General features: G+C 39.2%; 3 protein-coding genes across 9 annotated transcripts; 1 reads left to right on the plus strand and 2 right to left on the minus strand.

Moving 5' to 3' along the window:
- Positions 1–1,322: 1,322 nt before the first annotated feature.
- ANKRD22 (ankyrin repeat domain 22) lies at positions 1,323–20,053 on the minus strand. Of its 2 annotated transcripts, XM_087932377.1 has the most exons (7): positions 19,498–20,053; positions 13,427–13,618; positions 7,444–7,551; positions 6,176–6,253; positions 4,500–4,598; positions 4,282–4,330; positions 1,323–1,851 (listed from the first exon to the last, which is right to left on the minus strand). In XM_087932377.1, exons 1-6 carry the CDS (start codon positions 19,516–19,518, stop codon positions 4,304–4,306), a joined length of 525 nt encoding a protein of 174 aa, XP_087788503.1. In that variant the 5' UTR covers positions 19,519–20,053; the 3' UTR covers positions 1,323–1,851; positions 4,282–4,303. The 2 variants fall into 2 exon arrangements, with proteins under 2 accessions (XP_087788503.1, XP_026566310.1); XM_026710525.2 differs by lacking the exon at positions 4,282–4,330 and having other exon boundaries at positions 19,498–19,999.
- A 4,801-nt stretch (positions 20,054–24,854) lies between these two features.
- Positions 24,855–80,475, plus strand: STAMBPL1 (STAM binding protein like 1). Of its 6 annotated transcripts, none has more exons than XM_087932384.1 (11): positions 24,855–24,934; positions 44,682–44,751; positions 45,870–46,087; positions 47,724–47,799; positions 48,832–48,927; positions 59,209–59,545; positions 60,078–60,202; positions 63,428–63,565; positions 76,380–76,492; positions 77,621–77,720; positions 80,165–80,475. In XM_087932384.1, the coding sequence occupies exons 2-11, from the start codon at positions 44,734–44,736 to the stop codon at positions 80,219–80,221; spliced, it is 1,278 nt and encodes a 425-aa protein (XP_087788510.1). In that variant the 5' UTR covers positions 24,855–24,934; positions 44,682–44,733; the 3' UTR covers positions 80,222–80,475. The 6 variants fall into 6 exon arrangements, with proteins under 6 accessions (XP_087788510.1, XP_087788507.1, XP_026566261.1 ...); XM_087932381.1 differs by having other exon boundaries at positions 24,862–24,934; positions 44,682–44,763; XM_026710476.2 differs by lacking the exon at positions 24,855–24,934 and adding an exon at positions 28,995–29,339 and having other exon boundaries at positions 44,682–44,763.
- On the minus strand, positions 80,417–97,497 carry ACTA2 (actin alpha 2, smooth muscle). Its single transcript, XM_087932385.1, has 9 exons — positions 97,461–97,497; positions 91,647–91,817; positions 88,437–88,565; positions 87,472–87,582; positions 85,618–85,702; positions 85,366–85,527; positions 83,597–83,788; positions 82,569–82,750; positions 80,417–81,497 (listed from the first exon to the last, which is right to left on the minus strand). The coding sequence occupies exons 2-9, from the start codon at positions 91,773–91,775 to the stop codon at positions 81,354–81,356; spliced, it is 1,134 nt and encodes a 377-aa protein (XP_087788511.1). The 5' UTR covers positions 91,776–91,817; positions 97,461–97,497; the 3' UTR covers positions 80,417–81,353.
- Positions 97,498–111,906: the final 14,409 nt, after the last annotated feature.

Raw genomic sequence — 111,906 nt, forward strand, 5'->3', positions numbered from 1 at the left:
TGCACTCTTAATATTTAAAGATTGGTATGTCTAATGCAAAGGCTATGCTAAACCCAGATTGCATTTTTAATTAGATTTTTTGGGGATGTTGTTCGGATTTAACAACTTCAATGATTCACTTGACAACTGCGGCAAGAAAGTTCATAAAATGGAGCAAACTTCACTTAACAAATGTCTCACTTAACAACAGAAATTTTGGTCTCAATTGAAGTTGTAAGTCAAGGACACTAAACACTATTGTGCAAAGTGGTAATGTAACTATTACAATACATACCTTGGACAGTTCAGTTAATTCAAGATGCAGCAGCGAGATTGGTTGTTGATCAGTTAATGGAGACTGTGTTGTGTTTGTTCTTAAGTATATCAGCTTAAGAACTTATCATAGTTGGCTGATATGCTTCTGGGTAAAATATAAAATACGGAGGTGATTTTTTTCCTTTGTGTTACCTCTGTGTTCATTAAAAGAATCAGAAGAGTTCCCAGACATCTGTCAACAACCTCTAATGAGCCTTCTAATTTTGTTACCCTAAATTCAGGAAGGGTTTTCTTGTAGCTTTCATTGATCGACTGATGAGATTTAGAAGACCCTGATTCCAAAACTACTCTGGGCAAGCTATATTAGAAAGAGAAACCACCAGAAAATCAAAGTCTAGCCTCTTAGGGGTCTTTGAAAGAATTATAAAGGCTCATGTTGTTAGACTGGCTTTTGGTCATTGTACTTATTAGTTTTGGGTGGTTTTATTCTGAGTTTAACTATGGTTTTCACAGTTTTGTTTAATACTTAAAGGATTTCCATTTTTAATGCATACCACCCTGTAAAGAAACGAAGACAGAGATGGAGCTGCAGATGGAGAAAGTGATACACCAGCAAAAAATTGTTGCTGTGCAACTTCACTGCCTAACATGAATACTTTTTGGATCTCTCCCTGTCTTAATATAATGTGTCCATTTCTTTATTAACGTCCACAACCAGAAAGTCTTAGAAAAGCAGTCTGTAAAATGAGAAGAATAAAAAACTAACAGTGAGGAAATGAAATAGGAGATAAATTGGCAATAAAGAGTAGAACTAAGACAAAGCAGGAAAATCTCAACAAGGTTTATTTGAATGCCTTTGAGTATTCTTCAACATTTAAAGAGATTGTGTCATTCTGCTCAAAAAATAAATAACAAAGGTAAAAGGAATTAGTGGGGAGTGGCTGATCTGTCTCCATTCCCATGTGAAGTTGGCAACTCCCAGGAGTGAAAACGCATTGTCTCCTTGTTCTATTACTATTCTATATATTCAAAACAAAATAGACACATACCTTCTGGCAGACCAAAAGTCAATTTACAAGAGATCTTTATTGCTAAATCTGTTTTGGATTACAACACATATAAATAGCACAATGTAATACCAATGAAATCAATAATATGACCTATACTGTCTCAATGATTTTCAAATTCATAACCACTGTGCAGATTTCAACTAGCTGGGGAATTCTGGGAATTGAAGTCCACACATCTTAAAGTTGGCAGGTTTGAAAAACACTGACTTATACTCTTGCAAACTTTGCACTTTAGCAAGAAAACAATCATGAAAATAAAAATAATATTTGGATGCTTACAAAATTAACCACTATCATTTTGAATTCATCACCCATGATACCCATGGTTTTCTTTTGCATAAGCTTATTGGCTGCTTGATGTCACTTGAAATTGTAAAAGGAATTACATTTATCACAATGAATTGGCCCCATGGGTTGAAGCTTTTCTGACAATGTCTGATGCAGCGATCTAGGAATCCTTCTTTAATATATGTTCTATGTTGAGGAACTTTAATCTTCTTGCCATGTCCAATGGAGTCTCTCCATCCTGAAATAAAGAGATAAAATCAACAAAAGTGAAAATAGCAAATGAAGAAAGCATCAATATATATATAATCTAACTTGGCCAATCCAAAGGTGCTTTCTCAAGAAGCAACCAGATTTTCTTGTTTTTCTTTGGAGAAGCTTCTCTTCTCATCCAAGAAGCTTCCTCAGTTCTGACTAGATTCCATTCCCCACCATCCAGCCAGAGCTGAAGAAGCTTCTTAGATGAAAAGCAAACATCCTCAAAGAAAAAAAAGAAAGTCCAGTTGCCAAAGCACCTTTTGGACAACCATGACTGAAAATCTCCATAAATAGTTAACTTGACCAACTTTAGATATTTGCAAGAGTACTATTGCCAAGAAGACAGTTATTTCATTGTATCTTATGCAGAATAGTTTCATTTTTGATAGAATCCAATAATGACTCTTTAAGCAAATGTTACAAGTTCTGGGAGGAAGTAATAATCTTTCTTTTTTTTTTCGTTCTCTTTCTTTGGCCACCTTTCTAACCACAAGGTAATTCTGGGTGGCTCATAATCATGAATGATAAATATAAATATAACAAAACATAAATAAGTTAAAACAAGCCAAATACTACAATCCAATTAAAGATGGGGAGGACAGGGGCAGGTTGAGGGGGAAGGAAGTGGGACCTGATGTTAATCGAATGACCACCTCCATTGTGGTTACATAATTGTGTTAATCTACGATTAGAACTTTCCCCTATTTGCTTCAAAGTTTTGATGAATCTTTTCAGTGCAAACTTTAGAAGCTTGTGGAAAGCTTTATTTGAGAAATGTTGGGAAATGTCCAGGTAGTCTGAAACCAGTAACTAATGGTAATACAGGTAAGATTATCACTTGAAGCCAATCTCTTCAATGTTAGGTCAAACTAAAAGAATTTTGATCAAAAGGTAAGTGATGCTTCCTACCTATATGACAAAAAGTGACTTGCGCCTTATCAGTGAGAAATAAAACTCCTTGTATAGTGATTGACTTTCACACAGAGGAAACATTTGAATAGTATTTTATGATATTATTTTATTATGGTGGGGGCATACAGGTACATGTCTAAAACATCACTTACTTCTGCTAAGCTACTGCTAAACAATATTATTTTCAAATCATGGCCATAAAATGCTTCTTCTGCTACCACAAGACATGTACTAGCTACGGGTCACCAGGTTGATCCAAATACCGCATTCAGAGTTTATTGCATTATAGGAACTCTCGTTTTCTGTGGTTCACTGAAGCGGTTACCATCAATTGAGTGAAGCCTCTCTCGAAGAAACAACCGCATGTTAATCTGCACCTTCTGTGGGCATAAGGTTTCATCACTAATCGGTGTTCACACATGTTATACATGTAATTGAATGCTTTCACTGGACTTTATGTTCCATGTTAATTTTTAACTGTGTTATTGTAAGTTTGGTATGGATGAATCAATATGAAGTGCTTGCATCTACCGCTGTTCATTTTTTAACTGCCTTATTAAAATTGTTAAAGGGGTCTAACTGCTTTAAATATTATTCTTCCTATGGGAAACTTAAAATTATCTATGACCAGCATAGGTAGCTAAGATTGCTAATTTTAATCTTCATAGCAAATGATTCTGAATGTTCTCATCAAAAAGCTACAAGGGGAGTGCTGGTTTGCTTACACATGATCTATAGTAAGTAGATTAATTTTTAAAATATTTATGAATGTTGCATAACTAGTTTTAATTCCTTTTTATCATTTCTTTGCCCCTTTTTGCTATTTTTTCTTGCTACTTTTCTTGCTTGTTGGCATTTTCCATGTGGTTTTGAACATCAGCCATTTCTGGCCAACATAACCTGGATCAAAATCTCCAAATGTAATTGCTTGTAATACATTAATTCATAATACAAATATTCACATTTTCCTCAATTAGCAAACTAGAAGAGGAAAATGTTGGAAAATGGTAGAAAAGAAGGTTTAAAGGTTCTCCTGTTCAGTTGTGACTGACTCAAGGTGTCAATGCTCATCTCCAATTCTCAGCTAGGGATCCTGCATTGTCTGAGAGATGCTTCTGCCATCATGTGGCCCGTGTGGAAGTACAGAACACAGAAACCTTTCCCATCAAAGTGGTACCTATTTATCTACTTGCATTTGCATGGTTAAGAACTGCTAAGTTGGCAGGAGCTGAGGTGATGATAATGAAAGCTCACCCCATCACACAGCATTTGGGTCTTCTACCCTGGCTGTCAACTTTCCAGCTAAGAAGCCCAGCATCTTAACCACTGGGTCACTGTACTGCCCCTGGTAGAAAAGAGCCCCACTTTTTTTCTTTTCTAAAATAGCAACAGTAATAGTGCTTAGACTTATATACCACTTTACACTGCTTTACAGCCCTCTCTAAGTGGTTTACAGAGTCAGCATACTGCTCCTAACAAACTGAGTCCTCATTTTACCCACCTTGGAAGGATGGAAGGATGAGTCAACCTTGAGCCTGGTGAGATTCAATCTGCAAATTGTAGGCAACTGGCAGTCAGTAGAAGCAGCCTGCAGTACTGCACTCTAACCACTGCATCACCATGGTTCATAAATAGATTCCTCTTTCTTAGTAGAGGAATAGTCCAAATCACAGAGGATGAGATAGAGATCAAAATCATAATAAGACTAGTTTACCATACCTTGTCCTTTATGGAAAGGTCAGCACCTGCTTCAACTAATAATGGAATGATGGATTGATTCTTCATTTCACAAGCATAGTGGAGGGCAGTCTGTCCTGACTAGAGGGGGAAAAACATAATACATATTGTTCAGGAATAAGTTGTACCTTTACCCTAAAATACTTCTCAGTAAGTATAAAATTAAAAAAGGAATTATTTCTTGCAAGCTCTTGAATTATCATATATTTATACTTTTGCTCTATTGTTTCATTCATTTATACATTGGCCATTGATGTATGACTCTGCTGCAAAACGGCTCCATAAATAAAATAAGTTAACTTAAAAAAATAAAAAATAAATTAAATTAAAAATATCAAAACAAAATCATCATAATTCATAAACTCAGTCTCCATTGGGTTGCAATAGTAAAAATGAAATTTAGCAACTTCTTCAAATGTTGCATTAAATTGCAACCAAGGATGAATTTACATAGCCTATTAATTGTTTTTGAATTAGTTCAAGAATTAGGATTTTTTTCTGTAAGTATTCACCTGCATTCTTTAATTGCATTAAAATGATTTGAAAAACCATATTATTCCATCATAATCCTGAAGCTGAGTACAATATTGTACCAGGACAGATTCAAAAGTCTAGTCCTATATTATTCCCTACATACAAACTGAAATAAAAATAAGGTTTTACCCCTACTATGCAATATTGTGTGGTTTTAATTAGAGAGTTGGAGCAGGTGAAACCACAAAGTTCTAACAGAAGTAAACCATAATTGTTCAGGAGACACAATTCTTTTATAAAGGTCTTCGTGGACTCTTCTGTTTGAAGTCTCCGTGGACTCTTCTGTTCGTTTTGCTTTGGGGTTTTAATGAAGAAGAAGCTATTTCACTTTTTTTTTTTTAAGAACTGTACCTGCAACCTAACTACATGGCTAGGTAGTAGACCTCTGCGTTATTTGGAAGACGTCCTCATTCTGTATAATCGCTCTTGAGAAAACATGTTAAATTATCCTATTGCATGTAAAACTGTTAAAATATAAATCTAATAGCACTTTCACACAACTACAAGCCTCACACTTCAAACCCTCTGTGGTAATTTTGTCATGCGGCACAAGCATCCTGATTGATGTACTTCTCCAACACTGAACCACTCAGTTGATAAGTGGAAAGACACAACCGGCAGCCAGCCAACTGCATCTAATTAGATCCTATTTTCCCTGGTTGCTTTGCTTTTTTGTGTGTGAAGAAAAACAACCCCCCCCCCCGCCGCCCCCAAAACAGCTGAACAATGGGCCTAGGAAATGGCAAAGTTGGAGACAGTCTGAAAGGGTGGTAAGGTGTAATATTTTAATCTACTTGACCCTGATTGACCTCATCTAAGCTGGCTGACTTTGGTTCCAAACAAAAAGAAGGAAGCAATTCCTTCCGTTTTTTTTCTCCATATAGGGCATGTGAGGTATCACAACGTGTTTTTATTTTTTGCCTTTGTGGAGCCAGGGGGGGCCTGGTCTACACGTGATGCATCCACCACCACCCAGGCCTCCAGTTTGACAGGCCTGATATAGGGGAAATCATAAGTGGGGAAAATGATTCTGCCTCATCCTTAGGAAAATGAAAAGATTTTTATGGGTCACATCCAGCTACCACCCAAACTGTCATCTAGATTACATGAATAGATGCACTTACGTCATCTTGAGCATTGACATATGCACCAGCTCTAAGTAGCATCTTGATGAGGTGTTCATTCTGCTTACTTTTAGAAACCTGTTTAGTAGATTTTAGGGGAGAGAAAGGAAAAAAAAGGGGGAACATTATTGGAACACAGCAAGGCGTTTTGGGCTCTAGGGGGACCATCATTCTCTTTCCTGATTCAAAGAGGTAACTCTGATTCATCTCGATGAAGCACTTTGTATTGTTTCAATGTGAAAATTAGTTCTTGCACAATCCAGAGCCAACCACAGAACCACAGAAAAGGGAGTTCCTATGAAGAAATGTTTGTGGGATCACAGGGTGAATAATGGAATCGCTCACCCTGACTATGAATTGGGAAATTGCAATTAGGGGCATAGGATTAGATGCATCCTGTGATCCTGCAAACATTAGGAAAAGATCTGAACAGACTTAGCATAATCCATAGTTTCTTAGGGCAGAACTTGGCAGCTAATCAGATTTCCTAATTATTTTTTGAGAACGTTTAATATGGGGAAGTTTAAGAGAACATAGATGTTCTCAGCCAATAAATGTATAAGAGAAGGTCTTTATTAGCTGACTCTCTCCTTCTCTTGTACATTTTTCAGGATGCATCTAATCCTATGCCCCTAATTGCAATTTCCCAATTCATAGTCAGGGTGAGCGATTCCATTATTCACCCTGTGATCCCACAAACATTTCTTCATAGGAACTCCCTTTTCTGTGGTTCTGTGGTTGGCTCTGTATTGTGCAAGAACTAATTTTCACATTGAAACGATACGAAGTGCTTCATCGAGATGAATCAGAGTTACCTCTTTGAATCAGGAAAGAGAATGATGGTCCCCTTAGAATCCAAAACGCCTTGCTGAGTTGAATCTAAACTTAAAACATGTAACCGCGACAACCATAATTAGATGGTAGAAAGAACAGAGCATATTTTTTGTTTGTTTTTTCTTTTTTGTGTGTGTTTTTCCCAGATTATGTTCTATTGTACTTTACTAATTTATTTGATTCTTTTTGTTAGTTTTTATTGTTTTTTATTTTTATTTTTTTAAATATGGTTTTACATTGTGTAAGCCTCCTCGAGTTGCCATGGGCAAATAGGCAGCAATATAAATTAAATAAATAAATAGATAGATAGATAAATCGATAAATAGACAGATAAATAAATAGATAGATAAACAAACAAACAAACAAATAAATAAATAAATAAATATGGATATAACTGTAGGCATCATTTGATACTTGTTTGACCTGAAACTTACCATTAGAAGATACCCTAGTAGCATAACGGGCATTAAAAGTATGATGAGCAAATAATCAAGGAAACCAAATCGTTTTTTGACAGCGTAGTGCAAACAGGTTCTTCCTTTCTAGAGAGAAAGGAAAAAGTTTTAAGGCAATTTCTCATTCCACTTACCCTAAATTATTTGCAATTTGTTTGATGTCAGTTTGGGAAGGTTTTTGGTGCTTTCCCACAGCGGAAATTACCCTGGGGATATTCTCGGTTTCAGGAAAGTTACCCTCAGTTAAAAGGAAATAAAGAAGCACCTGGTTGAGACAATAATAACAAGGAGTAAGGAAAGACTAGAAGCTACCTGAATTGTTATCAGCTTGCAGTGGGAATGGGACAACTTGCCACATCCAATTTGTTACAGCCAACTCACCATGGCCAACTTGTTGTGGGACAATTCGCCATGGCCAACTTGCTGCAGCTAACTCATCATGGCCAACTCATCATGGCCAACTCATTGTGGGTCAACTTGCCACAGCCAACTCACTGCAGCCAACTCATTATGGCCAACTCACTGCAGGACAACTCACCATGGCCAACTCACCATGGGCCAACTAGCTGCAGGACAATTGAACAATTCTATTTAATTATTTAAAATAAATAAAAATTAATTTAATTTTTGCAATTTACATTTTGGAGTATCCTTTCCCTGCCACGCCTACTAAGCCACACCATGCCCACCAAGCCATGTCCACAGAACCAATAGTAAAAAAAAATTGAATCCCACCACTGAGTAATACATTGACAGATAACATCCAAGTTTTATTTCTCTACTATGTTCTACATAGGGCTGCCCTTACATGTTTTTGGAATTTCAGCTGGTACACAGTGTTGCAGCAGATGTGTCTCCATAGAAACCATGTTGCAGCCATTTTGATTTCTTTATCTATAAAGCCTCAAACGATTTGAATCAAGGACTGCTGAAAAAAATGCCTTCTCCTTGCTGATTAGCACCAGCCACTCAGATCCTACAAAGCTTAGCTCCAACAAGTCAGCAGAGCCAAGATTTCCCCATGGTTACTCCATAACCATGGAATTTACTTCTCAACATACAAATATTACCTCAACTTTTATGGGGGCTTTATAAATGCATCTCTTTTACATTTTTAATCATTTTCTATCTTTGTGATCTATCTTAATGTAACAACTCTTTAAATAATTCTTAAAAGCAAAAGCCCCCTGCCAATTCTTGGAATTTTACTAAAACATTTTGATTCCATAACCAAAGGGAGTTCTGAAGGCTACAAATTTATTTATAAACCTATCTTACCATTGGGTAACTCTGGGTGGGTTACAATCAAAGTATATATATTTAATGTGTACATTATATGTGATCATATTAAGAGCAACTGCATTCTTTTCGCTGTAAAGCTATTCAACACCACAGACAATACTGCTACCCTTAAAAAAGACAACTATGTATCAGAAGGGTCAAACAAATGGCAACTTCAAATCTCAACAAATAAATGCTCTGTCTCACATATTGGCAAAAAAAATCAGAAAATAAAATACAAGCGTAATAGTCAAGATCTTGTTGATGACACAAACTTTGTCAAGGACCTTGGAGTACTCATCTCAAATGATCTAAGTGTTAGAGCCCACTGTAACTACATAGCCAAAAAAGCATTAAGAGTTGTAAACCTAATCCCGTGTAATTCTCTGGTAATATCACACTACTAACTAGAGCATACAAAACATTTGCTAGACCAATACTGGAACCCGCATTACATATCTGATATTAATACAATTGAGAAAGTCCAGAAATATTTTACGAGAAGAGTCCTCCACTCCTCTACTTGTAGCAGAATACCTTATGCCACCAGACTTGAAAATTTAGACCTATACTACCTAGAACTACGCTGCCTTCGGTTCAGTCTAAGTATGGTACATCAAATTATATATTGCAATGTCCTACCTGTCAATGAATACTTCAGCTTCAACCATAACAACACAAGAGCAAACAATAGATACAAACTAAAGATAAACTGCACCAAACTTGATTGCAGGAAATACGACTTCAGCAACAGAGTAGTCAATGTCTGGAATACTCTACCTGACTCTGTGGTTTCTTCCCCAAACCCCAAAAACTTTAACCTTAGATTGTCTACTGTTGACCTAACCCCTTTCCTAAGAGGTCTGTAGGGGGTGTGCATAAGTGCACCAACGTGCCTATCGTCCCTGTCCTATTGTTCCTTTTTTCTTGTTTGTATCCATTTCATGTGTTTATTACCATGTTTATACTTATACCTGTTGTCTAATAATTGCTTGACTACACACACACACACACACACATTAAATTATAAGTAAATTAAAATCAAACATTAAAATATAAGGACGTGTGGGAAGAGCAGGAGTAAATTGAGGGGGAGGTGGGATCTATTGTTATTCAAACACTATGCTGTTCTCCATTGGAGTCTCAAGCCACCTGGCAGAGTGCTGTCCTTAGGTCCTTACAATAGGGGGGGGGGTCAGGGCCAACATCACATCAGGGACAGGGCAAGATATTCTAGAGGGCAGGAGAAGACCCTCCTCCTGGACCCATCAGCTGAACCTATCAGGCTGATGGGACCCACAGAATGCTTCCTCTGCCAGCAGGAGTGAGATGGGCCAATTCCAGTGAGATTAGATGGTTCCTCAAGTAACCTGGCCCAATGCCATGGAGACATTTGAAGACATTCACCACCATCTTGAATTGCACCTGGAAGCAGACTGGCAACAAATGCAGCCCATGGAGGAGTGGTATTACGGGGCCATTCTTGAGGTCCCAAAAATTGCCTCCGCTGCCACTCTGCACACTTTTCGCTGGTAAAGGGTTGCAGGAAGCCATCACAGCCAAAAATGGAGCTCAGGAACCTTTTTTCACTGGCAGAGCACTCCGGCTGGCACAGGCACCCGATATGAGTGATGTTGAGCTGGCCACACCCACCCTGGCCATGCCTCTCCTGAGGTCAAACACAACCCTGATGTGGAATGAAATGAAATCGAGTTTGACACCCCAGCAATAGTCCAACGAATAAGGTGCTATGGATTCTATCTGGAGCACAAAGTCATTAATATCCAAAAGACAGGTAATGTAAGAAATGAAATAAATAAAACAAAAATAAATAGTTTCAGGTGCCGCTTCCAGTCAAGACATCAAAATAACCTGCATGGAAGTGCAACATTTACTAGCACTGGTTATGATATTTTATCCCCAAATTCACACATACATGCACCTTCCACAAAACATCCAAGACTTCACAACTTTGTTCTAAGAAGGACAAAATCTGGTTAGTGAATGTTGTGGTACTTGGAGAGAGAGAAGAGAAAGAACTGGGGAAAATCACAAAATACAAAGACTTGCAAATAGAAATAAAATGACTGTAGCAAAAAAAGCAAAAATAGTCCAAATAGTCACCTGAGGCACAATTCTAAAACATCTGGAGCACCTCTGCTTGAGCAACATCTTGAACACTGCTGACATTGACAAAATCACCATCAGTCAATACCAAAAGTCAGCTATAATTGGAACAGTTCATAATCCTGCGATAATATATTTCACATCATCAAACAATATCACCCTATCCTAGATCTCTAGGAAGAACCCAATATAAAAATGCCACATCCAGTCTAAACACCTACTAACTGTGCAACCATCATCACCACCATCAACAACAACAATAATAATACAGTTTCCCTAAAAATACGGCCTACCCTGAAAGTAAGTCCTAGCTTGATTTTTACATGTGCGCCCAATATAAGCCCTACCCCCAAAATAAGCCCTGATTAAGATCCCACCCACTCCAGGGTGCACAGGTAAAAATTAAGCTAGGGTGGGGATGGGGGGATGGAGCTGCCCTACTACTTACCTTTGGACAGTTGTAGCCAGGCCTCGCACACCCTGACACCTGCCTTGCTGGCCCATTTCTTCTGCAGCCAGCAAGGCTGGAAAAGCTTTCCTGAAGGCCTTTGTAGCTAGATCCAGAGCTCTGTTATCTGCTGCAGAGGCCTTCAGGAAAGCCTTGCTGGCTGCAGAAGAAGTTCATGAAGGCCCCTGACAGTGAAAAGGAGGCCGGGGGGCGATGCACACAAGTGAGATTAGTCAGTGAATGACATCGCCCCAAAATAAGACCTGGTGCCTTTTTTGGCAGCAAAAATATATAAGACAGGGTCTTATTTGGGGGGAATAATAATAATAATACTGTGTTTCTCACAAAATAAGACCGATTCTTTTTTTTTCATGGCCCCGAAAAAATGGCTAGGCCGTCTTTTCGAGGGTGGCTTAATTGCCCCCCTTGCATCCTCGAGCAGGCGGGCAGCGACAGCTTGGCTGTTGACCTCGGTGTTGGTGGGGCACTCCATATCTGCCACCATTGCTTTCCCTTCTCCCCGTGCTGCTGCAGCATTTAGAGCAACGCCACAGCGTTTGGTGCAGCCACACGCAGCCAGCCAGGGCTCCTCCCTGCAACCAGAGGCCAGCAGAGACACTCGGCTTCAGGCGCTCCTATCGCCACCTTCCCTTTGCCTTCGAAGGCAAAGCCAATTCTTTTAAAAACAATGCCCTACTAACAGTACGACAAAGCCTCCCTTGCCCGAGAGGGTAGCCCAACCCCATGTGGGGAGATGAATCTCCCAGGGCTGCAGCGCAAGATCGGCCCACCCCGGGAGAAGTGCCCAGCTGCCATCCCTGCCTGGTGCTGGTCACAGTGTGAAGAGCTTCGCCTTGGGTGCCCAGTGCTGCTGACAGGCAGGCCCTCCTGCCCAGAGGCAGAGCTCTAGCCGAGGCAGTGAGCGCCTCCCCGCTGGGCCCTCCGCTCATCCTGCCAGGGCCGCGCCAGAGCCGTGCAAGCTGGGCAGAGCCAGGAAAGCGAGCCGCAGGTGTGCACCCACCTGCCAAGTGAAAGAGCTGGGGCGACCTGAGCTTGGCTTCCTTCCCAAGTCCCTCCAGCCTGAACCCAAAGGGGCACCAGGAGAGGCCGCCTGAAGCAGTGATAGCACCCACCCATCCGTGGACAGGGAGGCAAGGCGACGGCCTGTACCTCTGCCTGATGCCCATGCCACTGCAGTGTTTGGAGCTGCCGGCGCATTTGGAGATGCATGGGGACGGGCTGGGCGAGGGGTGGAAAGGACAGGTGGCTTCGGGCTCTCTCCGCTGCAGAGAGAATTGGCTTTGCCTTCGAAAGTGAAGGGAAGGCGGCAACAGGAGCACCTGAAGCCGAGTGTCTCCACCGGGCTCCAGTTGCAGTGAGGAGCCCTGGCTGGCCGCACGTGGCTGCGCCAAACGCATTGCTCCACAGCAGCACGGGGAGAAGGGAAAGCAACAGTGGCGGAAGGTCTCCTGATACAAAGTGCCCTACCAACACCAAAATCAACGCAGGCAGCACCATATCCGGGTATGCAACAAAAGTACTTCCTAACGGCAAGCCCCCCCGCCATTCCCCCCCATTTTGTATGTTTAATATAGGCCTTAATTTGGGGGGAGGGGCTTAATTTGATTTTATGCCTATAAAACATGCTGGGACTTCCTATTGGGGGAGGCCGTATTGTTGGAGAAACATGGTAGGAGTAGTAGTAGTAGTAGTAGTAGAATATAAGAAAAAAAAAGAAAAGAAATGACTTTCTCCTTCCTCACAACATATAAAGAATTTTAGCAGCCTTCTCTTAAAATACAGCAAATGATATCTTCTTCTCATATCTTATCTATGAACAAAGATATAGGTTACAAAAACATTAGTTACATCTCCTCATTTCGCTTCTATGTCTGGATTTCCTGCCTCACCCTTCAGAACTCAGAAAGTAAACCTACATGCCCCCAAAGCTTTTAAAGCAGTGTTTTTCAAACCTGCCAATTATAAGAGGTGTGAACTTCAACTTCCAGAATTCCTCAGCTAGCACATCTTTCCTCTGTTCTCTTTCTTCATGAGTCCTGGTTTTAGCAACCTAAGAAGAGGTCCTATTGCCGTCGCTGCTCTCACCTTATTTTTTATGTTCACATCAGCATTCATTTTCAGAAGGTAACTGACGATTCTATTGTGCCCTTTTTTGCATGCACAGATTAACGGCGTGTCTCCACCAAAGTAGTCCTGGATATTCAGATTATTTCTATCTTCTTCCAAGAGGAGCTGAAGTTCATTGAAATCATTATTATAAGCTGCCTGGCAAATGGGCTGAGGGGAAGAAAGAGAGAAGTAGGTAGTTTGAACAGATTTTAAGACAAAATGATAAGTGGATTGTGGGTTGTTACTTCATCACATTCATCCACCTTTTTGGATTATAGCGCACACATTTTTTTCAACATACAGGTAGTTCCCGACTTCCAACCGTTTGTTTAGTGACTGCTCAAAGAGCAGTGGGATCCTACCTGTTCCATTACCGGTTTGGTGATCACATGTGCGCACCTAATGTGCGTGCACCTAATGCGTTCGCAGCTTTCCACACACCAGCTGAGGCCAGCAGCACCAAACAGCTGAGAGGATAAAGAAAAGCACCCGGGTGCGTGGGTGGGCCGATCCTGAGCTTTTCTCTCTTCCTCCTCTCAAGAGGATCTTTTCTCTTCCTCTCAGCTGATCATCAGAGGCATTTTTTTACTACCAGTTCAGCTGAACCGGGCCAAACAGGTAGCATATCACTACAAGCTCAAAGTTAGGGCCATTTTTCACACTACAGTTGCTGCATTCCTGCAACCACTTGATCAGAATTCAAATTCTTGGCAACTGGCATGTATGTACAATGGTTGCAGTGCCCAGGTCACGTGATCCCTTTTTCTGATAAGCAAAGTCAAATGGGGAAACCAAATTCACTTAACAACTCTTTTATTAACAACTGTAGTGGTTCATTTAACAACAGTGGCAAAAAAAAAATCCTAAATGTCTTGCAGAAAGTCAAAATAGGGAACTTGCTGTCTAATCCTGCATCAGTACACAGGGGTGTAATGCAAGGCATCATCTTAGGTCCCACGTTTTTCTTGCTCTATATCAGGGGTCCCCAAACCTGGCAACTTTACGACTTGTGGACTTCAACTCCCAGAATTCTTCAGCCAGCTAAGCTGGAGTCCACAAGTCTTAATTCTTAAGTTTGGATAACTTAGAACTGCGTCAGTTGTGGTCAGACTTAGGTATTGCATACAAAATTATATGTAGTAATGTTTTACCTGTAAATGACTTTTTTTGTTTCAATTGCAATAATACACGTGCTGACAACTGTTTCAAACTCAGCGTAAATCTTCTAAACTTGACTGTAAAAATATGATTTCTGGAATAGAGCTGTCAAAGTCTGCAATGATCTACCCGATTCAGTTGTTTCAGCAACAAATTTTCACAGTTTCAGTCACAAATTGACTTCTGCAGACCTTACATCATACTTAAGTGGTTAGTAGAGGGGGCGTGCATAGGTGCACTACCATGTCTATTGTTCCTGTCATTGTATTTTTATTCTTTTTATTTTATTCTAATAAATAAATAAATGGGACAAAGCTCCCTTAACAACTGTCTTGTTTAACAACAGAAATTTTGGGCTCAACCATGGTCGTAAGTTGTGGATTACCTGTAATTCTAATGCGGGCTAGGTAAATTTACTTTCACCAACAGATGACTATTTTAAGTTGAAAGAAGCCTGAGATCTCTTCCATGAAGAACAAATTGGTGTCTCTGGTTCTATACATTAATACCCATGGGTCTTATTGTGCATATATAACTTGATCTTCAGAAAGTTTTTTACTTTCAAAGCCCTGATACCAACGTTTCCCTCTAAAATGCCTCTTTCTTTGGGCTGAGAGAAAGTGATTGGCCACCCAGCTGACTTTGCACCTAAGGCAGGACTAGAAATCACAATGTCCCAATTTTTAGCCTCATGCCTTAACAATTACCACCAAACTGACTTTTCACCAAGTAGGATCATCCTAGTTTTGGAGGTAGATAAAGAAACCAAGGAGACGAGAAAAGGGATTGCAGCTTTCCCCAAATTCTTTGTGAAACCAAGAAAATAATTTTTTAAAAAAAACCTGCCAACATCCCTGATTTTTATTTCCAAAGAATGGCTCTGGGGTCCATATCATCGTTTTGTTTTATTTTAAAATCAAATAAAATCAGGTGGAGCACAGCACTTGATGAGCACTCTTAGAAACATCACAGGAGGATTAAGGCATCACACTGGATACAAATGTGCAATGAATCAATTCATATGGATGTTAAAATAAAGTAAAATGGTTTTTAAAAGTTAGGGATAACTTGAATAAGTGTTGCATTAAGACTGCAGTTCCAGATTAAATCCACAAAGTGGTGCTAATAGATCACAATTATATTAATCTAAAACTCCTGGTGTGACAGCTTCAAAGACTGCTGAGTTAGGAATCACCATTGTTTTTCCCTGAATCTTTTTCCCCAGCTGTATGCAGAATACAATGAGATCTCCATGCTTTAGCATCCATTCTCCGAATAAGAATTCTTGAGTCGTTTGGGGAATAATTGCTGTTGCAAACTGTAAACTTGATCATAATATGAAGTCCATCACAGTTAACTAATGCAAATGGCAGCACCTAAGATGAGTTTGAAAAAAAAAGATACCTAAGCAGGGTTAGAGGTGGTTAGTATTTGGAGGAGAGACCATCAAGAAATAATCAAGAATGTACCCTTGATTGGGAGGGGATAGATACATCCTGGAAAAAGCAATGGCAAATGGTTCTTTGAAAGTACGCAGCAAGTTTGGCATGGCTTCCCACGAGGCATAAGCTGACCAATGCATGACATAAAAGATATTGTAGTCTCCAATTCATACACATAGACTGGGTTGCTTCAAAAACCTCTAAGTCTAATCGGCTGTGTAATACAAAGAGCGCTGACTTCTATTGTTAAAGAATGCAAATTGGCATCCCTCTAAGGAATGTAAACTGTCTAACAAAAGGCTAATAAAAAAGGCTGTAGGTGAGGTGAGAACTGTTGTTATTTTATCATAACCAATCAAAAGGTAAAAGTCCATACCTCCTTCCCCTCTCAAGCCTATAATACTTAGGTTTCAAAAATTACATAATTTCAGTCCAAAATGGACTATCCATCTGCGTGAAAAAAAGAAAAGAGGAAACTACATAAAAGGCAAATATAGAGACTGGAATTCATTGATTCTATGAGTTATTTCAACCCAATTTAATTGTCGTAATAACTTTCAGTGCAGCCATTGTGTGGGCAATTATAGAATCCCACCAAGTGTTAAGAACCTGTGCCTCAGTTTTCCCATTTTCCTTCTCCATCCTCTTAGGGTAGGGTTACCCCATTTTGAACTGTACAGATAGACCTTGACTTACAACAGTTCATTTAGTGATGGTTCAAAGTTATAACAGCACTGAAAACAGTGACTTATGACCATTTTTTACACTTGCAACCATTGCAAGGATCCTCATGGTCACATGATCAAATTTAGACTCTTGGTAACTGATTCATATTTATGACGGTTGCAGTGTCCTGTGGGGTCATGTGATCATCTTTTGCAAACTTTGGACAAGCAAAGTCAATGGGGAAGCCAGATTCCCTTAACAACCGTGTTACTAACTTAACACCTGCCATGATTTACTTAACAATTGTGCTAAAAAAGGCCATAAAATGCGGTAAGTTTAACTTAACGTCTCGCTTAGCAACAGACATTTTGGGCTCAATTGTAGTTTTAAGTCGAGGGCCACCTGAAAATCTAAAGGGAGCTAACTTTTCTGAAGGATCAGCTGTAAATATTCTAAATGAATTGATGACACTGCTTCGAGGCAGCATTTTTCGATAGTGTGTTCTTACAGAAAGAAAAATAAAATAACATTTATCCTGGCTATTTTTTATATACCATGATATAAAGATATATTGGTGGCACAGGCATCGGGAGAATGGGAGAGAAGGGCAAAGCCCCGAAGGAATAGAATGGAATGGAATGGAATGGAATGGAATAGAATAGAATAGAATAGAATAGAATAGAATAGAATAGAATAGAATAGAATAGTTGGAAGGGACCTTGGAGGTCTTCTAGTCCAACCTCCTGCTCAAGAAGGAAAACCCTATAACATTTCAGACAAAAGGTTGTTCAATCTCTTCTTTAAAACTTCCACTGTTGGGATATCCTAAAGATGCAAAATAAACTCCATTCTTTATGTATTAATGTGCCTTGTCATGACGCTAATATGAAATGGTGGCGCTTGCATTATGATGACACAAGCCATGTGTGGGTCCCTCTAATTTAGAGGGCATGTATATCATCCTGATTTTCTCTTTTGCCTGGGAATGTGTGATATAAAGGAGTTTCAGAAGAATGTTTTGTGCTTCGGTATCACCGCACGTCTTCATTTTGCATTTCAAGACAGTGGATGAGCAAAAGCCACAATAACCCAGGTGAAGAATTCAGAAATCCAAATTATTTCAGAAATGGAATGCAGTTCAACTGGATGTGCTTATACTACAAACCCCTTTGTTTATAGATAGGTGGGTTTCGAATCCAAATTGCATTTTCTCTATTTACTTTTAACAAAGAGTTATCTTCTCCCCTAGATACAGAGTTTTGATAAGACGTTTTTACATGTAATATTCATTTTTCTTGAACAATGACAGAGAGTTGTATCCATTAGCCTCGTGAGGTAATCCAGGTAAGAAGCACAGCCAGGAATTTTAACTTAAACTTTAATGTAAAATTGCATTAGCAGAATCTTGCTAATCTGAAAGTACCTCTTCCATCCTTCATTTTTACTTTCCTAAATACTACAGATGGTTCCTTCTGATATTATTTTACTATCCCTCCTCTTTTAGACTAAAATTTAATTTATCAGGCTGGGGGTCTCCCTCTTATCTCCCAAGATCATTGCCACACACTGTACCATTACAAAATCCCAAACTACACATACTGGTTTACTCTTCTGTAAGCAAGTTTGATGTAATCAGAAAAGGCTCTGCGGAAGTGAGAGTTGGATTTTGAAGAGGAAGGATACTTTTGAACTGTATTATTGCAGAAGACTCCTGGGAATATCAGGGATAGCCAAATATAGCTATAGCAAGTATATCATGGATAATCAGAGTCCTCACCTAAAGCACAAATAACCAGGCACAAATTATACAAATATATATTAATATACAACATATTGTGCAAAGACGTAGCTCCGGACAAGTCTATAATTCTGGGAAAGGTAGAAAGAAAGTAGAGGACAACAAGGAGATAAGGAAAGACTCAGTGAAAGCAATAATGTTTGCACCATTGAAAGACTTGAAGGATCAGGAAGAAAATAGATCATTGTGGTTGATAAGAGTGAACACATACTTGATGGCACATAATCAAGTTTGGGATTAAATGTAGACACAGGAATTTAGAAGAGGTTTTGGCAATATACTTATAATCACTGAGGAAAGTTTCTGTTTTAGATACTGCTCATACTTTCTAATGTAAACTGAACCTTTTAGTTAGGGTGATGAAGCAAGATATTTCATTATGGTGTTTACACATTTTTCTTTGCTAACTCAAATTCACCATGCCCTTCCTGGTAGAGTGCTTTGAACATGTTCTGTCCTTATTGGACTGTTTTTAGGGACTGGCATATGTTTTAAATATCTAGCTCTATTTTAATTCCCTTTCTTATACTTAAAAAAGACTAGATTTGTTGCTAGAACGTTCACCAATTTATACAGATACTGAAGAGGTAAATCTGTTTTTTTTTTCTTAGTGGTAACAAGCAAGCACTTGATAGAACATTCATTGCTGTATCTCCAACCACCAACTTTAACCAACAGCTCCAAACTTGATCAAGGGATCAAGAGGTCACACCTTTTCTGATTTCCATAAGCCACACAACCCTGTTTCAAATATTTCCCTTATCACTTCAATTCAATTCAATTCATATTTTTATGGAAAACTGTTGATTATTTCATTAGCAACTGATTCCCCATAAAGATGCAATTTCTCAGACTTGATAGAATTGCTTGAATTTCATAAAAGCAAAACCAACCCCTTTGAATACATATCAAACTGGATGTGGTGCATAATAGCTACTGTTGAAGCCCATTTAAATAGTGGTAAGTGGCTACAGGGTACTTACCTGTGAATATAGTATCCCCATGTTTTTCCTTTTGCTGCCACTTGAAATCCTTTCATTAAATATCTTTAAAATGTGATCCACAAAGCCTTTTTTTAGCTGAATATGGTGAAGAGCAAACTATCCCAAAGACTGTACATTTTCTTTAAGTTCCCTATGTTCTTCCCACGCTTGCTTTCTTAATCAGACACAGAATGAGAGGCTCCACCCAGTAAAGTAGAAGTGTGTGTTCACTTCCTGCAAGCTCTCACAACTCTGTACAAGTTACAACAGACAAGGTATTGGCACACTTTGTCAGTGAAGCAGTAAAAAAGTGGTTGACTTAAGGAGGTTTGCAAACAACCGCAATGATAAAACTAACAACCATACAGTTTAACTATATTGCTAAGGAGAGTGGAATGAAACTTCAGACAAAAGCATGCAGGTAGGGAACTTTAAAAAGCTTTCACTTCCTATATAATAATGCCATAATCATTCTCTATATGAGTCCCATGTTTAATCTGCCTAGTTTTATGGAGAGATGAAATGAAGTTTGTACATGTTAACAGCAGGTCAAAGGGCAGGTCAAAGGGCAGTTGGAACAGTAGTTCAATATGGAAGAGAAAGGAGAGGGCGGGGAGAGAGAGCAAAATACATTATTCAAATGTTCCATCTTTAAGGTATCCCAATGAGATATCTTAAAGGTAAGTCCACCTAAAGCATTATTTTTACCAAGTTACCTTGGTCAAAATAGTTGGGATTACACCTATTCCACCCACCTATGCCATCTATATTCAACTATATTTTTAGATAGGTTTTAGACTAGGTTTTTAATTATTATTTTAATCATTTTAATTTTTAAATATTCTGTAGTGTGATTGTGATGTGGTGTTTGGGACACTGTGCTGGAGTAGCTTTCAAATTTGTAGAATGCAATGGCAATAAAGGTATTCTATTCTATTCTATACTATTCTCTAGTTGTCTGCATTTCAGTGTGGGAGAAACATTTAAAAAAAAAACTTGTTTAGTGCACCTAATCAACTTTGGCTGATCTCAAAAGGCCTAGCTGGGAATTTGAAAAAAAAAAAAAACCATACAGGAGAAAAGAAATATCTATATTGTTGTTGTTGTTTTAGGAAAAGAAAAAGAAATAATAATCAGGAGTTGACCCTAACTCAAAATCTTACTTCCTGATGCTAATTAACTGCACATCGGAGCTTTTGGGACCAATTGGAGAATGTATTTAAGCAATGTCTGGGGAACAAGCATAGACTCCCCACTCCAGATATGTCAAACTTGATTTCATTGAGGGTGTATCAGGGTTGTGTTTGACCTTAGGGGGCCCGGGTGGGCATGGCCTGGGTGGACATGGCCAGTTCGATGTCATTTGTGTCAGGGGTATCAGTGGCAGCCCGAGCCCTCTGCCAATGAAAACAGGCTCCCAAACTCCATTTTAAGATGCAACCCTCTGCTAGCGAAAACGGAGCTCGGGAGGGCCATATGTGACCCTCCTGAGCTCCATTTTCACTGGCAGGGCCAGTCCTTCTCTGTTTCCACAGGCCAAAGCTAAGCACCCCATGGGCCGCACCTGATCCCCAGGCCTTGAGTTTGACACCCCTGATCCACTCCTACCCCAAGCACTACCAAGTAATAGTGTATAGCCAGATAGGTATGAATGTAGAAGTAAATAAGCAAGTACAGGCACAGTTTGCTTTAAGAATACATTAGGAATAGCTAGCCATAAATCAAAAATAGACACAATGCTACTTATGAGTCAAGTTGCCTACACTCATAACTGGATGATCCAGATTAAGTACCTAACATAGTTGGAGTTGTGACTTTGGTTGAAGAATTAACTATTTCCAATAGTTCCATCTAATGCAGTTTCAATAATCACATTTATTATAGTAGAAGCTGAGTTTTTTTTTTTTTTTACAGGATTGTACCACACACATATAGGAAAAATAACTTTGTTTTGGTTCTTTGAACTCTAAGTTAAATATTGAAAATGGAAAATTATTAAATCAAGTTGCAAACAAGTTTCTATAAGGTGGTGAGAAAAATCATGATTTTGTTTTTGTTGTTTTTTAAAAGCATGCTATTATGGGAATTCATCTGTCTTATTGGCTTCTTTAGTTAATTAACATAATTAAATGTCATCATGCTTTCATTGCACTGACCACAAATTATTCCACACACCTAACTAAGTGGACTTTCATTTAAGTTCTGAACAGTTATATTTGATTAATTTTCTTTCTAAATATGCATTTAAGTTGTTCTGATTGCATCAGTCTACTTTAAAATTGTTTATGATTTGAAGGTACACTTTTCAATGGAAAGGGGCTCAGTGACATGCTTAATAAATACAGCTAACTCTCTCTCTCTCTCTCTCTCTCCCCTAAGTTAGTTAATTTAATTAAAATTTCAATAATTTAGAAATTCCATTATTTAATTTGGGGAATTTAACATGGAAGAATGTAATTGTCTAACTGTTGATAGATGAATTCTGCCAAGGATGATCCTTTAGGAAAAGTTTTGGCTTCTTTTGCTAACAATGTTCATTTTCAGTGGGAGTTAGAAATGATTTTATTGTTGGCCTTTGGCAATAATGTTTCTTTTTTTTTAATTTCAAAAGGCACAAAAAGATTTGCTATCCTTGACTGAACATTAACCACTGAGAGGAAGAAAGAGAAGATGGCTCATATGTGATTGCCAAAAAGCTTTATGACTATCCAAAACAAAAATAATAAAACAACAAAAAAAAGGACACAGGTAGCAGGTAGAGAGAAACTACTAGATCTTCAAGGAAGAATGTAAAGAGCAGAGATCCAGCAGATTCTGACCAGTTCTGGATAACTGGTAGCGAACTTGCTGAATACCAGCTCTGCACCTCTAACTGGGCCCACCCCCACATCTATTCTCTGCCTCCCGAGTCCCAGCTGATTGGCTGGGTCTTCTTTGGTTGCCCTGCACAGGAGAACGGAGCTGGAAAGGGGTGGGGAGGGAATGGGATTTTGCAATAAACTTCCCCTGGAGTGGGAAGGGAATGGGAATTTTACAGTATCCTTCCCCTGTCATGCCCATGTCTACTCCTCCAGTGTGCAGGATAAAAAATAATGGATTTAAGTTACAGGAGGAAAGTTTCTAATTCACTGTTAGAGGAAAGAAAAGCCTTTCTGACTGGCAGTACCACTTGGCAGTGGAACCAATTATTTGGGGAAACAATAACTTATTCTTAAGTTGTGTGTATTCAACTTACTGGATGTATTCAGACGAAAACATCATCTATCAGAAATGCTTTAATTTAGATTCCTGCCCAGAGCAAGAAGGTAAACTCAGCATTTCTTTCCCTTTCCACTTCTCTGATTTTGATGAACTTTCTTTAATTGCTATTAATCAATTTTTTACAGAATTGGATAAAAATTTCAGGCCCAGAAACTCCTTCTGAGGGAATGAAATATAACACACTTCAGACCAGTAAGTGTGTCATAGTAAGGGCAACTTCTACTCAAGTGACTTTTATAATCCAATTTTTCTGTGAATGGACTAATGTGTTTTTTACAACTTGTCAAAAGAATTGGATGTTAACAGACATAGTAGTTGTTTTTCATAAATCTGCTTAGGAGGAAAAACTCTTTAAAAGGAAATGTTAGGATTCTATGTATAGAGAGAGATTTAAAAGGATTTGCTTTCTTCCATTACTGTACATATTTCTATGTATATATCATGGACTGACGCCACATACCATTTAAAAAGAGTAATTGCAGGAAACAAGGATTGTTTTGGATCAAGAATTCTCAGCCTAACTTAACTGACAGTATAAAATAAGAGGCAGCTGGACTTTGTTTTTCTTTGAAGACATTTCACTTCTCATCCAAGAAACTTCTTCTATCAGAACTGAAGAAGCTTCTTGGATGAGAAGCAAAATGTCTTCAAGGAAAAACGAAGAAGTCCAGTTGCCTCTTGAAAAAACACCGTTGGGACACCTTTGACCTGGATAACTAAGAATCTCCATAGACATAAAGTAAGTTCATATGCACTGTTATGTACTTGAAGGTACCGATTATTAAAATAATAAAATATTTTGTTTCTCTGACTTTCTCCTTATTCCTTCTCAAAACATCTATGGGGAATAATCTCCGAGGAAACAGGGAAGAAGAAAAATATCTAAGAATCTATACACTTGAGTTCCTCCTTTCTTACCTCTAGGGTCAATCCTATCCATCCAACTGAACTCAGTTCAGAAACGACCTTTGTTAAAAGCTTTTGAAGTCTGGAATTTTCATTGTTTGATGTATTGTTTGGCAATATCAGAAATAATTAAACAGGCACAAGTGAAGTAGCAATAGCCCTTAGACTTATATACCACTTTATAGTGCTTTACAGCCCTCTCTAAACTGTTTACAAAGTCAACATATTGCCCCCAACAATCTAGGTCCTCATTTTACCAACCTTGGAAGGATAGGCTGAATCAACCTTGAGCCAGTCAGTATCAAACTTTTGACAGTGGGCAGAGTCAATCTGCAATACTGCATTCTAAACACTGCCACCACAACTCTTATCTGTGCCACTACATAGCCACTCATCTTGTTTTCAAAATTAAAAATACCACATCTAATGATGTTTACAGTTTATAAAACACAGAATCTGTGATATATGCATCAAACTATCTCAGGACTTGTTTTGATGCAACTATAATATAGCATAAGCATAACAGAACATGATTTAGTTACATTGTATAACAGGAGTACCACTGCAAACTTGCATATAATAATAATATACATTGTCACGACTCAACTGATAGTAGTCCCACTTACTATAAATGTGTGGAATAACTAGTCTAAAATACAGTGGAGTTATTCTTCTTTGGAATTATAGGTGCATCCTTTTTTTATATTGGTACATCAAATTGTGTGTGTGTACATATACATACATACATGTGTGTGTGTGTGTGTGTGTGTGTGTATGGATGTGTGTGTATACATACAAACACATATATGCAATACACACACATGCATGTATGGTGACATGAAAATGTAGATGGAAGGAGATGAGAAGGTACCAAAAAAATAAGCTGTTCAGAAACCCACAAATGAATGGGATTGGTGTTTGGTGAGTATTAATTTGAACGCAAAAGTGAATAGTCTGCCCCCCCCCCCACCCACCCCCAAAAAATCCTCATTGAAGTGGGATTTTTTTAGAGTGCAGAAAAGTTAAACATCACCATCTGGTGGGAAGCTATGAAATAACAAGCTATCATTTGAGAATCATTTGTATCAATCATTGAATAACAGAAGGTCTATGGATTTAAATAAAGTCAATATTTGAACTCAAATAGAGGAGGAGAACTGAATTACAAAACAAGGATTTGAAGCAAGAGTAACTGGTTTGAGTAAGAAGAGAAGAGAGGAAGGGTGAGAAACCTGTGGTTGGATGGAGCTGATAAGTTCTTCAAAAAGAGGTGAGAAGCTTGAAGAAAAGGGGCAATGCATGGAGTTGGGAGAAACAGCAATGGATTGCAAAGGTGGAAAAGGCTGGAGAGATGCAATGAATGGTGTTGGTAAATTCATCCAACATTCCTTAATTTATCTGTTCTTTCCTTTTCTGCACTTTGCCGCTACTTATTTCAAAAAGGGTATTAAAAAATCTGTTGGGCGTTTCTGTATGATAACCAGTCAAGCTCAACTTTGGCAAGTCTTTATTTTTCTAGTAGCATTGCAAAACTGCAATGATCTGATTGCACATCACAAAAGTAGAATTATTATACCTTGCTTTTTGCTAAATCTGTGTACTGGTAGCCCCCAGTATATGCTTTACCATCCTTCAGTTAACTAATTGATTATAGACCCTTGAAATGTATGTAAGGTTACTTTTAAAAATACCATTATATTCTAAAGAAGTTTGGAAGAAAAAAAATGGATCAAACTGGGTTGGACTTTGACTGTAAAAATAATAATTCAAAATTGGTAACATTTACCAAACGTTCTTGGTCATGCTGGGCTTTGCTCTGTGACAAAAAATGTCAAATTCTTCTCCTTCTCCTCTTCCTCCTCTTTTGTAGAGTGCAAAATCCAGCCTTACCTAGGGGTAAGGGGTAAGACCTTTGCTCTTTGCAAGGAGGCTTTTTTTGGCCCCTTTGGGGTATTTTTTGCTTTTAGTAGGCAGTATCTTAGCTGTATGGGTGTGAATGGTGTGTGTGCATGATTGAGAATTTAGCAAAGAACTAACAATTGGAACAGCAAATAAGTACTTTCTTACATCAGCTGTCTTCCAGCAGAAAAACTGCACTGCAGATAACAAGGGGGGGAAAACCATATATTCTGCCTTTCTTCCCCACTCCCTGCCCGGCCCAAGGTGATGAATGGTTTCCTCCAATGTGAAAAAGAAAAGAAGTGGGTGGAGAAAGTGCATTTATTACAGAGTCAGGGAGGAAACCTCAGCAGCAGATAGCATTTAATGTCTTTCAGAGTACAAACTCTTATGGGCAGGGAAACAGGTATTGCAAGAAAAGGGTATAAGGAGAAATGAAGTTCTTTGCAAAAAATAGCAGGTAGGAATGCTACCTAATCTAAAATGTGCAAGTGACAAGTAAAAAATCTTCTCTCACTGCGATGACTTCTGGCTTGAAGGGCTTCGGTGACAAGCAGGAATCCGTGATCATGCATGGTTTCCGTCTGGGCTCGCCGCTGGAGCTCCCTGAGCCGGCTGGTTTCAGGGCTAAGCCACCCTGTAGAGGTGGTGAAGAGGGGGGAGACCGCCAGCAGGGTTGAGGAGAGCCGCATCTCTCCTCCTCAGCTGGCCATTCCCGAAGGCGGTTGCAGCGGTGGTCAGAAATGGCCACCACGAAGAAGAACTCGACCGGAAAAGAATGTGCAGGAGGAAGATAAGAAGTGAAAGTTTTGGCTGACCGGGTTAAATTGTAAAAGCAACAACCAAGGTACCCTGGAATTTAAACTTATAAAAAATAACATCGCTCCCAAAGAAGAGTTGGAAGCAGCGAAGGAAAGTGAAAAGGGAAAGGTTTGGCGCTTTTTTTTCTTCTCTCTCCTTCCCTATACTGACAATTAAGAGACTTAAATAAGAAATCAGAAAAATCTGCTTTGACATCAATAGGCAATTAAGCTGAAAATAAAACAAAATGTCAAAGGGATAACAAAGATTTCTGGACATTAAAAACTTTCTTTTTCATAAGCAGGAAGGGAGAGAAAAAGAATAAGGGCAGGATCTGGAAGAGGGAGGAGACTGCCTGGAATTAAAAAGAATCTACAGTAAAACTTCAACGAGACTTCTAAAAGATACATTTTAACTGAAACTTTGCAACTAAATAGTAACCCCAGGAAAAGAAAGTGAAAAAAAGAGCAAAAAAGAAACAGCTTGTGTGTATTTGGATTATTTGGTGATCTTTGGATTTTTGGTTATTATATTTGAATGACTAAAATCAACTGGGTGGTTGTTTAAAAATTTATACAATGGCACCACTTCTGGATGAATTGAAAATGGAATTTAAAAAGTACAAAGAAGATGCACAAGAAGGGAAGGGTTCTTTTGGCTTTTGATTTTGAAATGGGTGCTGCCAGTGGCAAACAAGCCATTCTTCCATAACCACTAAGCGATACCATTCATGGCAAATCTGACCACTTGAACTAATCTGAACTAAGGCTAAAAGTTGGAAAAGATGCCTAGTTGGTCATAGGAGAGATATAGTTGGTCATAGGAGAGATATATTTACCGTTTTTTCATAAATAACTGTTTTTCTCTAGTTTCTGTATGATCCAGAACAGTGTGGCGAACCTTTTCGGCACCAAGTGCCGAAATGGGAGCGTGTGCACACAGGGGAACATTGGAAACCGGAAGAGCAGTTTCCTGTCATGTGAGTGTGTGGGAGCACCGGAAACTGGAAGAGCAGTTCCCAGCCTGCATGCATGTACTAGGAAGCTGAGCTTCCAGTTTCCGGCATGCACATGCACTATAGCCACCTGGTCTTGCAGTTTCTGGTGTGCGTGCACACACAAAGACTAGCTGGCTGATGCGTGCCAGATCCCAGAAGAGCAACAGGCAATGGCTGGCATGCCGGCAGAGATGTCTCTGCATGCTACTTCCTGCACGTGTGCCATAAGTTCGCCATCACAGATCTAGAAGGAAGTTAAATAGCTCCCAAGTATGCCTTCAGCTACTCTGGACCAAGCTTTCTACATATGAATGATACCAGTACCATGTTAAGTGTTTTGTTGCTTTTAATCTCCATGTTATTTGTGTTCTCAACTCTCATATTTTAACACTGATTTTAATATAAGGAAATTAGGGTGCATACACAAATTTATAGAGGAAAGTCAAGATAAGCATGTGTGTGTGTGAGGAGAGAGACAGACAGACAGACATATAACAGCATAGATTCACAGGAATATTTCTTGGCCTGGGAAAGGAAATGAGGTGAGCCCATTCTCCCGATGTAATGGAGCATGAGAAAAACCTTGGGAGCTTTAGCCAAGGCAAGATTAGATAACAGACACCTCAGCCCACAGAAGGAACAGGAACACGGAAAGCATCTCAGAAGGGACTCCTCCCCTTATTCTCTGGAAAGTAAAGGCAAGGGACAGAAATTTGCTTTCAGGCTTACATTTATTTTTATTTATTTTATTTCTATTATCAGATTTAGAGGCTACCCACATCTCACTCACAGATTAATTCTGAGCAGTGTACAGTTAAAAACGTACATAAAAATTATGCAAATATTTTGTCAATAAAAAGGCAGTTAAAACAGGGTCGGAATAATTAAAGTTAAAAAAAAAGGTGGGAAGGGCTTTCGAGGTGATAACATCCTCAACGTTGGCTAAGCCCAAGCAAGTTAAGCAAGAGACCGGTCTTCGACTCTCCATTCCCTTCCAAAGGTGCTTTTGCAAGAGGAAACTGGACTTTCTGGTCTCTTTCTTTGAAGACATTTCGCTTCTCATCCAAGAAGCTTCTTCAGCTCTGACAGGACAGTGGGAAATGGAAGGATTTATATTCCTTGCTGGTAATTTGCATCGTTTTAGTTTGCAATTTTTCTTCTGGAAATGCATCCCCCCCCCTTTTTTTTTCAACCCGCCCCCCCAAAAAACAAGGAAGTCCAGTTGCCTCCTGAAAAAGCACCTTTGGGACAACCATGACCTGGATGTCTGAGAATCTCCACAGACATCTCCATTTCCTTCCAATAAAGGTTTCCATGTTTTGGGTGCCTTCTCTGGTTTACACTGAAGAGCTGACCTCACCCTGCCTCTGGCCCCCTCCTTTGGCACCGCTGCTTCTCCTCTCGTCCACCTGATCACCGTATTTTGGGGAGGCTGATCTGAGCGGTTACCCTGAAGTTTCGCTCCCACCAATTACAATAACCCCAACACCAGCCTGGATCCCCTGTGGCTTGAGTGGGGAATGAAAACAAAACAAAAAAAAAAACCAACGCAGAAGCGGACATGCGACTGTCTCCGCTGCCGCGTCCGCCGTTGGATCCCTTTCCTCAGTCTGAGGTGTCCGCCTTTTGCCCCACCCCGTCCCCGTTAGCTCGGTGTAACTATAAGCCCGCGCGCGGCGCCACCCCTTCGCCCCGCCAGGGGAAGAAATGGGAGCCTCTTCTTCCTCAGCGAGACCCTGCCGGGACGGGAGGCCTCTCGCGTGAGAGGAATCGGCGCCCGCTGTCCCCGGCGGCTTGAACACCGCCGCTCACAGGGGAGGAAGCGAGGCCAGGGTGCAGCTGCTGGGCCGGCCTCGGGCTTCTGATTGTTGAGAGGTTGTGGCGGGGCGGCAGCCGCGAAAGGAGGCGAGCGCCAGGAGGGCAACCTCCCCGCTCCGAGGAGAATCTAGCCACCCTGCGCAACGACGGCGGCGTCAGGGTAAGCGAGCTTCTCAAGGGCGCCGCCCGCCTCCTTTGTGTATCTTTCTTGAGCGCGTGGGAAGGGTTGGCCGCGTAAGGAAGACGGGGCTGGCTTCGAAGGCAAAGGAAGGAGACCGGGAACGGCGGGGGAAACGCCGGCGTGTGGCGTGTTTTTAGCAGCGGCGGCGGCGGCGGTGGTCTCCATGGCTCGTCGCCTCGCTCGGAGCTTGCGGTGGCTTTGGGTTGGCTGCTTTTCGCCTCACCTAGCAGAGAGGACCGACCGGCTTCTCGTGTTTTGCAGCACTGCGCTGGACTGCCAGGACTTATGAGTGTGGCCTTTATGGAGGGTTGGGGGGAGATAGTGGGCTTCTACGGCAGAAGTGCTATTCCCCCCGCCTTCCTCAACTGCGGAAAATTGGTGCAGCGACTAGGGTATGGAGAGAGACCAGTTGTAGTGTTGCCTTCACATCTCTCCCCTCCTTCTACCCGTCAGCCCACAACGGGACCGGCGCTGGCTTTAGTTGTTGTCCCGCGGGGCATATCCAAGCCCCCCTGGGAGTAGCAATTATTATGTTTGTGTGTGTGTGTGTGTGTGTTTGTTCTAGCAAGCAGGTGCTGCAACTCAAGTGTTAACGCATCTCTTCTTTCGAGCTCGTTCTACGCTTCCAGGACTGCGGCTTTCTCTTTGCTTACCCTCAGCAGTTTAGCGTGTATTGATCGCGAGGAGTGTGTGTGTGTATATGTGTATGTTTTAACCATGCTCTGCAATCGGATACCTGTCAGACCAAAAGGATATCGGGGGTAATGTGTAAAGCAACGTTGAGAAGATCCAGGACCAATAATTGATTTGGAAGGCCATGTTGGAAGCGGATAATCACAAATTGCATAAATATATATGTGGGAGAACACTTCCCAATTCAAGGTGACTTGACATTTTGGCAGAATGAAAGCCATATTCTATTTCCAATCAGATTCAACATACTAAAGACACAATTCTGGCTTAGCAATTATTCTTGTCCTGTTTTTATCATAGGTGATTCAAAATGATACCCAGAAATCACATTATAAAGATACATTATTTTGTGCAAAACAGAAGTGTCAGGCAGTTATGTTGTCTTGAATGGTGTCCTTCTTCCTTGTAAATCCTCCAGTTGTATTGGAAGTTAAGCTGCTGGAATGCTTTGAAAGATGTCTGGATGGTTCCTGGTTGGAAAATGCTGGTTTGCTAGGCTGGCCTAGTTTTGCCATCCTAAGATTTTGAACAAACCCAGTGGCGTATTAACTATTAAGCAGACTAATATGGCTTCGTTTGCACAGGAGGAGGGCACCAAGATTTGTCAGTGCTTAGGGCACCACTGAACAGACCATATTTTCTCTTGAAATAATATATTTTAAAAGACCAATGAAATAGAAACGTTACTATGTCACATTACATAAAGAAAGATTTGCCATTTCTATACTTGGATCCACCCAAAAGATGCATTATATCATATAATCTCTAACATGACTGATATGACTAGGACTGGATTAAATCTGAAAGGAGACAATCATTTTGAACAATTCAGCAATTCAGGATCATAAGATCACAGTACAGAGGATAATGTGAGGCATATGCTTTTAATAAACAAGCAGAGCTCAATTTTAATCGTAAAAGTGGTACATTTTAGATACGCATGTTTGCATTAGATGCATAAAGTCAATTTTACCCTGTGCATTACCTTCAGCTATTACTTTTTAAAATAAACTGGCTGGTGTATCTCTAAATTTCCTTTCCATTTTATACCAGATGGAGATGCACTCCAGGCAACATCAGGGTAAGAGGCTGGCTTATCATGTATTTGGTTCATCATCAAGCAGCCTTGTAGCCATTTTTTACCTACTGTAGCACTTTCACTGATGAGGACAGCAATGGCTGTGCTAACTGAGGAATTCAGTGAATTGGAAATCCCATCTGGAAGTTGTCAGGTTGAAGAAATACTATAAAGAAAGTCTGATTTGTTTATTTTAAATTGATCTCTTGATTTTGGGGGGCTTATAAACTACTTCAGTCATGAATGACTCCGAGTCATTCCCAATCTTCCCAGATCAGGCAAAAAACATACAGTACACATAAAATAATATCCACACGAAGAGCCTGTATGGTGTAGTGCAGTAGTGGCTAACCTTTTCGGTGCCGGAAACCAGAACAGCAGCTCCCCAACCGGAAGAGCAACTGGAGACAGCTGGCGTGCCCGGAGAGATGGCTCTGCATGCCGCTTCCAGGATGCGTGGCATAGGTTTGCCATCACGGGTGTAGTGGTTAAGGCATCTGGCTAGAAACCTGGAGAGTTCTAGTTCCCCTTCCATCTGGATAACCTTGGGCCAGTCACTCACTAGGAAGGAGGAAATGGCACATCCCTTACAAGAAAACTTCAGGGACTAGTCAGGAGTCAAACCTGCCAGGAATCAAAACTGACTCAAATGTCAAAAAGACAAACTGCATATTGCTTTGTTGATTGTGTGCCGTCAACTCAATACAGAATCTTAGTAACCATACAGATAAATTTTCATTAGTAGGATTTCTTCCCATTGTGATGTTTCAGGTCTACTAACGGTGCACCTCTTGCAACGACAACAGAGGCAATCTTCTTTTTCCTACTATCTTTTCCACCATTATAGGCTTCTCCAGAGAGCTAGGTTTGCAATATTAGGACTGAAATAAGATAATTTTGAGTCTGATGTGTCTCAAATGAGAATTCTGGTTGATTTGTTCAACGATCTATTTAAGTTCAAAAACACCTCGACCTACAATCATTTGTTTAGTAACCAAAGTTACAACAGCATTGAAAAAAAGTGACTTATGAGCAGTTTTCACACATCCTACCAGTGCAGCATCCCCGTGCTCACATGATCAGCAAAATTCAGGGCTAGGCAACTGGCGTGTATGTGATCACCATTTGTAAGCTTGCTAGCTGGCTTCTGACAAGAAAAGTCAGATTCTCCCAAAGGTTTTTTTTTTTCCCAAGAGGCAGCTGGACTTCCTGGACATTTCACTTCTCATCCAAGAAGTTTCTTCAGCTCTGTCTGGATGGTGGGGAATGGAAGAATTTATATTCCTTGAGTATAAATCCTTCCAACCTTCCATTCCCCACCATCCTGTCAGAGCTGAAGAAGCTTCTTGGATGAGAAGTGAAACGTGTTCAAAGAAAAACCAGAAAGTCCAGTTGCCTCTTGAAAAAGCATCTTTGGGACAACCGTGACCTGGATGACTGAGAATAACTGCATGATTTATTTAACAATTACAATGATTTGCTTAACTGGCAAAAATGTTGCATAATGGGGCGCAACTCATTTAATAATTGCCTTGCTTGGCAATGGAAATTTGGACTTGATTGTGGTCCTAAGTCCAAATAACAGAATTGGAAGGGACCTTAGAGGTCTTCTAGTCCAATACCCTGCACAAGCAGGAGACCCTATACCAGGGGTCTGCAACCTTAAACACTCAAAGAGCCATTTGGACCCGTTTCCCACAGAAAAGGAAACACCGGGAGCCAATAATTTAACCGGTGTGACTGGTGGGTGTGGCCAACTCGACTTCACTCCCTCTCACCCAGTCATCACCTTCTCTGGAATATAGAGCGAGTCTCCATCCCCTGCCATCACCTTTACTTTCTCAGGCCAGGTGAGGAGTGATGGGGAGGGGAGGGGCCAGCCAGTGGTGGGATCAGCCGACGGAGCCACAGCAGAGGGCCAAAAGAGCCGCATGTGGCTCCAGAGCTGTAGGTTGCAGAGCCCTGCCCTATATTTCAGACAAATAGCTGTCCAATTTCTTCTTAAAAACCTCCAGTGATGGAGCATCCACAACTTTAAGCTGTTCCACTGGTTAACTGTTCTCACTGTCAGAAAGTTTCTCCTTAGGACTAGGCTGCTTCTCTTCTTGATTAGTTTCCATTCATTATTTCTTGTCTGATGCTTTAGTAATTAGTTTCTTCCCCTCCCCCTCTTCTTTGTGCCAGCCCTTCAAATATTGGAACATTGCTATCAAGTCTCCTCTAGTCCTTCTTTCCACTACACTAGACATACCCAATTCCTGTAACCCAGAGGGGTCAAACTCAATTTCATTGAGGGCCACATCAGGGTTGTGTTTGAACCCGGGACGCCGGGGTGAGCATGGCGAGGATGGGCATGGCCAACTTGACATCACTCATGTTGGGGGTGCCTGTGGTCGCCAGAACGCTCTGCCAGCAAAGACGGGCTCGTGAGCTCATTTTCAGATGAGTTTGAACCTTTGCAGTTGTAGATACATACTGGCATCTGAATGTCTTTCCTAATTCCTTCACTCCAAGTTCTAGTATTTAGTTTATTTCTTGACTGCTCGTTCTTTTACTATTGATAGTTAATTCTAAAAGGCAAGAGGTATACATCACTTCATTATCATGCACTTCATTATCTTTATTGTCAATTCTAACACTGGTTTCTGTGCCTGTTGTCATTAGTTTGGCCTTCTTTATATTTAGCAATAGCCATAGGACTTAGACTTATATACCGCTTCACAGTGCTTTACAGCCCTCTCTAAGTGGTTTCCAGAGTCAGCATATTGCCCCCAACAATTTGGGTCCTCATTTTACCCACCTCAGAAGGATGGAAGGCTGAATCAACTTGAGCCTGGTGAGATTCGATTTCAAACTGTTGGCAGCCGGCAATCAGCAGAAGTAGCCTGCAATACTGCATTCTAACCACTGTGCCACCGTGGCACAGTATTTAATCTTACTCCCGTTTTTTTATTGTGCTCCTTAGTTGTCATTACTGGAGCTTGTGGATCAGTTGCATCATATCAGGGTCACATCATCACTGTAGCACGGCAAGTTATTGATGTGTGTTCTTCTAGTTTTAAAGCCACACTCATCTTCCAATCCAACTTCCATCAAAATATATATTCCACACAAAGATTGAGTAAGAGAAGACTATACACTGTGTAGTATACAGTCTCATCTCACTCCTATGACAACGTGAAATAAGTTATATTATCTCTGAATTGTGGCTTCCTGAAATATGTAAAAGGTTTATATGAGGACAGCAAAGTGTTCTGAGATACCCATTTTGCTAACCACAGTCCATAGTTTGACATGATGAACAATTCCGGCTTTTTGACAATCAATGAAGCACATGCTGTCATTTGGGCTTTCGCAGTTATTCAACCTACATCAGCAATAACGCTGTATATTCCTTGGCCTTTTCTAAAGCCAGTTTGAACATCTGGCATCTCTCCATATAGGGCTTAATCTTTGTGCATGATCCTAAGTATTATTTTGCTAGCATGTGAAATTAAAGATATGATAAAATAATCCATCCATTCTGTTTGGTATTGTTATGTAAATTGACGTTTTCTAATTTTTTGGCCACCGTGTCTTTTTTCCATATTTGATGGCATATCTTAGACATGCTTCAGTCATTTTACTGATTCTTCTTCTGTTGCTAGCCATATTCCTGTTGCTATTTCCATCAGTTCTCGTAGCCTGCCAGCTTGGCAGTGATCAGACTGCTGATCTAATTTCACCTTTAAGTTTTAAGTAGGAAATACTTTTAAAAATACCTTAGATGTTGACATTTTTACTGTACAGAATTTCAATATCATCCTTCCATCTTTGTTTGATCTTTGAATCAACTGTTATCTATCAATTGGCATTTGTTAGCTTACCAATTTGACATTGGAACCACATTCTGAGTTCAGACATTGTTCTGAAAGAATGTCTTTGATTTTCTATTGTCTGTTTCCATCTTTAATGTCTTTGCAGATTTTGCTGTAATATTGCTTCTTGTTTCTTCTAATTTCTTTGAAATTCTTTATTTGTTCCTGAGATCTTTGTCTTTCTTGGTTTTGACTTCTCTTCTTAGCAATAACCACAGTTTGTTCTGACCTCCAGTTTATTTTCCTCTGTTTCTTGGTTATTGGTAGTAGTCTCTTTTCACATGCATCCTTAACATCCTTAAGTTTATTGCAGTTTCTCTGGTTCCTGATGAATATGGTTCAGGACTTCAAAGCAATTCCCGATGTTCTGTTTGAAAGTAGCATTATGTGTGCTCAAGATCATATTGTTGAAATTAGTTGGTTTTCTATTTTCTGTTTTTCTCCCTTAATTTGGAATTTCCACATGAGCAATTCACACATCTTCCTATACTGTAAACCCATGGACACATGTTTGCTATTATAACTAATCCCTTACATCTTCTACCAATAATTTAGTCCAGAGGTGTTACAAAAGTGCTGAAAAAACCCAACATATGACCAGTCCTCACACTTATAACTATTCCAGTATCCCCATAGTCATGTGATCAAAATTCAGGGACATAGTGACTGGTAGGTATTCATGATAGTTGCAGCATCCCAGGTTCACATTATCACCATTTGCAACTTCCAACAAACAAGATCAATGGGGATATCCAGTTTCACTTAACAACTGCAGCAAAAAAAGAGAGTAAAATCAAGTGCAATTCATTTCATAACTGCATGGCTTAGCAATGGAAGTTCCTGTTCCAAATATGTTTGTAAGTTGAGGACTAATTGTGTTCCATCTGGTGATGTCCATGCTTATAGAACATCACTTTGGTTGTTTAAAGCCAGTGCTAGCTCTGAAGAAATCAATGGATTGACAGATATTAATAAGTTGTTCCCCTTCATTTCAGTTCCTAAGCCAATCAGTCCCAACAGCCTTTTCCTCCTTGACATTTCCAATTTTGGTATTCCAATCTCCAGCTACAAGCAGCACTTATTGCTTTCATGTTCCGTCAGTTTCAAACTGATTATAAAACTCATAAGCCTGCTCTTCTGAATCACTGATTGGAACATTAATTTGGTAATCATAATAGAGTTATGCATGAAATGCACAACTGACAGTGAGAACAATCAACCAATGGAACAGCTTGCCCTCGGAAGTTGTGGGAGCGCCATCAGTTGAGACTTTCAAGAAGAAATTGGACTGCCATTTGTCAGAAATGGTGTCGGGTCTCCCACTTGGGTGGGGGGTTGGACTAGATGACCTACAAGGTCCCTTCCAACTCTGATTATCTGTAAATCCTATATTATACATTATTCAGTCATTAATTGAACTGCAGCCAAGTAATGTTCTTGCTTCTTCCTAATTATAAAAGCAACTATAAAGCAAAAGGCAAATATTTTTTTCTCCTTCATAGCAGTATTGGAAACTAGATATCTCAAACACTTTAATCTAGTTATGTCATAAATACTGTTAGTAACCTAAATCTCTATTTTTTTTCTTCTGTACTGTAGCACATTGAGTGCCATCTTGACCTGAGGGGCCCATTATCCATCATTACATCAATCATCATTTTATATACTATATAGCAATACATTTGCATCATGCTCACTCTAAAACTTAGTATAGTTGAGCCTAATTTTCATATATTTAGATTTCTTATGTGCAGGGACCTGACCATGCCTGGACTTTTGACTTCAGCACCATAAACAGTATTTTTCCTTCTGCTGTTTTTCTCTTCCGACTGGAAATTTACCTGGAAGTCTTGAAAACAAGCATATTTTTAAGTGATCTTTGAGAGGGGTTTATATAATATATTCCCCAATACAGATTTTATAATATATAAAATGTTTGAAGCTTTCTAACGTTCTTGCTTGTAGCCGTATTGCAGTTCTTTTCCTAAAACAAATAAACAAAGTATATCCAAGACTGCTAGGCAGTCACTATATTTTAATTCTAGTTTACTTTTTTAATGTGGTATTAATTAATTTGGAATTAATTTGTAAAAAATATTTTTGGAAGAGTATGAAGTGTTTTTGATGATTTTTTATAAAGCCTCCAGTGAAATAGTCTGTTTGTAATAAACTGGTTGGGCAGAAGAATATGGAACTTATATTTCCATGTGCTAAGTTCAGAGCTGATAGTCTAGTCATGGATGTTACTAATAGTTGAAACAGTTGCTGATACCTGTATTATTACTAATAGTGTTTACACACCTGTGACAATCACACAGTATCTTCTTCTACTCTCTCTGGCACAAAGAGTTGCATCTTCAATTATCTTTGCCTGGATTGAATCCACTTTCTAATTGAAAGTAGAAATTAATCCCTCCAGAAATTCATACAACTGTACAAAACACTAATTGTTCCTTTGGGGGACTAAAAATCTTCTACTTTCTGTTTTTCACTGCTTAGAGGAAGTGGAATTGTGCTTCTCAGCCTGCCTGAACAAACAGTTATAAAACCAACTGTGATTGGCTAAGTATATGCAGAAATGAACAGCAATGCATGAATAGCTTGCTGCTGTATATCCTGTATATTAGGCACTTCCACATTTTAAATATGGCTCATCAAATTGCCTTTAGCATCAGAAACAAATGAAGTCTAATTGATTCATAAAAGTAATTGTTAATTGAAAAAGAAAATAATAATAACTTTTGGGCAGAAACTACTTCCTGGGAGTCATAAAGGTAAGTTAAATCAGCATTGAATATTGGATGAAATTAATTTTTGATCAGGCCATTTAGTCTTCGGATTCTTGTTCTGCCATGAAATATAGTCTTTGGTGTTTAATTAGTTATGTGCTCACTAATTTAATTTACAAGATTGCAACCGTGAAAACAGAACAGAATAATTTTCATATGTTACCCAGTAGTAGAATATATATGCTCTTTGCATATGGAATAAAATCAGATAAGTTGTATGGGTGTTTAGTGTATTGTGTCATGTGATGGAAATGCTATGTTTAAGCACTGTGCATTTTAAAATGGAAAATGTATTATCTAGAAACCTTTGTTTTGAACAGAAGTTATGTTGGTTTTGAGTTAGGATAGATAAAGATCTTAACCAAGTTACGTTGATTTTAAGTTGGAATGGATAAATATCTATCCCAACTTAAAACCAACATAACTTCTGTTCAAAAGAAAAATTTCTTGGTCATAATTTCTCTATATTAAAATGCACAGTGCTTAATCATAGCATTTCTAACACATGACACAACACATTAAAAACCCATATCATTCATCTGCAGTTCTTCCAGGTTTGATGCTGAACCCAAAGGTGAAATCTGTTATGATGTCACTGAAAGCCAGATGAACCCCAACCCTATTTTTTTTAAAAAAATAATGTTGCTTGTTTTCTGTAATGATGGAATAAATACTGATTTTTTTTTTTCATGAGAGATATGCAAGCCAAACTTGGTCTTCTCCCCCCTTCCCCAATCTTAAATTATTTGGTTACTGTATGTTTCATACTTGTACTGTTTATGGAGGAAGATGGTACATGGTGACAGGATTTAATAGAATGTTAGCTTTGTGAGGGCAGAATGACTCTAATTGTTACTTGTTTTATAAAAAATAATGCGATGATTTATACAGCTGTCTAATGATTAAGAGAAAGATTATGTAAATAGCGCTGAAACCTTTTGGAGGAAGGATGATAAAAAATAATAATAATTAAAATCATATTGGTACAGAAGTGGCCTCTACCTTGCCTTAGTTTTTGAAAGCTGTTCATTGTCAGTTTAATGAAATCGAAAGGGCTTGGTTTCCAGATTAAATGAAGTATTATATTTAGATTCTGTGGAAAATGATAAAAATCCATTTTCCACTATAATGTTTCCAAAATGTTGTGGATTGTGTTAATGGCCAAGTACCATTAGCTAATTAGAACATGGGCATATGTTCCTTGTAGTTAAGGTTTTGAATTAGGATGGAAGTCTCCCTCACAAATATAAATTCATTGACTGACTGGGCTGATCATTCTTGACAGTCCAACTTATCTCACAGGGCTTTTAAGAGGAAATCATAAAGAAAGAGAAAGTGACATGTGCCATCTTGAATTTCTGGAGTAAAGGATGGGATGTAATGACTTCATAATGTCTCCACAGAAGTATAAAACAACAACACAGAGACACTGTATTAAAACATTATTTCAGATGAAAATACATGACTTAATACTGTACAGTAATGCAATACATTTTTTGTTTTATTTTAATACCTCCCACTCAACCCCAGTACCCTCCAAAAACCTTGGAAGGTCATTAACAAACAAAAACCTTGGAAGGTCATTCCAACAATTAATTTGTTCAACCTGAATCTGCCGTTAAGAGTCCTTCCTTGAAGGAGATGGACAATCTAGAAACACGAGAAATAAATAAATTCGAAGTATTCCGGTACTGGTGAATATTATTATAAACCAGAATGGTTGAAAAATGTTTTCTTAATAGGAAATAACTGTGAAAGTCCCATGAGTTTCAGCATGAAGGAGCTTTTAGAATTAGAATTTAGGGAAGTTTTAATAGTAGCTAAGTTCTAGTCCCTGTTGAGGAAGAGATTGTTGATGTGTTTCTGGAAGAAAAAAAGAACCACTTTTTAAAAAACAAATGCAGGTAGTCTTCAACTTAGAACAATTGGGACCAGAATTTCTGTTGCTAAGCAAAGCAGTTTTCGTGCTCGATTTTAGTGCCTTTTCTTCCATAGTTGTTAAGTGAATTGCTACAATTGTTAAGTGAATGTTGACTTTGGCTATAAGAAGCCAGCTTGTTAGAAAGTTATAAATAGTAATCACATAGTCTAATATATTGCAACTATTGTAAATGGATGCCAGTTGCCAAGCATCCAAATTTAGATCATGCGACCATGGGGATGCTGTGATAGCAATACCACTTAGACTTATATACCACTTTACAGTGCTTTACAGTCCTCTCTAAATGGTTTACAAAGTCAGCATATTTCCCCCAAGAGTCTGGGTCCTCATTTTACCGACCTTGGAAGGATGGAGGGATGAGTCAACCTTGAGCCTGGTGAGATTTTAACTGCCAAATTGCAGTCAGCCAGCAGTCAGCAGAAATAGCCTGCTGTACTACACTCTAACCACTGTTCCACTGTGGCTCGTGATGGTTTTAAGTGGGAGAACCAGTCATAACTAACATTTTTTCATTGCAAACTTCAAATGGTTGCTAATTGAAAGGCTGTATGAAAAATGATGGAATCAAGGAGATTCTGATTCAAGGTTTGCTCCTGTTTTTTCAGCCTTATTTAGCGAAACAGCTGTTTTCTGGAAAGTAAAAATACGGTTGGCACCACTAAGCTAATATTGGAAATGGGAATAATGGGTTTGGGAAAATGTTCTGGTCACTGAGATTCGTTGTTTTACAGGATGTAGGTTTATTAGTTTTTATTTTCCCATAGTCAAGTTCTGCAATCATCCTGGTCTACATGAAAATAAAAATCAAAGTAATTTCTGATGAGTTTAAGTAGTGAATATCAAGTACGAATTTTGTACTCCAATATTATACTGCTAATGGTATCCACTTGTGGTTAGGATTCTATGCTCCTCCACATATTACTAAAATATAATTTCTAACATCCTTCCCCAGACCAAATTTAGTTCAACAACACCTGGAGAGCCACGGTTTCCCCATCTGTGCCCAAGAAGTAGAAACAGTGATCATATATATATTAGGGGCCACAGGCCACAATAGGCACATTATTGGTAGTAGTTTCACCACATGTGCTAGAGACCAGTTTGCTTTCTCACTATGGGAATGGCAGTAGATCTGAAATACACTATGACTCACACACCATTATATTAGATTTCCCCCCCTACTAAAACGTACAGTAGTAGGAAATGGCATTGCTGACACTTCTTGGAGCATTCTGCCAAAATCCAGCCATGTGATTTTTCAGAGAGAGATGCAAAAGAGCCACATGGGAGCAAATGTGATCTGTGAAGAACTTACCTTGCTTTGTACAATGAAGCAGGTTTGATGGCAAAATGTGAGACTACAATGACACCAAAAGCAGTGGGATCTTGAAAACATTCAACAAGACTGTGAAATGCTTTGGATTTCAACTCCAAAAAAGAAAAGCGGAGAAGGCAGGAAGAGAAGGTTAAAAGCATGGAAACCAGAGCTACTGTATGTTTCAGCTTCTGTGTGCTCTGAAACATTTTTGGAGGTTGAATCCAGAGCTCTGTGCAACTCTTAATATTAAGTGTTGCAAGGTGGCCAATGCTGATAATGTATTCCCCACCCATCAAAACAGCAAAAAAAAAAAAAAAGGATCCTGTTTCATTAATATTTTACATGACACTATCTATTATAAAATCTTCCCCTGTTTAGCTAGCAGCAAAATAATAAATAATGTAAGGAGCCAGGCAGGAAATTGAATATATTTATTTAATAATTTCATTATGAATCCATGGCAAATTGTCAGCAATATGTTGAAATGCCATGTTGCATGCTGAAATATGTTAAAATGCCATGTTTCATGTTCCTTTGCCATGGTGTATAGTGTCATTTAATGGCATTGATTTTATAATGTTGGTGGACAGTATTTTGATTTTCTGTCTTAGGAATCAAAGTACATCAGGTTCAGGGGTGGGATTCTACGGGTTTGGACTGGTTCTATAGAACCAGTTGTTACAATTCTGCGCAGTTTGGAGAACTGGCAAATTGTGTCCCTGACTGTCCCTGGCCCTCTCCACCCACCCCACCCCACCCAGTCAGTCAGTCCTTATCAGGCATCCATGACATCTTGCACATGCTCAGCATTACTGACTCACTTCTCGCTTGCCCAGTCACTCCTTATTTATTTTTTCCTCCTGATGATCACCTATTCGCTATGCCGGGATCCCCCTCACTGTCTTACTGCTTCACCCAGTAGGCTTCCCTGAGGCCCAGAATGCCAAAAAATGGAGCCCAGGGGGTGCTGCGCCCCATGCACTCTGTTTTTTGCCCTCCTGGACCCCAGGGAAGCTTCCTGGGAGTAAAAACGCCTCCCAGGAGGCTTCCCTGAGGCCCAGGAGGCCAAAATAATGGTGGGGTACTGAAAAAAAGAAGAAGAAGCCATGCCCACCCAGTCACATGGCCATGCCCATCTAGCCATGCCCACAGAACCAGTTGTTAAAGAGTTTGAATCCCATCCCTGATCAGGTTACTTATGAACACCGGCCTGTAGAGATGCCTCACATTGCTAAAGACTAATATTGCTTTGTCAGACTTGATGACAAAATGGTTATTGTTAGTGACTGCTTTTACCTCTTACATTCAAGATGTTCCATCTGAATAATTGCCACCAACTCTCAAAGTGCCACTTACTGCCTGCAACACTGCAGCATGGTACTCTAAATGGATCAAAATCTACTGTCAGGGTTCCGAGCAATACTCCCAATGGAATCAAAACTGAGGCAAACTTCTTCCTCAAAGCACAGATTTATTAGCATGTCATATTGGCACATCTGGGGAAACCCGAATCTAAAATCCCCCTGGGTTTTCCCCCTAGTAAAAAGTTATATTTCTCCTCCTGCTGCCCTTTCAGACCATCACATGGCCCAATCAGGTCACAGTCCAAAGTTCATCCAGACTCACTCCCTGCCTCTTCACACCTGGTGGGGACATCCTTGGCTCACAGAGGAAAGAACGTTATTTTGGTTACAAAGCCCTCGATATCTCTATCTCCCCATCTCGTTCTCAAAGCTCTCCCAGCCACTCCTGTGGCAGCCCTGAAGACGCTAAAGAAAATGGCTCCAGGGCCGACATCTACGTTCATGGCTTTTCTATATCAGTTAGGAATCCGTTTCTTCAAAGATATTTGACCATCAGATCTTCAAAGTTATCTCTTTCCTCACAGCTAGACCCAGGCTGGAAGAAGGTTGTGCTTATAGGGATATAAGCATCTTTATGTGTGCACAGACATCTGTGCACGCAGACATCTCACTGGCTTTACCATGAATTGTAGCTATAGAGAGTTACAGTGTTCTATTAAAACCTCACATTCCAAACCTGGGTTGGATAAGAATTATGTTCAAACCAAGACTATGGTAATTTTGTCCTGTAAAAACACCCAGTTTAATCATAATTCTCCCTCTTGTAAAATTGTTCATTTACTAAAAAAAAAAAAGAATTAAAAAAAGGTTCTGGGAGAAAAAAAAAGAACAAAATGATCCACTAGTGAAATGACTAATGAAATGACAGGGCTCCCACAAAGTTGAAGGCCAGGCAAGGAATAATGGATAGAAACTGAACAAGGAGAGATTCAACCTGGAAATAAGGAGAAACTTTCTGTCAGTGAGAACAGTTAACCCATGGAATGGAAGTTGCCTTCAGAATTTGTGGGAGCTTTATCACTGGAAGATTTCAAGAAGAGACTGGACTGCCATCTATCGGAAATGGTGTAGGGACTTCTGCTAGGGCGGGGTGGGGTGAAGTAGATGACCTAACAAGGTCCCTTCCAACTCTGTTAATCTTTATCTAAATAGTAACAAATTAAGTTGATCATCTATTCCGGCATCTTATTTCTTGCATTTGGATAAACCTGGTTCCAGTGTGAATGACTTAATCTGTTTGGAATCCTGGATGAGATATTTTGGCAATTTAATGTTCCTTTGGTCGTGATTCTATTGGGCCTCCTTTATCTGATCCTTATCCTATTTTGCCCCTGGTTTGACAATCAGAAATCCAAAAACCAATTTATCAGTTGTAAAGTGAAGTAAGGATATGATTTTGCCAGTGTCACTGAAAATAACTGATTGGCCTCTGTGTTAGTCCCCATGTTAGTCTCCAAAGGGAGGCCTAATTCTGTCATTCTTCCTATATACTAGAAAGGCAACACAGGAGGCAAAATCTTGCTAATTATTACCCAATCATAACATTGTCATTAATTGGTAAACTTTATCCTTGATTTTTATACCAATAAATGTTTAGATTAGAATATTTTAGTTTAGGAACAAGCAGGTTTTAGTTCAGAATATTCCGTGCAATTTTGTACAATTTAGCTGGGAAAAAACCCTCCAGCCCTACCAAAGGCACCCTTGATGTTGCCTTTATTGATTTAAGGGCGGCCTTCAATTCAATTGCTCATGGGGTACTGTGGAGAAAATTCGCTATAACCTCAAATAACAGTTGCTTTCTCAGGTTGATGGTTTTATTAAATTAAAATATTACAATATAGATTAGAGGCAAATGTGTAAAGAGTGTCTGCTCTGATACAGTAGTTGAGTCAGTATCTGTGTATCATTGTACCACCTCTGACATCTGGCATTCACAAACCTGATTATCAGAAAGTTGTTATCTCTATGATCAAGGTATTACAGTCTTCCTTCTGCAAGATGTAACCTAGATAGGCTCTATAAAGGTTGCCAGGTTTCTAGCAGTAGCTATAGCTTGCAGAAGCTGGTTAGTATCCATTTTTCATTATTAATTGTTTTGGGGTGATTTTTCTGTATTTTAAAATTTATATTTATGCTTTATTGTTGTACTAGGAACAAATGATAGGATTTGATTTCATTTGCTTATGTTTCTTTGGAATTTCTCCATTATCTACTAATTTGTGCAGTTTGCTCTTTGTACTGAGTGCTATACATTTTCCCATTCTCTCTTGTGACTAGATGGCATGATTGGAAAGAAGAAGAAAAAAATAAGCTGGGTTGCTGACACAACATGGAAGAACCATTCACTGTGAGTTCCTTGGTAAGGATGAATGCTTTATAATATAGGGAAAACTGCTGATCAGGCAACACATCTGCTGGTCTTTTGTAGAACAAGCATTCTATTCAAATTCAAATATGTCCTGGGATGCACTGATTCCCCAAATCTAGTAAAGATGCATCTAAGTTAGTCCCAGTTTGTGGTTCAGAATGTTGTCCTTAAGTGCTATTACTATGAAGATGCTGTTTTCAATAACAGTTTCTTAACTTTAAGCTTTTCAGCATGAATCATGGTGGGTTTTTTTTAATCTCTCTCAGTCATCTCCATTAGAGAATAATAGAACACTAATTCACATTGATTTTAAAAATAGGGACCAAAAGGTTCATGTTTAAAATGCATTTGCATAAATGTATATGAAAGGAAAGAACAGGAAAATGCAACACAATGGGCCTTTCTCTGATTGCATGTCAGTTGCAATAAGTGTCAAGGTAATTGTGCTTTTGATGAATGTGTATGTGTGTGTGCATGCATACAATGCAGTGGAAATGTTTGTTTTAGCATAATCATTTATTTTGCAGGGATTTTGTGGAAACATAATGAAAAGCTTCTTCTTAAAAGCATAGAGTGTATCTAGCCCATAATTTCATTTGCCTATCATAAATATTGAACATTCATGAATTAAAGTCACCTGTCAAATTAAAAATCACATTGGTTTTAAGAGACTGAAAGGTTCATGGTTAAAATGTGTTTGCATAAGTGTACCCAAAAGAAAAAAAAACCTGGGGAAATGCAACGCAATGGGCCTTACTTTGGTAGCATGTCAGTTGCAATAAGTGTCAAGGTAATTATGCTTTGGGTAAGTGTCTTTTTTTAATAACAGTTTCTTAACTTTGGGCTTTTCAGCATGAATCATGGTGAGTTTTTTTTTTATCTCTTACAGTCATCTCCATTAGAGAATAATAGAACACTAGTTCAGAATGATTTTAAAAATAGGGACCAAAAGGTTCATGTTTAAAATGCATTTGCATAAATGTACACGAAGCTCATAATTTCATTTACCTGTCAGAAATAAGCAACATATACTGAACATACATGAATCGAAGTCACCTGTCAAAATCAAATGCAATATGTGACCTCTGTTTTAACAGAAAAAGCTTGCAGCTTTTCCTGACCACACAGATATTTCCTTGAGCCCAGAGGAGCGTGTCCGTGCCTTAAGCAAGCTTGGCTGTAACATCACAATAAATGAAGACGTCACACCCCGACGCTACTTCAGATCTGGAGTGGAGATGGAGCGCATGGCTTCTGTCTACCTGCAAGAGGGAAATCTTGAAAATGCCTTCGTCCTCTACAATAAATTTATAACGTAAGGATCAGTTTGTAAATACATACTTTAAAATTTAGAAATTATACGAATTGCATTTCCTTGGAACAGGACTAGCAGAACATACTGATTAGGACTGTGCAGTTCTTTGGATTCAATTTCAGAAAGGTTTTGGGACATGTGAGAGAGATGAGAGAAAGCACCGATTTGCAACTGTCTACAAGCAATCACATCCCATTAGTCCATGGCTGCTGCAGAGAGCATCAGAATAACCCCATTAAAAGATGCAACTGTTTCCAAAACGTGCAAACGTATGCTGCGCTTTGTATGTTCAGAAACTGAATATAAAACTTGGCATATTCTTAATACTAACAAGCCTAAATCTGATAACTCCTAAATGATCATGAGTTAAATATTACCATAAACTGGAGATCATCATTAAAACTGTTTTGGATATGTTTGTTCTGTCTACAATTATACATACATACACACAAGATCCCTGGAAAAAGTTCTTTGTTCAAATTCAGTTTTATTAGAGGACTTTTCTGGAGGTGTGGAAAGTCAAGTGTGCTACTATGCCTGACTATCTGACAGTGTTGGTATTTGAGGAAAAAATAATGTTAGGGTGCATGCTGTACTTGAGTAGGAGAGAGGAGTGTGGTGAAAAGAAAGATTATTTTTTGGTAAATGCAGACATGCAAAAAATACCTTCTGAAAGTGGCATTGAGTAAAGTTTACAAGCCGTTTCTTTCAGAAGAGCTCCATTAAAAATAATGACACTGCACCATAATAAATAATACGAACAATTGTACGGTTTTGCCTGCCCAGTGGTGTCCAACTCCCGTGGGCAGTGCTCACCTTCATTTGCTAGCCAAGGGAGCCAGCATTGCCCAAAGATTCATTCTGTGGTCATGTAACCAGCATGATTATATGCTGAGGCGTGCTGAACACAGTCACCTTCCCAACAAAGTAGTCTCTATTTACTTTGTATGTAAATAAATGTATGCATTTGTATGCATTCGAACTGCTAGGTTAGCAAGAGCTAGGGCAAGAATGGCACTGTCCCGCATTATGCAGCATTTGGGTATTGAACTATCAACTTTCTGGTTGACTATCACAAGATTCTTGACTTCTGCCTTCAAGGGAGCTGTACTCTGTATTGGTGAGGCCCTTCATAATTTGTGTCATCAGATGAGGGGGAACCGCAGTGTGCATCTCACATGGAAATGAATCTTCCCATTCATTTAAGGCCTCTTCTGGTACTTCCAGTTATTGTCTGGTCAAGATGGAAGAGCCTTCTGCCCATTCATCATTTCCAGCTGTTCAGATGGCCAAGTGAAGCTTTGGTGTGACCGTTTTGTGTTTAGAAGGGGGTCGGATTGGGGAGAGATCCCTTTCCTGAGCAGTTTCAGAGGGCCACATGTTATAGACTTTCATAAAATATCCCTTCAAAGCTCTGGATAGTTTGTTATGGTCTTCTGGCCTGAAGGACCCAACAATAGAACAGCTGTGCTACTAATTTAAACTTCAAAGATACAGAAAGCTTCTGTGAATGAAAGAAAACAAAAACTAATGTTCCCCCTAACCTCATGTATCTATTTTGCAGTTGTCTCTGTGGAAAAGCATTAGTATTGTTCTTCAGGCTTGCAAAAGGGATAAATGTGTGTGTGTTTTCCAGTTTGTTTGTAGAGAAGCTGCCATGTCACCGAGACTACCAGCAATGTGCAGTTCCAGAGAAACAGGATATTATGAAGGTAGAGTGTCTTTTTCAAAAGAAATGGCCATCTAGGGAATTCCTCTTTTTCAAGAAGGATTAATGAAAGAAAAACCCTGACAGTGGCCTGAGGAGGTTGAATGCTCTTATTCAGCCTGTTAAGGCTCAAATTTACAAATCATAATCAGTGTTTGATAGATTTAAGCTTGGGTTTTTTTTTAAAAAAAAAGAGCATTAGTGCCAAATCCTGAAAGTTAGCAATCTATAATCTGAGGTGTTACCCAAAGGTGCAATGTAGTAGTCCTCAATTTATGACCACAATTGAGCCCAAAATATCTGTTGCTAAGCGAGACTTTTGTTAAGTGAATTTTGCTCCACTTTATGACCTTGCATTCTACAGCTACTAAGTGAATCACTGCAGTTAAGTTAGTGACACAGTTGTTAAATGAATCTGGCTTCCCCATTGACCTTGTTTGTCAGAAGGTCAGAAAAAGGTGTTCACATGACCTCGGGACATTGCAACTGTCATACTTATGAATCAGTTCCCAAATGTCTGAATTTTGATCCTGTGATCATGGGAATGATTTAATGGTCGTAAGCGTGAAAAATGATCACGTCACTTTTTTCAGTGCCATTGTAACTTCAAACAGACACTAAACGAATGGTTGTAAGTCAAGGACTACCTGTTGTTGCATATTCCTTGTGTTAATAGCAGAGAAAGGATTAACCTGCCATTGAATTTCAACCTTATTTATAAATACTCTGCAGCTGAAGCTGTTTCATGGCATTAAATATACATGCGCACACACTCACACATATATGTATGTATATATATATATATATATATATATATATGTGTGTGTGTGTGTGTTTCCACTGTCTCCCAGTTTCTAGCCTATATATAATTTAATACTATACCAGTAAACTTACCTATTATGATATACCTAAATTCTACCTGTAGGATTAAGCTGACTATTTGGCACATGGAGCAGCAGAAGTATTTATGTGTGTATGTGTGTGTATGTGTGTGTAAAGTTGCATTTTATTTCTCTTATTTTTCTCTCTAACGAAGAAATTGAAGGATGTAGCATTTCCAAGGACTGATGAATTGAAGAAAGAGTTGTTAAAGAAATACAATGCAGAATACCAGGAATATATGCAAGATAAGGTACCTTTTACTTTTTAGCTATATAGATAAGTGTAAACTCTCTAATACATTTTTTGAATAGCAGTGCCAAAGCAAAATTATAAATTCATGCGGTGAAAGCTACTAGAAACTAAATTGCAATTTTGAAACTGTTTTTATTCATTTTGGTTTAGGCAGAGTGACTGCTTTTGCTTTTAAATGTCCAGGTGATAAAGAAAGTTGATATGGCTTTATAATCACCCTGCTGAAAACTGTAATTAGATCTTAAAGTACCAACATCTTCCATTGAGTGATGCTATATCGGGCCAAGCTCAGAGACAAAACAGTGAAATCCAATTGAGTCCAATTCTTTATTTGCTTACACCTAAGAGACCAAATCTTGCCAGACTAAAGCCATATCTTCTAACCTAATAGATACATCTTAAGATTCTAGGGTGGCTCTCCTGAACCTCTTTCTATCTCCCCCACACATCTTGAAACTGAAGAGTCTCTTAACTAGGTTTATCTCCTGAATGTACTGCCTCCTCCCCGGGAAACCATGGTGCTCCTCAAAATCCCCTCCCCCTCTTCTCAGTCCACCACATGCTAGTCCTTTTCTGTAATGTGTGTGAATATGAATTTGGCAGATAGAAAGCATTTCCACAGAGGAGACAACAGTGAGATAAGAAGCATCTGAATTTGCAGAAGGATTGTGGGTCTGGCAATTACCTCAAAAGGGGCCCCTCTCTAGTTTCTTGGATTGTAAAAGCAAGGGGAAAGATATACTTTCAGACTTGCCAGATTCTGTTAATATAACTTTACAATCAAGGTGAAACTGGAATTCCTGAGTGAGGGAGGTCCCTGTCTGGACTAACTTGCAATTTTTCTTCTTTTACATGGGGGTATCCACTGAGGGAAGGGGGACCAAACACCGAGGTGGTAGGTACAACTATGTGATTCAAGCCCTTCCTCTTCATATGTGCATGTGATATCACATACATGCGTAAAGGGCTTTAATTGTTCAAGTATAGTCAACCAACTTGGTTTGTTATCACTCCCCATCTATGGACATCCCTGCTTACCCAACTAAGCCGATGAATGTCCCATGGCCAGCATCAGAGAATCAGTTTTGTCTAGTGGTTAAGGCACCCTGCAGGTAGTTCCTGACATACAACAGTTCCTTTAGTGAACGCTTGAAGTTACAATGGCACTGAAAAAAGTGACTTATGATGATTTTTCACACTTATGACCGCTGCAGCATCCCTGTGGTCTCGTGATTTACTGACTCACATTTATGATGGTTGCGATATCATAAATGCGTCACGCGATCCCCTTTTGCGACCTTCTGACAAGCAAAGTCCATGGAGAAGCCAGATTCACTTAACAACCATCTTACTAATTTAACAACTGCAGTGATGCGCTTAAAAAATGTGCCAAGAAAAGTCGTAAAATGAGGCAAAACTCAGTTAACAATTTTTTTTCACTTAGCAACTTAAATTTTGGTCTCGCCTGTGGTCGGAAGTTGAGGATTACCTGTATTAGAAATTGGGAGACCGTGAGTTGGAGTTCGGCCTTAGCCGCGAAAGCCAGCCGGATGACTTTGGACCAGAGGTGGTATTCAGCAGGTTCTGACCAGTTCTGGAGAACCGGTAACGGAAATTTTGAGTAATTCGGAGAACCGGCAAATTCCACCTCTGGCTGGTCCCATCTATTCTCTGCCTCCCAACTGATTGGCTGGGTCTTCTTTTGTTGCCCTGTACAGGAGAACAGAGTTGGAAAGCAGGTTAGCGGGGTGGAGAAGGAATGGAGATTTTGCAGTATCCTTCCCCTGCCATGCCCACCAAGCCATGCCCACAGAACTGGTAGCAAAAAAAAAATTGAATCCCACCACAGCTTTGTACCAGTCATTCTCTCTGTCTCTCTGAGCCCAACTCATCTTACAGGGTTGTTGTTGTGGGGAAAGTTTTTTTTCCAATCTTTGCTGCTCTATCCCAGACAAAAGAACCAGATATATAATTTTCTTAAATACGTTTTTTTATCCTTAGGTGTTTTTATCGCTGCTTGAAAATTACAGTTGTTCTCCTTTAGAGAAGCTGCTTAAAACCTTTGAAAATAATTAGATTTTTAAGTTGAGGCCTAATGGTCCCATTACTTACTTACAATTTAAAAAATTGTGCTACCCTTTAGAACTAAGTTTTTCTACTGCAATTTACAATCCATTAACATTAGTATTTCAATAATCATTAAGACAGACAGTAAAATAAACAAAAGCAGCAGCCAGAGCAGTTAAAAGTTTCTGTGCACCATAAATATTAATAATTAACATATTGATATAAATGAAAAGGCCTGAGAAAATAAAAAAAAACATTTCCTTGGGGCTGAAAACAAAGTCAGTGCCAAGAATATTTCTTTGCTGAAATATTACAGAGATGGAGAGTTATTGTAGATATTTACTAGAAGTAATTATATATGGGTTTGTAGCCTAACATTATATTGTTGGTGAGACTGTATTTGTTTTTTGTATATGGAGTCTTCGTCCAATACTAAAATATTATAAGTTAAGATATGTAATTAGTATGAAATGTGTACCAAGAAACAGTTTCTTCTGGATGCATGTGTAAATTGTAAAATATATTTTCTTGTGGCACTTTTTGTATAAATAATTTTCTAAAATGCCATATAACTCTCCAGATTTATTTCACATGAGCCTAATGATTTAGTTAAGATTAAAGTCAGTGGAAGAGATGGGAGGAGCTTGCGCCGTGGCGATACGGTCTGCAATCGAGCTCCTCGATTGCAGCCGATATCTCCGTCACCGGCCGGTCCAACGGACCTACGCTGTCCCGTAGGGACAGCCACCGTGAAGAGCATACCCTGAGGACTCCGGGGATACCGCAAAATCCCTGGAGAGCCCGGGTGAAGCTCTTCTTGCCAGCGGCGGAGAGGCAGCCCCCATGCTGCTGAGGCCGGGGCGGCTCCAGACGGAAAGAGTTTGAGAAAGAGTTTGTCGGTTGGGTGAGAACTTCTTTTTTTTTATTTAATTTTTTGAGTTTTGAAAGTTTACTCTAATTATCTGAAGAAACCTGTGTGATTTTTGTTTTGTTTTTTGACAAAATTGACTTAGCGGCGTTTTTTTTAGGGAAACGTCAAAGAGAGAATCCATTTTTTTTTCTTTTCTTTGCTTCCGGACTCTATTGTTATTTATTGGATAACTGGACTGTTTTCTTTTTTCTTTTATATATTCATATGTTTTATTCTTCTTCTGGACTTTTTATTTTTTTTTTTCTGGGCTAGAGGCTTCTCTTGACTTTGTTTGATTTTTCTGTTTCTGTTTTGTGTATTGCAAGCCGGCTTTCCCTTAAGAGAGGAGGGGGGAAAGTGAGAACTATGATACTTTGTAACACTGCCACCTAGAGGCTCGGAAATATTTAAAAAAAAAAAAAAAACAGACTCTTCTTCTCAAGGACATCCCCTGATAAGATAGAGGAAAGCACTTTGTGGAATATTATTACAGGTGTCTTTCTGGATATACATGGCTCAGCTTTGAAGCTTGTGGGAAAGAGAAGGGAGTTATAATTAGAGCCTTGGATAATTAAATAGAGTGCAGTGTTGTTGTTGTTTTTTTTGAGTTCTGCCAACCCCTTCACTAACATCAAGGTCCTTACTTTTAAGCTTGATTTATTTGCAAAGGGAAGCCTCTGAATTTCTTTTTTCTACTTTTATTTTATTTTGATTTAACTGATTTTATTTTTTCTTTTGCCTATTTGGATCCTGTTTTTTCTTTTTTCCTTTTTTTTTTTAATGTACATCAGCGGACTATTTCTTTTTCCTTTTTTCAATTGAGGTTTTTTTTTTTTTTTTCTGGCTGGACTAAGGTGTGGAATCTGAAGAAACTTATTTTTCTTGGTTTTTGTTTTGTTTTTTGTTTTTTCTCTTTTTCTTCTTCCTTCTTCTTTTTTGGCTTTGTCTTGTTTATTATTATTATTGGGTTTTTATTTTTACTGTTACTTTTTTATGGTTTTTTTTTTCTCTTTTTATTGGACTAAGGTCAGGAAGAATTTGAAGAATTTTTTTTTCCTTTTTTCTTTTTTTCTCTCACTTTTGGCTTTTTTATTGTTGGCCTTTTTACCTTGGATTATAATTTCATATTTTTTCTCTTTTTTTTTTGTGGATTAAAATTTGAAAAAACTTGAAGAGTTGGAACCACTTAAAATGAGTAAGAAATTTATATCTTTGGGTGCCTCTATGTCTGCTTCTGCCTCCCCACCATCTGGACAGCGCTCAATTCAGACATTGTTAAAGCAAGATAAAGAGAAAGAAAAAGAACAAGAAAGAGTATCCTTCCAGATGATTATGCAAGGAATTCAAGATCTTAAGGTAAAAATGGATACTATTGAACAAAGAACAGGTAGGATGGAACAGATGATGAAAAAATATGAAGAGAGACTCCAAAATGTTGAAGAGGGAGGCAAACAAAGAGAGGAGAAAATTGGAAATATCGACAATAGATTAACAGCGATTGAACAAGAAAAAAGTGAGATGTTGAAGTGGGAGTTGGATAGATCAGAATTTTATCTTAGATTTCAAAATATAGAAGAAGAAAAAGGACAAGATTTGGCTGCGATAATGGTAGGAATTTTGGCGGAGGCGCTCGAGATAACAGAAGAGAAGATGATGGATGGAATTGATGAGATATATCGAGTTTTTACAAGATATGCGATGAGAAATAACCTACCCAGAGAAGTTCATATTAGATTTATTAAAAAATCTTTGAAGACACAAATATTGCAAGCAGCAAGAGAGAATCCACTGAAATACAAAGGTAAAGAAATTTTGGTTTTAAAACAAATACCTAGAAGAGTGAGAGAGATGAGAAGAGAATACCGATTCCTGACTAAAAGGTTATTGGAAAAAGAGGTGTCTTACAGGTGGTTGATTCCAGAAGGATTGATGTTTACGTGGCAGGAACAGAGACATAGAATTGATTCAATCGAGAAAGCAGAACTGTTTTGTGCAGAGGTTTTTGGAGGCAGAGAAGGAGCAGGAAAGGAGGTCCCATCAATTGAATCCCAAGAGGAACAAATGGAGGTTGGAAAAGAAGAAGGTGCAGTAGGTGGACAAGTGGATATTAAAGATCAACGTGAGGCAAGACCCACGAGAGTGGTTAAATCTAAATATAAAACATAATTATGGAAGAGAAAAAATTGATTACAATGAATATAAATGGACTGAATTCAGCTGCTAAGAGAAGGAAGACTTTCCATAAATTAATGAAATTAAGGTTCGACATAATTTGTTTACAAGAAGTTCATATTAAAAAGCAACATGAACAATTGTTATTACAACCAAAATTAGGGAAATTGTTTACCTCTTTGACACAATCCAAGAAAAGAGGGGTGGTTTTATATATTAAAGAGGCCATTCCAGAAAAAATGATTTATACAGATGATGATGGGAGAATATTAATGGTAGAAATAATGGATAATAATAGAAAGATACTTTTGATTGCAATTTATGCACCGAATGATAAACAGGAAGAATTCTATAGAAAATTACATACTAAGACTGCCGAACTTGACTATGCTAATGTAATTATGATGGGAGACTTTAATGGAATTGTGGATAATAGACTTGACTATATTGCAACAGCAGTAAAGCATAACAGGAAAACTCTTCCTAAATCCTTTTTTAAAATGATAGATGAATTAACTTTAAAAGACATATGGAGAGAAAGAAATGATAAATCTAAGCAATTTACGTTCTATTCAAATAGGCATCTATCATGGTCCAGACTGGATATGATTTGGATCTCAACAGATTTAATGTCTAGTATTCAAGAAGTAAATATTGAAACAAGTACTTGGGCTGACCATAACCCATTGACAATTGAATGGAAGGGACAAAGGAAAAGATCGAGATGGACATTAAATAATTCTATTTTAAAGGATAAGGAATTTATACAATGGATGGAGAAAGAATTGGCCTTCTTCTTTAAAGAGAATAGAAAAGAAGACACCTCAATACAGAATGTTTGGGACACAATGAAGGCCTATGTTAGAGGCTTGATAATAGACTATACAAGAAAAAGAATAACAGGAAAAGGCGAACTCTTAAAGCCTTGGATGATGAATATAACGGACTTGAAAAAGAATTACAGAAAATGCCACACAGAAAAGATGTTAAAATGAAACTGGATATAACTAAACATAAAATGGACTTAATAGAGAAAGAAGAACTGGCACAGAAAATTAGGAATGCTAAACAAAATTATTTTGAGGATGCAAATAAGCCAGGTAGATGGCTAGCATACAAATTGAGAAAGGAGAAAGAGTCGAGGAAAATACCGCAGTTAATAGACGACCAAGGTAAAATTTGTTATGGCAGCAAAGAAAAAAAAGAGATTATTTATGATTTTTATAAGCATTTGTATAAGAAAGAAGACATTGATGAGGAGAAAGTTAAACAATACCTGCAGAATGCAAATCTACCTAAGATACCTAAAGAGATTGAAGAAATGCTAGAAAGTAATATAACAATGATGGAGTTAAGCCAAGCACTTAAGAAACAAAATAATGGAAAGGCACCAGGTCCAGACGGGTTTCCTGTAGAATTTTATAAAATCTTTCAAGAATCACTGTGTATTCCACTGTTAGAAGTTATGAATGAAGTTATGTTAAAAAAGATGATACCTAAAACATGGTCAGAGGCTTACATTACACTTATTCCAAAAGAGGAGGCGGACCTACTGCAAATCAAGAATTATAGACCGATTTCTTTACTAAATGCAGATTATAAAATTTTTGCTTCAATATTAGCAGAAAGACTTAAAAAGTACTTGAATAACTTTATCCACCCAGACCAAAATGGGTTTTTGCCAAAGCGACAAATCAGAGACAATATGAGAGTAATTCTGGACACCCTGGAATACTATGAGGCGCATCCTGAAAAGCAAATGGCTTTGATATTTTTAGATGCTCAAAAGGCATTTGATAACGTGAATTGGAGATTTATGTTACTTTTAATGGAACAGATGGGCTTTGCTAGAAGATTTATTCAGGCAATAGAAGCAATTTATAATGAACAAACAGCTAAGGTAATGATGGAGGGAGAATTTACAGATCCTATTAATATAAGAAAAGGCACAAGACAAGGTTGTCCTCTTTCTCCCTTGATATTTGTATTGACTTTGGAAGTGTTGAATAGAAATATCAGAGAAGATAAAACTATAAAAGGAATGAAAATTAAAAAGGAAGAATTTAAACTACAAGCCTTTGCAGATGACCTAGTCTTTATCTTGGAAGACCCTATAGAAACAGCCTCGAAACTGTTGGAAAAGATAGAGGTCTATGGGGAGGTGGCTGGTCTGAAAATAAATAGAGATAAAACAAAGATTTTGTCAAAGAATATGTTGCTGAAACAAAGGGAAGAGTTGGCAGAACTGTTAAAAATTCAAGTTACAAACAAGGTTAAGTATCTGGGGATATATTTGACATCAAGATGTAGTACATTGAAGGAGAATAATTATATTAAACTTAAACAACAGATAGCTCAAGATTTGAAAAAATGGGAGAACTTACAATTGTCATTAATAGGAAGGATTTCAACAATCAAGATGAACATTTTACCCAGAGTCTTATTTTTGTTTCAAACAATACCAATTAGGCTTGGAAAAGAATATTTTGAGGATTTAAATAAAATTGTTTTGAAGTATATATGGCAAGGCAAGAAAGCAAGAATAAAGTTAAAGCTTTTACAGGATGCTAGATTTAGAGGAGGGTTTGGTCTGCCTAATTGGGAGTTGTACTACCAAGCTGCAAACTTGACGTGGGTTAAAGAATGGATAACATTAAGGAAAACCAGATTGTTGACATTAGAAGGTCATGATTTGTTGTTGGGCTGGCATGCTTTTTATGGTACAAGGGAACTAAAACACAGGGTATTTTAGAAGACATTATATACGGGAGTCTCTGTGGTTGAATTGGGAGAAGATAAAAAAACAGTGTTATTTGAAAATTCCAGTTTGGTTATCGACGATAGAAGCGTTCTCTTATCCTATAATTTATAAAAAGGAACAAACAGTTAACTATGGGGAATTATTAGATGAAAAGGGTGAACTTAAATCGATGCAAAAATTGGAAGAACAAGGTATACAGATGAATTGGTTTTCATATTTGCAAATACATTCAAAGTACTATGAGGATTCCAAAGCAGAGGGATTTTATGATAAGCAAACTGACTTGGATAAGATTTTGATGGGTACTGATGAAAAGGTGATTAAAAATTGTATGGTTATTTATTGCAAATTAAGCTTGAGGAAGAACAAGTTAAAGAAACTATGATTGCGTGGGGGAGGAATTTTGGATATGGGATTGATTTAGAGAAATGGCAGAAATTATGGTCGCAAAATTATAAAATGACAATGTCTACAGCCTATAAAGAAAACTTGTATAAGATGTTTTACAGGTGGCATTTTCCCCGACAAGGATAGCAAGAATGTTCAAGAACAAATCCGAAAAATGCTGGAAATGTCATCAGAAACCTGGTTCATACTATCACATGTGGTGGACTTGTGAGGATGCTAGAAAATATTGGACTAAAATCCACATGTGGCTGGAAAAAATGACAAAGAAGCATATAGACTTGAAACCGGAGTTTTTCTATTGGGAATACTACCAGATACTTATAGTAAAGAGTTGAAATATTTGATTGTAAATGTATTGACTGCTGCTAGGATTGTATTTGCAAAAATTGGAAAAATGAGAAAATTCCATTGCAAGAAGAAGTTGTAAAGAAAATTTTGGAATGTGCTGAGATGAGTAGATTGACTTTTGAAATTAGAGAGCAAGAAGATAAACAATTTTATTTAGTTTGGGATCTTTTCTATCAATGGTTGAATGATGAAATATTAAAATATAAAAGTTAGATAATAAGGAATAATAATGACTTTATTTTCCCTTTCCTTTTATTGGTTTTTGATACTATATCTATATAATAGTTTTCTTTGTTTCTTTCTTTTTCATATTTGGGATAGAATTGGTATGATTATAAGATTTGTTTTAGAATAAAATATTTAAAATATAGTTATCTCATAAAGGCATGACCGAATAAAAGTTTAGTCAAATTTTTTTTTTCTTTAATAGCGATACTAGGATTTATAAATTTGTATTGATAAGAGTATTATATAAAGTAACTGTAATTGTGACTATGAGGTGAATGCACAAAACCGATGGACCAACCGACTTACTGTGTGTACAAAAATATGGGGGAGCTGATACTTTTATGTTTTGTTGTTGTGTTTTTTATGTTAAAAAAAATAATAAAAATTTATTAAAAAAAAAAAAAAGATTAAAGTCAGTGGTATTCAATTTTTTTTACTACCGGTTCTGTGACTTGGTGGGTGTGGCGTGGCATGGCGGGCGTAGTGTGATTTGGTGGGCTTGGCTTGGTGGGTGTGGCAGGGGAAGGATACTGTAAAATCTCCATTCCCTCCCCACTCCTGGCAGAAGGTTACTGCAAAATCCCCATTCCTCCACACCCCACTAACCTGCTTTCCAGCTCCATTCTCCTGTGCAGGGCAACAAAAGAAGACCCAGCCAATCAGCTGGGACTCCAATCAGCTGGGACTCGGGAGGCAGCAAATACATGGGAGTGGGGCCAACCAGAGATGAAATTTACCAGTTCTCCGAACTACTCAAAATTTCCACTATCGGTTCTCCAGAAGCTTTCAGAACTGGCTGAATATTACCTCTGGTTACAGTTCTTTCCTGATATACCTGTCTAATATATATTTGTGATATAGATTTTTGTTTTCATGTCCCAATTTCAAACTAAACATGATGGCAAACATTTGAATAAATATGAACTAATTAAACTTGCAAAATGGGGGCAGAGCGGAGCAAATAATTATTCATGCATTAGAATGGTATTGAATTCTAGCAGTCTATTATTGGGACTTCAATAATCAGAATAAATTGAGCTGGAGAAAATCTCTAGTCAGAAGAATTAATCATCTTCCAGATCCCTATTCTTTGCTTTTAAAATCTATTTTAAGCATAGAAACCTGACCCTTTAGTCTTCCAGATGTTCCTGATTTGCAGCTCTTAGCAGCCCTCATCCTAGGGCTGCTGGAGTTAACATCTGGAGAATGATGTTGCATTACTTCAGATGTAGATAACATCTGGAAATGTTCCTGGTAGATGCAGGGGATATTAAAGTATTCAGATCTGTTACGCTTTGTGTTGTTTAAATGCATTGTACCTTCTCACTTGGATTAACCCTATTTTTACCTGATAACATGTTCTTTTAATGTATTCTATTTTCCAGAACAAAGGCAAAGCTGAGTTATTGAAGAAACTGGAGCAAGAGAAATTAATTGAGGTGGAAAAGAAGCGGATTGCACAGATCCGTCAACAGCAGCTGGAAACAGAACAGTTTCAATTCTTTGAAGATCAGTTAAAAAAACAAGAAATAGCTCGTGGTCAGAAAACTAAGAATAATTTGGTTACATCAGAGCCAGCTGATGGGAACACATTGTCGTCTGTTGCACACCTGAACAATACTTTCCCCAAAATAATAGCAAACAAGAGTGATGCCTCTGCTAGTCAATCTCCTCCAATCAGTCGGGCCTTAAAGCCAGCTGCTACCTTAAGTGCCGTTCAGAGTAAGAAAGTACATTTGTTGTTGTTTACCTTTCTAAATTATTGGATGGATAGCTTTTATAGATAGTTCTATAGCAATAGCGACAGCACTTTAGACTTATATACCGCTTCATAGTGCTTTATAGTCCTAACTAAGCGGTTTACAGAATCAGCATATTGCCGCCAACAATCTGGGTCCTTATTTTACCGACCTCAGAAAAAATGAACTTCAGGCTGGTTAGGGTTGAACTCTTGTCAGTGAGCAGTGAGTTAGCCTGTAATACTGCATTGAAACCATAGTGCCACCACGGCTCTTATAATTTCTTATTATGTTTGGTTTGCAGTAAAGAAAGAAAAGGTGCATCAGGCCCCAAAAGTCTGTTTTGATCAGGATAAGTCAGATGTAGGGTCTTTAGATCTGCTGTAGTGCTGAACACTTAAACACCCACTCTAAAACAGTGCACTGCCTGCTGAGTGCTTTTCAGATTATGTGGTATGAGAACAGTTCATACTGTAGACTGCTGTGTAAGTGTCACTCTCACTTCTCTTTGTTAGACCATGCTGCTGAAGGACTGCGAAGTGTGGTTCTACCCAGTGATCTGTGTCACAAGTTTTTGCTGCTTGCAGACGCAAACACCGCAAGAGGAATAGAGACGTGTGGCATTCTCTGTGGAAAACTGGTAACCTTCACATTTGTATGGCAAAGGCACTTTGAATGGTACTTTGACTGGAATGAGTTTTTATTATGACAACATAAGAACAGGAGATCTGAAACATCAGTGTACTGATGTGATAAATGAGGATTTTTTTTGTTCTCTGTGAGGGCCTTTTCAATAAATCTTGTTCTGCTGCCTGCTACTTTCGTGGCAATAGTGTTGATCTTAAAAGACTGGAAAGCCTATATCTACTGAGCTATTTTCCTGCTTATGTGTGCAGCTTCCTTTTTGTGATCCTGCATTGCATTTCTTGGTTTTTGTGAAATTTTATTCGAAGCAAAGTGATATTAAATGCAGTGGTTGGTAGGTTATGCCAGATTTTGGGGAGGGAAGGAAGAAAACCTTCTACCAAATACCACTTGGATATTTTCTTTTCTTTTCTTTTCTTTTTCTTTTGCTGTTGAATAATGTTTCTCTCATTAGCAGTGAAGATGCTTCTAATCCATGAGTTTCATGTGAAATGCTGAGCCCGGGACTTAAGGACATATATGTATCTGCATTAAACTAATTATAACCAAACTAAAACGAGTTTTTAAAATCCAGTCTGTAGCAGCTCAAATCCTGTATACATTAATATGGAATGGAGTTATCTGAGTTTAATAAGATTTCTCAAGTAAAATATTTAAGATTTATTTATTTTATTTGTATTGATATTTATAAACTAGCCTCAAAAATATTAAGATAGTGGGGGGGGGGGGAATCAGCCATAAAGTTAGTACAAAGCCAGGCCAATGATTCTGACCACACTTTTAGAAACTACTGGATTTTGGGGGGAAATTTGCAGCTAATCAATGTGCTGTAGTTGAGACCTTCCTAGCATTTTTCCCAAGATCAGATCAGCAGAAAACCTACTGGCATTCAGGAAAGCCACCTGATCAGAAAGGCCGTGAAGATCAGTAACACGATGAGGGGCCTACCCGTAGGAAGTGATTGTTGCTATGAAGAATGATTTTCCATGGTGTGATGAGGAATGGGAAGATATTGTTATTGTTCTTGGCTATCAGCTTTGTGTTACAATTTCTGTGATAATGGAGAAATGGAGTTGATGGTTTTGACACTATACAAGCCTTTTGGATGTTTGCAGACTATGTACATTCAGTAAGGATATATATTATAAAATGTCAGGCTGTAAGGATTTATTTAGAAGTTCTATAGAATATGAAGAACTAAATCGTTTGACTCATCATTTGTGTTTGGAAATATTAGTCAATACCTCGGTGAGTCTTTGCCACTTAGCAAAGAGACCAATTATTTGTTATTCTTAGTAATGATTTTGTAAAACGTTCAAGCTGGTGTAAACCAATCCTTCACAGGAATGATGTAAAAGGAAGAACAGCTTAGAGAACTTCAGCAATTCAATATCTTTTACTTGTTGGTAAAAGAACCATTTGCATCTGTAAGACTTTGGGATATTGGGCTGTAGTGCTTTAGAATGTGGTGTGGAAAAGTATCCCATTAGGAATCAATCTATTTTAAAATTAATTTTGTTTTCAGTATTTCTTTACCACAATTACATATTCCTAGAAGATTTACAGATAGTGGAAACAATTAAAGCTATAAATATAATCATAACTCTCAATAAATAAATAATATATAAAATAGTCCACTGCAAACTGGGCATGAAGGAAAGCATAGCTATTAGTGGAGACATCTGTTGAAAAAGATATGTTTCTATCAGTTTATGCCCAAAGTAGAGGCTAGTTGGATCTTGGAAACAGGGAGAATGTTCCAGAGATTAAAAATGGAATAATATCCAAAATCCATACAGACACTTTTCTAAGAAGCTGTTAGAACGCAGCATTGCAGGCTGATTCTGCTCACAGTCCAGAATTTGATTCTGATGGGCTCAAGGTTGACTCAGCCTTTCATCCTTCCAAGGTCAGTAAAATGAATTCCCAGATTGTTAGGGGCAATATGCTGACATTGTAAACTGCCCAGAGAGTGTTGTGCAGCACTATAAAGCGGTATATAAAACAAAGTGCTATTGCTATTGTTATTAATTGCAGTGCAAATCATGGTCTCAAGTCAAAGACTTAATTGCCTTCCCTCAAGATGGATCCATTTGAACCCTCCAGGGTTTTGAGGCATGAAAAAACTTCCATATGTGCAAACTTGTTTAATTGTTCCCATTCTTTGTCATATATGTTTGTGTTGAGCTTTTCTCTTCACAAAGATCATAAATGTGGCTTTTACATATAGCCAATAACCTTATCCTTATCTGACCAAAAGGAGGCAGCAGTTCTAAATTATTCCTTAATCCAGGAAGAGAGTATTCCTGCTGCTTCAGATTACAGAAGTACTAAAACAGCTCTACTGTGTGACCACAGATGAATTCTGTAATATAAAAAAAACTAAACAGTAGCACAGACCAAAAGCCATATTTTGCATAACTTTAAATTCAATTCAAACCATTTTGAATTGAAATGCTTCATTGTGAAATGTGAAGTGCCCTAATTTGAATGAAAAAATAGCTGTTAAAACAGTATTTTAATGTGTCTTGAACAAGTTGTGCTTTACACTCAGAATAGAAATATTAAAACTAAAAAAAACCTTCTATGATATACAAAATGGTCCATATTTTTGGGGCCAGCGGCTTTGCATTTGAAACAGGGTTTTCTGAATTCAAAAGTATTCACCTCAAAAGACTTTGTGAACTTCTACTTTGAACTATCGAGCTGCTTTTATGAGACTTACGTATTCTGGGCAAGAAGCTTATACATTCTGGGCAACAAAATGGAATTTAAATAAGAATAAGAAAATAATAGTGTTTATTTAAAAAAATAACATCTCCCATCTTTATAAGAAAATAAATGTATAAATAAATATCCTTTAAGAGACTTCAGTAACTATATAAATAAATAAGAAAGAAAGTTATATGGTAGGCCACAAGATTTATTCTTGGAATTTCCAGGTAGGAATGGTAAACTTGTGTTATCAATCCGTACTGAATTAGAGAGTCCGATTACATTTTTCCCCCCTCTGGACATTTTTGTATGTAGAACACAGAGCCTCCCTAGTACAGGAACCTCCAGGGCCCCTGTTCTGCATTTTGTTTTGATGATTCTTTGGTATTAATTGGTGTAAATGAGCACCGCTCCTGTGAAATAAATAGTTAAAAATTTGGTTGATGCCAGTGGTGGTCTTGGGATTGAAGTCCTGAAGCTATTTTCTTTGGCTTGTGTCTTACAGACTCATAATGAATTCACTATTACTCATGTAATCGTACCAAAACAGTCTGCAGGACCAGACTATTGTGACATGGAGAATGTGGAAGAGCTATTCGGTGTTCAGGACCAACATGATCTTCTCACGCTGGGATGGATCCATGTACGTAGAGATAAGTATGCTGGGATAGATACAGAGGTGGGATTCAGCTGGTTTGCACCGGTTCACTCGAACCGGTTATTAACTTTTTGCCCAGTTCAGAGAACCAGCTAACCCCACCTCTGGCCAACCCCGCCCCTCCAAAGAGGCCCCCGTGTTCCCCTTTTGGCTTCCAGGTTGGTGCAGGAGGCTGTCCAGCCCAAAAAGGGGTCTGGGGGGGGTCACGCTGCCCCCCCCACACCATGTTTTGGCTTCCAGGGTGGTGCAGGAGGCCTTCCAGGTCCAAAACCCCTGCTCTAGGGTGTGTTGGGAATGGGGATTTCGCATTATTACTGTGGGGTGAGTTGGGAATGGGGATTTTGCATGATCATTACTGTGGGGTGAGTTGGGAATGGGGATTTTGCATTCTAATTGCTCATAAGTAAGTAGGAACCAGTAAAAGAGGAATGGAAAAATCCCTACCTGTAGATCAGCATTTTTCAGTCTTGGCAAGTTTAAGATGGGCGAACTTCATGCTGCCTGGGGAATTCTGGAAATTGAAGTCCATGCACCTTAAAGTTGCCAAATTTGAAAAGCATGGGTCTACACAAGAGCTTAGGATTTTCTAATCCTGTTTTATTTAGAGTTGGGTGCAATTAAATTAATCAGTTGTGGTTTCATTAACAAATATGAACCATTGCTGAGTTTTTGTAAGAAACTGAAATTAAAAGTTGATCTGGGCTTTGATGATTAAATAAGGGATTATGGAAATTGTTAGGGATACACCCTAGCAGAATCTGCACAGCAGTCAGGCAGGCAGGCAAAATATGTGAGATAAACGTTTTTGTAGCTTACACTCAGTAAAACAGATACACAGTGCTAATTAAATAGTTTATTCCAATAAGAATTATAGCATAGTCAAACAGTCCATATATCATTCACTAGTTCAGTCCGTCCAGGGATTATTCAGTTGCAAATTCCAGTGTTGAAAAAGAGAGGTCAGTAAACTTACAAATATCAGTCCAGTAATATATCTCCTTGCAGTAGAGATATGAAGAAGTCAAAAACTCCTCTCTTCCTTCAGCAACTCAGCAGTAGGGGAAACACGTAGTTAACAAAACATCAATCCATGCAATCCAGTAATTGTCAGCAATCAATCAGGTTCTCTTGCTCCCTCTTATGGTGGTTTCACACCACACCCCAAATTACATGCTTTGCAGTTTTAAAGTGACACACACTTAAACTTACAATCATAGTTTATATATATTATTTTACCCAAACTACGTTAGGTAACCTATGTTATTCCTAACATTCTCCCCTTTTGGGTAATATAATAATATATATATCTATTTACAACCTTAACCCATAGTCATCACAACTCTCTTTGTGTTTCACTGCACCTTGGGCTTTTGTGAACTGATCAGCAATATTTTGCTCAGTCATACAATATTCCAATCTTATTAAACCATCTTTTACAGATTGACTTACATTCAGATATCTAAGATCTGTATGCTTAGATCTCGTTTTTACAGCAATATTTGTAGCCATCTGTATGGCTGCTTGATTGTCCTCATACACTACAATGGAATCATTAACAGTTAATCCCATATCTAACAACAACTGTTTATACAGAATTAAATCAGTACATAATAAGGATAGACATGAAAATTCTGCTTCCATTGTGGACATACTTATGTGTTGCTGTCTAATTGACCTCCAACCAATCAATGCTTTTCCTAATAGTATAGCCATTCCTGAAGTTGATTTCCTAGTGTTTATATCTGTTGCAAAACTTGCATCAGCATATGCACTTAAAATCAAATCATCTTTTGGCTCCAAATACAATGCATAGTGCATTGTCCTTTTAAGATATCTTAAGATACGTTTTGCCGCTTGCCAGTGTCGTTCAGCGGGTTCAGCGTTGAATTGAGCCAATTGATTAACGCTATAGGCAATATCTGGCCTTGACCAATTACTAATGTACGATAGACTGCCAATTAGCGATTGATAAATAGTCTTATCGAATTTTGAACTCTGAGCATCAGTGCGGCAAAATTCCTGACTCATTGGAGTTTTTGCTGGTTTACAAAGTTCCATCTTATATGTTTTTAGTAATTGATAAATCTTATCCTCTTGAGATATCTTATAGCCACCATTGGTTTTATTTATTGTCAACCCGAGATACTGTTTTATCTCTCCTAATTGCTTTAATTTTATCCTCTTACCTAATAATGATATTATTTCAGTAGCTTCATTATTAGTTTTTGTAATTAATGCAATATCATCTGTAAACAACAATAATAATGACACTATTCCATTTGTCTCTCTTTTAAATAAACATGGATCAGCTAAACCTGCTTTAAACCCTATATTGTTTAACTCCTTAACAATATATTGGTTCCATTCGTAACCAGATTGTTTCAATCCATAGAGACTCTTTTTAAGTTTCCAGCAGTCATTATTAGTTTTATCATCCTTAATCCCTACAGGTTTCTTTAGGTATATAGTGTGCTGCAATGGCACATGCAGATAAGCAGTTTCTACATCTAAATGATTTATGATATAGTTTTTCTTAGCTGCCCACACTAAAGCTGCTCTCAAGGTTGTTGCTTTTAGACTCGGTGCAAACACTTCATCATAATCACATGCAGTTTGATTAAATCCTTGAGCTACCAACCTAGCCTTATGGGTAACAGTCCCATTTTTACCTGTTTTTAATTTAAATATCCATTTGCATCCAATGGACTTTTCACCTGGAGGTAATTTAGCATTCTCATAGACTCCCATCTGTTTTAATGAATTCAGTTCCTTTTGCATTGCTGTATGCCAATTCCCTTGATCCTTCGCAGGATACATTTTTAGTTCTTCCACAGTAGTTGGAATTTTACTAACTTGGCAAACTACACTTGCTTGGTACCTATCAGGTGGTCTACTTTCACGTGTTGACCGTCTAGGTAGTACAGGGCTTACAGGTGGACTTTTATCTATCACCTGTTCCTGGTTATCTATTTCTTCCTGTTTTGGTCCTATTTGCTCTTCCTTTACTTCCTCTTTAATTGGACTTTTCTTATTACTGATATGGTGGTTTGGTCTTTTGTAGGTTTCTATAATTACATCTTTATTCGAATCTTGCTCCAGTTTTTCCCATCCTACATGTTCCAGGAATTGTGCACTAGCACTACAATAAATTCTAGTTGTCCCCTCTTCCCAGAACCTGTAAGATTTATGGTTAGATCCGTAACCTACAAAAAATAATCTTTTAGCCCTATGCTGTCCCTTATGTCTCAGTTGTGTAGTAATATGCACCCATGCTGGTGCTCCAAATGTGTGCATGTAGCTTAGGTCAGGTTTTCTATCATGCCACCGTGTGAATGGTAATTCACCTGTTGTTGAGTTAACAACATTATTCAATATATGATTACCACACATTATTGCTTCTCCCCACAAATTTTCAGGTAATCCTGAATCCGACAACATAGTACGAGCCGTTGCCTGTAGTGTTTGGCCTCGTCTTTCTATAAAGGAATTATGTTGTGGCCTATATGGTGCAGACTTTTTATGTTCTACACCTGCCATCTTCAGTCTATTTTGGAATTTATTATTTATAAATTCTGTACCATTATCAGTTACAAGAGTTACTAGTTTCCTTTTAGTTTTTCTTTCTGCAAACTTCAACCAATTAAAGAAATTCTGATATGTTTCCGTTTTACTCTTCATTAAATAACAGAAACCATATCTAGAATAATGATCCATTATACTTAATATATAATGAGCACCTCCCACACTTGGTTTTTTAGGACCTATAATATCAGCAAATACGACCTCTAGAGGCTCCTTAGTTTTAAATCCATTAATTCTATTTGCTGGTATTACCTTGCTTTTTTCTTGACTGCAAGCATTGCAGTGCAAATACTTACTGCAAGGCTTCAGTTTTATACCTTTAGACAGTTCAACCGTTTGCTTGAGCATTTTAAAATTTATATGCCCTAAACGTCTGTGTAACAAATGTATGCATTCATCATGAGGTTTAACGTTATTATACACTGTGTTAGCCACCTCTAATTGATTATCATGTAACACATACAATTCACCTTTTAAAGTTGCAGTCACTTTTTTACCTTCCTTTTCTATTATGCAGTTTTCTCCCCTAAAGGTAACTACATAACCTAGTTTAATCCAAACTCTAACCAAAAGCAAATTAAACTTAAGTTGTGGTACATATAACATTTTTACATTTTCTTGTATGCAAGAACAATATGCAGTACCTTCAGCCTTTGCTTTAAGTTTCCAACTAGTAGCTAACGATATCTGCTGTGAACTCGTGGACATCTTAATAAATTTTTTCTTATCTTTTGTTATGCAGTGCGATGCTCCACTATCTACAACCCAAAAATTATTATTGTTCACAGTTTCGTTGCTATACATGGCTAACTCTAAGCATTTTTTATCTTTTTGATGCCTTTTTGCATTCTGGCTGACATTTTGGCGTTTTTCTTTCTTGCAGAATCTAGCCAAATGTCCTTTTCTTCCACAATTAAAACATTTTCTAATTGTGCAGGCTGACGAAGATAATTCCTCTTCTTGTGGTTGTTCCCTTCTGAGTTGATCCCTTTCAAGCCTTCTCCTGGCTTCTTCAATTAATCTGCCAGTAATGTAAGTTAATGTGAGGTTATCTTTTGGCAGAACTTCCAGTGAAGTTACATAGTCGTCATAGCTCTCATCTAATGAAGACAAAATTACATAAACCTGATCTAGTTCAGTGAAGATAAGCTCTTTTTCATGTAGCTCCTGAAAAATCCTCTTCATAGTGTTTATATGAGTCAACATGTCTCCATTCTTTTGAAGATGTGTTCTGAACAGCTTCCGTGTAAGATTTATATGTGCTCCTACACTGTCTCGAACATAAATCTTCTTTAAATTCTCCCAACACTTAGCAGCTGTTTCTTCTCCACGAATATGGACAAGCTGCTGGTCACAGAGTGTCAGTCCTATTATACAGAGAGCTTGCTCATTCTTTAGTTTATATTCTTGTATTTTCTGGGCATCATCTTCATCCTCTGGATCCCAAGTATCTACCTCTGGTGGGTTTTGAATCATACTCCACAAACCTTCTCTGCGTAGAAGTAGGCTGCATTTCATAGACCATGAAACATAGTTTGTTCCATCCAGTTTGGATATTAGAGACAAACTTGGTAAATTGACTTGTGCCATCTTTCTCTGGATATTAAACTATAATTAATAAAACACAGCTGTCTGTTTACAGTATTGTGTAACTACACTAACTCTCACTTTATATAAACCTGTTATATCCTGGTTAGTCTGACTGTGCAGCTGGGCCCATAACCAGTGTTAGGGATACACCCTAGCAGAATCTGCACAGCAGTCAGGCAGGCAGGCAAAATATGTGAGATAAACGTTTTTGTAGCTTACACTCAGTAAAACAGATACACAGTGCTAATTAAATAGTTTATTCCAATAAGAATTATAGCATAGTCAAACAGTCCATATATCATTCACTAGTTCAGTCCGTCCAGGGATTATTCAGTTGCAAATTCCAGTGTTGAAAAAGAGAGGTCAGTAAACTTACAAATATCAGTCCAGTAATATATCTCCTTGCAGTAGAGATATGAAGAAGTCAAAAACTCCTCTCTTCCTTCAGCAACTCAGTAGTAGGGGAAACACGTAGTTAACAAAACATCAATCCATGCAATCCAGTAATTGTCAGCAATCAATCAGGTTCTCTTGCTCCCTCTTATGGTGGTTTCACACCACACCCCAAATTACATGCTTTGCAGTTTTAAAGTGACACACACTTAAACTTACAATCATAGTTTATATATATTATTTTACCCAAACTACGTTAGGTAACCTACGTTATTCCTAACAGAAATAATGTAGACAAATGTTAATCTTAGAGCAAGAGTTTGATATTTTTTTACTTATATCTGTACCAAAGAAAGTTGGAAGTCATTCTTTTTCAGTTTTCCTTCTTTTCCTCTTTCTTTCTTACACTTTTCCTCTTTTTCTTTCCTCAGTCTTTTCTTTTTTCAAATCTGTTTTTTATTTGTTTATCCCTTAGCTTTGTATTTTTTTGATGTATGAATAGACTAGAATAGAATACTTCATTGTCCAAGTGTGCTTAGACACACAAGGAATTTGTCTTGGTGTGAATAATCTTAGTATACATAAAAGAAAAGATACATTTGTCAGGAGTTGAGAATCATAAGGTACGCCACTTAATGATAGTCATAGGGTACAATAAGCAATCAATCATACTAGGTGTTATGTCTTTAGGACTGGTTGGAGTTCCCAACCAGGTCCGCTGTTTGAGCGGGAGCATCAGCAGCTCCCATTGGTTGGCTCCGTTTGACAGTCGGCTATAAAAGCCGGCTGTCGAGCAGAGCCAGCCGTTGTTCGCTTGCAGTCTGCCTTGTTAGCTAGCAGACGCGACAACCCTTTATTCCCTGAATAAAGACTGTTAGTTGTATGCTCTGGTCTAAGCCTCGTCTGTTCCTTCGCTCCACAACACTGGCGACGAGGATGGGATTGACCACAGGCTAGCCAGAAGCACTCAAATTCAAAAAAAGCTGAAAATCACGCCAGCGAAGCCTCGGAGCTGAACCGCAGCCGCTTCGCACTGAAAGCTCAAGCTCGTCCGCTGCGAAAAGAGCTGAAGTCACGGCGCTGAGATCTCAGCCGCCCACGCCCCCGAGAGGGCGCGAAATTCAAACTGCTGTCATTTGAATTAGTTACTCAAGCGAAGTACGGCACTGTAGCCACAGTCGCCAACGCTCCCCAGAGAGCGCGAAATCCAAACTGTTATCACTAAGCTGAAGTCAGTTACGGTGCTGTTAGCTGCCGCCGCCAACGAGCGCAGAGAGCGCAACGCAGGCTGCCCTTGCAAGGGCCGAGTCACGGAGCGAGTCGAGGGCGTTGTAGCCACAACCGCCAGCACTCACGATAGTGCAGCCCAGGGCCACGACCAACCAGAGAGATAGCCCGGTCTACCGACGACACCGAGGGGCCCAAGATGAACGCCAATCCGGCGTTTCAACCATTCAAACCCAACGAGGAAACGTGGGACTCCTATAAAAATCGCTTTAGCCATTACATCGATGCCATTGGGTTAGGCGATGCTGCGGAACATAGGAAGAAATCGTACTTCCTTAGCTACTGCGGGGCTGCAGTTTTCGACACTGCCACGGCACTTTTTGCACCACGTGACATCAAGAACGTTCCATGGAGTGAGCTACAAGAAACACTCTCGAACCACTACTCCCCTAAACCTTCCCAGATCGCAAGATGTTACGCGTTCAGGATGAGGAAGCAAGCCGAGGGAGAATCCATCAACCAGTACATGGCCGCCCTGAGGACAGCCGCTCTTCAATGCGAATTCAAGAATTACTTAGACGACATGCTTCTCGACCAACTCGTCTGCGGGGTAAGAGATCAGAGGCTCCAATGACGTCTGCTGGCCAGGAAAGATCTAAATCTTTCCCAAGCGGTGGATGAAGCCCTAGCTGCTGAACTGTCCGTCCAGTCAGCAGCTGAGATTCAGGGCACCGCACCAAAGCCTGGTACTTCAACCGTCCACTCAGAGGAGGTGATGAGCGAAGCTGACCCCTCTGAAATTTCAGATGTCCATCGCCTCAAGCAACTGAAACAGCCACAGGTAGGAGCGAGGCAGAGAAACAGCAGTGGCCCACAACAGATCCCTTTGTGCCTAACCTGCGGGGGTTCCCATTCCCGGGCATCTTGCAGGTTTAGAAACGCCAGTTGCCTAAACTGCCACAAGAAAGGTCACCTTGCAAGAGTCTGCCAGGCAGCACGCACTCCTCCCCAGAAGTTTCCTTCATCTTCTAGCCTCCAAAGGCAAGTAGAAGACTGTTACACGTGTTACCACGCCAACCACACTTCCCAAACTCCAAACAAAATTAAACTCTCTCTCTCCCTAGAAGGTAAACCTTGCACCATGGAGGTGGACACCGGCTCAGCGCTCTCAATCATCTCCTGGGATACGCTGAAAAAGATTCAACCCAGACTGACCAGGAAGCAGCTGCAAAAGTGCCACCTCACCCTGAGAGACTATCAAGGCAAGAACATCCCTCTCCTCGGGAAAGGCAAGTTCCTTGTTAAATTCCAAACCTTCAAAGGCCATTTGCCTTTAGTGGTGGTTAATGGTACCCTCCCTAGTCTTTTGGGGTAAGATTGGTTCCCCTCTCTTGGCCTTAGTGTAACAGGGATTCATGCTGTCTCAACTTCTGATGTAGACACATTGTTCTCTGACTATTCCGATGTTTTCAGTAGCGAGCTGGGTTGCTACAATGGCACACCCATCTCCTTCTCCGTAGACCCCCAGGCAGTTCCTGTCCGCCTGAAATTCCGTAGAGTACCTTTCGCTATCCGCCCCAAATTAGACGCAGAACTAGACAAACTTCTCAAACAAGGGGTAATTGAACCCACAGATTTCGCCAAGTGGGAGACCCCCATAGTCACCCCACTCAAAAAGGACGGTAGTTTGAGAATTTGTGCTGACTACAAGACGACCCTTAACCGTTATCTCCAGGTTAGCGCATACCCCGTCCCAGTCATCCAGCACCTGTTGCACACTTTCGAACCCAGCACCATTTTTGCCAAGCTAGACATGTCACAGGCATATCAGCAGTTCCCTGTCGACAGCCACACAGCAGACTTACAAACCATAGTAACTCATAGAGGGGCATTCAGGTGTAAACGCCTCCAATTTGGCGTTAGCGTAGCCCCAGGTATTTTTCAGTCACTAATGGAGAGAATCCTCCAAGGTCTTCCAGGAGTAGTCCCCTACTTTGACGATATTTTGGTCTCAGCTATGGACAGGCCCCAGCTCCTCCAGAGGGTTAGGGCAGTATTGGAGAAGTTTAGACAGCATGGTCTCAAACTCAAACGGGAGAAGTGCACCATCGCCACTAGACAGGTGGACTTTTTAGGATATAGACTAGACGCCTCAGGCATCCACCCAGTGGAGTCAAAAGTAAAAGCCACCCACGAGGCACCCACACCTACCAATAAAACGGAACTACAAGCCTTCCTGGGTTTATTAAATTTCTACGCTTCATTCTTACCACACAAAGCTTCAGTCGCTGAACCTTTACACAGGTTATTAGATAAAGACACTCCGTGGCACTGGGGCCCCAAAGAATCCCATGCATTTAAAGCAATCAAATCTCTGCTCACCTCTGATGCCGTTTTAATTCAGTTCAACCAATGCCTTCCCTTGGTCTTGGCCGCTGACGCATCCCCTTTCGGGATAGGAGCTGTCCTAAGTCACAGACTTCCCAATGGCACCGAGGCGCCAATTGCTTTTTTTTCCAGGACCTTTTCCATGACTGAAAGAAACTACAGCCAGATTGATAAGGAGGCTCTGGCTGCAGTAGCGGCAGTCAAAAAATTCCACGAATTCCTTTTTGGCCACCATTTCGAACTCATTACCGATCACAAGCCACTTTTGGGACTTTTATCGGGGGACAGGCAAACTCCACAAGTACTGTCCCCCAGGATGACTAGATGGACATTGTTCCTGGCGGCCTATTCGTTCAAGCTGGTCTATCGCCCCGGTAAGACTCTAAGCCACGCAGATGCTCTCAGCCGCTGCCCCTTGCCGACCCCAGTTGAGGACCCAGCTCCGGTGCACGCAATCTTCGAAGTCAACGAACTTAAGCTACCTGTGACTGCAGATGACATCGCGGCACACTCCAAGAAAGATAAAATAATCGCCCAGGTTCTGGACTGGGTGGGGAGGGGGTGGCCGGAAACAAAGTGTTCAGTTGACTTTGTCCCATTTAAAACACGTCAACAGGAATTATCAAAACTCCAGGGATGCCTGCTGTGGGGTACCAGAGTCGTTATCCCAACCACTCTTCGCGTGCCCATATTGAAGGTGCTGCACGAGGGCCATCCGGGTATCGTGCGAATGAAGGCATTGGCTCGCAGTTACGTATGGTGGCCCGGGATGGACGATCAGATCGCAGAGTGGGTAAGCTCCTGTAAACCCTGTCAAGAATCTAGGGCAGCCCCACCAACAGCCTCACCCACTAAGTGGGAAAGCGCCAATGCCCCATGGTCACGGTTACACATCAACCTGGCCGGGCCTGTGCATGGCAAAACTTTCCTGGTGGTTGTGGATTCGTATTCTAAATGGATAGACCTTGCCTTGCTCCCCACGACCACCACACAGGCAGTTGTTAAAGCCCTGACCCGACTCTTTGTAACTCATGGGCTTCCAGACACGATAGTCTCCGACAACGGGCCGCAGTTCACGTCCTGTGAATTTAGCATGTATGTCACGAATCTGGGCATCAGACACGTCCTCACGGCCCCCTTTCACCCTGCTAGTAATGGGATGGCGGAGAGAGCAGTCAGGTCGGCTAAGGAGGCACTAGCCAGATTCGGTCAGGAAAACTGGCATTCCAAGTTATCCCGTTTTCTCCTCAGCCAGCATACAACTCCATGCACAAGCACTAACAAATCCCCGGCTGAACTCTTAATGGGGAGACGTTTAAGGACTACTCTTGACAGGCTGCACCCTCATTACTGCCCTGATACCCCCTTGGGATCTGACAGCCAGGTACGAGACTTTGCCTTGCAGGACCCAGTTTTTGCAAGGAACTACGCAGGGGATCCATTGTGGGTGCCAGGACAGATCGTGGCTATCACCGGTCCAAGATCCTACCGGGTCCAATTAGAGGACGGTCACGCATGGCGGAGGCACCTGGACCAACTACGCAGGCGGCGGAACAACCGGACCAGCGGTGAGCCGAATCCACCAGCCAGCCCTCAAGTCCTCGCCCAGGTTCCAGAAGGGAGTTTCCTGAGGGACCAGACATCCCCATTCGAACTGAGTGAGCCGAGAACGGACCCAGACTGCCGACCCGAATCTCCATCACATCCACCCAGCAGGAACACCAACCACCCAGACCGAGACGTTCTGCCGAGCCAGCCCGAACGAGGGGAGACATCTCATTCCCAGGATCCAACGCCAAACCAAGATGACATCCCGGCGACCTCGGAGTCTTGCTCCATGGACTCGATGCCCACCAGCAGTCTCCCTGAGCTACGACGTTCCGGTCGCCAGCGAAGTCCACCCTCATACCTCAAAAACTATGCATGTGCCCAGCTAGGGGGGAGGAGTGTTATGTCTTTAGGACTGGTTGGAGTTCCCAACCAGGTCCGCTGTTTGAGCGGGAGCATCAGCAGCTCCCATTGGTTGGCTCTGTTTGACAGTCGGCTATAAAAGCCGGCTGTCGAGCAGAGCCAGCCGTTGTTCGCTTGCAGTCTGCCTTGTTAGCTAGCAGACGCGACAACCCTTTATTCCCTGAATAAAGACTGTTAGTTGTATGCTCTGGTCTAAGCCTCGTCTATTCCTTCGCTCCACAACACTAGGAAACAGTCAATATAAATCGTAAATATACAAGCAACGAAGTTACAGTCATACAGTCACAAGTGGGAGGGAAAGGATCAAATATAATTCTACATTCCTTCTTTACAGAAATCATACCAAAATTTAGAATGAAATCCACTGGGAGCCATTTCATATAATGCAGGTTGAGTCCCTCAAACCAAAAAGTGTTTATTGATAGAAGATAGTATTTGTAGCTCTGGGTTGAACTGTGGGTTCCTTAGTACTCTCTGAGCTTGATGGTTTTCTTGCAGATGTTTCATTACCAAACTAGGTGACATCATCAGTACTAGAAGGGAGTGGAGTTTGCTCTTATTTTCATATACTAGTGGCTTACACTATCAGTGTTGATCAGTTGCTTCACAAAAAGTGTTTTGATTGGTGCCGGGTCTCTACAGCCTCAGGCAGAGGAGAGCTATTCTGCACCCCTCCCTCAAATGTTCTTTAAAATACAGAGTTTCACAGCATTCCTTTAGGAACCTCCAACATGGAAACTCTGGTTATTCATCCTAAAATGAATCCTCTTCACCTGGAGCTTCAACATTTGCTGTTTGCTGGGGAGATGTGTAGCCAAGTCAGAGTACATCTGACTTTGGGGATATTTCTTCATAGCCAAACAAAAGTGTATTTTCTGTGCAGTTCACACCCCTTGCTTGCTGGATCTGGATGTCACAAAGCAAAGCCCACATTTTGTAATTAACCTCCACACCCCATTTTGGCTGGCAGAGTGCTGCTGCCATGCCCCCTGCCCACACCCACATCATCCCCATGGAAATTAGATTATCACAGCTCTATTGGCCTTTCTTAAGGCCTTGGAGACATCTCTATGTCACCACGGATGGTGGCTGGGCTGTATAGCAGAGCCTGTGAGGCGGTTATTTAAACGTTGACTTGATAGTGTTTTGGTTTTATTTCAGCTGCCAATTATGTATTATGTTTGTGTGTGTGTCATTTTTAACTTTTGGTAGCTACCTGGAGTCATGTTTTGATATTGTGAAAGGATAGGTTGCCTACAAAATGGCCACCCCCTGTGACCGCTGTCTCTTTAAGACTTCTTTGTAGCCAGCATAGCAATTGCAAGCTATAAAAGTTGAGCAGAGAGACAGCTGGGTGTGGTGGTGTTTCTGTGTGGGAAAGAGAGAGAGAAAGAGGTAGGTAGGTATATGTTTGTAAAGCAGCCTGAAGCCGATAGAAAGAGATACTATTCTCCAGCAGTAGGACTCACACTGACCCACTGACTTGGGTATACTTTAAAAAACCTGTAACAGAGAGGATGAAATAAATCTCATTTCTTTATTATTTAGTAAATAATAGATGGGGACAGCTGATTCTGACTTCTTTATTTTGTGTTTGTAAAATAGAACAAAAGTCACGTGCTATATAAAATGTTGCCTTTCTCTGCAGTCCCATCCAACCCAGACTGCGTTCTTATCCAGCGTTGATCTCCACACGCATTGTTCTTATCAGCTGATGCTGCCAGAGGCCATTGCAATTGTTTGTTCACCAAAACATAATGAGTGAGTCTGAGTTTCCCTTTCCCTCCTCAGATAACTACGTTCCTATAATGTGTTTGCGTTCTATGCTGTGTGGTCTTAGTTTATTGTGTTCTATCTGTGTCACCTGTAAAATGTTCAAGAAGGCAAGGGGAAAAAAGGAAAATACATATTGTATGAGTTTTAATCTTTACAGATAAGGGTATACTTTTTAGAATCAAATTTAATTCCTGAATATTCTGTGTTATGTTATGCCTTCCCATACTGCATTCTTTCTGCTTTATTAAACCTGAATGAACAGAGTTTTATTATTGAAACTCAAGTTCTCAAATCACCTATCTCACTTTTTAGTGTTTTGAAAAAAATATATTAGGACTAGGTGCATAGACATAGAGGTTTAATAGATGTCTTCTCCCCAATGGACCACAGAAAGAAAGAAACCTCTGTGAATCCTGGTCTGTGCTCCAATCCATGTTACTATAGTCCAGAAATATCTCATTAAATGGTAGTCACTCTTCTACGTTTGTGGTCTTCTCAAGTATTTTTTATATTTATATTCTTTACATTAAAAATGCCAGGGATTTACCTTTTTCATGTAACATGCAATGTGTTTAGGCTTGATTAAATCATTAAGCTAAAATTCATATGATAAAATTATTTTGGCTCATTTTTTCAGTTGTGGATTTTTCAAAAGTAAGATATTATTTTACTTGTCATTTTAACATTTTTGCTGAAGCAATCAAAATACTGTAGACCTCTGGCCCATCATTTCAGAGCTCACTTAAATAATTTGTGATGCAATTGTGCTATAGGGGAAAGATTTATCTTTGCAAGGAAGCATCTCAGCATGAGAAGGAAAATTATTCTAAGCATTAGGTAATCCTTGGTTGTCGTAGTATTGTAGCGACAGGTTTCTCAACAAGATGACTCTTCATTAATGTAATATTCAAAAAGTAATTTGAATTGTTGAGTAAATGGCTTCTCTCAGTACTGTATGTTGTGTCTCCATTAGTAGCCAACTACAAATTCAATTTGCAGGCAGATTCCATAAAGCTTTTGTATTCTTGTGCAACTGAGATCAGCATTATCTGCTATAGATGATGGTTGAGTTAGTGCTGCTTTCTTAGATATAATATTTCTTTTGTTTTCTAGGGTGGGAATCTTCAGACTTACTAATGCTGGCATGTTGGAAGTTTCTGCTTGTAAGAAGAAGAGTTTTCACCCTCATACCAAGGATCCTAGGCTATTTAATGTAAGGGCAGCATATTAATTTTTAACATTCTATGCATTCACTGATCCACTATTCAAACATGCAGGAATGTGAACGTAGTATAAATAAAAATCTGACTTTTCCAATATAATGCATCCAGATGGTCCAATTCATATCACCAGCCAGCTTGGAGAAATCTCAGATTTATATTTTGGCAGGAAGATTGAAAAAAATGGCACCAGGACTGAGATTAGTCCAACAATACTTAGATACGTGTTGCAAGCTGTTCATTTCATACATCAGTATATTTGTTCATTTGGATAAGAAGTGAAAATTGCATACTGGAGCAAATTCAACCATGCCTGCAGTGAAGATACAGACATTCTGCAAAACTGCTAAAAGCAAATATTATCTTGCAGACGCATTGAGATACTTTTGCAGAGGGTCAGATGTAGGATGTGGAAATTAAAGTGGGTCATACCCATTTTCCTTCCAGATGTTTTGCACTGCAGTCTGTAGAATTCAGCGTTTGTTAACAAGATAGTCTTGAGAGCCTTTTCTTCACTATTCCTATCTTGTTCATACTCTAAACCTCTGTAAAGGTAAAGTATATACCGCTCTGTGAGTGAGATGGATACGCTCTCAATGAGGATGCTTACCGCAAGCGGGTAGCAAGTTTAGTGAACTGGTGTAACAAAAATAGCCTCATTTTAAACATAGGAAAAGATAAAGAGGTTATTATCGATTTTGGAAAAGGCAGGCAGAGCCACACACCTCTACGTATTAATGATTCACCTGTGGAGGTGGTTAGCAACATCAAGTTTCTAAGTGTGCTGCTTGGTCGCTCAACAGTGAGATACTGGTGAAGTAGACTTAGCAGCACCTGCATTTTCTGTGTCGCATCAGAAAAGTTCATCTTCGTTCTCCTGCCCTTACCACATTTTATAGAGGGACGATCAAGAGCATCCTGTCATATTGCATTACGGTCTGGTTTGGAAGCATTATTGCTTCAGACAGGAAAGCTGTGCAGAGTGTGGTGAGGATGGCAGAAAAGATCATTGGTAGTTCACTTCCTTCTATCCAGGACATGGCAGATAAGCGATGCTTGAGCAGGGTCTGCAGTATTGTCTGGGACACCACGCATCCTCTTCATGACCTGTTTTGCTTGTTTTACCTCCTGGGAGGAGGCTTCATGGTATCCAAAGGAGAACATCTAGATCCGGGGTGTCAAACTGGCGGCGGCCCGTGGGCCGGATGCATCATGCGCAAGCCATGCCCACCCTGGCTCTGCAAAGGCAAAAAAGGTCATGATGCATCACAATACATCACATGACGCGATCGAGTTTGACACCCATGGTCTAGATTCAGTCAATTTTGTTGCACATAGCATCAACATTGTAAACTCTCAAGTTTCTTCTTTCTATTACGTATTCAAAATGGACAGAGATTATATTAATATATATTAATGTGTGTGTGTGTGTTAATATATGGCACAGGTATATATGTATATAGTATGTATGTGAAGTATGGTTTTGGGTAGATACATGCTTTCTCTTGAGAGCAGGCAACAGAATTTCATTTTTAATTTAATTAAAAATGAAATTCCAGTGTGCTTGCAGCAAAAAAATGACAAGTTATCTCCAAATTTGATAAATGTCAAATCATTTGTTCAGAATTGAAATGTAAGAATGCCTCTGGAAAAAGATATATTGTATTAAAAACTAACACAGTTCCCAAGCTTGTTCAAGAGAATGGTTTGTCTGTTTCCATATAACAAAGATATAGAGTTAATAGATATTTATCCATTTTCAAAATGAAATTACTTCTCTTCCTACTGTAGAAACCAAGATTAGATGATAGCCATTTTCCCATGGAACTGTTTATATTGTCCTACAAAAAAAGTAAATTACCTTTCTTAAAGATGATAAACCTTTCTGTATCCCAGCATCCTCATGGTTTGTTATGGAGAAAGTTAGATAATCAGAAGAACTAGTTCTGTTAAATCATGTATACCACCAAACAAGATGAGCAATATGGTTAGGTTTACACTGACCAGTAATCTTGGAAGTAGGTAGCAGTACCTGAATAATGTTGGTTTTTAATATCTCAAGAACTAAACCAAGTTAGACCTTGAACAGAAAATCTTCAGGAAACTTCAGTTTATCAAGTTGCGTTTAAAAAAGCAATCCCAGAAGCTGAACAAGACAATTATATAGACGTGTGAATGAAATCACTAGGAGTCCAGCTTAACTCAAGGAAATCTTTATCTTCTACAAAAGAAGAAAGAACAGAACATGGCTGTCTGAAAATGCACCTTTCAGTGTTGCAGTTGGATCGCAGCCTTAGGGAACCTTCACCCTCAGATGAATATCCCAATGAAATAAATCCACATTTCCCTTAAATTGTTGCAGATTTAAATTATTTAATTTTGCAGCAGCTGCCTAATGACAGATAATCTAAGATTAATCTGGTGTTTTCTTTTGCAGATCTGCAAACATGTCATTGAAAAAGAGATAAAAATAACTGTGCTGGATCTGAGGTGATACAGAGAGAAGAATGCCTTTGGTAAAACATATGGCCAAAGGAAAACAAGGCTGCCAGGTTTTCCTAGTGTTTTCCAAGTTACTGACATTTTATATTTGTATGTTCTGAATTTAACAATTTGATATTTATTGCCCTTTTCTCATTTTGAAGTTATTTCATTGTACAGTCAAAATGAAGCTCACGGTGACATTCAGTCCGGGTATGTTATTTTATTGGAACAATATGACAATAAAGTGAACTTGACACAATGACAGTCTTGACCCCTTTGCAATTTTTTTTTCTCCCCCCTCCTCTGGAGTATATATGATTGTTTTCCTGCCCTATAAGTATTCTAAGGGGTGTCTAAGTGTGACATGTGAATGTTTGCAGCATGTTTAAAAATACACTAGCTATAAAATAGAATGGGAAATATGGAAAAAAGAACAGACTCACTAACAGGAACAAAGCAGATTCTGCTGAGAAACACAGGGAAAAACTGCTCAAATAATAAAGTGAACTATGAATGTGTGAGCTCACAAACACCAGTTCCTTCTATTCAATTAGCTTCAGTCCCAAACACCTGCTGTAGCATTACTAAAGGGCCAGTGTTGCCTCCCTATAAATTCACTGTAGAAGAAAGAACCTCAAAATAATACTGATTTTTCTGAGTCAGAGCAGGTAGAAGTCAGAGGACACGGAGAACTGAAAACTAGATATAACCAGAAGACTTAGGGAGGAATGGCAAACAATTCTACTTATACATAAATTACAATGTGTCTAAGTCTTAAATGTAAAAAATAGCTGCTATCTTTATGTGTTCTCCAGTGGATGATTAAGGACAAACTTCCTTTAATCAAGGTTCAGGTTATTCACTATTGATAGACCTTTAATGCAAATATCGACTAGTATAATGTTGATCTGCCATGTCTCACTCTTTTTCCAGAGGAGAAGGAATACTATTTACTCCAAGTAGAGTATGAAAAAGTTGAGATTTATTAATAAAAATTCAAAGCACCTGAAAAGCATGTTTACAATTCTTTCCTCCTCTGCCCCCTAAAAACCTCAAATACATCTTATTGGAAACCCAGCTAATTGTACGGAAGGTACTTGGGGTAGGCTAATTAGAATATTTTTCACAGAAGGGGAAGCAACTCAAAAGCATTTGCGGTGAACAATGGATGGGCCAGCTTCATCGTACTCTGGTTTGCTGATCCACATCTGTTGGAAGGTAGAAAGAGAAGCAAGAATAGATCCTCCAATCCAGACCGAATACTTGCGCTCAGGTGGAGCAATAATCTGAAGGAAAAGGATTGAACAGATCTAATTGAATCACTTCAAACAGACAATGTTACAGATTATGCAGGCATCATTTTTCACAGAAAGCGTTGCAAAACTGGTAACAGAGACTTCATATCTGTAGGTAGTTATGTATCTAACCCAAGCAAATGTGTTTATTTTTGATGTTGTTGTACATCTAAGGGTGAGATTACACAAATCATTTTGGACAGAAAAATGAACTATACTCAGTTCCTTTAGACTCTTACAGAAGTTATCTACTCTGGTTGCATTGCTTATCTATTGTAATCTATGAAGATTCTGCAAAAACGGGAACCTTTTTCACGAGGTTCTCTGTGGATAAAGAAACATGATACGTACTGAAAAAATGATACTGGCAAGTTAAATCCAAGCACTACTGATGTGATGAATCTCCTTATGGGAACTTTCTTTCAACATCTACATGTTCAGCTAAGGAATTTAATTTATCCCAATGAAATGGTTAAAAACAAAATACCATCGATAATTCATTTTGATTTTAAAATATGAAGTTAAATCCAAATTTGCTTATTTCAATTTATAATTTTCATTTTTATCCAAGATTCCTTTTGCTGGAATGTTAGTGCTTTGCGCTGCATTTTGTTCGCGTTTTTATTGACTTGTATTTGAGTGCATATTGCTGCATCCCCTCGTGTGGCTACTGTAAGATGAAATCCATTTCATACTGAAGATCCAATTTTCTCAAGGCAAAATAAAAGTGTCCGAGCCAAAGGAAAGTAAAAATAATTTTAAATTATAAAATCAAATCAAACAAAAAATACATTTTCAATAACCATTCCCAGTTCAGGGGCAGAACTGAGAAAATGTTCGGTTTAGGATTTTTTTTGTGCCATCAGCTCACTGATGACTCCCAAATATTGCTGAACTACAATTCCCAGAGGTCCTAGCATGGCTAGTGATGAGGATGCTCACAGCTGCATTTCACCAACATCTGGAACATAGCAGATTCCTCATCTCTAAAAGTCCTGACATATCATGTAAACATAGCCATCTCTGGCACTGTGAATTATGCAGTGATCAATCAAACTATACCTTTATTTTCATAGTGCTAGGAGCCAGGGCAGTGATCTCCTTTTGCATACGATCTGCAATGCCAGGATACATGGTGGTCCCACCAGATAGGACATTGTTTGCATAAAGGTCCTTTCTGATATCTATATCACACTTCATGATGCTGTTGTAGGTAGTTTCATGAATGCCGGCAGATTCCATACCTGAGGAGGATTTCAAAAGGAAACCCTTGTTAAATATTCTAAAATAACAAATTAAACTTGTTAAATCTTTTGACTTGTCACTTCAGAATGATTTACAATCAAATGTTGAAAGTATTTATAACTTTTTACAAATAGAGAAAACAGAATCTGAAATAAAATTGCATGAGAACTTTATACAGGTAGATTTATACATTTTAAGATTGCTGAATACCAGAAATCTGGATGGACAAATTGACTTTTTTATAGATGTCAAAGGGTAGTCCTGTCAGATGATATGGTATGATGATAGGTGATGGGTGGGTGGGTGGGTGGATGATAGATTAGATAGATATTGGATGGATAGATATGATAGATTAGATGGATGGATGGATGATAGATACGATGGATGGATGGATGGATGGATGGATGGATGGATAGACAGACAGACAGACAGACAGACAGACAGACAGACAGACAGACAGACAGATAGATATAGATGGATGGATGGATGGATAGATGATAGATAGATAGATAGATAGATAGATAGATAGATAGATAGATAGATAGATAGATAGATAGATAGACAGATAGATAGACAGATAGATATTGTGTAGATCAACACTAGAGGCAATATGGTGTAGTGGTTAAGACACCAGGGTAGAAACAAAGAGGTTGTGAATTCCAGTCCTGCCTTATTCCCAGGAGCCAGCTGGATAACATTGGGCCAGTTATTTTCTCTCAGTACTAGAAACCACTTCCAAAAAGCCTTGGCAAGAAAAATTCAGGAACTAGTCTAGGCAGTCACCAGGAACCAAAACTGACCTGGAGCACACAAAAATATAACATTATGTGTATATATCAACGTACCAATGAAAGAGGGTTGAAAGAGGGTCTCTGGGCAGCGGAATCGCTCATTCCCTATAGTAATCACCTGACCATCAGGTAACTCATAGCTTTTTTCGAGGGACGATGAAGAAGCAGCAGTGGCCATCTCATTTTCAAAATCCAGGGCAACATAACAGAGTTTCTCCTTAATGTCACGGACAATTTCACGCTCAGCTGTGGATGAAATTTGAAGAAGAGATGCCTGCATGAACTCCTGTTCCATCAGATACAAGAAAAAAAATGCAGACTTGTGGTGTTTGCTTTAGCTGTAGTTTAATATTTATGCTGACTGAAACTAAATAAACCAATTCAACATTCAGCATTTTTATCATAAATGTATTATCCTGAAAATACTCTGAATTGCCAAACATTTTTAATTTTGTTTTTCTTTAATTTGTCAAAATTAATCGTTCTAGATGGGCTTGTCTAAGTTCAGGAATTAAGAGGATTGGAAAATAAAACCTACTATTTGGTTGCTACTATTTGGTTGCTATTGTATTGCAAAGTGTCAGATTCAGGCCTGAAAGTCTAGGTCCACGGGTGAAGATCCATTTCAATTGATTTATTCAACTCAATTGAATTGATTTATTGCTAAACAACTTAGGCATAGAAACCTGCTTGGAGTTAAATAAGGGTCCACAGAATTCAAGGGGAGGGGGAATAGAACTTGTGGCCACATAAGGATTCTATGCTGATTCCTTTCTTTAAATTCCACCTCCAGATTCTCCATTCCTCCTACAAAGTGTTTCAATTTCAATATTTAAGTTTCAATATTAAAAAAGAAAAACCCTATCCAATTTTAAATATTTGAATTTAAATTTAAGCAGTATTTTTCCATGAGCTTTTTTGGCTGGGGGATATATATATATTTGGGATATATATATATATATATTTGGCACATTCTATTCTATGCCCTAAAGAAGACTTCCTGATTGCAGGGCTAGTAGCTACATGAAAAATGACAGCGTGAAATGAGAGCACCATCCCTGTGTGATAAAATTCCCCTTCTTCCCCTTCTTGTTCTTTCTCTTTCTCCAGTCCCCTGAAGCACCAAACTGCTTAATGAGGTTCTCCAAAGCCCTGGAACTGGTATGCCGTAATAAGATAATAAGGATAATAAGAAATCTATCCTACACGAGGATAGACACTATTGATTACAATCCTCTATGAACAAGGATCCCTAGTTCAAAGCCTGTAAGATGCAGCAGGGATTGTCTTTAGTATACAATTCTGATTTTATGTCCCCAAAGGCCATAGGTTAGCAGACAATGATTCAGATGTAAAGAAATGTAGCAATGCAATTTCTCATCCTGTGCCAAACTACAGTATAATTAAAATTACTCTTTGCATAAAATAATTTATTGCATCTGGATAAGTGCCAATTTCTGCTCCATTTTTTTCAAACTGTAACTAGGGGATTTTTTTCTTGAGGTTTCTGAGAAACAAGCTGTGGGTTTGTCAGGAAAACAGTATAAAAGGCAACACATTTTCCTCTAAAGAGAATTTGGCACCAGCTTATGCAAGGAACAAGTTCAGTGATCTGTCTGTATTCTGACTGCCAACAACAGTCCATTTGAATCCAGTCTCTAGGCCACTCTTTTGAAATACGGATAACATGTACCAAATTTTACATCAGGAAAATATATAAATTGGATTCCTTATGAGAATATTTGAAAAATAATTTGTTTTATAATACACAGTAGGAGCATATAAAGCTCTATGTCAGGGAAGATCATATGTAATTTCCTTACCAGTAGTAACAAATGAATAGCCACGTTCTGTCAAGATTTTCATGAGGTAGTCGGTAAGATCACGGCCAGCCAGGTCCAGGCGCATGATAGCATGGGGCAGAGCATAGCCTTCATAGATTGGCACATTGTGGGTGACACCATCACCAGAGTCGAGCACAATCCCTTGAGGGAACACAAAACAGGTTTTGATTGCCTTCAAGTCAACTCACTCTCATTCATGTTCTAAAGACCAAAGCAGGTTCTCATTCTTACCTGTTGTACGTCCAGAGGCATAGAGAGACAGAACAGCCTGAATAGCAACATACATGGCTGGGACATTGAAGGTCTCAAACATAATCTGAAAATGATAGGAAAAAAATGAATAAATCCTTCCCTTGGCTTATTTTAATTTGAACACCCATAGGCCATTTTTCTAAACCAGGCATTGGGCTTGCAATGTTATAAAATATTTTGTAACTATATTTAATAGTCATTGACAGTAGATGCTTATTAGAGGTATATAACTACACGTCCCACAATTCTGCGGTTCTATGCAATTACTGATATAATAGGCCATAAGGCCATTCTCAATCTCTGAGGGAAATGGGAAGTTTAGAAATAGGACATGTAAATAGATGACAGGCAGGCAGGCAGACAGACAGACAGACAGATGGTAGATGATGAGAGAGAGTCACTTCAATTGTGAGATGGGCCATGTATAAATATGATAGATGATGATGATGATGATGATGCATGTGTGTGTGAGAGAGGGGGGAGGGAGGGGGAGAGAGAGCGGGGGGGAGAGGGAGAGGGAGAGAGATCAGCCGTGTTTGGCAGTTCATCAATTTTTCCATCTTTGTTTGACTATTTTACTTTTAAAGGAGTTTATTTTTAATTTTCTGCTGGAAAATCACAGCAGATTTTCTTGAAAGCCCTGTGGGCCACATGGAGCTAACTGTTTGTCAAATTGATGAGGCTGATTGGCGTTCTTTGACTTACTGGGTCACAATTGTGCGGACTGATAAAATTACCATTTAAAACATTGGAAAGCTTATTCACAAGCAGCAAGGATGACATCCGAACTATATGTACTGATTAAGAGCCAAACATAGCATCTGAATTTTATCTGAATCTAGTTTGTGAGAAATTTGCTTGCCTGAACAAAGATCAAAAATTAGAAATAGAAGAAATGGTCTCTTGTTATATCTGCTTCATGAACAAGTAATTCCAAACTCAAAGACAATTTCAGAAGGAATACAGGAATTTGTAAAAAGGAAGGAAGGAAGGGAGGAAGGAAGAAGGAGGGAGGGAGGGAGTTATTAATGAGACAGTAGTATTATCTGAATATCTTGGCTCCATTCTTTTCCTCAAAAACATAAATATGGATCACATTCCACAGGTGTATAGGGTAGAAACACCACTTTGGCAGGTTCTATTTATTTTTATTTTATTTATTTTGTCAATTGCTTACAAGATAATAGGTATAAGTAAAAACATAGTTATGAGTACATGGATACTGTTGAGGTAATTCCCCATTAGGAGAATGAGCGCATACAGGGAGATGTATAGAGAGTAGTGTTGGAATAATACACACAGAGCACACAGATACACTGTACAGTAAATGTAGGTTTTTACTTCCAGAAAGGTTTAAGCAAAGTCCAAAATAAGCAGTCCAAAGTCATTCACAAGTTAAATCAGTCAGTTTTCAATCCAGGGATAATCCAAATATCAAATTCCAGTGTCAAAAACAGTTCGGTATCAGACTTACATTAAATCTAGGAATATCAGTCAATTAGGAAAAATGGAGGAACAGCAATACTTTCCAACAGAAGGAAACAGAGATACACTCACACTCTCTTCTGAGACTGACCAAGACAAACCAGGTTTCTGGCTCCATCTTATGGCTGTTTGAGTAACCACACCCAATTGCAGTTTTTAGCATGCTCTTAAAGAGACAGTTTTAAAATGTTTATCCTGGTTTATATATTTCTAACCCAAATAACTGTTAGGTGACTCATATTCCTAACAGATACATAGAGGAAAAATTTAAAATAAAAGAAACAATAGGACAGGGACAGTAGGCACGTTGGTGTGCTTATGCAAAACATGATACTATATACCATTTACCTGTGTCATTTTTTCTCGGTTAGCCTTTGGATTCAAAGGTGCCTCTGTAAGTAAGGTTGGATGTTCTTCGGGAGCCACACGGAGCTCATTGTAGAATGAATGATGCCAAATCTGGAATAAATGGCAAAATGAACAGAATAGAATAGAATAGAATAGAATAGAATAGAATAGAATAGAATAGAATAGAATAGAATACTTTTATTGGCCAAGTGTGATTGGACACACAAGGAATTTGTCTTGGTGTAAATACTCTCAGTATACATAAAAGAAAAGATACTTTCGTCAAGAATCATAAGGTACAGCACTTAATGATAGTTATAGGGTACAAACAACAATCAAATCATACTAGGAAACAGTCAATATAAATTGTAAGGATACACCAACAAAGATACAGTCCTACAATCACAAGTGGGAGGGGATGGGTGATAAGGAGTGATGAGAAGATTAACAGTAATAGTAGGGTACACTTTGTAAGTAGTTGAATGGTGTTGAGGGAATTATTTGTTCAGCAGAATGATGGCTTTCGGGAAAAAACTGTTCTTGTGTCTAGTTGTTCTGGTGTGCAGTGCTCTATAGCGTCGTTTTGAGTGAAGGAGTTGAAACAGTTTATGTCCGGGATGTGAGGGGTCTGTAAATATTTTCACAGCCCACTTTTTGACTCGTGAAGGCAGGTGGGTAGTAATTGTTTTTTCTGCAGTCCAAATTAGTAGCATTATGAGAAACATCTCTAACTCAGCCCTACCCCCTGGACAATTTACCAAGAACAGCGTATAATGCATTTTGAGTTTCCAGAAAATGAGAAAAGAACCCTTCATCAAAGATATGTAAATGGAACTGAAAACATTAGAAACATTTTTGCCATAATAAAATTGTAAAAGTGAAGACATAATATGAAGCCATCTCTGATAGACATAGTTAAATCTTAGACAGATAGATTAAATCTATCACAATGGCAGTTTAAATACCTTCTCCATATCATCCCAGTTTGTGATGATACCATGTTCGATGGGATATTTCAGGGTCAGGATCCCTCTCTTGCTTTGAGCTTCATCTCCTACATAGCTGTCTTTTTGTCCCATGCCTACCATCACACCCTAAAAATTAAAAAAAAGAAGAAAGATACATGACCACATCTGTCTTGGAAGCAAACTGGGACAGAAAGCAAAGTTATTATCATTTCATAGCATTACTTTTCTCCAGAGTATAGCTATGATCCAGTATTCACCCACATTAAGCCACGGTTCGTGATTCCTTGACTGACATAATTATTGAGGTGTACATAACAACCAAACCAAAACCAAGTATGCCACAAGAGCAATTAGCAGAATAACCAAACACAGCATTGAGAATCATAATTATATATCATATAAGAGCTGAGGTGGAGCAATAGTTAGAAAGCAATACTGCAGAAGGCTACTTCTGCTGACTGCCAGCTGCGGGAAGTTCCAGGCTCAAGGTTGACTCAGCCTTCCATCTTTCCAAGGTCAGTAAAATGAGGACCCAGATTGTTCAGGGAAATATGCTGACTCTGTAAACCACTTAGAGAGGGATGTAAAGCACTGTGAAGCGGTATAGAAGTCTAAGCTATTACTAAGTGCTATTATATATATATTATATATTATTATATATAAATAATATAATATAATGATATGATACCATACAATACAATATGAGATGAGATGTGATGGTGATATGGCATAATATGACATGATGTATGATATTATGATATGATATGGTATGGCATGATATATAATTTATTCCTATATATATGGATCTTTGGTTGTTCGGGTTTTCTCCCACGTAACATTCGAAGTATCTAGGCAACGTTTCGATGAAGTCTCATTCATCATCTTCAGGCTTCTGTCTTCGGCTCTTCGGTTCATCTGTGATGAACACAATACAGAAGCCTGATGATGGCAGATGAGATTCTGCCAAAACGTTGCTACAACTTTAAAAGCACAACTACAATGACGTGGGAAAATACCCGAACAAAGCTGAATGCCATACATGTAAGTACCCGCGAAAACTTAAGAAAACATACACACACACACACACACACACACACACACACACACACGCACACACACTGTCCTGGATCACAACAGCTCTGAACCATTTAGCCTAATGTAACCTGAGATATTTTCAGTAATAGCTTTCTTGAATAAATGCTTTTCCCATTCCATTTACAGGAAACAAGAAGTGCTCTTTAGATTCTTCTGGGCTTTGCAACGTGAAATCCAATATTGATTACTCATCATTATTTTACAATCAATTCAATTTACATTCAGCTAATCAGGGTCCTAATAGAGAACAAAAGGGCCAGTCAACCAGGCCAGTTGAATAAGTATCTGCATAGAGTTTCTCTTCTGAACTGCATCCAGCAAATTATTCTGAAATAATTAGAAGTAAAGCTTTCCTCTTTTTTATATTTTTCCCTATTTTCATTCCTCCTATAATATGTCCTTGAGATAATCAATCTGTAGAAAAGCGTCAATTTTCTCACCATCTGTAGTATAAGTTACTCTGGCACTCCCTTTTGACCAAAGAAGAGAATAAAAACAATTCACTGAGATAAAATGAGCAGAGAGCCATCTGATGTAAACTTTGTACAGTCTTCAAGATTGTTCACTTTGTATTTGTATTTGCCCCGAATCAAGCCCATCTGTGTTTATATAGAAGTCAACCCATGTACCTCATATTAGATTTATTTCCAAATTATTGTATTTAAAATTGTAGCTTTTGGTAGAAAAAAAGAGAGGGTAATATTGAATCATCATCATCATCATCATCATCATCATCATCATCATCATCATCATCATCATCATCAATAGACTACAGTATAAGTACTCTTCATTTTACCACAAGAATTCATTAGACCATTTTATTGTCAGAATATCCGTGTGGGTAATTTCTGGTTTAGTTTGTAACCTGTACAGTCCTGATCAATTCCTACGTCCAGATCTGAGCAAGTATATTCTCCACTCTGTTCAGCTGATAAACAAATATAGCTTTATGTTTATTAATAATTAGTAAATTTGAAAATCAGCTAATGGCACAGAGGGGAGAAAAAAGCAGGGAAAGAAAGAAACGTAAACAAGGAAGAATGTAAAGTAGCTATAAATCTAAATCAAAAGGCACAGAACTTTTCAAAGCCAATGGAAACCATACAGTAGGCAATTAACATGGTTAATCCCAAAGGGAAGGGCCTTTGATTATTCCAGCTTTGAGCCATTTATGTATATAATGCCAGCTGAATAGGAAAACAGCAAATGGCCCTTCCTCTATTTTACCACATGAAGGAAACAATTTGGTGGACAGGGATGGTTTATTGAACATATGTCTCATATACTTCATTAAAAATTTCAGCAGCTTCAGATTTTTCATAAGCAATGACTCTGAAATGTAATATCCATGACTACTTAGAAAGGGGGAGTAAGTAATTTTATCAGATTTGTTGTTATTTTATATTTCATTTCCTGGCAATCCTAAGACACATCTTTACCATCATTTGTGTGTATCCCACCTCCCTTCATACTACTTAAAATATATTTGCTTTTTTGTAATCAAAAGCAACAACAATCTTCTCTGAAGAAGAAATGAAAAGAAGTTGCCAATTTCCTCAGAAAAATTGTTAATTTCTAAGATTGTCTATGGAGATTCTCAGTCATCCAGCTCATGGTTGTCCCAAATGTGCTTTTTTTAGGAAGCAACTGGACTTTTTTGTTTTGAAGACGTTTCACTTCTCATCCAAGAAGCTTCTTCAGCTCTGACAGGATAGTGGAGAATGGAAGGATTTATATTCCTTGCAGACAGCTGCTCGTTTGCATCCTTTTAGAGGGTCGTTGAAGCACTTGGAGGTTTATCTGTGTCCTCAGAATATAAATCCTTCCATTCCCCACTATCCTGTCAGAGTTGAAGAAGCTTCTTGGATGAGAAGCAAAATGTCTTCAAAAGAAAAAACGAAGTCCAGTTGCCTCCTAAAAAAGCACCTTTGGGACAATTTCTAAGACATCTGTTCAAGAATCTGACTGAAAAGTCCTCTTTATATCAACTGCAGTAATCTAAGATAAATGACATGAGGGTGGTGTCATGGAGTTGAGCATGTCTACAAGTTTCCCATAGTTTCATTTCAAATGACTCCTTTGATTTCTTTGCTAAGCCACTGAATCATTTACCTGATGCCTTGGACGTCCTACGATGGAAGGGAAGACAGCCCTGGGAGCATCGTCACCAGCAAATCCTGCCTTACATAGGCCAGAGCCATTATCGCAAACCAGAGCCGTGCTGTCCTCTTCCTCACACATCTTCTAGAGTCACTTACTAAGACTTTCCACACAGGTATTGTCCTACAAAGAGAAGGGAGAAGATCCAATGCAAATATCCAGTCAATAAAAGACAGCTGAAGATGCATTAAAATATATAGCTTCACTTTCTGTTTGGATAGGCACAGGGAAATCAAAGAGCAATAAAGGAATTGCTTAAACTCTTAACTTAAACTTTCTAACTTAAAGGAGAAGAGAGGCACTTGACACAATACTCCTAAAAGCAACCTGATTAATTCTAGATGGGAGAGCTAGATGTTGGGAGATGCAGCTCAGCAAACTCTGGGGGTTTCATCTGCTTAACTTAAAACTAGTTCTATTTTTTAACTTAATGAATGAGTTTGAGCTCATTTGAGCTGTACCTGGCCTGCAGAAATCAAAATGAGCACAAGATGGCAGCAAGGAGATTAAGACTACTTTAGCTCTTTGGCTAATCTTCTTGATTTTTGCAACCTAGATAAGGTAACCTGAGCAAAAATTGATTACCCGTATGATAAAGCTGCAGTTTGCACAGTTTGGTCTAGTGGTTAAGGCACCAGGCTAGAAACCAAGGACTGTCTGAACTCTAGTTCTGCTTAGGCAAGAAAGTCAACAGGATGGCTTTAGTCCAGTCTCTCTCTCTCATCCCAATCCAATTCTTGAGGTTGCTGTTGTGGAGGAATATTAGGTATATTCATTGCTTTGAGTTATTTATAAAAATAGTAAAGTCAGTAATTAAAAAAAAAAGGTAGTAATGCTTAAAATGTATTAAGACAGCATATAAAAAAGGATTAAAGCTTCCCCTACCGTTTGTTAGCCCTTTAATATAAAGCTTTATTTTAAGAAGCAGAATGAATAAAGTGCATCTTTAAGGCATGGTTTTCAAAACTTGCAGAAAAAGAACAGAACGTGGTTTCTGAGTGCAGAAAATTTACCCTTCCTGATCATTTTCAACTTTCGTTCTAAAATATATAAATTTCTCATTTGATGAGGAAGAGAAAGATATAATTTCTTCCAGGTAGCTGATGGCTTTTATATCTAATTATCCCCTCTCCCCATTTCATCCCTACAAAAATTAGCTTACTACCTCTTACATGTTTCCTACATTATCCCAAAAGAGAATAATGGATGGACATGTATTTAAAAAACTGAGAAAAGTAGATCATCAGATCATAGCCAACATATTTTAGTGAGCTTGAGTTGAGGTCAAATCTCAGACCTTCTCCAACATCACAGGCAGGATATCTCACAATCTTTTTGTTGTGATTCAAAATATGTGAATAACACCAAGAGAGAAAAGTAACACACCTCAAAAATCAGAGATGTAGGCAATTAAGTTTTTTGCTTTATTGATTGCTTAACATTTAAAAGGAATAACTAAAAATAGCCAGAAAGGCATGGGATAGGTTGATAACCAGATAATTGTCTATCAATAATTGTCTATCACCAATCAATAATTGTCTATGAGATAATTGTCTATCACCAGATAATTATCTATCAAATGTAGATAAGTTGATTATCAAGGCTGGGTTTCCCACATTATATGTGATGTGGAGATTCAAAGAGAAGAGGATTTTATTGGATTGCGTCTGAAGAAAAGGACACATATTGGAAGATAGAAAATGGGGGCACATGGAAAGGTTGGTGGGACCTCCCCCACATGTACCTATTCTCCGTGATTTTTATTGCATTTTCTTCCCTCAAAGATTCGTGGTGATGATATTCCAATGTGTTTCCCATCACAACAAATTTGCTATATTATAACAGTTTGTCCTCATACGGCTTTAGATCAGTTTGGGATTCAAATTATTGTACTACCGGTTCTGTGAGTGTGGCTTGGTGAGCTAGACGTGGTAGGCATGGCAGGGGAAGGTTACTGCAAAATTCCATTCCCTCCCCAGTCCCTACTCCATTAACCTGCTTTCCAGCTCCGTCCTCCTGTACAGGGCAACAAAAGAAGACCCAGCCAATCAGCTGGGACTCGGGAGGCAGAGAATAGATGGGGATAGGACAGTCAGAGGTATTTTCTGGTTCTCTGAACTATTCAACCGCTACCGGTTCTCCAGAACTGGTCAGAACCTGCTGAATACCACCTCTGCTTTAGATCCTGAAATCTGTTGAATGTGTTACTGTGGTTGTGTGAGAGAACCTGATACAAATGTTTTCTCAGCCAGGAGATTAAAAATACACATTTATGAACAGAAAATAAAAATTGAGCTCTTTTTAACAGCTTACAGTAGGACAAGTGAATTAGTGTGAGTTCAGTTTATGGATACAGTAGTGAAAATCTCACATTTGCAAATAATGATTTGTCTTTTTTGCAGGGGAAACCCACCTCAAAAATGTAATGTTGAACAAATCCGGTGTTGAATATTCTGTAGTAAAATTGCTTTTTATTCGCCATTACTTTTTTGAAAGGGTAAAATGTATACTGGAAAGAAAGAAAAGAAAAAAAGAAAAAAAAGAAAAGAAAAGAAAAGAAAAGAAAGAAAGAAAGAAAAATAATTTTCCAGAGAAATGCTGAAAAAATGCATTTTATGAAGATTATTCACTTACTGATAAACATTTACTAAAAACCCAGAATCTGCACCTATGCTGAAAACATCTGGCGGATTGGGAACAAACTATTTCCTAATTAGGAAACAAAGCCTTTTAAAAGCCTGTTTTTGGAAGAGAGTAGAAAAGGTCAAGGGTTCCTTGCCTCAAACTCTACTCAACTGAGCCAAAAAGGGAAATAATATCCTTAAAGGGAGGGGGAAGAAGGGAATGCTGCATTTCTGTTAGAGCATGGGGAACTCCAAATAAAAACCATATTTAGTAACTTCCCAAGCTCAGGGAAAATCAGGGAAACCAAACATTTAAGGCAAGACTTTTAATGATAGCCAAGCAGTCATTTTCAGCTCTAGGAAAATCACAGTAACTGGCAGAGCCCAGAACTCAGCACTAAACCTGCAAACATACATTGTGTGTTATAAGGTCTGCAAATAATTGTTGTATTTATATACACAAAGTTAAGCACAATCCCAGCACTCCCGCAGCCATGGTATACAACAACAAACACAAACTCTATTATAAAGTCATTGATTGTCATCAATAGGATTACCAGATCTGAGCTGCAAACTTCTGAACTACAAAAAGCCAGAAAGTGATTAGAATTTTCTGTGCTTTTTAATTCCATCTTGTGGTTTCCTGATTTTTGGAAATCACATCTAATAATCTTAAGGCATTGCTTGCTTGGACTAATTACAACAATAACACAGCAACAATGCCACTTTCTAGCCAAGCAAGCTACATATGTCAGAACAAAATATGTGCTACATGATAGCAATATAACTGAAAATCTACAGTGAAGCAATTGAAAAACACACCAAACAAATCAGTTCAAGAATAAGGGGAATAATTCAAATTCCACTTTAATATCTGTATTAGTTTCCCTTTAAACAGATTAGTCTCCACTGGCCAAGAATTCTGCAAAAATGTGTAACCACGGGAAAGGTTCGGGGTTTTGTGTTACCTTGACTTAAATTGTGTTCATACAGTCTTCTAGACAATCAATCAATCAAAGTCATAGACCAACAGACTTCTAGACAATAAAACAACTTGTTTGCAGTGATGGTAAATCCAGGGTTATTATTTGTAAACCATGGCTCATTACTAACAATCCATTATTATCAAAAATACGACTTATCACAGCTTACAGATCTCAGGAGTGGAGTTCATGTGTTAAGCAAACCTGAAGCATACAAGCCAGGTTATGGCTTTACATTTTACCATGTGTGAAGTCAGTCTTTGAGAAATCGAAGTGGCAATGAACCCAAAGACAATGAAGAAAAGACGGTGTGCAGTGAACATCTGAATGTGCATAAATACCACCACTCTCTTGCTTCACTGAATCCTAATATTAGCTATTATTATGTATAATAATTTAATTAAAGTTAAAATAATGATGCTGAAAATAAAAATAGTATGCAACAGATATGCATAATTTACCAAAACATGTAAATTAAAATAGTAGGAAGTTATATTGTATCACTGAGACAAATGACATTTCTGTTCTTCATATATATTTGTGTCTGGATTAATAAGATATAGAGGAACAGAGTTCCATAGACCTCCACTGCAAATTCCTTCTCTCTCTCTCTCTCTCTCTCTCTCTCTCTCTCTCTCTCCCTCCCTCCCTCCCTCCCTCCCTCCCTCCCTCCCTCTCTCTCTCTCTTTCTCCCCTCCTCTCTCCCTTTCTTCCTCTGTTTCCAGTATGAGGGAAATTACCTTTTAATATCTACTAAAAGTAAATAGGAAAAGTGTCTGTCTTGAATCATGCCACACAAGAGACAGATAACAGACAATCAGAGTTGGAAGGGAACTTGTAGGTTATCTAGTCCAACCCCTGCCCCACCCAAGCGGGAGACCCTGCACCATTTCTGACAAATGGCAGAAATGGCAGACTTTTGGACTCGTTACAAGCCTATATTTGGTTGACACTTATAAGCATTCCCTTCAATTATTTTTTGCAGCATTTACTGCTCAGAATTAATCTTAGCTGTCATTGAAGTATTAATGGGGGGGATGGTATGTTTACTTCTAGTGAACTCTCACCTAAGAATAACCTCTATTCTTGTACTTAAAGAGCACAGCAGGCATTTCCATGCAAAATAAACATCAAGCAACACAGGTTGTTACTTACATAGGCCTTTGAGGCAACTGAAGTCAAAGTTAGCCACTGCCTTTTTGGTAATGCAGCTGTCAACTACTATATTTATTTATTTATTTTATTTTATTTTGTCAAGCAATTATAAGATAACAGGTATAAGTATAAACATAGTTATGGATACATGAAATGGATACATATAAGACAAATAAAAATAAAAATTAACAATAGGACAGAGATGGGAGGCACGTTGGTGCACTTATGCACATCCCCTACAGACCTCTTATATATCCTTAGATCCCAGGCTTCTGGTTTGTCTGAGATGTGAGAATTCAAATGAAGGTTTGAAAAAGACTGTACCAAAAATGAAAAACCTTTCTCAGCTCCGCAATGAAAAACTGACTTCATGGTTTGTAGTTACAGCTTCCAAAATGAAGCCTTGTATTATGGATCAGTTTGAACTGCATCAAGTCAAGAGCAGGGAACTGTCCACCACAAAAGATCATAGTACAGAAACAGATGGAAAGCTGTACAGCAAATTCAATTGTGCAAAACCTGTTAACCCTACTACTATTTTATCCCCGCAATTTTAAGGATGGAAAGAAAATATGAAAATGAGACAAATGCAGAAATCAAATGCAGTAAATCTTCTTTCAACCTCACTGATTTCAGCAGGAGAAAACCGTTTGCAGGATACTTAAATCTTTAAAGGAGTTAAAAATGCTTAACTATCCACACAATCCTATGTAGCTTCCATATTCACTCAGAAATGAGTTTCCCTCTATTAGATGCTTCACCCCGCAACAAAATGTCTAACGCAGGGGAATCATTTCTATGGAGTTCAGTTATAGTGTTACTTCCTGGTAAATCTGCAGAGCCTAGGGCTGTGGAGAAATGGTGCTTCTTTCTTCTGAACCCGAGAGCAAAATCCTATTAACTGTATTATGCAGCTGAGACAGAGATTGAAGAGCCTCCCCAATTCTTAACTCAGAAGACAGTTTCCACGTTCTTCCCTCTATCCTGGGTTTAATGCCACTTACCCTTCTCAGCTCAGGGCCTGCCGTCCTGGGATGGTGCACTGAAAAATGGCATATTCTCTGACTATATAGCCTGTCTCCTCCCACCAGCTCACCAAACAAGGAGCAAACCCAGTCTCCATCTCCATCTCTCTGTCAAACAGAACCATATAGGGGCTTCTCCGCAAATCCTTCAGTTCTGGGTGGCTGCTGGTTGCTCGGTCTCTTCCCCTCGGCATTCCTTCCTGCTGTTCACAAAGCAAGGAGAGAGAAAGTTTTGGCTGCCTGCTATATAAACACGACGAGAATCCAGGCTGGCTGCTACTGAAAGTTTCCTGGGGTGTTTTGGGGCATCAAGGACAGTTTCTGGCACGGAGTAGATGCTTTGGCAAGATCCACGTGTACATAGTAACTGTCAATGGAGCACAAGAGGAGTCATTAATCCTGCCGAGGCTCCATACTGGAAAGATCTCATTCACAGAGAAGGGATTGCGGGGGGGGTTGGATCAAACATTAGATCTGCCAGAAAGATTAATGTCTCCCGTTGTGCACAACAGGAAAGCAAAGCTGTGATATGATTTTAGTACTACGTGGCCGCCGAGAAAAGCAGTAATGCAGAGCAAATGCCTTATCAAACATATGACTAAGAGATATTCTGGGTTATAATAGTCAAAACAAAAGGAAAACTATGCTCATGATGTACCATATTAAAAAACATGGATTATTGCCATCCCAAAAGGGCTGCTTCCGAAAGGCAACTTTATTTTCTTGAGTTTTGTTTTGTTTTTTCCTTTGAAAATGTTTTACTTCTCACCCAAGAAGCTTCTCCAGTTCAAAAGCATCTTTAGGAGAACCATAACCTGAATGATTGAGAATCTCCATAGGCGTGGATTATTGTCTGTTTTATAGATTAAAAACCAGGAGAATTTTAGATTTACTCTGAAGTAAATCCCAGTGTTTGCCACTAACTTTAATTGAAATAAGCAACCCAACATCTCCATCAATGATATCTGTCATTGGTTTATAAGTTGTGGCCAATCTCTGTTCCTTTTTGAGCTGTGAGCGGTATGGCTGCTGGTATCTTAATATCTTTCCTCACACCCCTTAAAATCCAAGAGCCTCTTTAAAAATTTACTAAAGGTTTATAGCCAAATTTGCTGAACTGGATGGAATTTTCCCAGGCTCTCATATTAATTGTGGGATTAGTGTGTTCTTTACTTCAATTTAGCAATTGATATAGAAATAAACAAACTTGTATATGAAATACATGTTGTAGTAGCTCAAGTTACTAAAATTAATATTGTTGTGAATCAGGGATACATTATATAAACTGCCTCCAGTTCTTTGTGTAGTCACCAAGGAATAACAAATGTGTTTCAATCCAAAGCAATGTCCCTTCACACACAACTGGTTTTTTCCCCCATCAGCAGTTGTTACCTACAACTGCTTTTAGTAAGACTAGAGGTCAGGATGAGGGGACTTATAATCCAAACTATCTGGAAGGACCCAAATAAGCTGAAAAATGTGTAGAAGTCTGAATTCTTCAGCTCATTTCCTCAGAATTATCTGTTATTAAAGATCACATTTCAGGCGGATCTCATTAGAATAAAAAGCCTTTTCAATAAATTTGAAATACTGTCTGATTTAGCTTCCTTACAAAGCTGGATCCAAAACATTCCACTAGAAAAGGGCGGGTGGGGGTAAACCTAACACATGCTTTTGCTTTATAAGGCAAAGGAGTTGACTCGGGGCCTCTCGAGAATTACCTCCTAAAACTTGAGCAATCCTGCTAAAAAGTCTTTATCCTTTTTATTTAAAAATCATGTTTCTCTCTGCAGGCACACCAGTTTCTGACCGTGCAAGTACCATTCCTAAAAACCAACAGGAACCGATATCATTCACAGAAGAGAAAGAAAAGAATGATAAGAGAAAAAGAAATATTTGAATTTGTTGCAGCAATTACCTATATTCTTTAAGGTGGGGAACTCTGAGGTCCAATTTTAAGTGGAATTTTATGACTCTGTGAGGAGGCCTCTCAAGAAAAGACCCCACAGTAGATGTTACCAATAGAAAGCATCCTTCTGAGATCATAACCACTCAACTGAACACTTGTCCTTTCTTTTTTTTACACGGGTTGCACATATAAAGTAAGTGAGAATTTAACTGAATGAGTGCAGACCTTATTTTGATTATTTAGTCATTCCTCGGAGAAGTCCTTGAAGCCATCACTTGAAGACATGCAAAATACTGACGCTAAGAAGACATGATGGCAATTCTTTAATTTCCCAACATATAGACAGATTTAATCATAGTTTCAATTGAGAAAATGTGATGATCCTAGACCATGAATATCAAACTCGCCATGTCACGTCGCCATCACATGATGTACTGTGATGTTTTTTCCCTTCGTGGAGCTGGGGTGGGCATGGCCTGCGTGTGACACATCCGGCCCATGGGCTACCAGTTTGACACCCCTGTCCTAGACCAAGCCAAGTCTCATCTCTAATGATCTAATGACCTAATGACCTAAGTGCTAGAGCTCAGTGTAACTACGTAGCCAAAAAGGCGTTAAGAGTTGTTAACCTAATCTTACGTAGCTTTTTTTCAGGTAATATTACACTAATAACTAGAGCATACAAAACATTTGCTAGACCAATACTTGAATACAGCTCATCAGTCTGGAACCCACATTATGTATCTGATATTAACACAGTTGAGAAAGTCCAGAAATATTTCACAAGAAGAGTTCTCCACTCCTCTACTCATTGCAGAATACCTTATGCCGCCAGACTTGAAATTGCAGACCTAGAAAACTTAGAACTACACTGCCTTCAGTCCGATCTAAGTATAGTATAAAAATCATACATTGCAATGTCCTACCTGTCAATGAATACTTCAGCTTCAACCATAACAACACAAGAGCAAACAATAGATAAAAACTCAAGGTTAATTGCACCCAACTTGATTGTAGGAAATACAACTTCAGCAACAGAGTGGTCAATGTCTGAAATATTCTACCTGACTCTGTGGCTTCTTCCCCACACCCCAAAAACTTTAACCTTAGACTGTCTATTATTGACCTCACCCCTTTCCTAAGAGGTCTGTAGGGGGTGTGCATAAGCGCACCAACATGCCTACTATCCCTGTCCTATTGTTTCTTTTCTTTTTTTATTTTTCTTATATGTATCCATGTATTCATAACTATGTTTTTACTTATACCTATTATCTTGCAAGCAATTGACAAAAATAAAAAGACCCAAAACACCAGGGAATTTCTAGAAGTCTGGCATTCTGACAATTTAGCCATCAATAGACGCAAGACATTAACAACATATATAGACTATACAAAAGAGACAATCAGCCAAAAAGAAACAAAAAGAGACAAGCACCTGTTCACCAGCAATCAGCCTCCAAGGTTATCATCAGACCAACAATCAAATAAACAATACCCCAATCAAGAAACTGCCAAAAAAGTCAACAGAAAACACCCCAACCAAAGAATCTCTAAGGCCACTCCCAACAACTCTAACAAGGCAAGTCGCCAGAATATAAACTCTCAGCAAACCCCACTCCCTCAGAGCACTGAAGATGTTACCTGGTTTGGGTAATGAAATGTCTTCAAGAAAACAATCAAGCTCGGAGTGGATTAAGGGCCTCTCAGGCAAAGCACTAGACTGGGCTATCCCCCACTTTATTAAGGAGACCTTGGAAGCAGGCCTAGAAGTACAGATGCCTGGAAGTTGGTCTCTTGCTTGATTGCCTGCTGATTTCCCATTTATTTGTTTTTGTAATTAAGGGCAAGAAACTTGGCACACTTCAAGGAAGGGTCAATAAGCACATTATTGGGGAGGAGTTCTAGCTTGTAAAGGATAACATAATTTCTAATGTAGCCCTCTGACTGACTGAAGGAAAAGGAGAAAGCAGGAAGTGGGAATAAAAGGATTCACATCAGCCAACCAAAAACATTAGGTGAGCTGAATAAGTAACAAACTGAATAGAATTTTGGTCTTTCAGTGGAACAAGGGATGGTCTCTGTTAAGCAAATATTTCTAGTTTATAATGGTGTACCCAGGGGTGGGATTTTACCAGTTCGCACCTATTCACTGGAACTGTTTGTTAACATTCTAAGAAGTTCGGAGAACTGGTTGTTAGAAGAAATTACTCGCCTAATCCTGTAAGGAAGGCAGGAAGGAAACATTCTGGTGTTGCTTACAAAACTGCCTCTCCATTAACCCTTATTACATTCTTGGCAGGACTAGATTTCCTGTCTCAAGAATGTCTCTGGAGTTTTTTCCCTTCCTTTGCTAGTATTTTGCTTGTGTGGAGTGACCATTCAAAGTTACAATGGCACTGAAAAAAGTGACTTATGACCATTTTTCACACTTACGACTGTTGCAGCATCCCCACAGTCATGAGAGGCCAGGCGAGGTGATGCGTGCCTCGATGTGAGTGATGTTGAGTTGGCCATGCCCAGCCAGTCACATGACCACCAAGCCATGCCCACCAACTAAGCCACGCCCACAGAACCAGTTGTTACCCTTTAACAAGGGAACCATCTCACTCTGATGAGATTGGCCCATCCCATCCACACCAGCAGAGGGATCACATTGTGGATCCCATTAATCAGGAAATTTGGACTTAGCCATTACCCTTGTATTGTGTAATCATATTAATACTTGCGCAGTTTTATGAATCCATAATGTATCATGTTTAACCTTACATCTCGAGTTTTAAAATGTAATATAAATATATTTGATTTCACTTCCTTTCAACTATATTTGACTTTCCACCTAGGGCTTTAAAATATAGCATAAAGGGACCAATGTAAAGGACCATTTCATACATATTTGTGTCTATTTCTATGTATGTGGGACCAATGTCAAGGCTCAGGAGTGCAGGCGTTACCATTTTAAAGGCTGAATTTTGGTAGGATTCCCAGAAGATCAGATAAAGCACTCTACTCTGTTCTTGCTGATCACTGAAAAGAAGGAAATGAAAAAAAAATTATGTGGTCATTAAAGTCTCAGCAGCTGTAATACAACCGCTAAGCCAGTTGCAGTTCCTTAATGTAGTTAAGCTGTACTCCTCATGTTAATAAGCAGAAATAAATATAAATAAATAAGGAGCTGTCCATCTGTATTTGAAATGATGAAGGAAGGCATATATTCTAAATGACTAATTTTTAGTATTTTGGTGTCAGGCTTCTTTTGAAAGTCTGGGAAAAAATGAATCAGAATGAATAAATCATAGACCCTAAACTACAAAGTGGTATTTGAGTAATAGCACTCCAGTTTTGATTGTGCAAAACGACTTGGGGCACTCTGTGGTTTAAGAGGACCAACTTTTTACTTTCTCTCCCCACTCTGTCACCCATCCTGTAATGAATTTAGCAGATCAAAGTGCAGTTGAAATCCAAGCCTCATTTGTAGAATGGCAAAAATCCAAGCCTCATTTGTAGAAGAGTCATTTGTAGAATGGCAGTTGGATTTTTTTTTCCAATGAAAAGCCATTAGCTGGGGGCCTTTTTTTTTTTCCTCAAAGCAAATTAGGGCAGAGGGGTGTCTCTGCTGAGCCTCAAAATATGACCTTTTCAGTCCTGCCATCAACATCAAGAACAGCCTCCTCTGAAATGAGTTGCAAAGAGACTCATTATCACCAATGGGTTAACCGCTTGTGGTTCTGTCCCTTTAAGAATATTATTTAAGATGATTTTGCCTTCTGTGACTGTTTGGAGTAGTTGGATTGCTGCATGTTTATTATTATAATGATGGACATTTTAATTGTCTACTGTGTCTTTTTGTTGCTCTAGACAGTCGGGAGTCTGTAAGGATTTGGCAGCATACCAGTTCAATGAATAAAATACTGCCATCTTGTAAATACCCGGTTATCATTTTCCAAAAATGGTCCGGGGGGCCAAATTCACAGAAGGGATAAAAAGCTACATCTTGAAAGTCGGTTGGATTTCATTGGGCCACTTATACACTCTCTCTCTCTCTCTCTCTCTCTCTCTCTCTCTCTCTCTCTCTCTCTCTCTCTCTCTCTCTCTCCCCCCCACACACACACACACACCATACCACACAGGATTGTAGTTATGGGGAAAAAAGAGGAGGGAGAAAAACAGTTATTGTTCATCACCTTGTTTAATTTATAAATAAAAATACAGGTATAATAGATAGAGATGACAGAGATGACAGACACAGAGAAATATGGGGGTGGGAGGGGGAGGGCGGGAAGGAGTGAGTGAGGGAGAGAGAGAGATTTGATATATTCCAAAGGAGGTTGGTGAACTAAAAGATTTCCTTTTATATAGGAGCCCCTTCTTCCTTTCTTCCTCCCTTCCTCCCTGACTATTCCTTCCTTTATCTCTTCTTCCCCCTTCCTTCCTTCCTTCCTTCCTTCCTTCCTTCCTTCCTTCCTTCCTTCCTTCCTCCTTCCTTCCTTCCTTCCTTCCTTCCTTCCTTCCTTCCTTCCTTCCTGCCTGCCTTCCTTTGTTCATGAAATCTATCTTTTCAGCAACAAGCTAGTTTATCTATCCTGTGGACTACAAAGCTAACTTTCTACATAAAACTGCCATTTGCTGCTTTGAAAGTCAAGGCTAAAGAATCATTTGTAATGGGGGGCGGGGGCGGAGGAGATCACATTTCTATTAAGAGATTAACAAAAGTATTGGGGTGCACTGTAAAGCTCACGCCAAGTGGAAAAGCCTCAAGAATGAAATCCTGTGGCTTCAGCTAAAATTATAGGCAGCCCTTCTTCAAATGGCTGGCTAGGAATTAGGGAAAGGACCAGTTTGAGGGGAGTTACTCTACTCAGTGCATTCTGCATTAGAAATGCATTTACATTTATGGTTAACGTTGCAGTGATTGGCTGTGAGTTCATTCAGGCATCGAGCCAAATTACTATTCCATTTGGAAGGGAATGCTTAAGCTATGTGTGGAGAAAAGTTGGTTCCCCTTTAGACAATCAAGCTGATTTTGATATATGGCTATAAATGAAATAGGATAGGGAGAGATTTAAATAAGTTGTGCAAGAGACAGCCTTTGCACATTCTCTCCAGCGGAACAGTAACTTGCTTTGAGTCTAAGCACCTCACTTGACCCAAAAACACCAAATAAGGACAAAATTGTTCTTCAAGGTTTTTTAGCCATATTGATTTTATGCAGTGTTGGATAGATTGATTTATGGATCCACAAGGTATGGTTGTGGATTACAAGGACAGACTAAAACAGTTGTATGCATAAGCTTAGTGTATAGGTGGAACAGCCTGCCCTCGGAAGTTGTGGGAGCGCCATCACTTGAGACTTTCAAGAAGAGATTGGACTGCCATTTGTCAGAAATGGTGTAGGGTCTCCCGCTTGGACAGGAGGTTGGACTAGATGACCTATAAGGTCCCTTCCAACTCTGATTATCTGTTATCTGTTAGATAGTCCTTGACTTACAACCACAACTGAGTCCAACATTTCTCTTAAGTGAGACATATGAATTTTGCCCCATTTTATGACCGTTCCTTCCACAATTGTTAAGTGAATCACTGTAGTAACATGGTTGTAAAGTGAACTTTGCTTGCCAGAAGGTCGCAAAAGGGGATCACATTACCTTGGGATGTGATCGTAACTGTCATAAGTACATGCCAGTTGCTAAGCATCTGAATTTTGATCACATGACAGTGGGAAGGCTGCAACGGCTGTAAGTGTAAAAAATGGTCATAAGTTACTTTTTCCAGTGCTGTTGCAACAGTCGCTAAACAAATGATTGTAAGTCAAGGACTAAGTACGGTAAAAGTTTCCCTCGCACATATGTGCTAGTCGTTCCCGACTCTAGGGGGCGATGCTCATCTCTTTTACAAAGCTGAAGAGCTGGCGCTGTCTGAAGACGTCTCTGTGGTCATGTGGCCAGCATGACTAAACACCAAAGGTGTACAGAACACTGTTGCCATCAAAATGGTCCCTATTTTTCGATTTGCATTTTTTACTTGCTTTCGAACTGCTAGGTTGGCAGAAGCTGGGACAAGTAACAGAAGCTCACTCTGTTACACGGTGCTAAGGATTCAAACCACCGAACTGTCGACCTTTCTGATTGACAAGTTCAGCTTCTTAGCCACTGAGCCACTGCGTTAAGGACTACCTATATTTTAAACACTTGCATTTGTTCAGGCACGAATAATCATATAAGATGAAAAAGAGGCTATACCCTCACTATAGCCATGCCCTATTGCCAGGTTATTCCTTCCATTGTTCACATGGTAAAGGGAAGTACCGGGACTGGTCCATCACATTAAATCTCTACGATCTGGGATTTAGTCCTATGGTTTTTTTTTTTTCAAGTCTTCCATCTTCCGATTCATCCCCGTTTGCATGAACACTGAAATGAGAGGAATAAGATCATTAGAGCTCCCCGATTCTTGGAAATGCACACCACAGAACAAGCAGATAACAGATAATCAGAGTTGGAAGGGACCTTGTAGGTCATCTAGTCCAATCCCCCCCACCCAAGTGGAAGACCCTACATCATTTCTGACAAATGGCAGTCCAATCTCTTCTTGAAAGTCTCAAGTGATGGCGCTCCCACAACTTCTGAGGGCAAGCTGTTCCATTGATTGATTGTTCTCACTGTTAGAAAGTTTCTCCTTATTTCCAGGTTAAATCTCTCCTTATTCAGTTTCCATCCATTATTCCTTGTCTGGACTACAGGCGCTTTAGAAAATAGCTTGGACCCCTCAAATATTGGAAGACTGCTATCATGTCTCCTCTGGTCCTTCTCTTCACCAGACTAGCCAAGCCCAGTTCCTGTAACCGTTCTTTGTATGTTTTAGCCTCCAGTCCCCTAATCATCCCGGTTGTTCTTCTCTGTACTTTTTCCAGAGTCTCAACATCTTTTTTATAATGTGGTGACCAAAACTGGATGCAGTACTCTAGGTGTGGTCTTACTAAGGCTTTATAGAGTGGTATTAGTACCTCCCTTGATCTTGATTGTACCCCTCTGTTAATACAACTAATACAAGCACTAGCAGCTCATCCTTAATATCCCTCTAAAACAGAGGTGTCAAACTCAATTTCATTGAGGGCTGCATCAGGGTTGTATTTGACCTCGGGGGGGGCTGGGGGTGTGGCCAGGGGTCATGGCCAGCTCGATGTCACTCATTGAGACTCAGTTTTCAGCCACAACAGCCTCCTGAAGCCCTTTGCCAGCAAAAACGGAGCTCAGGAGGCTGCATGCAGCCCAGGTTCTGTTTGTACTGGCAGAGGCACTGCGGGCTGGTCTTTCTCTGTTTCCAGGGCAGGCTCATGGGCCAGATCTAAGCACCCCACAGGCCGGATGCAGCTTGCGGGCCTTGAGTTTGACACCCCTGCTCTAAAAGCAACACAAAGATGTATCACAAACCATTTTGAAAAGACAGGTCTTCAAGGCATTTCCTTTACTTCATGCTCACCTCTGTGGAGTTAGCTTCAATTTTATTCCAGTTGTTCCACTTTTGAATGGCTGTTTTCCTTCCTCTCCTGATGAGAGTCTTCTCTTGCACACAAGCCGTCACCTTTCATAGAAGATGCTAATGATTATGTGGTCAGGCCAAGGTTCTGTCCAATTCCCACGGGCCATTCTTGTAAAGGTAAAGATTTCCTCTTTCCAGTCATAGGGGGAGGTGCTTAACTCCCTTTCTTAACCAAAGGAGCCAGCGTTGTCCAAAGAAGTTTCTGTGGTCATGTGGCCAGCATGGCTATACGCTGAGATGCACAGAATGCCTTCCCACCAAAGTGGTACCTATTTATCTACTCGCAGTTGCATGCTTTCAAACTGCTAGGTAGGCAAAAGCCAGGACAACAATGGGAGCTTGCCACAGTCATATGATGCTCTGTCCCAAACCCAGGTTGTCACCTTTCCAGCTGACAAGCTCAGCATCTTTAACCTCTGAGCCACTGCACCATCCTAAGAAGCTGAAATTATGCTTCTTTCCATTCTGTTGCTGAGTGCCTGGATTTCAAGAGAAATCAAACACCTGGTTCAATAGATGGCACCTCCGTGAACCCGGACCAGTGTTTTTGAAATTGGACTCTCCCAGAAAATATTAAGTTCATGTTCAGAAATACCCTGATTCACATTGGGGGCATGAAGGAGAAAAGTGCACGCATTCTTCTCCTGTATCATCCCTCCACTAGGCTCTTCTTTGCAGGGGGTTTATCAGTCAGGCAGCATAGCCCAAAACAGGTTTCCAGAATGAAAATATTCTGCATTGCCAGCCTATGTGGGTATACGCTTAATGGTTATCTTTTGAGAGCTGGATGCAATGAAATTTCATATTAACGGGAGAACAGTAGAACGTGTCACCAGCTTCAAGTTCCTAGGGATCCACCTCTCTGAGGACTTGTCCAGGCAGATTAACACCCCTAGTCTGATTAAGAAAGCTCACCAGCACCTCTTCTTCCTGAGATTACTGAGGAAGAATCATCCCTCCTCAGCTATTCTGACTAATTTCTACTGCTGCACAGTTGAGAGCATCTTAACTAGCTGTATCTCAGTTTGGTATGGAAATTGCACTATAAAAGAAAAAAAGGCATTACAGAGGGTGGTGAAAAACGCCCAACACATTATAGAGATTCCACTTCCTGCCATTGTGGACATTCAGTGGAAATGATGTCTGCATAAAGCTCACAGCATCGTTAAGGACCCCTTCCATCCAGCCCACAAACTGTCTACTCTTCTTCCATCTGGGAGGAGGTTCAGGTGCCTGCAGTCTAAGACCAGCAGGCTAGCGAACAGCTTTTACCACACAGCGGTTTCCTTGCTGAACTCCCCAGTTCGTTTGTCCCCACACATATGCTGATGCTTCCCTTGATAATATATGATGTATTTTGTATAATTCTCTGTGCATCTGTATTTATATTCAATGTGTCCATAAACATTTTGTACAGTTGTATATGTTCATATATGTACAGTCACACTTATCTTTGTGTGCTCGTGTACATACATTTTGTTGTGTTTTCCATTGACGTATTCATAGATGCCTTGCATATTTGCATACATATTTGATTGTTACTTTGCACTTCTGGTTGGATGCTAACTGCATTTTGTTGCCTGTATCCATGGCAATGACAATAAAGTTGAATCTAATCTAATACTAATGCATGCTGATTAGTGTACATTTAAAGCAGGGGTGTCAAACTCGATTTCATTGAGGTCCTCATCAGGGTTGCATTTGACCTTGGGGGGGATGAGATGTGTGGCCAGGGTGGGCATGGCCAACTTGACATCACTCATGTTGGGGGACTGAGCACTCTGCCAGTGAAAATGGGCTCCCAAGCTCCGTTTTTGGTTACGACAGCTTTCTGCAACTCTCTGCTAGCAAAAATGGAACTCAGGAGGCTGCCCGCAGCTCTTGCAAGCTCCATTTTTGGCTGCAACAGCCTCCTGGGGCCCTCCCGAGCTCCGTTTTTGCTGACAGAGGCACCGCAGGCTACCTTTGCTATTTCCAGGACAGCCTCATGAGCCATATCTAAGCACCCCACAGGCCAGATACAGCTCCCAGGCTGTATTCCTTGCCCATGCAATCATTGGGCCTTTAACTAATTATTCTTTATACTTATTTGAACTGCCTGGGTTTTCTGATTTCTCTGGTGCTTGAGATTCCTTCTGTTATTCTCAGAATATGCTCACAACCCATCCCACCAATCAGTCTCTTTTATTAAATATATTTTCAAACTCTTCTTAACCTTAACAGTGGCTTATCAGATGTCCTCTTCTGATTCGGATTATTCTTGTTTGTGATCCAGCATGAACTTCCTGGTGAACAGACAAAAATGTTTTAGAAAGTAAATTTCAAGACCCACAAAGGGAGAATGAAGCTTTAGCTATAAGTCATAGTTTTGACCCTATTTGAGGGACACAGCTTGAGTCATTTAAATTCATACTGTATCTCTTTGCTGACAGAAGCAAAGGAGAAGTATGTTTCGTAAGAAGACTAAAGTCCATCCTCTCTGGCATTATCTGAATGAGATCACTGATCTTGACCTTAGCCTGAGTTTTACAAACTGAAAATATGGTGAGCCTGATTTAATAGCATTATCATTGTCGGCACAGAGGTGTTTCTGAAACACGCCAGTGTCAGTCTTTTAATTTCTTTCTTTTTTCTTTCCTTTCTCCCTTTCTTTTTTCCTTCTTTCCTCTTCTATCTTTCTCTTTCTTTCTTTTTCTCTCTCTTTCTTTCTGACTTTCTTTCTCCCTTACTTTCTCTTTCCCTCTTTCCCTCTTTTTCTTTCTCTCTCTCTCTTTCTCTCTCCTTTATTCCTTCCTTCTTTCCCTTCAAGCCAGTTTTTGACATTTGGCAACTGACCAGACGAGTCCCTGAAGTTTTCTTGGCAACCTTTTTCAGAAGTGATTTATTGTTTTCTCCCTCCCCAGGGCTGAGAGAGAGTGACTGGGCCAAGGTCACCCAGCTGGGGTTATGCTCAAGGCAGGACTAGAGCTTATTTTCGGCCTGGCACCTTAACCACACTACAAACTGGGTCTCTTTCTGTGGAATGTTTAAAATATATCTGCCCATTGGATGCTAACAATGACAAGCTGAGAATGATTCTTCACACCAGAGGTAGAATTTCATATTTGTCCCATTCTTAAGATATTTTTACTGAAATAGAGGCTCTCAAGCCTCTCTTAGTCCTGTGAAAATTGGAAAACCTACCCTCATTCAATTATAAATAAGTCTCCAAAAGACACATTCTGTTAACAACAACTAAGGCTGGGTCTAAATCTAGCTTTAAGTTATGAAACCATAAACACTGGGATTGTGTTCACAAAAGTTGCTAAGCCAAAACTAAGTCAATGATAATTCGGAGAACAGATTCCAAATCTGCTGGTTTTCTGTTCAAACTATTCAATTTAAAAGGTCGTTTTATTTTTTTATTTTATTTTTTGTTACATATTCATTTTGTGCAATGATGTTATATGGGCCTCTAGTGGCGTGATGCGGAACTGTAAAAATATCTCCCTTGTCTTGCATTTGTACTGTAAATCCCCTATTCGTCACCCACATTGTTCAGCTAAGCATGTTGTACAGTTCTCAGCCTTGCTGCTGAGTTTGCTAGTCTTTAGGTTGGAGGCTTATTCCCCGCTTCTCTGCCATCTTCCTAGCTCAACTTCTTTTTTGCCACACTCACCCACAAGATTGAATCCCGTGTCTCACCCGTGGTGAGTTTCAAATATTTTTATTACCGGGCGTGGCTTGGATTGCGTGGCTTGGCGAGTTTGGCAGGGGAAGGATACTGCAAAATCCCCATTCCTTCCCCACTCCTGGAGGAAGGTTACTGCCAAATCCCCATTCCCTCCTTATACCACTAACCTGCTTTCCAGCTCCGTTCTCCTGTGCAGGGCAACAAAAGAAGACCCAGCTGATCAGCTGGGACTTGGGAGGCAGAGAATAGATGGGGGTGGGGCCAGTCCGAGGTGGTATTTGCTGGTTCTCCAGACTACTCAAAATTTCCGCTACTGGTTCTCCAGAACTGGCCAGAACCTGCTAAATTCCACCTCTGGATGGGACACGTTCTCCTGTTAAGTAAGAGAGATCTCGGAGTCCTAGTGGACAACCATTTAAATATGAGCCAGCAATGTGCAGCAGCAGCCAAAAAAACCAACACAGTTCTAGGCTGCATAAACAGAGAGATAGAATCAAGATTACGTAAAGTGTTAATACCACTTTATAATGACTTGGTAAGGGCACACCTGGAATACTGCATTCAGTTTTGGTCGTCACAATGTAAAAAAGATGTTAAGACTCTAGAAAGTGTGCAGAGAAGAGCAACAAAGATGATTAGGGGACTGGAGGCTAAAACATATAAAGAACGGTTGCAGGATCTGGGTATGTCTAGCTTAATGAAAAGAAGGACTAAGGGAGAAATGATGGCAGTATTCCAATATCTCAGGGGCTGCCACAAGGAAGAGGCAGTCAAGCTATTCTCCAAAGCACCTGAGGGCAGGACAAGAAGCAATGGGTGGAAACTAATCAAGAAGAGAACAAACCAAGAACTGAAGAGTAATTTCTTGACAGTTAGAACAATTAATCAGTGGAATAATTTGCTTCCAGAAGTTGTGAATGCTCCAATACTGGAAATTTTTAAAAAAGATGTTAGATAACCATTTCTCTGAAGTGGTGTAGGGTTTCCTGCTTAGGCAGGGGGTTGGACTAGAAGACCCCCAAGGTCCCTTCCAACTCTATTATTCTATTCTATTCTATTCTATTCTATTCTATTCTATTCTATTCTATTCTATTCCATTCTACTCTACTCTATTCTATTTTTATTGCAACAAGTGTAATCACAGAAACTTGCAAGTCTGAATGTGCTTTTTACTAATGGTTCTGTGGGCGTGGCTTGGTTGGTGCCATGGCTTGGTGGGCATGGCAGGGGAAGATTACTATAAAATCTCCATTCCCGCTCCACTCAGGAGGAAGGTTACTGCAAAATCCCATTCCCTCCCCACCCCA

The sequence above is a fragment of the Pseudonaja textilis genome, chromosome 4 (genome assembly GCF_049901715.1).
Source record: "Pseudonaja textilis isolate UNSWEBS1 chromosome 4, rPseTex1.2, whole genome shotgun sequence".
In the NCBI taxonomy this organism is placed as follows: domain Eukaryota; kingdom Metazoa; phylum Chordata; class Lepidosauria; order Squamata; family Elapidae; genus Pseudonaja; species Pseudonaja textilis.

Coding starts and splice junctions, on each gene's coding strand:
- ACTA2 (XM_087932385.1), bottom strand. CDS start 91,775: ATGTGTGAGGAAGAGGACAGCACGGCTCTGGTTTGCGATAATGGCTCT. Junction 88,566..91,646: donor TAGGACGTCCAAGGCATCAG/GTAAATGATTCA, acceptor TTTAATTTTTAG/GGTGTGATGGTAGGCATGGG. Junction 82,751..83,596: donor CTTTCAACCCTCTTTCATTG/GTACGTTGATAT, acceptor AATCCTCCTCAG/GTATGGAATCTGCCGGCATT.
- STAMBPL1 (XM_087932381.1), top strand. CDS start 44,734: ATGGAAGAACCATTCACTGTGAGTTCCTTG. Junction 59,546..60,077: donor TACCTTAAGTGCCGTTCAGA/GTAAGAAAGTAC, acceptor TCTCTTTGTTAG/ACCATGCTGCTGAAGGACTG. Junction 76,493..77,620: donor TGTTCACCAAAACATAATGA/GTGAGTCTGAGT, acceptor TTTGTTTTCTAG/GGTGGGAATCTTCAGACTTA.
- ANKRD22 (XM_026710525.2), bottom strand. CDS start 19,518: ATGGGGATACTATATTCACAG. Junction 13,619..19,497: donor TGGGGATACTATATTCACAG/GTAAGTACCCTG, acceptor TCTTCCCCTCAG/CCCATTTGCCAGGCAGCTTA. Junction 4,599..6,175: donor ATGTCAATGCTCAAGATGAC/GTAAGTGCATCT, acceptor TTCCCCCTCTAG/TCAGGACAGACTGCCCTCCA.